A 144,179-nucleotide genomic window follows, 5' to 3' on the forward strand; every position below is an offset into this window, starting at 1 on the left:
TAACCTAAATGGGGGAAGAATTTGAAAAAGAATAGATACAAGTATATCTATGAGATGGGAATACCAGACCACCTGACCTGCCTCCTGCAAAAGCTATATGCAGGTCAGGAAGCAACAGTTAAAACTGGACATGGAACAACAGACTGCTTCAAAATTGGGAAAGGAGTATGTCAAGGCTGTATGTTGTCACCCTGCTTATTTAACTTATATGCAGAGTACATCATGCAAAATGCCAGGCTGGATGAAGCACAAGCTGGAATCAAGATTGCTGGGAGAAATATCAATAACCTCAGATATGCAGATGACATAATGGCAGAAAGCAAAGAGGAACTAAAGAGCCTCTTGTGAAGGTGAAAGAGGGGAGTGAAAAAGCTGGCTTAAAAGTCAACATTCAAAAAACTAAGATCATGGCATCTGGTCCCATCACTTCATGGCAAATAGATGGGGAAACAATGGAAACAGTAAAATGATTTATTTTCTTGGGCTCCAAAATCACTACAGACAGTGACTGCAGCCATGAAATTGAAAGACACTTGTTCCTTGGAAGAAAAGCTATGACAAACCTAGACAGTGCATTAAAAAAAAAAAAAAGCAGAGACATTATTTTGCCAACAAAGGTCAACATAGTCAAAGCTGTGATTTTTCCAGTAGTCATGTATGAATGTGAGAGTTGGACCATAAAGAAGGCTGAGTGCCAAAGAATTGATGGTTTTGAACTGTGGTGTTGGAGAAGACTCTTGAGAGTCCCTTGGACAACAAGGAGTTCAAACCAGTCAATTCAAAAGGAAATCAACCCTGAATAATCATTGGAAGGACTGATGCTGAAACTGAAACTCCAATACTTTGACCACCTGATGAGAAGAACTGACTCATTGGAAAAGACCCTGATACTGGGAAAGAAAGGAGAATGGGATGACAGAGGACAAGATGCTTGGATGGCATCACTGACTCAATGCACATGAGTTTAAGCAAACTCCAGGAGCTGGTGAAGGATAGGGAAGCCTGGCGTGCTGCAGTCCATGGGGTTGCAAAGTGTCAAAGACGACTGAATGAATGAGCAACAACAGCAATCTATATGTATAACTAAATCACTGCTGTACACCTGAAACTAACAGAACATTGTTAATCATCTATACTCCAACATAAAATTTAAAAAACATTTTTTTTAGTTTTTTATTTTTTAAATTTTAAAATCTTTAATTCTTACATGCGTTCCCAAACATGAACCCCCCTCCCACCTCCCTCCCCATAACATAAAAGGCCCCCCCAAAAGGTCATTTTAGATACCTTGATTTGAAGGAGAGGGGAGGCAGTCCTAACTATTAACACCCCACCCCTCACTTTGGAAAGGGGTTTGAGACTTTCCATCCCAGGGCTAAATAGCAAAGCTGCTGAAGAGTTTGTCTTTTAATCTACCTTGGACATCACCTCCTATGATCCCTTCCAAAAATGAACAGGCAGCTAGAGATAGTGAGAATCTGTAGCACAGATGTGTGACTGTGGCTCATGGGTTATGATTGAGGGCTTCCCAGGGAAGAAATGCATGGTTTCGTAGCTACTGGTTCCAGACAAGACTTGCAGATTACAGAGGGATAAAGATGAAGCCAGTAGAGAGCAAGGATGTGGTTGGCCAGCTTCTAGTGTGGGTCAAAGCCCCTAATACTGACCACTGGTTCCTTCCGCGAGAAGCACTCTCATGGTACCCAACAAGCCTGGAAGAAACAAAGATGGATAAGATGCAGTTCCTTAAGGTACAGAGCTTATCTACATTAGTTTCTTCATGATGCTTCTCCTGACCAGTCTGAGAGCACACAAACCATAACCTTCAATTTCCTCCTCTATAGCGTTTCTTACTTATATGACTTTAATCTTTCAAGGGAGTTTCCCTGGTGGCTCAGTGGTAAAGAATCCACCTGCCAATGCAGGAGACGTGGGTTCAGTCCCTCGGTTGGGAAGATCCCCTGGAGAAGGGCATGGCAACCCACTCCAGTATTCTTGCCTGGGAAATCCCATGGACAGAGGAGCCTGGTGGGCAGCAGTCCATGGGGTCACAAAAGAGTCAGACACGACAACTAAACAACAACAATCTTGTAAGAGAGGGAGGATGGGTAAGACCACAGTTTGGGATCCAGTGTGCTTGAGATGGGATCTTAGCCCATTTGCTCACTACTTTTATAAGCTTGGCCAAGTCTTGTCACCTCTGTGTGCCTCACTTTCATCAACAATAAAGTGGGAACAATGATAGTACATATTGTGTAGGTTGGTCACAATGATTGAGGTAATATATTTAAAGCCCTAAGCTCTTTAAAGATATTATTTCACTTAATCATTGTGACCAACCTACACAAAGTGAGCCTTCTAAAAGCATTAGCTCTTAGAGTTATAGCAGCCCAATCAGAGCTCTTATTATGGAATATAAGCTTTATAAACAGCATTTTAATAAATCAACAATGTAAAATCAACCACATTCTTCATTAAAAAAATACCAGGCAACAGCAGAGGACAGATTTTTTTCCCAAAGGGCCTCAGTCAGGATTGCAAAGACCTCATTTCCACAAACTTGAGGAAATCTGTTGAGTTCAGTTGTTTACATGCATTGGCTCAGTGGCCAATGAATATGTTTATCTCCAACGAGTCATTGACCCTGCCAACATGAAGGAAAAGGGTCAGATCACTGAAAGAAAACTGAGATGAAATTATGTTTTGGAGCAGTGCGAATAAGCATGAACAACTTTAGATCCTGTGCTTCCTATTTTCTTCAGCAAAACTTGAGAGCCTGTGGACATGTGTTTGAGAAGTTCTGTTCTAAGAACTTTGAACAGCAACTTTAAGTCCAGCACGAAAAGAGTTTTCATTTAGTCCCCCTTGAGATGGTTGCCAGAAGGGTCAGCAGAGAGCTCTTTGGAACGTGAACATCTAAGCATTGCTTTCACATTCGAGTTCACATACATTCTAAATGCATGATTGAGAAACCAAAGAACCAGCTGTCAGAAAAACTGATGGGGGGAGCGGGGAGAGTCATGAGACCCTCTCACTGCAAAATCATCAGATTGTGCTTCTCTTTTTGCTCTGCCTTGGAGAAATCAGGGGTGTCAGGAGGAAGAATCTTTGACCCAAAGAAGAAAAAAAAAGCAGGGGAATTCTTATCAAATCTCACCCTGTGAGCAGGTTGACCATGTGACTCTCCCACTGGTGCTTACGATGGGCAGAAGCAACTCACCAGCTAAGAAGAGGCAAAAGAAATAAAAAGTCTGAGGCCCTAAACTGGCTTCAGATTGTGGGTTTAGATCTTTAGATCAGGGTTTCTCACCCTCACAGTATTGACATTTAGGGCCAGATCGTTCTTGGTGGGGGGCACTCTCCTGGGCATGGTGGGTTGTTGAGCAGCACCCCTGGTGTCTCCTCACTACACACTAGTAGAACCTACCCCTCCTCTGCAGTTGTGAGGGTCACAAATGCCTCCAGTTGGTGACTGGGGTCCCCTGGAAGGCAGGATGAAGGTTCCCCCCCAGTTGAGAACCGCTGCTTTAGATCTGACCCAGATGAGAGAAATTTGAGCAGTGGTCCCTGAATGATCTGTAGGGAAAACCAGTTGTGAAAAACTTTCTAATCCATTGTGAACCAATATATTTTGAAACACAATAAAAATTAATTACTGTAAAAGAGTAAAGTAACAAAAGAACATAAAATAGAAAGCAATTTGTTATGGTTAGATTCAAATGAGATAAAATAACTCTGTACAGTTCGCAAACAGGTTTCCCAGTCCTTGTTCTCCCTTTCTGTACTCATTTCTGTGATTCGTTCATTGGTTCATTCATTCAACATGCATTTGTTCAACACCCCCGCAGTGTACCAGGCATTGGACTGGGGACTGGGGAGCCAAAGATGAGGGAGGAAGAAATGCCATCCCTGGGGGGAGGGTGTGGCATCCAGAGAACCTTCCTGGAGGAAGTGATACCCAGCAGGTCCCAAGACATGAGTGACAATTCACAGGAAGAAGCAGAGGCAGAGTGTGAATTTCAGGCAGAGGGTACTGTGTGTAAGGCAGTCAGCAGTTAGTCACAACCCTTCCAGGGAACTGAAAGTAAAATATGACTGGAGCTGAGAGTAGAAGGGGAAGAGGCAAACAGATGATGCTGTAAAAGTAAAGCAGGGGTCAGATCATGAAGTCCTGGTCAGCCCTTGCTATGCCAGCTCCAGTGCCCGGGACAAGCACTAGTATCAACTGGGGAACTTCTTGGAAATGCAGACTTTCAGGCCCTACCCCTAGATCTGCTGAATCAGAGTCTGTTCTGAGACTTAGGAAGGCTGGATTGTTTATGGAGCTTTTATCCTGAGGGATACAGGAAAAGATTACGAAGTTTTTCGTTACTTGTATCCCTCAGGATAAAGGCATGGGCCTTCCCTGGTGTCTCAGATGATAAAAGATCTGCCTGCAATGCAGGAGATGCAGGTTAGATCCCAGGGTCAGGAAGATCCCCTGGAGGAGGAAATGGCAACTCACTCCAATGTTCTTGCCTGGGAAATCCCATGGACACACGAGGCTGGAGGGCTACAGTCCATGGGGTTGCAAAGAATCGGACACAACTGAGCAACTAACACTAATCTTGTGGGATGCAGATAACCATTACAAGGATTTTAGGCACTGGAGGTTGGCTAAGCTGGTATCCCTAGGCACTGCCTTTGCCACAGGTACGACAGGTAGATGCGCATGGAGCTCCATATCGACTTTTCCAGACTCCCTTGTGGATGGAGGAAGGGCAGAGCTCCTCACTGGAGATGGTAATTTTTGAGAAAACTACTGTTTCCCTGATGCAAATTAAACATGTGGCCAGCAGCTATCTTGGCTGCTTCTTTCTGCCTTGAACGAGGCTGTGTTCCCTGAGCTGAAAGCACTCCTGTGACTAGCCCAAAACGGCATATCATTCATGTATCAGTCGGTGTTGTGTCTGTACATACATGAAATCCAAAATAGTATTTGCTTAAACAAGATAAATACATTTACCACTGGCACATAGAGAAAATTCAGCAATGTGCAGTCTAGGCTAGTATGCAGTTCCTGACCATAAAGCCCCAGGAACTCTCTTTTCACTCTGTCCTTTTCACTGCTTGACTTCTATCCTCATGATATTTGTTGAAGTTCCACCCGTCACAACTGCCCTCCAGGTCAGTGGACCAGTTCTTGATTTGCCAGGAGTCACCCTTGAAGTCTCACACCATACTCCTACATAAGGTTCAGTGATTAGGACTTGTTACATATTTGCACTTTGCTGTGAAGGACACTTGGTGATGTATGTATTTATTTGGACTGTGCTGGGTCTTCATTGCTGCTCGGGCTTTTGTCTAGTTGCAGCAAGTGGGGGCTACTCTCTAGTTGTGCTATGCAGGCCCCTCATTGTGGGGCTTTGCTCATTGCAGAGCACGAACCTCGTTGCTCTGCAGCATGTGGAATCTTCCTGTACCAGGGATCGAACCCATGCTCCCTGCATTGGCAGACAGATTTTTAACCTCTGGACCACCAGGAAAGTCCTAGATGATTTATTAGTATTTGTTTTTCTGGGTGGCCATGTACTAAACTAAAAACTAGAACTCCATGACAGAGTAAGTGGGAGGAAAAAGATGCTTGATAGCCATATCTCTGTGGAAAATTCCATCACAGGCAGGTCTGTATTCCAGGAAGATGATTCAGATAGCAGTGTGGAGGGCAGGTTCTAAAGAAAGAAGACTGAAGGGAGGCAGGCCAGTGGATGAGGCGGTGGGAGACTCAAAGGCAGGGGCATGACCGACTATTGCCCATCAGCGAAATTTGGCCTCCTGCTTGTTTTCGTTAAAGTTCCATTGCCGCAGAGTGAGGCCACACACTTAGACGTTGTCTGTGGCTGTGCGGAGAGGGAGCAGTCATTGTTTTTCTGTATCCTTCTGAGTTCTTGGCTGGGAACCTTGTCATCAAAGATACTTTAATAACATCTATACTTCCAGTATACATGGGAGAGACCCAGAAAAACTGAGAAAAACTCCCCCAAATGGCCCAAGCCACTGCTTTAAGCATCCTCTGTTTGGTTAAAGACAAAACGCAGATGTTGGAGAGGGGAGGAAACCAGTTGGAAGGTTAGCAGGGAGTGAAGCATGGTAAACAAAGGTCAGATTTCCTTTTTAAATGGGAATGTTCTTTACTTGTAAAACTACTTTACAAGAGTAGCTTCTGTGATGTTTCCAGAGAATGTCCTGTGTCTGCTGATTATTTTAGGTCTCAAAAATTACCAGCTTAAAATAATCCTCGGGCCCAGGAGGCCCATTTTGGGGTGGCAATATCCTGCTCCCCTTCAGCTGCTTTCTCTCTGCTTTCTCTCAGTGTTGAGTATTCGACAGAGGCTGTGGGAACTTACCCTAAAACATTCACCGTCTGGCCTTTTACAGACAAACCTTGCTGAGTCTTGCTCTAGAGGAGTATCATGTAGGGTCGGAGAAAGTGGACGTCCTCCAGGAGACATCAGGGAGGTAGAAAGAGGGGGTGAAAGTTGGATGTGGGGAATCAGAGGCAGACTGGAGCTCTTCCTGGAGTAGGCAGAATATTCTGGAACTCTTAAACCATACCCAGATCACTGACCTAGCTAATGCAAGTTTACAGGGGTGGCTTCTTCTGAGACTTCAGATGTATCATTATTTATGCTCCATTAACTAAAGAAACAAAATAGTAATTCAGGTTTTGAGATCTTGACTATAATGAATAAAAGATGAAAGGACACTACTGCCCGTTTGAAAAGGAAAGAGAACAGCCATGGAAACACGGAGTGTCTACAACATGTCCGAGTCTGTGCTAGAGTTGTGTTTATGCTGCTTGTTAATACCCAGTGACAGTTCTTTTTCATTGTGTTTTTGATGATTGACAGTTAACATTTTTGAATGTCATTTTTAAAGCGTCAAAAAATTATATACCTAACATAAGTCAAAATTTGTTTTTGTTTTGTCTTTATTCTTTGTATGATCTTTGCCTCATTTTGGGTTCTGCTAAAAAAGTAAAATTCATCTGAGTAAATCTGAAAGATCTTTTGGCTTTATTCAGGTATTCATGAAGGGTGGCACCCAGTCTAGCAGGAAGAAAGAAGCTCTGAGGAGCTGTACTGAGCGAAAGACTTTTCACTTAGGCAGAAGGCAGCAGGAACAGGAAGTTGTTCTGGGCAAAACAACAGGTTGGTTAGTGCAAAGGTACTTTCCTCGGGGGTGTGTGTGTGTGTGTGTGTGTGTGTGTGTGTGTGTGTTTGCTAAGTTACATCCAACCCTTTGCAACCCCATGGACTGTAGTCCTCCAGGCTCCTCTGTCCATGGGATTCAACATTGAGAGGCTCTCCAAAGCACCTATAAAAGAGACACCTCAACAGGTGCATTTACAATTTTCTACCCCCTAAGATGGTCCTTGGAAACAGAAAATACTGGAGTTTTTCTTCCAGGCAAGAATACTGGAGTGGGTTGCCATGCCCTCCTCCAGGGGATCTTCCTGACGCAGGGATTGAACTTGCCTTGCTTTCATCTCCTGCATTGGCAGGCAGGTTCTTTACCTCCAGCGCCACCTGAGATGGCAGGGGTCTATCAGGTAGTTACCTAACTAGTGCTGATCAGGTGATTTTCTTACCAACTGGTTTACGATTCTGTTTCTGGAAAAGTTGAAACTGTAATTATATCTTGGTTTGATGACGTGGGGTTTAGCATAAGCAACTCTGCTTGGGGCCTGCTCTCAGGTCATGAACAGTTAAAAACCATCCTGAGCACGTGTCAGAGGTGCCTGGATTTGCACAGGCATGTGAATTTCAAAGGTCCCCTATTTCCTCACCTGGAGAGATAAGCCCCTGACTTGATATCCTGAAAAGTGAAAGTGAAGTGAAAGTTGCTCAGTCATGTCTGACCCCATGGACTATACAGTCTGGAGTGGGTTGCCATTCCCTTCTCCAGGGGATCTTCCCAACCCAGGAATCAAACCAGGGTCTCCTGCATTGCAGGCGGATTCTTTACAAATTGAGCTATCAGGAAAGCCCTGATACCCTGAACATCCCACCAACTACTCAGAGGGCTTTTTGAGCCAAGAACCCTTTCCAGTACAACAAGCACTCTTCTCACTTGCGAAGAAGGCATCTAATTGTCAAGTTGGCAGCAAAGCCTTCAAGTCACTGCTTTTGTTCAGTGGTATTTGTAGAACCTATTTGTAGATGCAAACTTGCCCTTTTGCTCTTGCCTTTTGAGAGACAGACAGGGTTGCTCTCCCATCAAAATCAACTCTTCTTTCCCCATCTACCTTCCAGTGACATTCCTTGGCATTAATCATAATCTAAAACCCCACCCTTCTCGCCAGCCCTGGAAATACTTGGTAGCTAGCCCTAAATTCAGGAGTCCTTTTTTTAAAATTTAAATTTATTTATTTTAATTGGAGGCTAATTACTTTACAATATTGTATTGGTTTTACAATCAGTTCAGTTCAGTTCAGTCACTCAGTCATGTCTGACTCTTTGCCACCCCATGAATCGCAGCACGCCAGGCCTCCCTGTCCATCACCATCTCCCGGAGTTCACTCAGACTCACATCCATCGAGTCAGTGATGCCATCCAGTCATCTCATCCTCTGTCGTCCCCTTCTCCTCCTGCCCCCAATCCCTCCCAACAACAGAGTCTTTTCCAATGAGTCAACTCTTTGCATTAGTTGGCCAAAGTACTGGAGTTTCAGCTTTAGCATCATTCCTTCCAAAGAAATCCCAGGGCTGATCTCCTTCAGAATGGACTGGTTGGATCTCCTTGCAGTCCAAGGGACTCTCAAGAGTCTTCTCCAACACCACAGTTCAAAAGCATCAATTCTTCGGCACTCAGCCTTCTTCACAGTCCAACTCTCACATCCATACATGACCACAGGAAAAACCATAGCCTTGACTAGATGGACCTTAGTCAGCAAAGTACTGTCTCTGCTTTTGAAAATGCTGTCTAGGTTGGTCACAAATTTTCTTCCAAGGAGTAAGTGTCTTTTAATTTAATGGCTGCAATCACCATCTGCTGTGATTTTGGAGCCACAAAAAATAAAGTCTAACACTGTTTCCACTGGTTCCCCATCTTTTTCCCATGAAGTGATGGGACCAGATGCCATGATCTTTGTTTTCTGAATGTTGAGCTTTAAGCCAACTTTTTCACTCTCCACTTTCACTTTCACCAAGAGGCTTTTTAGTTCCTCTTCACTTTCTGCCATAAGGGTGGTGTCATCTGCATATCTGAGGTTATTGATATTTCTCCTGGCAATCTTGATTCCAGCTTGTGTTTCTTCCAGTCCAGCGTTTCTCATGATGTACTCTGCATAGAAGTTAAATACGCAGGGTGACAATATACAGCCTTGACATACTCCTTTTCCTATTTGGAACCAGTCTATTGTTCCATGTCCAGTTCTAACTGTTGCTTCCTGACCTGCATACAGATTTCTCAAGAGGCAGGTCAGGTGGTCTGGTATTCCCATCTCTTTCAGAATTTCCCACAGTGTCTTGTGATCCACATAGTCAAAGGCTTTGGCATAGTCAATAAAGCAGAAATAGATGTTTTTCTGGAACTATCTTGCTTTTCAATGATCCATCAGATTTTGGCAATTTGATCTCCGGTTCCTGTGTCTTTTCTAAAACCAGCTTGAGCATCAGGAAGTTCAAGGTTCATGTATTGCTGAAGCCTGCCTTGGAGCATTTTGAGCATTACTTTACTAGCATGTGAGATGAGTGCAATTGTGCGGTAGTTTGAGCATTCTTTGTCATTGCCTTTGTTTGGGATTGGAATGAAAACTGACCTTTTCCAGTCCTGTGGCCACTGCTGAGTTTTCCAAATTTGCTGGCATATTGAGTGCAGCACTTTCACAGCATCATCTTCCAGGATTTGAAACAGCTCAACTGGAATTCCATCACCTCCATGAGCTTTGTTCATAGTGATGCTTTCTAAGGCCCACTTGACTTCACATTCCAGGATGTCTGGTTCTAGATGAATGATCACACCATCGTGATTATCTGGGTCATGAAGATCCTTTTTGTACAGTTCTTCTGTGTATTCTTGCCACCTGTTCTTAATATCTTCTGCTTCTGTTAGGTCCATACCATTTCTGTCCTTTATCGAGCCCATCTTTCCATGAAATGTTCCCTTGGTATCTCTAATTTTCTTGAAGAGATCTCTAGTCTTTCCCATTCTGTTCTTTTTCTCTATTTCTTTGCATTGATCGCTGAAGAAGACTTTCTTATCTCTTCTTGCTATTCTTTGGAACTCTGCATTCAGATGCTTATATCTTTTCTTTTCTCCTTTGTTTTTTGCCTCTCTTCTTTTCGCAGCTATTTGTAAAGCCTCCCCAGACAGCCGTTTTGCTTTTTTGCATTACTTTTCCATGGGAATTGTCTTGATCCCTGTCTCCTGTACAATGTCACGAACCTCATTCTATCTATCAGGCACTCTATCTATTAGATCTAGGCCCTTAAATCTATTTCTCACTTCCACTGTATAATCATAAGGGATTTGATTTAGGTCATACCTGAATGGTCTAGTGGTTTTCCCGACTTTCTTCAATTTAAGTCTGAATTTGGTAATAAGGAGTTCATGATCTGAGCCACAGTCAGCTCCCGGTCTTGTTTTTGTTGACTATATAGAGCTTCTCCATCTTTGGCTGCATAGAATATAATCAATCTGATTTCGGTTTTGACCATCTGGTGATGTCCATGTGTAGAGTCTTCTCTTGTGTTGTTGGAAGAGGGTGTTTGCTCTGACCAGTGCATTTTCTTGGCAAAACTCTATTAGCCTTTGCCCTGCTTCATTCCACATTCCAAGGCCAAATTTGCCTGTTACTCCAGGTGTTTCTTGACTTCCTACTTTTGCATTCCAGTCCCCTATAATGAAAAGGACATCTTTTTTGGGTGTTAGTTCTAAAAGGTCTTGTAGGTCTTCATAAAACCATTCAACTTCAGCTTCTTCAGCGTTACTGGTTGGGGCATAGACTTGGATTACCGTGATATTGAATGGTTTGCCTTGGAGACGAACAGAGATCATTCTGTCGTTTTTGAGATTGCATCCAAGTACTGCATTTCGGACTCTCTTGCTGACCATGATGGCTACTCTATTTCTTCTGAGGGATTCCTGCCCACAGCAGTAGATATAATGGTCATCTGAGTTAAATTCACCCATTCCAGTCCATTTTAGTTCACTGATTCCTAGAATGTTGACGTTCACCCTTGCCATCTCTTGTTTGACCACTTCCAATTTGCCTTGATTCATGGAACATTCCAGGTTCCTATGCAATATTGCTCTTTACAGCATTGGACTTTCCTTCTATCACCAGTCACATCCACATCTGGGTATTGTTTTTGCTTTGGCTCCATCCCTTCATTCTTTCTGGAGTTATTTCTCCACTGATCTCCAATAGTGTGTTGGGCACCTACTGACCTGGGGAGTTCCTCTTTCAATATCCTATCATTTTGCCTTTTCATACTGTTCATCGGGTTCTCAAGGCATGAATCTGCCACAGGTATACACGTGTTCCCCATCCTGAAACTCCCTCCCACCTCCCTCCCCGTACCATCCCTCTGGGTCGTCCCAGTACACCAGCCCCAAGCATCCAGTATGATGCATTGAACCTGGACTGGCGATTCATTTCATATATGATATTATACATGTTTCAATGCCATTCTCCCAAATCATCCCACCCTCTCCCTCCTCACAGAGTCCAAAAGACTGTTCTAGACATCTGTGTCTCTTTTGCTCTCTCGCATACAGGGTTATCGTTACCATCTTTCTAAATTCCATATATATGTGTTAGTATACTGTATTGGTGTTTTTCTTTCTGGCTTACTTCACTCTGTATAATAAGCTCCAGTTTCATCCACCTCATTAGAACTGATTCAAATGTATTCTTTTTAATAGGAGTCCTTTTTTAATATAAAGAAAACAAAGGAGACAAAGTCATGAAGTTATGGGTTATCTAAAGGAGCTACAGAAGAAATGGAGTCATTTCACAGATCTAGCAAAGCCAAAATCCATTTCATTAGCACCCAAAGGAAACATACTTAACAGGAGCTGTTGCCAGGAGAGAGTTTCCATGGTATTTTCTGTTTCCAAGGACCATCTTAGGGGGTAGAAAGTTGTAAATGGCACCTGTTGAGGTGTCTCTTTTATAGGTGCTTTGGAGAGCCTCACCATATTGAATAATTGGTCCCCAGAATAAACTCTGTTTTGCTAATGGGTTTTGAACATTAAATGAATCCATTAATTCTCAGTGGAGCATTACGCATCAGAACTCGTTTTGCAAGGCTGAATATCAAAGTAGTTTTTGAAATGAGAATAAACCTAGAACCATTTATTACTAGTGATCCCACCAGCAGTTCTAACAACTCGACCCTGCCAAGTAGAGGTCAGGCCATACCCTGCCTTCTTTCGTTCTACTGTGCAAGATGAATGCTGACCAAGAGGTGTGTTCCCACTGGTGTGGAAGAGGGTAATCATCAGTTTCCTCAAGAGCAGTGCAGGGGTGTATTGGGGTAAGTGTTCTAAGCTATTTGACCTAAGGCAGATTTACATTTTCTTTCCTTCAGCAAATATTTCTTGAGGGCCTCCCCTGCTTCAGATGCTACATTTCCAGGATGTTTTGTTACAAATAAGGTAAACTATTTTCCACATACAATTTGCCTCTCCTGTCCTTCTGCCTCTGAAAAGCCTACACTCTAAACAGTGAACTTTGTCAGCCAGCTCTTAGCCTGACACATCTGTGCAAGTGGGAAGGAAAGAGTTAACAGCTGATCTGCAATCCCTGGGGTCCCATCAGGGAAAAATTACCTGAACAGATCATGTAGATTTGTTTGCTGGACTTCGTGATGATATTCGCTAATGGGGTATCCTTAGTGATGGAATGTTTTTGTCAGGATATACCAGATTTGTATAGGATTACTTACAGTAAATGTCCCTGGAGTTTGTGGGTTTCATGGCCAGCTGGAAAATATCATTGTTATCCTTTTAATTATCAGAATATAAAATTAATAAGTTTCATGACAAAAATAGCTCCTTTTGTATAAGTGATTACTGTTGTTCAGTCACTAAGTTGTGTCCAGCTCTTCAAAACCCCATGGAAGGCAGCACGCCAGGCTTCCCTGTCCTTCACTATCTCCCAGAGTTTGCTCAAACTCATGTCCATCGAGTCAGTGATGCCATCCAACCATCTCATCCTCTGTCATCCTATTCTCCTCCTCCCCTCAATCTTTCCCAGCATCAAGGCCTTTTCCAATGAGTCTGCTCTTCGCATCAAGGTGGCCAAAGGATTGGAGCTTCAGCTTCAGCATCCGTCCTTCCAATGCATAATCAAGGTTTATTTCCTTTAGAATTAGCTGATTTGATCTCCTTGCTGTCCAAGGGACTCTCAAGAGTCTTCTCCAACACCACAATTTGAAAGCATCAATTCTTTGGGGCTCAGCCTTCTTTATGGTCCAATTCTCACATCTTTACTGACTACAGATATCCTGTGTGTTAAATCTGGGCCAGGGCCACCCCATCCCAAGGCTGTGATTTTCTGAGAATAGAAATCATTTCTTATTCCTCTTTGTAAGACCATGCCCAGCGCAGTACCAGTACCTAGAGAACACTCATTAGATGTTTAACTTTAAATATGAAACATAACCCACTTATAAATGGCCACAAACTATTTAACTAGCAAAATCTTTAAGAAGAGTATAAAGTGAAGTGAAAGTTGCTCAGTCGTATCCGACTGTTTGTGACCCCATGGGCTATAGAGTCCATGGGATTCTCCAGGCCAGAATACTGGAGTAGGTAGCCTTTCCCTTATCCAGGGGATCTTCCCAACCCAGGGATCAAACCCAGGTCTCCCTCATTGCAGGCGGATTCTTTACCAACTGAGCCACAAGAAAAATAACATCTCACCAAAACTGTTGCAACCAAGGGAGTGATGAAAAGTCAAATAAAATGGAAAGGGCCTTAGGTAAAAGGACTTTGGAGTGAAGGTAGAAGTTGTTTTGATAGGTGCTTTTTAAACTTTAATGCGCTTGTGGACTACTTGGGGTCCTGTCTATATGTAGCTTCTTCTGTTTTCATGTCTTTTTTTTTTTTTTAACTTTTTGGCTGTGCCATACATCATATGGGATCTTAGTCCCTGACAAGGGATCGAGCCTGTTTCCTGCAGCGGAAGTGGGGAGTCTTCACCACCGAGCCACCAGGGAAGTCCCTCTATCCATCTTCTAATGCAAGAGGTCTGCAGTGGACTCTGAGATGGTCTTTCCTAACATTTCTAAAGCCTTGTTAGTCAACTCGTGGTCAGGAGCTGCAGTATCAGCCTGACCTAGGTGCCTGTTAGAAATGCAGAATCTTTGGCCCCGCCCAGCCTTTCTTAATCAGATTCTGGCTCTGTTTTTCATAGGTTCTTGATTCCTCTGAATTCACTCTTTGAAAAGGGCCAAGAACTCTTTATTGTGCGTGCGCGCTCTCTCTCTTTCTCAGGTCACCAGGTCCTTCTTGAGAAGTGATATTTTCTTGTTCTATCACTATATATAATAATATATCCTCTATAGTTCCTTTATAATTGATTGGCTTTTCCAAGCTTATAGCTGAGGGGCAACAAAGCAGACTTCTATCTCTTGTAACTTTCTGAAAACCATAAAACTTTGAACTTGCAATCCATTTGAAACCATGTTTTGTTTGGGGGCTGCCTGGCAAATAGTCTAATAGTGTTTTTAAATAAAAGCAAACTGGTTCCAAACTGTGAAGGGTGCACAAGAAGCACAAGTAGTACAGTCGAGCAGTCTAATCCAATATTGACTAATGAGTCCTGTGGACAGGAAAAGGCATGTGGACATTTCACCTATAATTGAGTCAAATAACATTAGATTCGATAACTGGAGAAGGATATATCTGAGGTAAATAAAATGCATTTGTATTTAGGTACCTCAGAATCAGTCACCTTTTTTTTTTCCCCTCCCTTGAACCTTTAACAAAAAAAATGTATATGGTTCTTTTTAAAACAATGTTATTCGTTTATTTATCTGGCTGCACCAGGTCTTAGTTATGACATGTAAATTCTTAGTTGTGACATATGGGCTTCAGCTCCTCAACCAGGGATTGAACCCTGACCCCTTGCATTGGCAGCACAGTCCCAACCTCTGGATCACCAGGGAAGTCCCTGGATTTTTTAAAAAATTAATTGTTATTATTTTTTGGCAGCACTGTGTGGCACGCGGCATCTTTCTTCCCCCAACCAGGAATGGAATCTGCCACCCCTGCAGGGGAAGCATGGAGTCTTAACCACTGGACCACCAGGGAATTCCTAAAAACTGTATAGTGATTTTTAAACCGTGAAATGGAAGGGTTAATAGGTACAGGTAGCCAAAGATCAGAGCCAGAAACATTGAAATTCATGGATGTAAGTGAAGAAGAAAATACAACTGGCATGAAGTGGAACTCTCAGCAGAATTTCAGTCTTCAGAGAAACATTGAGATGGGAAAGAGGGCTCAAAAAGGAAATGCCATTAACACAGAGGGAGAGGCAGGGTGAGGTGAAAGCATTATATGGAGTTATATCCAACTCAGCCAGTACTTAGAAAATGCAATTAACTTGAAACATACTTACATTTAGTGGCTATAATGAAATCCCCTAAGTTAAGATTCTGATAAAGCCCTTGAGGTCTGTTTGGATTTGCCCTTAATGAAGGAAAGCCAACAAAATTAGGAATGTTTCCTGGAAGTAATATCTGCCTATGGGCTATGAGCTGGGGTCCAAAGTCATGTATGGGTTGGCTGAAATCTTGCCAAGCAGAGAGCAATGATGGCTGGCTTTCATGATAAGCTTCTATCTAAGGGAGTCACAAATACATTTCACATGTTTGATCCACAGAAAGATAACAGACAAATATTGGTCCAGATAGGGATAGGAAGGAAGGGAGAGTTAGACATCTGTAGTCTGGCCATGACTAAAATATAAACTAGCTATAGGGAGGAAATCGGACGTGGAAAAGGAAATCCATGGAAAGACTTGGAGAGTGCAGGATGCTTTGAGTTAAAATACTCTTTCTGCCATATTCAGTTAATTTTACAAATTAAATTTAAAGAATGAGAGTCAAAAGAGCTGTAGCAAGCTGAACAATATAGAGCTTTATGTTTACAAGTGTCATGGCATTTTAACTTTGAAGCATCACTTTGGCCTTAACACATTTCTTACAGGCAAACAGGATCCTTCAAGTGTTAATACTCCTAACACAATGTTTTCCCAAGTGTAGGCTCAGGATCCTTAGCCCCAAAATATATTGCTTGAAAAGGGGATTCCATGGTTATAAAAACTGGGGAAATACACAATATTCTCAGAGATTTGCCATGCACATTAGTACACTAAAATTTTGAGAAAGTCTATGGGGGAAAACTACAATTTTGTTTAATACGGGGTTTCTCAAAATTGTATGACGATGGAAACGTTTTGGCCCAGAGTAAACTATAGAGTTAGTACTCTGGAGGAGCTCCTGGGGCCGGGGGCAGAAATGCAGGCCTATGGAAAGAGAAGGCAGCACTTGAGCACATGATCTCAATGAAGCCAGAGTTATCTCTGCTATGATGTGAGTAGGGTAAGAAAAGCCAGAGGAGCTCCTTGCACACTCAAATTGTGGGTGAGCCCACACCATCCTACCCCCGTGAGTCTCGGAAAGATAATGGCCCTGCTGATCTATACTTCCCATTAAGGCTGCAGACAAGCTATTCTTGGAGAAGGCAATGGCACCCCACTCCGGTACTCTTTTGCCTGGAAAATCCCATGGACAGAAGAACCTGGCAGGCTTCAGTCCATGGGGTTGCTAAGAGTCAGACACGACTGAGCGACTTCACTTTCACTTTTCACTTTCGTGCATTGGAGAAGGAAATGGCAACCCACTCCAGTGTTCTTGCCTGGAGAATCCCAGGGACGGGGGAGCCTGGTGGGCTGCTGTCTATGGGGTCGCACAGAGTTGGACACAACTGAAGCGACTTAGCAGCAGCAGCAAGTTACATGCTTTGCATAAAGCTGGCCTTGGTAAATGTTAGTTAATTGACGTACTTGGGGGAAAAGGCTAGAAAAGAGGAAAGGGAAGGCTAGCCTTGAACTTCTGGATAGTCTGTTTTTATTATTTTAAATTGATTGATGATTGCTTTACAGTATCGGCTTGATTTCTGTTACACATCAACATGAATTAACCACAAGTATACATATGTCCCCTCCTTCTTGAGTCTCCTCCCACCTCCCACCCATCTAGGTTATTACAGAGCCCCAGTTTGAGTTCCCTGAGTCATAGAGCAAATTTCCATTGGCTATCTATTTGCATATGTTAGTCTGTTTTTTAAAACCTAGGAATTAATTCCTTCATCAAGTAGGCTATACCCATGTGGCATGTATGTATTTGGTGCTAGGGATTTGATGGTGACTGTCATGTCTTCCCATGCGGAGTTTATAGTCTAACAGGGAGAAAGGCATTAATATCACACAAGCAGCAACATGGATGGAATGTCCGTCTAGTCAAGGCTGTGGCTTTTCCTGTGGTCATGTATGGATGTGAGAGTTGGACTGTGAAGAAGGCTGAGTGCCGAAGAATTGATGCTTCTGAACTGTGGTGTTGGAGAAGACTCTTGAGAGTCCCTTGGACTGCAAGGAGATCCAACCAGTCCATTCTGAAGGAGATCAACCCTGGGATTTCTTTGGAAGGACTGATGCTAAAGCTGAAACTCCAGTACTTTGGCCACCTCATGCGAAGAGTTGACTTATTGGAAAAGACTTTGAGGCTAGGAGGGATTGGGGGCAGGAGGAGAAGGGGACGACCAAGGATGAGATGGCTGGATGGCATCACTGACTCGATGGACATGACTCTGAGTGAACTCCGGGAGATGGTGATGGACAGGGAGGCCTGGTGTGCTGCAATTCATGGGGTTGCAGAGAGTCGGACACGACTGAGCTACTGAACTGAGTGAGAGGCTATCATAATAAGTGAAGTATATCAGATAGAGAAAGATAAATATCATATGTTATCACTTATGTGTGGAGTCTAAAAAAAATGATACAAATGAACTTATTTATAAAATGAAGCAGACTCACAGACATAAAAAACAAACTTATGGTTAGGAGTCTGAAATTCACATATACTCACTATTATATATAAAATAGATAATCAACAAGGATTTACTATATAGTTCAGGGAACTCTATTCAGTATTCTGTAATAACCTAAATGGGCAAAGAATCTGAAAAAGAATAGATAATGTAAATGCATGTGGGCTTCCCTGGTGGCTCAGTGGTGAAGAACCTGCTTACCAATGCAGGAGATATGGGTTCTATCCCTGGGTTGGGAAGATCTCCTAGAGGAGGAAATGGCAACCCACTCCAGTATTCTTGCCTGGAGAATCCCATGGACAGAGGAGCCTGGCGGGCTACAGTCCATGGGGTCACAAATGTGACTAGCAACTAAGCAACAATAACAACAGCATAACTGAATCACTTTGCTGTACATTTGAAACCAACACAGCATTGTAAATTAACTGTACTTCAGTTGTATTTGTGTGACAAAATGTATAAGCAGCAATGAGTGCTGTGAAGAAAATATGGTGCTATCAGAGAACATCTCATAGAGAAAATTGACCAGTCACAGTCACATCTTTGGAAAGAGAGGCTTTTTCTTTTTGAGATATCACTGATATAGAACATTGTATTAGTTTCAGTTGTAAACATAAGGATTCAGAATAGGTATATATTGCAAAATGATCACCACAACAAATCTAGTTAATGTCTATCACCACATGTAGTTAACAGAATTTCTTTTTTTGCGTTGAAAACTTTTAAGATCTACTCTCTTAGCAACTTTCAAATATCTAATACAGTATTATTGACTATAGTCACCATTCTGTACATTACGTCCCCAGGACTTGTTTATTTTATAACTAGTACTTTGTACCATTTAGGCCACCACCCTCCTCCACCACCATGCTCTGTAGCTGAGTTCTTTTTTTTCAGTGATTATTTTTTGAGCCCACAAATAAGTGAGATCATGTGGTATTTGGCTTTCTCTGATTTATTTCACTTAGCATAATGTCCTCAAGATCCATCCATGTTGTCATTAATAGCAACATTTCTTGTTTTTTATGGCTAATACTGTGTTGTGTATCTATTGTGTGTTTACCCATTCATCACTGGACACAGGTCGTTTCCGTGTCTAGGCTGTTGTAAGTAATGCTGCAGTGAACATGGCAGTGCATGTATCTTTTTGAATTAGTATTTTTGTTTTCTTTGGATATATACCTAGGAGAGGAATTACTGGATCATACGGTAGTTTTGTTTTTGGTTTTCTCAGGAACCTCCATACTGTTTTCCATAGTGGTTGCAACAATTTATATTCCCACCAACAATGCACAAGTGTTCTGTTTTCTCTGAATCCTCACGAATGCTTGTTATTTCTTGTCTTTTTGATGATAGCCATTCTGACTGACAGATGTGAGGTGAGATCTCATTGTGGTTTTGATTTTCATGAACCTGATGATTAGTAATGTTGAGCATCTTTTCATGTGCCTTATATCCTTTACCTTGCTTACCAACCATCTATATGTCATTAAAAAAATTTTTTCTTCAGATTTTTTGCCAATTTTTAAAATGGTATTGTTGTTGTTTTTGTCGCCATTTGGCTATATGAGTTCTTTATGGATTTTGGATATTAGCCCATCGTCAGATATATGATCTAAAAACATTTTTTCCCATTCTGCTGGTTGTCTTGTCTTTCTCTCTTTTTTTTTTGTGCTTTTTAGCTTGATATTGTCCCTCTTGCTTATTTTTACTTTTATTGCCTTTGAATTGGGAGTTAAATCCAAACAATCATAGCCTAGACCACTGTCAAGGAGCTTACTTACCCACATGTATTCTAGGAGTTTTATAACTTCAGGTCTTACATTCAAGTCTTTAAATCCATTTTGAGTTAGTTTTTGTGCATGATGTGTGATAGAGGTCCAGTTTCCTTGTTTTGCGTGTGCCTATCTAATTTTCCCAACACAATCTACTGAAGAGACTGTCCTTTTCCCATTGTACATTTTTAGCTTGTCATAAATGAATTGACCATATATATGCATGGGTTTCTTTCTGGGCTCTCTATTCTTTTCTTTTGATCTGTGTGTCTGTTTTTATGCTATTCACCATACTGTTTTGATTACTATAGCTTTATGGTAGAGTTTAAAATCAGGAAGCATGATGCCTCCAGCTTTGTTCTTCTTTCTCAGTATTGCTTCGGCTACTCAAGGCCTTTGTGGTTCCATACAAATTTTAAGATTGTTTGTTCAATTTCTGTGAAAAATGGCAGTGGAATTTTGGTAGGGATTATATTGAATATGTAGGTTGCTTTGGGCCATTGGGCCATTTTAACAGTATTAATTATTCTAATCCATGAGCACAGAATATCTTTCAGTTTATTTGTGTCTTCTTTTCAGTTTCTTTCACTAATGACTTATTGCTTCACTGTACGTGTCTTTCAACTCCTTGGTTGAACTTATTCCTAGGTATTTTAGTCTTTTTGATGCACTTGTGTATGAGATTATCTCCTTAATTTCTCTAGTTCATTATTAGTGTGTAGAAATGCAACAGATTTTTGTATATTGATTTTTGTATCCTGTCACTTTATTGAACTCATATAGTCTACATCTTTTGGTGAGGTCTTTAGGATTTTCTATATATAATATTATGTCATCTGCCAGTTTTATTCTTCATTTACAATTTGGATGCCTTTTGTTTTATTTATCTTTGCTTAGTTGCTCTGGCTAGGACTTTCAGTAAGTACCATGTTGAAGAAAAGTGGTGAGAGTGGGCAGAGAAGTGCCTTTTCTGAACAAGTGAGGAGCTCAGAACCACCTTGAAGAAGTGAGAATGGGAAGTTGGGATGGGTGGAAGTTCCAGGCAGAGAGATGAAACTAGACTTTTTAGAGCAAGAGAGAGGGGGAAATGAGGCTGAGAAGGTAGCAAAGGCCAGCTCATTCAGCAGCTTGTAGGCCAAGTTAGGAAATTTAATCATGGGCTGAGAGCCATGGAAGCCAGGTAAAGTTTAACCTGGGTATAATAAGATGTTCATTTTCAAGGGTCCACAGTGTCCCTGACTACAGAAATGACTGCTGAGAGTCAGAAGGAAAGCCCAGACACTGCCTGAGATTGTTGCAGAAGTCATGTGAGAGACATTGTGGATTGAAGGAGGGAGTTTACAGTGGGGAGTGGAGGGGCCTTGTAGGGTCAAGGAAGAAGGTCAGGTTTCTAGCTGGTGTAAATGTGTTACCAAACCAAACTGGGTTTTCCCCACTTACATCCAGTGAAGCCATCTATTGATACCAGGTTGTAGTGAAGGAAACTACAGGCAGGGGGTATGAGTGGTTAATGCTCAAAAGACCTATTGGCTTTCAGGGAAAGGTCTTTAAAGATAGGGCTCAGGGTGCATGATTAGCTTGTGGGCCTTCTGATTTGTTGGTGGTAAAGTAACCTGGCCTCAGCATCATCAATCTTCTGGTTCCAACCAATCTAGGGTCTGTGTACTTGTGGTTAGTTCAGTTCAGTTCAGTACAGTCACTCAGTCGTGTCCAACTCTCTGCGACCCCATGAATCACAGCACGCCAGGCCTCCCTGTACGTCACAAACTCCTGGAGTTCACTCACACTCGCGTCTGTCGAGTCTGTGATGCCATCCAGCCATCTCATCCTCGGTTGTCCCCTTCTCCTCCTGCCCCCAATCCCTCCCAGCATCAGAGTCTTTTCCAGTGAGTCAACTCTTCACATGAGGTGGCCAAAGTACTGAGTTTCAGCTTTAGCATCATTCCTTCCAAAGATTCAGTTCAGTTCATTCGCTCAATCGTGTCCGACTCTTTGCGACCCCATGAATTGCAGCACACCAGGCCTCCCTGTCTATCACCAACTCCTGCAGTTCACTCATATTCACGTCCATCGAGTCAGTGATGCCATCCAGCCATCTCATCCTGTCGTCCCCTTCTCCTCCTGCCCCCAATCCCTCCCAGCATCAGAGTCTTTTCCAATGAGTCAACTCTTCGCATGAGGTGGCCAAAGTACTGGAGTTTCAGCTTTAGCATCATTCCTTCCAAAGAAATCCCAGGGTTGATCTCCTTCAGAATGGACTGGTTGGATCTCCTTGCAGTCCAAGGGACTCTCAAGAGTCTTCTCCAACACCACAGTTCAAAAGCATCAATTCTTCGGCACTCAGCCTTCTTCACAGTCCAACTCTAACATCCATACATGACTACTGGAAAAACCATAGCCTTGACTAGACGGACCTTTGTTGGCAAAGTAATGTCTCTGCTTTTGAATATGCTATCTAGGTTGCTCATAACTTTTCTTCCAAAGAGGAAGTGTCTTTTAATTTCATGGCTGCAGTCACCATCTGCAGTGATTTTGGAGCCCCCAAAAATAAAGTCTGACACTGTTTCCACTGTTTCTCCATCTATTTCCCATGGAGTGATGTGACCGGATGCCATGATCTTCATTTTCTGAATGTTGAGCTTTAAGCCAACTTTTTCACTCTGCTCTTTCACTTTCATCAAGAGGCTTTTTAGTTCCTCTTCACTTTCTGCCATAAGGGTGGTGTCATCTGCATATCTGAGGTTATTGATATTTCTCCCAGCAATCTTGATTCCAGCTTGTGCTTCTCCCAGCCCAGTGTTTCTCATGATGTACTCTGCATATAAGTTAAATAAGCAGGGTGACAATATACAGCCTTGATGTACTCCTTTTCCTATTTGGAACCAGTCTGTTGTTCCATGTCCAGTTCTAACTGTTGCTTCCTGACCTGCGTACAGATTTCTCAAGAGGCAGGTCAGGTGGTCTGGTATTCCCATCTCTTGAAGAATTTTCCAGTTTATTGTGATCCACACAGTTAAAGGCTTTGGCATAGTCAATAAAGCAGAAATAGATGTTTTTCTGGAACTCTCTTGCTTTTTCCATGATCCGGCAGATGTTAGCAATATGACCTCTGGTTCCTCTGCCTTTTCTAAAACCAGCTTGAGCATCAGGAAGTTCACGGTTCAGTTATTGCTGAAGCCTGGCTTGGAGAATTTTGAGCATTCCTTTACTAGCGTGTGAGATGAGTGCAATTATGCGGTAGTTTGAGCATTCTTTGTCATTGCCTTTGTTTGGGATTGGAATGAAAACTGACCTTTTCCAGTCCTGTGGCCACTGCTGAGTTTTCCAAATTTGCTGGCATATTGAGGGTAGGACTTTCACAGCATCATCTTTCAGGATTTGAAATAGCTCTACCGGAATTCCATCACCTCCACTAGCTTTGTTCGTAGTGATGCTTTCTAAGGCCCACTTGACTTCACATTCCAGGATGTCTGGCTCTAGATGACTGATCACACCATTGTGATTATCTGGGTCGTGAAGATCCTTTTTGTATAGTTCTTCTGTGTATTCTTGCCACTTCTTCTTAATATCTTCTGCTTCTGTTAGGTCCAGACCATTTCTGTCCTTTATTGAACCTATCTTTGCATGAAATGTTCCCTTGCTGCTGCTGCTAAATCGCTTCAGTGGTGTTCAAGTCTGTGCGACCCCATAGAGGGCAGCTCACCAGGGTCTGCCGTCCCTGGGATCCTCCAGGCAAGAATACTGGAGTGGGTTGCCATTTCCTTCTCCAATGCATGAAAGAGAAAAGTGAAAGTGAAGTCGCTCAGTTGTGTCCGACTCTTAGGAACCCCATGGACGGCAGCCTACCAGGCTCCTCCGTCCATGGATTTTCCAGGCAAGCGTACTGGAGTGGGGTGCCTTTGCCTTCTCCAGAAATGTTTCCTTGGTATCTCTAATGTTCTTGAAGAGATCTCTAGTCTTTCCCATTCTGTTGTTTTCCTCTATTTCTTTGCATTGATCGCTGAAGAAGACTTTCTTATCTCTTCTTGCTATTCTTTGGAACTCTGCATTCAGATGCTTATATCTTTCCTTTTCTCCTTTGTTTTTCACTTCTCTTCTTTTCACAGCTATTTGTAAGGCTTCCCCAGACAGCCATTTTGCTTTTTTGCATTTCTTTTCCATGGGTATGGTCTTGATCCCTATCTCCTGTACAATGTCAGGAACCTCGTTCCATAGTTCATCAGGCACTCTATCTATCAGATCTAGGCCCTTAAATCTGTTTCTCACTTCCACTGTATAATCATAATGGATTCACAGTTAACTTCTTCCAGCTGATGGGAGTTTCAGTATTTGCAAAATAGCTCAAGGATATGACTCAGAATATTATCTATAGTCCCTGCTGCTGCTGCTGCTGCTGCTGCTAAGTCACTTCAGTCGTGGCCGACTCTGTGCGACCCCATAGACGGCAGCCCACCAGGCTCCCCCGTCCCTGGGATTCTCCAGGCAAGAACACTGGAGTGGGTTGCCATTTCCTTCTCCAATAGTCCCTGAGGGGGAACTAAAGGTCCTTGATATTGTTCAGTGACTAAGCTATTGTCATTTTGTCTTGCTTGCTTGTTTTCCTTTGTTTTTGCATTTTCTCACTCCTCTGATTGAATTTGCTTTTTGGAATTCTGGGAAGGCCTAAAAGGCTCAAGTTTTTCTATAAACAAGAGGCAGGCAGAGGGCATGGTGGGGAGAGGGTCTCTCTTGGGAAGGCCCCACAGGGTCCTGCTTGGTTATGACCCTCCATTTTCCTTGATATTCCTCAATCTTGAGGGGGAATGGGTGCAGAACAAGAAAGGGAATATGGTTTTGGATAGAGAGATTAATCATAAACTCGGTTTTAGGGGTACTTGGTTTTACATGGATGGAGAGTGGTACTATCCATTGAGATAGGACCTGGAAGACTGGGTATAGGCAAGGATCATGAGTTGTTTTTGACATTTTCTGATGGACACCTGGAACTGTTGAGTTGGGGCGATGGGGTGGGGGGTCGCCCCCTATTCCTTCATGCCACCATGCATCACCCTGCGCCCTGCTCCCAGCATGCCCAGCTCCTTGTGCTTGCTTGGGCTTCCCTGATAGCTCAGTTGGTAAAGAATCCACCTGCATTGTGGGAGACCCTGGTTTGATTCCAAGGTTGGGAAGATCCCCTGGAGAAGCGAAAGGCTACCCACTCCAGTATTTTGGCAGTTCCACTCCAGTATTGTATGGAACCACAGAGGCCTTGAGTAGCCGAAGCAATACTGAGAAAGAAGAACAAAGCTGGAGAATTCCATGAACAGTCCATGGGGTCACAGAGAGTTGGACACGACTGAGCGACTTTTACTCACGTATGTCTAAGACCTAGTGGGGGAGCTATGGTTAGACCATCAGAAGGTTAATGGTTGGCTGATGCTAACTGCTGCTGCTGCTAAGTTGCTTCAGTTGTGTCTGACTCTGTGTGACCCCATAGACGGCAGCCCACCAGGCTCCCCCATCCCTGGGATTCTCCAGGCAAGAACACTGGAGTGGGTTGCCATGATGCTAACTGCAGGTCTGCGTATAGAGGAGGTCACCTTAGGAAAGAAACGAAAGAAAGCCCACTTGTAACTTGAATGCCTTACAGACATGGTGGAGGAAGAAGAGGCAGGGAGAACAGAAAAGCAGGAGTTTGTTGTGTCAGAAACCTCGTGGTTGATACAGTCAAACCCTGCTGCATGGATTCCTTTCTGATTCAGACTGAAGCACCTGCAATGGGTGACCTGATAAGGAGGTCATTGCTCGAACTTAGCAAGTATTGTTTTGCTGGAGTGATGGTAATAGACACTAGGATGGAGTGAGCACGGAGCAAGATGCAAGTGGAGATATGGTGAGGACCCTTCCTAAAGAGGCTTGTCTAAGAGGAAGACCATATTTCATTTCTGACTTTGGCCCTAACTATGTAAGCAACCTCACTTATATCTGGCTCTCAACCCTTAGAATCAAGACGATCATACTCCACTGTGTATAGAATGGTCAGTATGTTTTCCTTTCAGTCATTTGCAATTTTCTTGTGTCTCCCAAGAGAATCTTGTTGATGGTGATTCTAGTTTTAAGACTCATTGCATGTATTTATTATACTACATGACCTCCACCACTACCACCAAATGAAGCAAACCAAATGCTTTATCTGCTGTTAAAAAGGTTTAGACTCACCAGGATATGTTACTATATCATCTCTGTTTTGGCATCTTCCTAATGAATTTTGAGGGAAAATTCTGACTAAATTCTACCCTAAGCACTGACTTTATGATTTGAATCTCTATAAGACACACCCCCACCTCTGGTGACTAAGATCTCAAGTGATTTAAGAGATCTCAGAGCAGTAAATACTGGTTTGCAACGAAGCTTTGCTTTTTACATCAGTTTCCTTTTAAGCAATTTATTAGTTCAGTTGTGTGAAAAAAAAATTAAGTTTGGGTAGACTGCATCATCTGATTGTTATTCCCCTTAATTATAACTTTCTCCCTCTCCACCTCCCTAAAAAGAAGTCGCTGGAGTTACAGAGTTGGAAAAGTACCTAAAACACATTTCTGACATTTATTTTATGACCGAGAACAGTGATTTGGTATTTGACTCAAGCACACTTGCCTGTTAGTGGGCGAAAGCGGTTCAGGAAAAATTGAACTGCAAATAGGAAGTTCTACTGAATGAATTTCTGTGACAGTATTAGGGTGAGGGTTTGCTGCAGAAAAGAGAAGAGTGTTGGCATGAGAAAGACAAATGATTCACTTCTTAGTTTGTTGTAGTCCGAGATTCTGCAAAAGGGGATCATCATAATATTAGTGGTTTTAAAGTTTCTTGCAGTCAGAAAGAAATAAGGCTACATACTTACATAGAGGGGAACATCAAGTTAGAATTTATGGGGAGTTGCAAATCCACGTAGAAGGAGTTTGGAGTGGCTTCCAGAAACTACTGAGATTTTTTGACACTCACATGTACATACACAGCTCTAGGAGTACCTGCAAATTTGCAGAGGACTTTCTGGCATAATAGAATTCAAGGCACTGGACTTTGATCCAAAGTAAATTAGACAGTAACTATGCTGGTAGTCACAAGGCAAGTCTCCATAAGGAAAGGAGTTTTTTTCCTTCCTTTGTTTTAACCTTTTCTTGTAGCTACCTTAATAGAGTATATATAGGTCTAAGAAAACTAACTGAAACTAACTGAAATGGATTATTCTGAAAGAAAAGGGAAAGTTTAAAAAAAAAAGTTTTTAACTGGAGCTTTTTTTTGACAAAAGCACACAATTACTGGAAGTCCTCTTTGCCCCAGCACATGAACTCATTGTGAGAATGTTTCTTGGTTTTTTTTTTTTTTTAAATGACTGAATCAACATTTGACATAGTGGTGGCATTCTTTCCCTTAACAGATTATTTACAAAAGTTTGAATTCTTGTGTGCACTGAAGTAATGAGAGTAGAGGAAACCAGCTGGGATAGAGACATACTGTCCTCCACACCTATCATCTGGTGCCTAACACAGAAGTTCTAGTCTGTTTCCTTTCATGTGCAGGACGTCTGTGAATTCAGAGCACTCAGACTAGGTAAGATTGGGTCAGCTTTCTGATCCTCTGTATCCTGATCTGTAAAATGAGGGGACCATATTGGTTGAGCTTGCTGATTTCACCCGACACACACCCTGTATAACCCTTTCTCCTTGAGAGGGGGCTGGGGCTCGTGAATGTGATGGAATAACACTTATCCCGAGCTTACACAGAGGAAGGGATTTTGCATATGTGATGTTTCTTTCTTTTTTAAAAAATATGAATTTGGCTGCACCAGGTCTTAGTTGTGGCCCTCAGAATCTTCACCCTTCACTGCAGTATGTGGGATCTAGTTCCCTGACCAGGAATCGAACCCAGGACCCCTGCACTGGGAGCACAGAGTCTTAGCCACTGGACCACCAGAGAAGTCCCCAGATGTGATGTTTCTAATCAGTTACCTTTGAGTTCATCAGAAGGGAGATTGTCCTGGGCAGGTCTGATCTAATCAGGTGAGCCCTTGGAAGTGGACCTTTATCCAGCTGAGCCTCCACGGAGGACCCAGGTGACTTGACAGTTTGATTTGTCTTGTGAGACGTTATCCAGAGAACCTAGCCGTGGTGTACCAGACTCAGCCATGTGAACTAGGAAATAATTTGGGCTGCTTAAGATGCTGAGTTTATCGTAATTTGTTACATGGCCATAGCTCAGATGGTAAAGAATCCGCCTGCAATGTAGGAGACCCAGGTTCGATTCCTGGGTTGGGAAGATCCTCTGGAGAAGGGGATGGCTACCCACTCCAGTACTCTTGCCTGGAGAATCCCAAGGACAGAGGAGCCTGGTGGGCTACTACAGTCCATGGGGTTGCAGAGTTGGACACGACTGAGTGACTAACACTTTCACTTTACTTTTAATAGAAAACTTACATGATTTGATTTCATTAAATACAACTCCTTGAGGTGACTAGACTATGGCTGAGACAACTAGTAGCTGCCCCCCGCTAGATGCCCTTCAATAGACTGATGGATAAACCTCTCTGACAGTTGATGAGGCACAACACAGCCCTCTATCAAAGTAAACAGGACATTAACCTGTACCTTTCAAACCTTTTTCAATGAGGTCTGTCTGTAGCTTAGAATACCAAGAAACTTTTCCAGCCAAGGGTCTTGAGTGGTTATTTGTACTTTGTCAACTTTGCTTCTCAAGTATGCTATCTTCTCTCCTCTTCCTCTCTTGCTGTTTAGGGAATGTGAAGTTATCAGACCTGTCCTTCAGTATGGTAACCTGATGCTCAGTCGAGGCAGTTTTGAGTGGTTGTAACAAGCAGTGGACTTGGGAGACTAGTTCAACTCTTGGCTCTGAAACCAACTAGCCTGTGACCTTGGGAAAAAGGATTTCTCAGGCTTTTGGTTTTCACATTTATAAAACACATGATCTTATGTCTTCTCACACTGTTCAAATAAAGGAACGTGAACAACTGGTAGTTGCAAGCATCCCTCAAATTCTCAAGTCTACAAAGACTTGAAAGGGTACATGATCTCATTTCTGTAGGTCAGGGAGATGTTCCTTTATATTCTTGCCAGCTGAACCAGTTGTCTCAAATATTGTAACATGTGCCAGAGATTAGTCTTAGTGTGGCAGGGGACCTGAGAGGGGTAGGGAAGAGGATCTTCGGACATCACAGGGAAGTAGTTATAGTCAGTGTTAAAGATGGAATTGTCATGAAGATATAAAGGATCCTATGCAATATTTTATAGAATTGTTACAAATATAGGGGGAAACTGTTCTGGGTGGAATATTGTGGTTTAGGGTGTGGGTGCGGTGTTGTGAGGGGTCTGGGTGCCATGGCGGAAGGAAACGTCAAAACAAGCCTTCCTCTGACTGGTGGGGGATACTCCTTCACAGGGTTCAAGGCAGCCGATCTTCACTGGCTTTCTCCATGTGTCCCTTCACCTAGAAAGCAGAATTCAGTGATGGACCAAGAAAGGGCTAGAACAAAACAGGGAAAAGCCTGGGGCACTGACGTGTGGCTTTGAGTGAGATGGAATGTTCAGGAAGACCAACCCCAGTGTGAAAAGCTCTAGGGGCTGGGAAGGAAGGTGGTGGAGGCACCATCAGCAGAGCCAGGCGAGCCTCTCCAGGGTGGCTTTAAATGCAAGATCTCCTCCCTTTCACACTCCTCTTGGGAAATAGTCCTCTGATGATTACAGGCACTTGAGGATGAGGAAACTGAGGCAGAAAGGTGAATGAACATTCCTGAGTCACGCAGGAATCAAATGTCAGTGAGGGGACTGGAACCCAGAACCCCTCACTCCCTACTACCCCCGCCCCAGTCGAGACAGATGGGAGGATTTCCGTTCTGTGCTCATGGTCCAAGGAGAAAAAGGGGAGCCCTGTGCTTCTTGAGGACCCATGTGGTGCTGACATCAAGAAACCTCAAGTTGCTAGTAAAAATCTAGAGAGCTGGGTTGCTGTAAAGTAACTGATCTTTTTCCAGCTCTTCTGATCCCTAGAAAACTGTCTTTTGAGAAAGGTCACACCCTCACTGTCCCAGGTAGGTACGGGGCTCCCTTATAGGTTACTGGTCTTAGTGGCTTTATTTTTAATTTCTCAGATGGTTCTCTCTCTCTCTTTTGCAGTTTAGAAGATGGACCTGTCCTTTTGGTTCTGTTTTATGGAGCTGCACTTGGGAGTTGTGTTTTCCAATGGCGAGGAGCCCACACACTCCCCAGGGCCTTTGCGGTCCCCACCCAGGGCTGCCCCCACCCCCAGCTGCTCTGATGCCCTCTCGCAGGGACTTCCTGCCATGTGCCCGGCAGCCAGGCAGGCAGGTGTGTGGGTACTAGGATGGGGGATGTGGGGCAATTGTCACTTGGGTGGCCGCTCTAGTGGTATGTTCCACGATGGAGGCCCAGCTCTGACAGTGAGGCCAATGCTGAGTCAGGAAAATGGAGAGCAGCCCCGAGCAGCAGACCCTGACCCTGGGCGACAAGAAACAAGATACAATGAGGTTGGGTTCTCCTGAAACCACAACTGTCTTTGGAATTCTGCAGTGCCCTCCTTATAAAAAGGTAAGCAGGTCCAGGAGAAATTAATGTGATTTTTGAAAGGTCAGTGTGAGCCTGAGCATTGATTTTTTAAGATGCTTTATGAATTAGAGACCAGAGGTTTTTCCTGATGATATTTATTGCATAAATGTAATTATTTTTCTAAAACATATTAAAATAGAAAGCATGTTCTTTTGATCAATTTATACAAAGAAAATACCAATATAGTAATAAAAATACTGAAAATATATGAAAAGCACCAGAACATTAGAGAAATTACACTGGCAACAATTCTAGGAATATATTTTTTTTTTGCAATTGTACAATAAAGTGCTATTAAATCCAGTCAAAATTAGTGGCAAGATATAAAAACAGTTATGGTATATTATGAAATTTGAGACTAGGTTTACCAGCAATTGTATTTTTAGGCTACTTGCCTATAATGATACTTCATTAATGTTTTCATGGAAACTGTGAATTTCCATTCCCAAGTGAAAACACTCTAAATCTAAATGTTGGTCCTTGGTAATCTGGTCATAAACAGGTAATGACATATTAAAAAATAATTATAGAGTACTCAAAATAATCATACAAACGTGATTAAATAAAATCAAAGGAAGACAGAATAAAATCAAATATAAATATATGTAACCAATCAAGACAAGTACAAAAGTTTAGATACCTTTGATTTTATGGTTAATTTTCAGTACATTTTGCTTAGTCACATTTAATAGACACACAAATGTTAACAAGATATGTTATTAAATTCAACTGGCCAGACATCAGGGAAAAACATTTTAGTGAGTTTATGTAATTTTCACATGAAACATAATACATTTCCAATTTTGACTATTTCCACATTATTTGCAAAAGAACAAAACACATAGACAATTTGGGATTAGACTATAGTAAAGCCAGCGATCTACCATATAAGGGGAAACCGCTGTGCACACAGGGAGAAACTATGAACAGTACTTAGGGTGGACTGCAGTCACTTTCACGTCTGGAGGTGACAAACTGAAACAGAAAAACCCAAATTAAGACAAAGTATCAGACCAGTATCCATTTAAGGTTTTATTTCCTAGGCCAATTTTCAAGGAAGTCTCTCTTTTCATTCTTCATAATGCCATTTTGGATTCATCAAGTTCTCAAGATGAAAGCCGCCAACACTGCAACCTCAGAATAAAACATTCTCCAAACATGGCTCAATCACAACTCAAAATTTATTTTACAGACCATGTTTTGTCTTTCATATAAAGTAGATTTACATGTGAAGCAACAGGGACCCAAACTGGTTATATTGATGAGAAAACAAACTACTTTTATTAGGCTCTGCTCCTGCGAGGTGTTTCATGTTAGGAATTGAGGAACTGTCCTCAGTATTGCTGTTGACAAAGGTGGAAGATCAAGTCAGTTAACCTTGGTCTGAAGGTTGGACAGTCGATCACCAAGTAATATTTTTCACTTCTAAAATGGAGAACTGACAACCTAAGTTTCACTCCCCCCCGCTCTTAAATACTCCAGTCTTTTGTCAAGTTCCCCTCTCATGCCTGATTTTAACAAGAAACTGAAATGTAAATGAATTATACTGCTAGGCATCTTTTTCAAAAATTAACTTTTCAAAAAATATGTTTATCTAACTCCTTTCATTTAGAAAAGAAGGTGAAGATGGTCCAATGGAGGATCAGGCCTTTCTAATCGGTGAAGCAAAAAGGTATGTGTTCAGCCAGAGAGCAACATGAAACTGCATAAAAAGGACTGGAGAGGTTCTCCTTCCAGATGTTACTGACAGATTTCAGAGAAAATCCAACCAGACTTAGTTCCCCAGGCCTACCTCAATGAGAATGTGATTGTTCAATACAAAGTCTGAGATTAATAAAAGGCAGGCAGGCCTTTAAGGAAGATGGATAGGAAACAAAGGCTAAAGGTGGTTTGGCATTAAGTAGTTGTACATTCCAAAAGAACATCAACTAGCACGTGTTAGTAGTTCTCAAAATGACAAAGTCCTGGTTACAGAAATGACTCTGTATAAGTACGTCTTTTTTTTTTCAATATACATTGTTCTATATACACAGTATAGAAAAACTAAGTTGGCTCAGCTATAATAACTGTTTAAAAAAAAAAAAGCAGATGACGTGTTTTGGCTGCAACAAAGCAAGCTACTTTTCTGTTCAGCTAACATATACATACATACATATATATATAAATATATATATATATATGATAAAACAAGCTTTAAAAGTATTCAGGAGGGGAAAATAAATTATCTGTAAACTATTAAGTCACACAACAGCTATGCCTTTACTTACTTGACTACTACCCATAGACTCTCATAATCAATCTCTTCAGTGTTTGCTTATTCGACTAGTTTATTTCAAGAATGTTTCAATTCTGCCCCTAAATGCCGTACATCTCCTTGGTGGAAGCACAGATGTGCGACACTTGCTCCCACTAAGGCCCACTTCTTTAACCGTGCAACAGATAGAAAAAAGAAACCATAAAGGTAAGCAAGAGCACAGTTAGGGCAAGTAGCAGCTGCTGGAACCGGATACATTGTTGGACTTGGTCTTCAAGCTTCCTAGTGCTCGCTACCAAACGACTGAGCTGAAGAGGGAAAAGAGGATGAAAGGTTTGCATCAGTACATTAATCATGTGCGTGACAAACGAGTATTAGAAACCCCACAAACAAGTACGGGAGAGTCCGTGCACTCTGAGAGGCTGGGTGGAAAGGCGATGAGGAATTAGCCTTGGCTGGTGAGATGTGCCTCTCTTTATTCTTGTTTTGAAAAGGTCTAATTTTCAAGTTGAGAAAGGAGCAAAGCTGTGATTTCCTGGAGGTACTGAAACCAACTCTTCAGAAAGAGGCCCTCCACCTTTTTCAAATGTAAATGCACTACATGGTACCTTTTCTGGGAGATCATGTTTTTCAATGAGCTTTCAGAAAGAAATAGCTCTCTGAAAGTAACTCACCGCTTACCATTTCTGATCTGGTTTCCCTTCACGAAGAGGAGAGCATTTCTGTCATGTCTATGCCAAAAGGTTTCCTTATGTCAGTGGGGAAAAATGGATTTCTAATATTGATTAACATTAAGGACTGTTTTAGTTGGGAAGAAAGAACACTTACCTGATGGCAGAGGTCTTCGCTGGTTTTAACTGACATGTTAAAGGCATGATCTTTCCATGTAAGACTAGATGGTTTATAGCTCTCAACAATATGGCATCGTAACCTATGAAAATCCAAGGGAAACGTAACTTCTTAAAGCTGTTAATGAACTATTAAAAAAGTAAAATATAAGGTGAAAAAAGTAAACACAGAAGTGTGTCACAGAGGGGAAAGCATTCACTTCTCTGCCCAGAGATACCTAAGGGAGCCACTCAGTGTGTATTTATCTTCGAAGGGCAGCAGAATTTGTCATCCCCTCAAAGTATGCCTCTGTGGCACATGGTTTATCTTGAGCTGGTTATTCTCTAAGAAAAAGCAGACACAGGAAAAGTTCTGGAAACTAAATCAGTTCAGCTCAGTCGTGTTTGGCTCTTTGTGACCCCAGGGACTGCAGCAATGTAGTCCATGACCCCATGGACTGAAGAGCAGTTACCTTTTTGTGAGAGACATTTACAGTTTACACAAGAAGTCACCTTCTCTACAGCAGAAAGAGGAGGATGACTCTAAACCTCTGGAAACTCTTATCAGTGGAGAAGGTGGGGACCTAAGTATGTGGGACAACCTTACCTGTGTATACCATGCTTGTCCTGCTCACCTCCCAGTCCCTCACCCCAACATCATCTTTTATCTTTAGTTGGAGATATTTAAGGTGATGTCATGGGCCACTTCAGGGAGTTTCACTGTTTTCCTGGGTATCCCTCCAGTATACAGGAGTTATACATGCTATTTAACTTCTATTTTTCTCCTGTTTTCTTCTATTCATCTGTCTATGATTATGCAGGCTGGGGGATGTCTCAGTCAAGAACCCAAAAAAGTAAAGGGTGAAGTCTTTTTCCTCTCCTACAGGTTGGCAATCTCCCATGGGACCTGCCGGGACACCATCCTCGCTTGGGACCCTGCAAATGAGATCCTGGAAATACGGAAGAAGCCAGAGAGGGTAAGGATTCTTACTACAGTCCTCTCTCCCGAATTTCACTCTGGGGGCAGCTGAGAGACAAAGGTAAACATTTCACCTTGCCCCTTCTTTTCCAAATAGAGATTAGCAGGAGAAGATAAGTGTCAGCTAGTTCCTTAGGTGTCATGACTCTGGTAGAGACTTTTATTTTCAGGACTTCTGTTTTCTACTGGTCCTTTTTCCTCCCAGAGATGGTTGTTGTTTTATCTCTATCTTTTGTGGTGTTTGGCATAAGGAGAACCACAGGACAGGTGAGACTTTGCTTTTGTATCATTCTGTCCTGAGAGCTTGGCTTTACGACCAATGAGAGTATTCTCTCTGGTCGCTGCCAGCTAGATGATGCTCGTATCTACATGCATCTCATGACCAACTGCATAGGCTGGGGATCCAAGACACAAAGTGATAAGCGGCCTTTTCTGATCCTTCCAGCTGTTGTGGGAGTTTGGCATAAAGGGCCCTTGTCCTTGCAACCTTGCCTCCTTTAGTGCGGGAGAAGTCCTGTTCCTACAGCGCCCACCCGGTGTCACAGATGAGGAGGTTTGTAACTGAGAGCATTACCACATTCTTGTGGGAAACTGGAGACACTTCTCATGACACTGTCCTTAGCACATGTGACAGTGAAGGTCTTGGCTTCCTGAGGCTTCCACAGGCCTTCCTCCCTGTGAGGGCTGCATCTTTAAAAGCACCCCGTTTTGGGATGCCTCTTGCATCCATGGTTAAGCCATCAAAAGGCTTATTGGTGTGGGTTGCTATTGAAAGTAACATAAGATGTTACTTGTCAATGGCCAAATGATGGATCTTTCGAATTGGAGAAACTTTTAGTGTTTAACATGTTTCAGAGCTCTCATCCTAAACAATTAACTTCTTTGCTATTTAGGGAAAGACTAACTTGAAAGGAGGACATGAAGGAATTATGGCAGTCAGCTTAGGGACATCCTTAGCAAGATGAAATGACAAAGTTCTTTTTACCTCCACTTTTAGAACATATCTATGAAATTTAGAGAAGAGTTAAAAAGATCAGTTCCCCGCTCCCAGGGACCTTGATTGGCTGTGCAGGGGTGTTCTTAACATCCACAATTATACTGTAGTTATCACATACACCAGATGGCCCCCTGGGGAAAACAGGTACACTCACACAGGAAATATGACCACAATTCCTCCCAAATTATCAGGAAATGGATAAACCAATATTCAGAGGTTGATAGAAGCAATAGTAAAGGCTTCCCCTACCCCCTCCCTGAAGGTGAATTGGTCCAAGGCTGAATTGTGCACTCAGAAAAAGGAGAGCATTCAAAGGCCTTGTTGAATGCTTTATCTGAATTTTGTAAAGCATGCTGCATTAAGCACTGAAACTCCAGAACACAGAAATCATTTGATTTCCATCTTAATTGGAAATCTTCTCCCTGACATAAAGCAAATTGAAGAAAATGTAGTTGGATGGGCAGGTCAGTCCCTTGATATCATTCAGGCTGCAACCCAATTTTTTGAGGCATTAAAAGCAACTGTCTTTGTCCTGCAAATCTTTACAAAGCCAGAAATTCAGCTCTAGAAGCAATTCAGTCTTCACTTATCCTAACCAGTTCGAAAACCTGCCCTATTTATTAATATCTCGAAATACCTGTAGGCACTGTTAAAGACCAGGACACTGGAAATAGAACTGTTCTGTACTTGGAAAAACTTATATGGTAATTACTCTAAACCTCTGATATTAGGCAAAGTACCCCCAAAACTCCAGGCAAAAAAGACACTTTCTCAGTGCCTTTGTGATGTAAATTTTCTGTCCCCACCTTCTTTAGGACATGATAGCCAGCTTTTAGAAATGCAAATTCTTGGAAAATGATTCTCATCAGAAGGCAAAAAAGGAGCTATTTTGAAACTGGACAAATGAAAAAAAATACATATACATACATACATACATACATACATATATATATATATATATATACACACACACACACATATATATATATATATATATCAGTTAAAAAATATATCTTAGCACCCTGAGAAGGTAAACTTACTCCAGCTGCCCGAAACACAATTTGGATTCACCTGTTCTTTTATAAGCCAGTGAGTTTTGTGTTACTGTACCAAAAATCAGGGCTAAAAATTTAGAACCAAAGCTTTAAGATCTCTGTTTTGCATCTGTTTACATGTGTTTATATATATGTTAACAAATGTGTGGTATTTTTCTATCTCTGCATGGTACTGTAAAAACTAATTCATAAAAGTTCTATTTAATTGGCATAAAGAAAAAAAGTAGTTTTCAAATTAAATATTCCTAGAACTCTCAAATATAGAAACTAACCCCAATTGTTTTTTTCCAAGTTCACGTGATCTGGGATAATTTTTGGTAAATAAAAAGCTGGGTTAAGTTTGTTGGTTTAATTCAACGTCATCAAGATGAATACAACAAGAGATGCAACTTTTATTCTACCTGGACTTACTACTCAAATAAGCTCATGTTAGCTCTGTTACAAAATCTGTCAGCAAGAAAAACAGCTTGGGATGATGGCTGACACTGTGCCTCGATGTTTTTATGAGTAGACTGAACAATTCTATCTAAATCACTTGACCTAACAAGTCACAGGGATAAAACTTTGTAGGTGAGCTTCTCAGCACTGAGGATGTTTTATATTTCTTAAAAATAGTTTTCTAAATATCTTTGATTGCTTGAGAGTTTAGAGTTTTGCTAAGTTAAATGATAGGGAATTAATTGAATATCTAGGTCATTTCCAAATAAGATAAAATACTGAAACATTACTAAACATAGGTTTATCTACTTTGGGCTTCTTAGTACAGAATGAAAGATATTTGGATACATAAGACATAGTCATATCTTGTGCCATGTTAAACTATTCTAGGAGGAAACATCTGTTTCTAGAAATGATGAACTATATTCATAAATTTGCCAGTTTAAAGAATGCTGGTGTAACAGACTGCAAGTGCTTGTTTGTTTTCACTAGAAATCAGTTTCTAAGAGTTATGAAAATTATAATACTAGAAATAAGTATAATAACTCCGTATGCAAGAGTTGGGATATTTTTGACTAAGAGAAGTGAAAGTAATTATATCCTAAAGTAAAGCTAGTTATTTCAGAATAGAAAGTAGGAGAATAAAGGACAAACTAAAGGCATATAGAAAGCTGGGAAGAGAGAGGAAGAGAAAATGTTACCTTGTATAGTCAAGAGCACTAAAATTGAATAAATTTAAGGGTTTTAAAAATAAGCTTAATAGTGTAAGTACATAAAACAAATTTTCTTTCATTTATTGGTTAAAGGACAGTTTTATTAGACTACTGGTCTGCCCCCACTAGGAGACTGTGAAAGGTTTTTCTTTACCCCTTCTAAGTAATCTGCCTAGAAATCAAAGATTTGATTGTATTAAAATGATTTCCTGTGTTTCTAGTTATCTTTATCATCAGGTCTTTGATTACTTTAGCAAACAGTCTTTTAAAGATTAAGAGCTAAGTTTTGGTCACAACTATGTGACCATCTGTATTTGCCTTTGAAATTTAACTGTCACTTTGGTTAATTGGATATGTAAGTATTGTTCCATAATAATTTATGATTCTATTTAGTCAAGTGTCCAAACCTTTTGATATTTTTGACAAGCTTCCCCACATCAAATTCTAAATGAAATCTTTTTGACTTCTAACTTTGGGACTTTCCACAGGGCCTCTGTGGAAAGATGTTTTTTCTCTCATTATAAAAATATATTAAACCACTTAGGCTTATTTGATAGATTAAATTATGTGAGTGAAAGTGTTAGTCGCTTAGTCCTATCCGACTGTGATCCCATGGATTGTAGCCCGCCAGGCCCCTCTCTCCATGGGATTTCCCAGGCAAGAGTGGGTTACCCTTTCCTTCTCCAGGGGCTTTTCCTGACCCAGGAATCAAACCCACGTCTTCCGCATTGCAGACAGATTCTTTACTGTTCGAGCCACCAGGGACGCCCCCAATTACGTGAGACACATTGTCAAATAAGAATACTAAACCTTCTTGATTGTATTTGTAGAGATACATGTTTCATCTTCAAAGAGACTCACAAAAAGGACTCTGACAAATACTGTAGGGTTCAGGTTTCTGATAACTTCAAAATTATAAAACTAAACTGGGTAGGAATTTCCAGAACTAATGGAAAAACTGGACTCAAGCAGAACAAAAATTAATAACATGGAATTGAATGAAGCTGATGAAAATGATTATAGTTTTTATGACTTTTGGTTAGAAATACAATGTTCTGTTTCTCCAGATTTAAGGAAAACTTTTTCTCTTATGGTATCTGTGATTTACTGCAATTTGGTAAATTATACCTTTGTAAGCAGAATTGAGACAATGTTTTTCCATACCTGATCCCTCCAAAATCTGGAAACACTTAGTGATATTCTCATTTTCATGGTGATACAGTTATTTACATAAGTTCAATGAGAATCTGTTCCCCTTGTAACAGGACACAATTGGAAACATGGTTATATTATCAAGGTTTATGACTCAAATGTCATATTGAAAATGAAATGCATAAAGACAGGTATGAGCAGATGGCTGTAAGGAACTAGAGACACTTGGGGAAAAAACTCACCTGGTATCTTGTTTTCAGACAGCCTTACTAGGGGAGTAAGGAAAGTCACTTCCTGGCAAGCTCAGGAACCTCAGGATACTTTGGGGACCTCAAGAAGAGAGGAACTTGCCTCAATTGGCACAATAACCTTACTTACCCATGTTTACCGTGCTTTCCCTGACAGCATCTCAGAACTGGCTTTCTTTGGTCTTCAGCTGGAGGTGGTGATGGCCTGCACCATTTGGGTGAGTAACTTAGTTTTCCTAGGTTTCTCCCGCATTTACAGGAGGTGTCCATGTTATGAAACTTCTGTTTCTCTGTTTCTCTCCTGTGCATCTGTCTTTTATACAATGGGTCTTAGCCAAGAACTTAGAAGGGTAGAGGAGAAATTATTTTTCCTTTCCTACATCTTCTAGCTTTATTGCACAATCAAAGAACACAATTATACACAGTCCTCAATAACCTATGAGAAGTTTTCTTTTATATAAGGTATTCAATAGTATTCAATAGAATTCACCCAATCTAAGGATCTGAAGGAAACCACCCTTTCTACATGGGAAGCAGTGCTCTCACCTGGCCTTCAGTGCTAAACCATCAAGTCTCCCTATTTCTGTAAGTGATGGATTCTCTTTTGACAGTTATAGAACAGCAAGCCATTAGGAACTGATTTACAAAATAAGACAACAAAACAACTCATATGTAACAAGACTAGGAAAAAAACCTGGTAATTTTAAGGTATGGTTTCATAAGCACTTCAAAAGTAGGCCCTCTTGTAATACAACTTGAAATTTAAATATCTAAATACTCCATTTAAAAACACATCACAACCTAAACACACATCACAACCAGCACGAGCCTTATCTAGGATCTGTGTTCCCTTCTCCCTCTTGACTTAAGGCTGACCTCTACCTGGGTTCTAGGTTTTGTTCCTTCTTTCTCAGGAATTTCATGGTCAGTGATTTACCTTGTAAGGTCAGCTTCTCCTTCTGAAATTGTTCTTACCGTGGTTTTAAACAGTGCTCAAACAGCTCCCACTAAAAACCCCAAACACAACACGTTCTTCCTTCTAAAGATGACCCTGGTCCTGCCTAAATAAGCCAAACCTTCAGGAGACTCTCTACTTATGTTTCTTGGGCAGTTGACTCCTGCCAACTAAACTGATGCTTGTGAGGTCATCAGTGACCTTTATGATGTCATCAGCAGTGGCCACCACTCACATGTCATCTTTGACAGACACTGGTAGCAGTTTGCTCCTTCATGAAACATACTCTAACCTGGGTTTTGAGGGTGCAGCTCACTTACTGGTTTCCCTCCTGACTCCCTGTATTGTCCTCCTTTGTTTGGCCACTAAATATTCCTCTAGGCTAGGTCTAAGTGTAACTTTTACCCTCTTTCACTGGGGAAAAGTCAGACCTAGCCTAGTGGAAATACAGCTTGTCTTTCTAGACCCTTTCTTATTTTTCTTGCTCTCTTACCTATGAATGACCTGAAAATGATAATCTCGTCCAAGGCATTTCACATCAGGTCAATGTTCTCCCTGTGGTTTTACAATGGTGACCAAGCTCCTCCTCTGGGCCCTGCTTCCTCTCCAACATTCTTTCTTAGTATGGGTCCTCTCACATTCTGTTTCAGTCATTATGTGTTACATAACCTCTTTTTTTTTGTAGATTAAAATCAACCACAGCCATTAATAGACTTCCTAGCTTCTCATCTATAGAGAAAAATAATTACCTATACCTAACTTTCCCAGGTGGCGCTAGTGGTTAAGAACCCACCTGGCAGTGTAGGAGACATTAAGAGACATGGGTTTGATCCTGGGTCAGGAAGACCCTATGGAGAAGGAAATGGCAACCCACTCCAGTACTCTTGCCTGGAGAATCCCATGGACAGAGGCGGCTGGCAGGCTACAGTCTATAGTGGTCACAAAGAGTTGGACACGACAGAAGTGACCAAGCATGCACGCAGAGTTGTCCTACTAACTAAATGAATAAATATGAGTAACACACTTACGCCAGTACTAGCATATAGGAGGTTCTATTTAAGTGTTGATATTCTGTCTGCCCACAGTCTATTTTCTACACAGCCTCCCAGAGGAATCCTTTACGTAAGTCACTTACCTCGTGGCTCTGCTCAGCACCAGGTAATGGTTCCTCCTCTTAGAGTCAGCAGTTCTCACTATGGGAATGATTTGGCCCCTGCCACCCACCTTACTTGATTTAGGCTCCAATGAGTTTGCTGTTCCTCACACAGGCCAGGAACACAGCTTTTTCATTTGTGGTTCTCTCTACCTGGAAAGCTCTTGTCCCAGTTACCTACATGGCTTTCTCTCATTTCCTTCATGTCCTACTCAAACACCATCAGAGTAGCCATCTTAACTGTCCTCAACTGAGCTTCCTCAATACATTCTGGGCTGCACCATCCTTCAGCGGGGGCGGGGGGGGTGCACCCTGTGCAGAGGGGCACACTGACTAGCGTCCCTGGTGTCTACCTGCTAGAGGCCCACAGCATCCCACTGTTCAGTTATGACCAACAACTGTCCCTTGGGGGGCAAAACTGGGCACACTGGGAAAAAAAAAAGACCCATAACCAACCTTCTCTTACCTATACATCTTTTTAAGATGTAAATGACTTGCACGCATGCACAGATGTACATGTGTAAATGCCTATACAGTCAGGGTTTTCTCCTCTTAAATAGGTAACTGTCATACATATTTTTCTGTGAGTAGGTTCTTTTCTTTTCCTAATACTAAATCAGATGTCTTTTTCCTATATCAGAACAAACAGACATAGTACACTCTTTTGAATGGCCGCAGAGTACTCCTTAGTGCGGCTATTCTCGAATGCATTTTGCTGTTACTTTCCTGATGATCATTTAGGCTCTTTTTCATTTTCCACTAGTACAAACAATGCTGCAGCCAACATTCTGGTACATAAAGTGAGCATTCCTACAAAGGTTTACTGCTGGAAGAGAAACACCTGTGCTTGTAATTTTGACACATCCAGAATCTTGCACTGGCCAGCAAGTCTCTGTTATTAGCAATCCTAGAGCCACTCCAGGCCCCATTCACCTGGGCACCCTAGAGCCTTTCAGCAGTTGGGGCCCACAGTGTAAGCCTAGTGTCTGCCAAGTGCAAGAAGGAAGGAATGTCTGCCTAGCCCAGGTAGGCACATCCCTCTTTGGGATTTTTCCCATTGCAGTTTGAGAGCTTATGAATCAAAAAGAGTACCTGTGCTCCATCACTTTGTTTCTAGGAACTTCCTTCCAGAACTGAGTTAATTCTGCTGGACCCGTGCCAGATGTCTGTTCCATTTCTGCAGCCATTACCAGAAAACGGTCTTGGGCAGAGACTGTTAAACCTGCATTCCAAAAGGGCAAGTTAATACATAAACAGGAACCTTTACAAAGGGTTGGGCATGTGGCTTAGGCATTGTTCTAGAAAACACCACTAAGGAAAAAGAATAATATGGAACTATTGTAAAACAGGCAGCTCTCCTATAAAGATGAGGACTTTTGTGGTTTGAAATTCAATTTCAGCTGGCATTAGTTTCAACAAATTTAGTTGTTCAATTTTTTTAATGAGACTCATTCAACCATCTCGTTTTACAGTTGGCCGGAGTATGGTGAGGTGACTTGCTGACAGTCCAGTTTCGAGATTCCAGTTGAGCTCTGCTGACTCATCACCCAAACCTAGGTCCCCCATAAATAGCCTGTTGCAGCCACTCAGATGACAACTCACCGCCATGGGGAGACACAACTATATCAACTGATGCACCAGGGTCACAACTGCTATTGCTGGGCTTGACTCTGTACTTTTCTGGAGCAGTTGTTCTCACCTGTTTATAAAGACAGTAGTCATAATAACTTTCATGCTCTTTGGGGGGAAATGGTTGAAAAATGACTTTTAAAAACCAGTTAATAAAGTCTATAAAACCACCTTGGTGGTTAAAATGTATCTTTTCCCATCAACAGGTAAAAAGCACCTCAATTTATTGGGAAGAAACATTCATCAGTCCAACTGTCACTGAGCCTTCCTCTTAAATTAAAAAGATGAGCCCAACTGTTAATTATTAAATTCAGGTGGTTAACAGGATAAATATTTCATATTCAAAAACACAACATACATTAGAATACATGTTACAACAGTGTTTAGAAATTGAAAAACATTAGATAATCAAAGAACATCCAGAAAGTTGATGATTTAAGGAAGTAAAACCTACCATATGGGCAATAGTGGGCTCAGTCCTGTTATACTTACTGCTCAGCATCAGGTTAGTATCCAGTAAAAACTATACTCCAGAATATACCACACTTGGGGGGAAATGCACTTTTGATTTTATAGCTTTATTTTTCACTCTTACTTATTATTCATATAATGAAAAAAGGATTTTTTTTTAAAATAACAAACATTAAACCCTGGGACTAATTTGAACAGTATCCTATTACTGCATATTATAGACAGATACAGACCTCAAGGGAACATTTTAGATAAGCTCAGAGCTAAAAGGCAGTTTAACAAGCCTAAAAATATCATAAATAAAAACATGCAAGCTCAAAATTATCAATCTTTCAATTTCCACACATAACTTATAAATTATCTTTCAGATATTTACCTTAAATGCCACTATGTTTTTTGTTACATTTGTCAACACTATCAAAGCTTTCTTCTCTCCTGAGTCTGTACTTCCAAAATAGAGTTCTTCTGCTGGGCTACATGGTAATAAAAGCATAAGGCATTGGTATTGCTCAGAAGAAATGACAAATCTAATCATCAGCTTGAAGGAAAATATCTGGTTATGCCCATTTGTATGAAGAGATTTCATCAAAGAAGATTACAAAACAATTACCTAATACATTTTGTATTTTAATCTTACTGACTGAATGAATGCATGCTATTTGAAAAGTCCTATGGTTTCCCCCAAGATCTAAAAGAAAAACAGGCAGGAACAGAAGGGAGAATTAGGAGGATTCTGAATTAGTCCTGTAACCAGCACCATCTTAAGGTTTATTTACTGAAACTCTTTGGCAGGTGACAGATAAGAACCAGAGAAGAAATTGCCACTTCAACTTTACCTAATTACAAACATTAGAATGGGGCACACCAACTTTAAAAAGTCAGAGATATATTTAAGTAACAGAATAATTCCTGACTATAGTTCTTTTCTAAGTAACATGGAAGGAGAATAACATAAGATTTGCCGTGGGAACTACAGGAAAATTGGTCAAAAAATCAGTAAGCTTCAAAATGCAATTTTTACTGTTATTAGCCACTGTAATGCCCATGATCTAAGATAAAAATAAAAAGACTCAAGCAAAGTTTGTGTAATTTAATTACATGAGCTAAATTTAAATTGCATCAGGTGCCTCTCCAAACAGTACAAAGGACTATGATTTTTAAATAAAAAGGTGAATTTGCCAGATAGCCCTTGACTTTGAGCTCCATCTTTAAACAGACTCATTTTATATCAGGAATTGTGTAGAGAACACACATTGTTAAATAAGAGCTCTCCCTGGAAAGCTGTGCCTAGCTTTGGACAAGAGATAAATTGGCATGACTGCTGGCTTCCTTTAAAAACCCATGTGAAATATACCACAGAAAAGATAGGAAGTTTCTGTCTTCAACTGTTCTCAGTACCCAGCAAAAAAACCATGAAAAGGTCTGGGGAGACAGAGGCTGGTTAGGTCCCCAGGTCTGTGGAGGAAAAGCACTGTGATTTTCTGGTGGGCACTGCAGAGTTGGCTTTCTCCCTAGCTGGCTCTTTCAGCCATATCTCAATAGCAGTAGCCCAGGAACTAAGGTTGTGACAGGCCTCCAGAGGAAAAAAAACTAGCTTGCAAACTAGTACAGGGGGAAATGAGGAAAAAAATTCTGAAGCAGGGAAAAGGACAAAACAAAACCATGGAAAGGAGAACAGGCATGTGTGTTTCCCCCTGTACCCGCCACACACACACTCATGCAGATGGTGAAGATAAATCCAAATATAACAGTAATCAAAATATGTGTCAACAAATCAATCTTGTCAATTAGAGAATTTCAAATTTGATCTTTAAAATGTCTGGCTCTACTGTTCATGAGTCTTTAACAGTTATATAGAAAGGTTTCAAGTAAAGGGATATAAAATGATACAGTAGGCCGTTACTAAAGACAGTTGATAAAGCACTGTTAAATAAGGCTATATATATTTACCAACCCAAAGCATCATTAGTGAGAAAGGTCTCTACATAATGATAAAGAAATGATACTAAATTTTTTGGATTGAACACCCTGGAGAGAAAAATACAGATGTGCTGAAATTTGGCTTTGGTAAAAATCCTATTTTTCTGGTTCGGCTTTAGTTTTGGAAGGTTAAATCAATAAAGGGCTACTTCAGTGTCATTTTTGGCAACCTCAAACTTATGCAAGTCAAACACTATCAATAAAATGAGAAAAATGTATGTCATTCAGATTTGTTGTTAATATGGGAGTATTCATTATTACCTAATGTGGGATAAAGGCCTTTTAAACAAACTCAACAGAATAAATAATAAAAAGGTAGCTACAAATATCCACTATGTTTGAAAACCAAGGTAAGTCTTCAGATACCCCTTAATTTTACATTTCCACAGTTTCAAAAACAGTCCAGAAATTTTCTTAACTTTGCAGTTCTCTCAAAACAATCAAGATATGTTACAAAAGCATAGCTAATAAAATCCTCAGCCATTACCTGATGTGTAATAAGGGCCCTTTAAACACACTCAGTGGTTTCTTGAAAGTTCTCATTTTGGAATCAACTTTTTCATTCTCATCTGCTTTGGAAGTAGGTTCCATTATGTTACCCTAAAGACAAATTTTATATATATATAAAATATATATATATATATATGAAGAAAGATTAAAAAAATTGAGTTTCACACAGGCAGTGACAGGCAGTTCATTAGGTCACAAAGTAAGCATTATAGTGACTCGATCCAAATTATAATCTTTAAGCTAGGTTTACTATATGTTAAATATATAATTTAGATATAATAATCAGATCATTAACCTATATTTGAGTGCCTACTATATAAAGAAGCCCCTTTAGAAAATGTAACATGGTCTTTCTCTTAAGAGTCTTTTTATTTTTAGTTTTTTTGGCCACACTGCACAGCTTGTGGGATCTTAATTCCCCAACCAGGGATTAAACCTGGGCCCTGGGCAGTGAGAGCACTGCATCCCAACCACTGGACCACCATAAGGGAATTCCCCTCCCTTATGTATTTTAAAATCTTTTCTACATAGAATATATTTATATCTCTATCAAGTTCCTGATATAAAAACATAACAACTCAGTGCTCTTTAAAAGTGACAAAGAGGGGGTAGATCAAGGGTACATTTTAAGTTACTTTTATTTTAGATAAAACATTTTTGGGATAAAAGGATTCTTTCAAGGTGTTTTTATACAAAGCATGGAATCAGCCTTTTATATAATGTAGTGGTACTAACAGTCAGCTAGTGTCATCCTTGCTCTTTTTACATTTCAAGATATAGAAGGGCAGCAAGTTTAGTGAATTATCTAAATTCACATAGCCAGCTGGTGGGACGAGATCACATCTTTTGTCTCTCAAATTTTTTTTGTTAAAATTACCTTTTTAGGAAGAGTTGTTTGTTCTTCATTAGAAATTGTTTCCAAGGTATCTTTGCCATCACTTTCTATATCTTCTTTACTTGAAGCTTCATCCTCACTGGCAATAGGCCCATTTTCACACAATGGTGTTTGGAAATCATCATCTACAAGTGGTGGGTAGCTATACTTGAAAGGATCCTGAGAAAAAAGAATTTTGTATCAGCTTGCTGAGAGGTGGGTAGAGAAATAATTCTCTTAGTAAAGTTAAAATCCATTCTTCTGGCCAAGGAAACATAGTTAATTAGATAGTGAAATTTAAAACAAAGCAAGCATTTCAAAACAGCATGGGAAAATGCAATAAGTGGTGTGGGACAACTGGCCAGCCATCTGTAAAAGAACCAAGTTGGATCTTCAGCTCATTCTTTATACCAAAAAGAATTTCAGATAGGTAAGAGCTTTAAATGTTTGTATTTTTTTAAAACCATGTAAGTTTCAGGAATGGGGGATTAAAAACAACAAAATGAAGAAACACAAAACCTAAGTAAGGAAAGACCTTTTTAAGTATAACATGAAACCTAGAAGGCATAAAAATATTTATAAAAAATGAAACATTTCTGATTGAGGGCTGAGACAAGATGGCAGAGTAGAAGGATGTGAGCTCATCTCTTCTCATGAAAACACCAAAATCACAACTAATTGCTGAATAACCATTGAGAATAACACACTAGAACTGACCAAAAAAGATACTCTATATCCAAAGACAAACAAGAAGTCATAAGGAGACAGTAGGATGAGCACAAGCATGGTAAAAATCAAATCCCATACATGCCAGGTGGGTGACCCACAAATGAAAATACCAGTATCACAGAGGTTCTCCCACAGGAGTGAAAGTTCGGAGGCCTACACCAGGCTCCCTAGCCTGGGGGTTTGGCATTGGGAGTAGGAGCCCCCAGAGCATCTGGCTATGAAGGCCAATGGGATTTGACTCTAAGAATTCCACAATACTGGGGCAAACAGAAACTCCACTCTCAGTAGTGACACACAGAATCTTGTGACCACCAGGACCCAGGGGAAAAGCAGTGACCTCGTAGGAGCCTGGGTTAGACCCACCTGCTAATACTGGAGGATCTCCTGCTGAGACGGGGTGGTTATGGCTCACTGTGGGGACAAAGACACCGGTGGTGGTAGTTCTGGAGAGTATTCATGGGTGTGAGCCCTCCTGCAGGCCGCCATTTCCTCACTAAAACCTGGTCCCTCCCAATAGCCTATAGGTTCCAATGCTGGGATGCCTCAAACCAAACAATGGGGTGGCAACACAGTCCTGCCCATTAGCAGTCTGCATGAAGTCTTCCTGAGCCCACAGGTGCCCACTAAACACACCCCTTCACATGATCTTGCTCACTAGAGGTCTTACAGGAAAGAAGTGACTCCATGTCTGATCTTTTTTTTTTACTTTTAACCGTTGCCTGATTCTTGCAACTGGATTACAACTAGTTACATGAATCATTGTTTTGTTTCTTGTCTCCAAAATGTTTGTGCTTTGTGTCTTCCCGCTTGCATTATGTCTTTGTAAATGTTGCTCGCTGCATTATTTATATCCTGCCTCATTTATAAGATGAGTTGTCTATCATAGTACCAAGTGTGCAAACAGGCCTCCAAAGAAACTTCTCTGGCTAAACATCTTAAGGAAATACATTACATTGATAACATAAAATAATTGTAATAGTGTGATTCTAGGTATGGGAAGAGACAATAAGTGAAAATGTCTCCTGGATCATAATTAGATCTAGAGAATCATTAATTATTGATGGGGGTCTACCAACTCGATAGATGTTGAGTTTGAGCAAGCTCTGGGAGTTGGTGATGGACAGGGAAGCCTGGTGTGCTACAGTCCAAGGGGTCACAAAGAGTTGGATATGACTGAGCAACTGAACTGAATCCAAAAATTAGCACCTGGAGTGGCATATTAAGTATTTTTGCCTGATCTGGGAGGTGCCACCCAGTGTCATGGGACAAAATTTCATCATAAACTGTCTCCCAAATATTGGTTAAATTCCTGACCAAGAGGGGAGGATCTGAGAAATGGAATATTTCCTGCCATATCAGCCATCAGCAATTGCAGCCCCCTGCCCAACATGAGCTGGTGGGCCCTAGGACACTCAGGAAGGAGAAGAATATCTCCTATCCAGCAGCCATCAGACTTCAGCCACTTGCTATGGTGAGTCCTGAGGAAACTCGGGATATGAGAATACAGGATTACAGGCCCCAGATACCTGAGGTACATGTCAAGGAAATGATTTCAATGAGCCCTGACTCTTGTATCTTCACATACACAGAAAAGTTGCTAAATTCTTTACCTGAGCGGCTGCCTCTCAGGCCTTAAGTCCTCAAAATTCCCACTGAAAAGAACATAACTCTTAACTTTTAGGTTGTGAATATTGTTTAACTGTACAGGTGTAAAGTAGACACTTCCCATATAAGAACGAAAGCAGCAACATTTGGAACACTGGCACTGATGGCAGACATTCCCAGAGACATCTATCGGACAAGACGCAACAGGAAGCAATTAGAATGGTCATGGCCCCCTTTTCTACAAGACTGTGGAATGGACACTGACAGTGCACAACTGTTACTGGGAAGAACTGACTCCACGCTGGCTCTGTTTCTTCTCCTTTAACCTTTGCTTCCCATGGCTTTTGTTCACGAAAAGGATACTGTCCATACATAGTGGGCTGCCTTGGGGAACCCTGCCCCACTGCCTGAATGTTAAACCAAAATGCCTTTGTTCCAGGCCCTGTCCACCTGTGGATGGCTACAGGAAGGAATTAATGCATCCTCTCCACGAGGCTGGCTATTCCAGGAGATATTTGCAAGATTAATGGAACTTTTACTCGACTTCCCCGCCTTCTCCCATCTCTGTTCTATAAAAAGAACCTGGCATCCAGACCCTGACATGATGGCTTTTTGGAGACAGTAGTCTGTCATCTCAATCTGCCAGCTTTCCAAAGAAACTCGTATTCCTTGCCTCAACACCTCATTTCTTGGTTAATTGGCCTGTCATAGCAACCAGAGCAAACTTGGATTCGGTAAAAGAGACACAAGACTCAGCTCTGCCCACAAATTGGCAGGAACCAGTCCGTCCTAACAGGAAGCCTGTACGAGCCTGTTAAATAATTTTTCTTTTTTAACCATGCTGTATGGCTTGTGGAATCTGTTTCCTAACCAGGAACTGAACACGTGTACTCAACAGTAAAAGTGTGGACTCCTAACGACTGGACCACCAGGGAATTCCCTGCACAAGCCTCTTAGAATGGCCTCATCCACAAGGGAACAGAGAGCAGAAGCAAAAACGAACTACAACCCTGCAGCTTGCAGAATGGAAACTGCAATCACAGGAAATCAGACAAAATGAGACCAGCAGAGGAATAAGTCCCAGATGAAGGAACAAGATAAAATCTCAGAACAACAACTATGTTTAGTGGAGACAGGCAATCTACCTGAAAAAGAATGCAGAGTACGGACAGTAAAGATGATCCAAGATCTTGGAAAAAGAATGGAGGCAGAGACTGAGAAGAAAGAAAAAATGTTTAATAAACACCTAAAATATCTAAAGAAGAAATAAAGCAAACTACAATAAGTGAAATGAAAAACACACTCAGTTCAGTATAGTTCAGTCGTGTCCGACTCTTTGCGACCCCATGAATCACAGCACGCCAGGCCTCCCTGTCCATCACCAACTTCTGGAGTTCACTCAGACTCAAGTCCATCGAGTCGGTGATGCCATCCAGCCATCTCATCCTCTGTCATCCCCTTCTCCTCCTGCCCCCAATCCCTCCCAGCATCAGAGTCTTTTCCAACTCTTCACATGAGGTGGCCAAAGTACTGGAGTTTCAGCTTCAGCATCATTCCTTCCAAAGAAATCCCAGGGCTGATATCCTTCAGAATGGACTGGTTGGATCTCCTTGCAGTCCAAGGGACTCTCAAGAGTCTTCTCCAACACCACAGTTCAAAAGCATCAATTCTGCAGTGCTCAGCTTTCTTCACAGTCCAACTCTCACATCCATACATGACACTGGAAAAATCATAGCCTTGACTAGACGGACCTTTGTTGGCAAAGTAATGTCTCTGCTTTTCAACATGCTATCTAGGTTGGTCATAACTTTCCTTCCAAGGAGTAAGTGTCTTTTAATTTCATGGCTGCAATTACCATCTGCAGTGATTTTGGAGCCCCAAAAAATAAAGTCTGACACTGTTTCCCCATCTATTTCCCATGAAGTAATGGGACCAGATGCCATGATCTTTGTTTTCTGAATGTTGAGCTTTAAGCCAACTTTTTTACTCTCCTCTTTCACTTTCATCAAGAGGCTTTTTAGTTCTTCTTCACTTTCTGCCACAAGGGTGGTGTCATCTGCATATCTGAGGTTATTGATATTTCTCCCGGCAATCTTGATTCCAGCTTGTGCTTCTTCCAGCCCAGTGTTTCTCATGATGTACTCTGCATATAAGTTAAATAAGCAGGGTGACAATATACAGCCTTGACGTACTCCTTTTCCTATTTGGAACCAGTCTGTTGTTCCATGTCCAGTTCTAATTGTTGCTTCCTGACCTGCATACAGGTTTCTCAAGAGGCAGGTCAGGTGGTCTGGTATTCCCATCTCTTTCAGAATTTTCCACAGTTTATTGTGATCCACACAGTCAAAGGCTTTGGCATAATCAGTAAAGCAGAAATAGATGTTTTTCTGGAACTCTCTTGCTTTTTCCATGATCCAGCGGATGTTGGCAATTTGATCTCTGGTTCCTCTGCCTTTTCTAAAACCAGCTTGAACATCTGGAAGTTCACGGTTCACGTATTGCTGAAGCGTAGCTTGGAGAATTTTGAGCATGACTTTACTAGCGTGTGAGATGAGTGCAATTGTGCGGTAGTTTGAGCATTCTTTGTCATTGCCTTTCTTTGGGATTGGAATGAACACTGACCTTTTCCAGTCCTGTGGCCACTGCTGAGTTTTCCAAATTTGCTGGCATATTGAGGGCAGCACTTTCACAGCATCATCTTTCAGGATTTCAAATAGCTCCACTGGAATTCCATCACCTCCACTAGCTTTGTTCATAGTGATGCTTTCTAAGGCCCACTTGACTTCACATTCCAGGATGTCTGGCTCTAGGTGAGTGATCATACCATCGGGATTATCTTGGTCGTGAAGATCTTTTTTGTACAGTTCTTCTGTGTATTCTTGCCACTTCTTAATATCTTCTGCTTCTGTTAGGTCCAGACCATTTCTGTCCTTTATCGAGCCCATCTTTGCATGAAATGTTCCCTTGGTATCTCTAATTTTCTTGAAGAGATCTCTAGTCTTTCCCATTCTGTTGTTTTCCTCTATTTCTTTGCACTGATTGCTGAAGAAGGCTTTCTTATCTCTTCTTGCTATTCTTTGGAACTGTGAATTCAGATGCTTATAGCAGAATAAATGAGAGAACAGATGAGTGAGTGGGAAGACAGAATGTTGGAAATCACTGCCACAGAATAGAATAAAGAAAAATGAAATGAGAACAATCTAAGACACCTCTGAGATTGCATTTAAAGCACCTCTAGTCACATTAAAGGGATGTCAGAAGGAGAAGAGATAAAGGACCTAGGAAAATGTTTGAAGAGATAATAGCTGAAAACTTCCATAACATGGCAAAGGAAATAGTTACCCAGGTCCAGAAGTGCAGAGTCCCCGGCAGGATAAACACAAGGAGGAACGTGCCAAGACACATGTTAATCAAACTGACAAAAATTAAAGAGAAAATATTAAAAGCAAAAAATAATGTACAAGGGAATTCCTGAAAGATTATCAGCTGATTTTACAGCAGAAACTCTGCAGACCAGAAGGGAATGGCACGATATATTTACAGTGAAGAACCCATAACCAAGATATCCTTCCCAGCAAGGCTCTAACTCATAGCTAGTGGCGGAATCAAAAGCTGTCATGCAAAAGTTAAGAGAATACAACACCACCAGACAAACTATGCAACAAATGCTAAACAAATTTTTCTTGGTGGAAGGGAAAAAAAAGGGGGCCACAACTAGAAACAAAACATAATGAATGGAAAAGCTCACTAGTAAAGAATGCATATAGTAAAAGTAAGACATCATCCACACAGAAATAGGATATGAAAACCAGCAATCATGAGAAGAGGTGTGTACAAACTCAAGATATTGGAAATGCATTTGAAATTAAAAGGCCAGCATCTGAAAACAATCTCATTTATAGACTACTATATCAAACTTAACTGCAAACTGAAAATCAACAATAAATACACACACACGAAAGGAAAAATGAAATTAAACACAACACTAAAGTTAGGCATCAAATCATGAGAGAAAAAAGAGGAAGCAGGGAAAAAGACCTACAAAATCAAATTTAAAAATTAATAAACTGGCAATAACAAGGGAGTTTTCTGGCAGTAGAGTGGGTAGGATTTGGTGCTTTTACTGCCACAGCCTGGATTCTATCCCTGGTCGGGGAACTAAGATCTGTAAGCCATGCAGCAAGGCCAAAAAAGAAAAGACAGTAAAACAAAAACATATCAATAATTACCTTAAATGTAAACTGATTTAATGCTCTATCCAAAAGACAGAGTGGTTGAATGGATGCAAACTCATACATAAGCTGTCTACAAAAGACCCACTTCAAATCTAGAGACACAGACTGAAAGTCAGGGGACTGAAAAAGGTATTCCATGTAAATAGAAATCAAAAGAAAGCTGCAATGTCAATACTCGTATCAAACAGATTTTAAAATACAGACAGACTGTTTTAAGAGAGAAAGAAGGACACTATACAGTGATCAAGGGATCAATCCAAGAAGATAAAACAACTGTAAATATACTAGCACCCAATATAGGAGCAGCTCAGTATATAAAGCTGGTACTAAAGGTGAGAGCCATAAAATGAAAAATCTACAGTAACAAACTAATAGTGTGGGACATTAACACCCCACTTTCATCAATGGAAATATCCAGACCAAAAGTCAATCAGGAAAAACAGACCTTACAAGACACATTAAAATAGATCAACTTAATATTTATAGAGCATTCCATCTGAAAGCAGCCAAATACACTTTCTTCTCAAATGTACATGGAACATTTTCTAGGACTGATCACAAGTAAGGCCACAAAGTAAGGCTTGGTACATTTACGAAAACTGAAATCACATCAACTATCTTTTCTGTCCATAATGCTATGAGATAGAAATGAACTAAAAGGAAAAAAAGTAAGAAACACAAACTTGTAAAAGCTAAACAATATGCTAAGAAACACCCAGTGAGTCACTGAAGAAATCAAAGAGTAAATTAAAAAATACCTAGTGACAAATGACAATGAAAACATAAAGATCCAAAACCTATGGGAAACAGCAAAAGCAATTCTAAAAAGGAAGTGTACAGCAATACAATCTTACCTTGGGAAACAAGAAAAATCTCCAATAAAAAACCTAAACTGAGTTCTGACAAAACATGGTCCACTGGAGAAGGAATGGCAAACCACCTCAGTATTCTTGCCTTCAGAACCCCATGAACAATATGAAAAGCAAAAAGATATGACACAGAAAGATGGACTCCCCAGGTTGGTAGGTGCCCAATATGCGACTGGAGAAGAGTGGAGAAATAACTCCAGAAATAATGAAGAGATGTCGTGAAAGCGAAAACAATGCCCAATTGTGGGTGTGACTGGTGATGGAAGTAAAGTCCAATGCTATAAAGAACAATACTGCATAGGAACCTGGAATGTTATGTCCATGAATCACAGTAAATTGGAAGTGGTCAGACAAGAGATGGCAAGAGTGAACATCAACATTTTAGGAATCAGTGAACTAAAATGGATTGGAATGGGTGAATTTAATTCAGATGACCATTATATCCACTACTGTGGCCAAGAATCCCTTAGAAATTGGTGTAGCCCTCATTGTCAACAAAAGACTCTGAAATGCAGTACTTGGGTGCAATCTCAAAACTGACAGAATGATCTTGGTTCATTTCCAAGGCAAACCATTCAACATCACAGTAATCCAAGTCTAAGCCCAAACCACTAATGTGGAAGAAGCTGAAGAGTTCTATGATGACCTATAATACCTTCTAGAACTAACACCAAAAAAGATGTCCTTTTCATCACAGGGGATTGAAATGGAAAAGTAGGAAGTCAAGAGATACCTGGAGTAACAGGCAAGTTTGGCCTTGGAGTGCAAAATGAAGCAGGGCAAAGGTCAAAAGAGTTTTGCTGAGAGAATGCACTAGTCATAGCAAACACCCTCTTCCAACAACACAAGAGACGACTCTACACATGGACATCACCAGATGATCAATACAAAAATCAGATTAATTAGATTCTTTGCAGCCAAAGATGGAGAAGCTCTATACAGTCAGCAAAAACAGGACTGGGAGCTGACTGTGGCTCAGATCATGAACTCCTTACGGAAAAATTCAGGCTTAAATTGAAGAAACCAGGGAAAACCACTAGGCCATTCAGGTATGGCCTAAATCAAATCCCTTATGATTATACAGTGGAAATGACAGATTCAAGGGATTAGATCTGATAGAGTCCTTGAAGAACTATGGATGGAGATTCATAACATTATGGTACAGGAGTTGGTGACCAAAACCATCCCCAAGAAAAAGAAATGCAACAAGGCAAAATGGTTGTCGAAGGAGGCCTTACAAATAGCTGAAAATAGAAGAGAAGCAAAAGGCAGAGCAGGAAAGGAAAGATATACCCAAATGAATGCGGAGTTCCAAAGAAAAGCAAAGAGCGATAAGAAAGCCTTCTTATGAGAACAATGCAAAGAAATAGAGGAAAACAACTGAATGTGAAAGACTAGAGATTTCTTCAAGAAAATTAGAGATACCAAGGGAACATTCCATACAAAGACGGGCACAATAGAGTACAGAAATGGCAAGGACCTAACAGAAGCAGGGGAGATTTAGAAGAGGTGACACAGAAAAACTGTACAAAAAAGGTCTTAATGACTCAGATAACCATGACAGTGTGGTCAACAACATAGAGCCAGACATCTTGGAGTGTGAAATCAAGTGAGTGTGGGCCTTAAGAAGCATTACTATGAACAAAGCTGGTGGAGGTGATGAAATTCCATCTGAACTTTCAAATCCTAAAAGATGACATTGTTAAAGTGTTTCACTCAATATGCCAGCAAATATGGAAAACTCAGCAGTGGCCACAGGACTGGAAAAGGTTCATTTTTATTCCAGTCCCAAAGAAGGGCAATGCCAAATGATGTTCAGACTGCTGCACAACTGTGCTCATCTCACATGCTAGAAAAGGCAAGAGAATTCCAGAAAAACATCTACTTCTGCTTCACTGACTATGCCCAGGCCTTTGACTGTGCAAGTCACAACAAACTGTGGAAAATTCCTTAAAAGATGGGAGTCTGAACCACCTTACCTGTCTCCTGAGAAACCTGTATGCAGGTCAAGAAGCACCAGTTAGAATTGGACATGGAACAATGGACTGGTTCCAAAGTAGGAAAGCAGTACGTCAAGGCTGTATATTGTCACCCTGCTTAATATATGAGGATTACATCATGTGAAATGCCAGGCAGGATGAATCACAAGCTGGAATCAAGACTTCCAGGGAAAATATCAACAGCCTCAGATATGTAGGTGATACCACCCTAATGGCAGAAACTATAAAGTAACTAAAGAGCCTCTTGATGAAGGTGAAAGAGGAAAGTGAAAAAGCTGGCTTAAAACTCAACATTCAAAAGACTAAGGTCATGGCATCTGGTCCCATCATCTCATGGGAAATTGATGGGGAAAAAATGGAAACAGTGACAGACATTATTTTTGTGGGCTCCAAAATCACTGCAGATGGTGACTCCTGCCATGAAATTAAAAGGCACATGATCTTTTGAAGAAAAACTATGACAAACCTAGAGAGTGTATTAAAAAGCAGAGACATCACTTTGCCAACAAAGGTATGTATAGTCAAAGCTATGGTTTTTCCAGTAGTCATGTACAGATGTGAGAGTTGTACCATAAAGAAGGCTGAGCACCAAAGAATTGATGCTTTCGAACTGTGGTGTTGGAAAAGACTCCTGAGAGTCCCTTGGACAGCAAGGAGATCAAACTAGTCAATCCTAAAGGAAATCAACCCTGAATATTCACTGGAAGGACTGATGCTGAAGCTCCAAAACTCTGGCAACCTGACGTGAAGAGCTGACTCACTGGAAAAGACCTTGGTGCTGGGAAAGATTGAGGGCAGGAAGATGAAGATGAGATGGTTTGATGAGATCACTGAGTCAATGGACATGAGTTTGAGCAAACTCTGGGGGATACTGAAGGAAATGGAAGCCTGGTGTGTTGCAGTCCATGAGGCTGCAAAGAGTTGGACACGACTTAAGAACTGAACACCACCACCTAAAGCAAATAGAGAAAGAAGAAGAAGCAAACCCCAAAGTGAATAGAAGGAAACAAATCATAAATATCAGAGCAGAAATAAATGAAATAGAGATGAAGAAAACAACAGAAATGATCAATGAAACTAAAAGCTGGTTCCTTTAGATAATAAACAAAACTGATCAATCTTTTAGCAAGACTCATCAGTAAAAAGGAGAAGGCAATGGCACCCCACTCCAGTACTGTTGTCTGGAAAATTCCATGGGAGGAGGAGCCTGGTAGGCTGCAGTCCATGGGGTCGCGAAGAGTTGGACACAACTGAGCGGCTTCACTTTCACTTTTCACTTTCATGCATTGGAGAAGGAAATGGCAACCCACTCCAGTGTTCTTGCCTGGAGAATCCCAGGGACAGCAGAGCCTGGTGGGCTGCCGTCTATGGGGTTGCACAGAGTCAGACACGACTGAAGCGACTTAGCAGCAGCAGCGGCAGTAAAAAAAAAAAAAAATAATAATAATAATAAAGTGAGGACTTCCCTGATGGTCAAGTCTTTAAGAATTTGCCTGATAATGCAGGGGATACAGCTTTGATCCCTGGGCCAGGAAGATACAACAAGCTGCAGGGCAACTGAGCCCATGTACTGCAACTACTGATGCCTGAATGCTCTAGAGCCCATACTCCACACATAAGAGAAGCCACCACAATAAGAAGCAGGCACACCACAACTACAGAGTAGTCCATGCTCAAAGTAACTAGAGAAAGCCTTAACAGTAACAAATACCTACTGCTGCCAAAAATAAAGAAGAAAAAAAGGTGGAGGGTTCCAGTCAATAAAATTACAAATAAAAAAGAGAAATTAAAATAAATACCACAGAAATATAAAGGATCACAGGAGACTATTATAAACTATATGCCAATAAAATGACCAATGTAGAAGAAACAAATTCTTAGAAAGTTATACTCTCCCAAAAATGAACCAGTAAGAAACAGAAAATATGAACCAACCAATCACAAGTACTAAAATTGAAACTATGTTAGAAAAATTCATAACAAACAAAACTCTAGGATCCAATGGCTCCACAGGTGAATCCTTCTGAAAATCTTCAAAAAATCCACTGAGGAAAAGACACTCCTAAACTCATTCTATGAGGACAACATCATCCTGATACCAAAACCAGACACATATCACACACACCCCAAAAAGTCACAGGCCAGTATAACTGAAACACTGATGCAAAAATGCTCAACAAAATACTAGCAGACCATATTCAACAATACATTAGAAGGATCATACACCAAGATCAAGTAGCATTTATCCTTAAAGACACAAGGATATTTCAATATTTGCAAATCAGTGTGATATACCACACCGACAAACTAAGAATAAAAATCATATGATCTCAAAACATGCAAAGAAGGTCTTGACAAAATACCCATGAAGAACAGTATGTAGATTCCTTGAAAAACTAGGAATAAAATGACCATATGATCCAGCACTCTTACGGCAGAAAGTGAAGAGGAATAAAGAGCCTCTTGTTGAAGGTAAAAGAGGAAAGTGAAAAAGCTGACTTAAAACTCAACATTCAAAAAATTAAGATCATGGCATCCAATCCAATCACTTCATGGCAAATAGATGGGGAAACAATGGAAACAGTGACAGACTTTATTTTCTTGGGCTCCAAAATCACTGCAGATGGTTACTGCAGCCATGAAATTAGGACACTTGATCCTTGGAAGAAAAGCTATGACAAACCTAGATAGCGGAAGAAAGGCTATGACAAACCTAGACAGCATATTAAAAAGCAGGGACATTACTTTGCTGACAAAGGTCTGTCTACTCAAAGCTATGGTTTTTCCCTGATGATTATACAGTGGAAGTGAGAAATAGATTTAAGGGACTTGATCTGATAGAGTACCTGATGAACTATGGACAGAGGTTTGTGACACTGTACAAGAGGCAGGGAGCAAGACCATCCCCAAGAAAAAGAAATGCAAAAAACCAAAATGGCTGTCTGAGGAGGCCTTACAAATAGCTGTGAAAAGAAGCAAAAAGCAAAGGAGAAAAGGAAAGATATAAGCATCTGAATGCAGAGTTCCAAAGAATAGCAAGAAGAGATAAGAAAGACTTCCTCAGTGATCAATGTAAAGAACTAGAGGAAAACAACAGAATGAGAAAGACTAGAAATCTCTTCAAGAAATTAGAGATACCAAGGGAACATTTCATGCAAAGATGGGCTCGATAAAGGACAGAAACTGTATGGACCTAACAGAAGCAGAAGATATTAAGAAGAGGTGGCAAGAATACACAGAAGAACTGTACAAAAAAGATCTTCACAACACAGATAACCATGATGGTGTGATCACTCACCTAGAGCCAGACATCCTGGAATGTGAAGTCAAGTGGGCCTTAGAAAGCATTGCTACAAACAAAGCTAGTGGAGGTGATGGAATTCCAGTAGAGCTATTTCAAATCCTAAAAGATGATGCTGTGAAAATGCTGAACTCAATATGCCAGCAAATTTGGAAAACTTAGCAGTGGCCACAGGACTGGAAAAGGTCAGTTTTCATTCCAATCCCAAAGAAAGGCAATGCCAAAGAATGCTCACACCACTGCACAACTGCACTCATCTCCACACTAGTAAAGTGATGCTCAAAATTCTGCAAGCTACGCTTCAGCAATACATGAACCATGAACTTCCAGATGTTCAAGCTGATTTTAGAAAAGGCAGAGGAACCAGAGATCAAATTGCTAACATCCGCTGGATCACTGAAAAAGCAAGAGAGTTCCAGAAAAACAACTATTTTTGCTTTAGTGACTATGCCAAAGCCTTTGACTGTCTGGATCACAATGAACTGTGGAAAATTCTGAAAGAGATGGGAATACCAGACCACCTGACCTGCCTCTTGAGAAACCTGTATGCAGGTCAGGAAGCAACAGTTAGAACTGGACATGGAACAACAGACTGGTTCAAAATAGGAAAAAGAGTACGTCAAGGCTATATATTGTCACCCTACTTATCTAACTTATATGCAGAGTACATCATGAGAAACACTGGGCTGGAGGAAGCATAAGCTGGAATCAAGATTGCCAGGAGAAATATCAATAATCTCAGATATGCAGATGACACCACCCTTATGGCAGAAAGTGAAGAGGAACTAAAGAGCCTCTTGATGAAAGTGAAAGTGGAGAGTGAAAAAGGTGGCCTAAAGCTCAACATTCAGAAAACTAAGATCATGGCATCTGGTCCCATCACTTCATGACAAATAGATGGGGAAGCAGTGGAAACAGTTATTTTTCTGGGCTCTAAAATCACTGCAGATGGTGATTGCAGCCATGAAATCAAAAGACCCTTACTCTTTGGAAGGAAAGTTATGACCAACCTAGACAGCATATTAAAAAGCAGAGACATTACTTTGCCAACAAAGGTCCCTCTAGTCAAGGCTATGGTATTTCCAGTGGTCATGTATGGATGTGAGAGTTGGACTGTGAAGAAAGCTGAGTGCTGAAGAATTGATGCTTTTGAACTGTGGTGTTGGAGAAGACTCTTGAGAGTCCCATGGACTGCAAGGAGATCCAACCAGTCCCTCCTAAAGGAGATCAGTCCTGGGTGTTCATTGGAAGGACTGGTGCTGAAGCTGAAACTCCAATACTTTGGCCACCTCATGCGAAGAGTTGACTCATTGGAAAAGACCCTGATGCTGGGAGGGATTGGGGGCAGGAGGTGAAGGGGACAACAGAGGATAAGAGATGGCTGGATGGCATCACTGACTCAATGGACATGAGTTTGAGCAATCTCTGGAGATGGTGAAGGACAGGGATGTCTGGTGTGCTGCAGTCCACGGGGTTGAAAGAGTCACAAACAACTGAGAGACTGAACAACAACAATGATCTAGCAATCCTACTACTGGGTGTATACCCTGAGAAAACCATTTTCAAAAAGACACATGTACCCCAATGTTCACTGCAACATTATTTACAATAGCCAAGACATGGAAGCAACCTAGACATCTGTTGACAGATGAATGGATAAATAAGTTGTGGTATATGCACACAACAGAAAATTATTCAGCCATAAAAAGAAACCAATTTTAGTCAGGTGACTTGAGGTGGATGAATCTAGATCCTGATACAGAGTGAAGTAATTCAGAAAGAGAAAAACAAATATTGTATATTAACCCTTATATGTGAAATGTCGAAAAATGGTACTAATGAATCTATTTGCAGGGCAGGAATAGAGACAGATGTAGAGAACAGACTTGTGGATACAGTGGAGGAGGGAGAGGGTGTGAGAATTGAGAGAGCAGCACTGAAACATACACATTCCCACATGTAACAAGCTAGCAAGTGAGAAGTTGCTGTATAACACAGGGAGTTCAACCTGGTGCTCTATGACAAGCTAGAGGGATAGGGTGGGTGGGGGTGGGAGGGAGGTTCAAGAGGGAGTGATATATGTATGTTTATGACTGATTTGGGTTGTTGTATGGGATAAACCGACATAACACTGTAAAGCAATTATCTTCCATTTATAAATAAAATTTTAAAAAGTCACCCATTTATGATTAAAAAAAAAAACCTCTCCAAGAAGTAGACATAAAAGGGAACATTTCTCAAAGTAATAAAAGTCACCTATGACAAACCTACAGTTAACATGATACTCTATGATGAAAAACTGAAAGCACTTCCTCTAAGATCAGGAACAAGGCAAGAATATTCACTATCACTTTTATTCAACATAGTTTCAGAAGTCCTAGACCCAGAAATTAGAGAAGAAAAAGGAATATAAATTGGAAAAGTAAAACTGTCACTGTTTGGAGATGACAGGATACTATACATAGAAAACCCTAAAGATGCTTCCAGAAAACTACTAGAGGTCATTAATGAATTCAGTAAAGTTGCTGTATACAAAACTAATACATAGAAATTTCTTGCATTTCTATACACTAACAACGGAAGATCAGAAATTAAGGAAACAATCCTATCATCATCACATCAAAAAGAAGAAAAATGCCTAGTAATAAACCTACATAAGGAGGCAAAAGGTGTATACTCTGAAAACTTTAAGATGCTGATGAAAGAATTCAAATATGAAACCAACAGAAGGAAAAATATAGCATATTCTTTGATTGGAAGAAACAATCCTGTCAAAATGACTATAGTACCCAAGGTAATCTACAGATTCAATGCAATCCCTATCAAATTACCAATGTCATTTTTTTGCAACTTAGAACAAAAATTCAAAAATCTGTGTGGAGACAGAAAAGACACCAATAGCCAAATCAATCATGAGACTATACTACAAAGCTACCAGTTATCAAAAGAGCATCATACTGGCACAAAGAGAGAAATACAGATCAATGGAACAGAAGTACAGAAATAAACCCACACATGTATAGTCAATTAATCTACAACAAAGGATGTAAGACTAAAAGTTGGGGGAAAAAAAATCTCTTCAACAAATGGTGCTGGGAAAACCGGACAGTTACATGTAAAAGAATGAAATTAGAACATTCTTTAAAACTATACACAAAAATAAACTCGAAATGGATTAAAGAGCATTTAATGGTACTATTTAATGAGTACTAATCAACTCCTACCACTTCCCTGGTGGCTCAGATGGTAAAGCGTCTGCCTACAATGTGGGAGACCCAGGTTTGATTAAACTCCTAGAGGAAAACATAGCAGAACATTCTTTGACATAAATTGCAGCAATATATTTTACAAGCTGACTCCTATAGTCATGGAAATAAAAACAAAAATAAACAAATTGGACCAAATAAAACTGAAAACCTTTAGTACAGCAAAGAAAACCATAAACAAAACGAAAAGACAACCCACAGAATGGAAGAAAACATTTATAAATGATGTGACTGACAAGGGATTAATCTCTGTAAAGAGCTCAGGCAGCTCAATATAACTCAAACAACCCAATCAAAACACGGGCAGAAGACGTATATAAATTCTCCAAAGAAACATGGAAAGCCAAGAGGCACATGAAAAAATGCTCAACACTGTTAATTATTAGAGAAATGCAAATAAAAACTACAAGATATTCCTCTAAGATCAGGAAGAAGATAAGGGTTTCCATTCCCACCATTATTATTCAATATAGTTTCTGAAGTCCTAGCCATGGCAATTAGAGGAAAAGAAAATGAAAGGAATCGAGATTGTAAAAAGATGTAAAACTCTGACTGTTTGCAGATGACATGATACTATACATAGAAAACCCTAACAATGCCACCAGAAAATTTCTAGAGCTAATCAGTGAATTTAGTAATGTAGCAGGATACAAAATTAATACACAGAAATTCCTTGCATTCCTATACACTAACAATTAAAAAACAGAAAAAGAAATTAAGGAAACAATCTCATTCACCACTGCAACAAAAAGAATAAAATACCTAGGTATAAACTTACCTAAAGAGACAAAAGATCTATATGCAGAAAACTAAAACACTGATGAAAGAAATCAAAGGTGACACAAATGGGGAGATACACCATGTTCTTGGAAGAATCTATATTGTGAAAATGACTATACTACTGAAAACAATCCACTATCAAATTACCAATGCAAATTACCAAATTATCAAGATTCAATGCAATCCTGATCAAATTACCAATGGCATTTTTTACAGAACTAGAAGAAAAAATTTTACAGTTCATATGGAAACACAAAAGACCCCTAATAGCCAAAGCAATCTTTGAGAAAGAAAAACAGAGCTGGAAGAATTACCCTTTCTGACTTCAGACTATTCTACGAAGCTACAGTCATTAAGACAGTGTGGTACTGGCACAAAAACAGAAATAGAGACAAATGGAATAAGCAGAAATCCCAGAAATAAAGTGCCCATAGGTGCATGGGTTTATCTTTGACAAAGGAGGCAAGAATATACAATGGAGAAAAAGCAGCCTCTTCAATAAATGGTGATGGGAAAACTGGACAGCCACATGTAAAAGAATGGAATTAGAACACCTCCTAACACTGTACAAAAAACAAACTCAAAATGGATTAAAGACTTAAATGTAAGGCCAGAAGCTATAAGACTCTTTAAGAGGAAAACATAGGCAGAACACTCTGACAAATCACAGCAAGATCCTCTTTGACCCACCTTCTAGAGTAATGGATAGGAAAACAAAATAAACAAATGGAACATAATTAAACCGAAAAGCTTTTACACAGCAAAGGAAACTATTAAAAAAATGAAAAAAACTCTCAGAATGGGAGAAAATAATTGCAAATGAGGCAACTAACAAAGGATTAATCTACAAGATATAAAAGCTGCTCATGCAGCTCATTATAAAAAGTGACCCAATCAAAAAAAGGGCAGAAAGACCTAAATAGACATTTCTTCAAAGAAGGCAGACTCATGATCAGTAAACACATTAAAAGATGTTCAAGATGATCAAATATTAAAGAAATGCAAATCAAAACTATAGTGAGGTATTACCTCATGCTGGTCAGAATGGCTATCATCAAAAAGCCTACAACAACAACAAAAAATTCTACAACAAATGTTGGAGAGGGTGTGGAGAAAAAGGAATCCTCTTACACTGTTGGTGGGAATGTAAACTGATGAAGCCACTATGGAGACCAATATGGAGATTTCTTTAAAATAAACAAACTAGGAATAAAAGTACTATATGACCCAGCAATCCCACTACTGAGCATATACCCTGAGAAAACTACAATTCAAAAAGACACACATATCCCAATGTTCACTGCAGCACTATTTACAAAAGCTAGGACATGGAGGCGACCTAGATGTCCATCAACAGATGAATGGGCAAAGAAGTTGCAGTACATATATACAAAGGAATATTACTCAGCCATAATAAGGAACAAAGGTGAATCAGTTGAACTGAAGTGGATGCACCTAAAGCCTGTATACAGAGTGAAGTCAGTCAGACAGTGAAAAACAAATACCATATATTAACACATATATATGGAATCTAGAAAAATGCGACTATTGAACCTATCTGCAGGGAAGGAATGGAGATGCAGATGAAGAGAATGCACTTGTGGACACACTGGGGGAAGGAGAGGATGGAATGAATTGAGAAAATAGCACTAACATATATACGCTACCATGTGTAACACAGAGAGCTAGTGGGAAACTGCTATATAACATAGGGAGCCCAGCCTGGTGCTCTGTGACAACCTAGAGGGGTGGGATGAGGGGGTGGGAGGGAGGTTCAAGAGGGAGGGGATATGTGTATATGTGTGTGTGTGCATGCGTAGTTATGACTGATTTGCACTGTTGTATGGCAGAAATCAGCACAAGTCTGTAAAGAAATTATCCTCCAATTAAATAATAAATTAACAAAAAACCTATGAACTATCACCTCACACCAATCAAAATGGCCATCATCGAAAGGTCTGCAAACAATAAATGCTAGAGCAGGTTTGAAGAAAAGGGAATCCTCATGAATTGTTGGTGGGAATGTAAATTGGGATAGCCACTATGGAGAACAGTACGGAGGTTCCTTAAAAAACAAAAAACAGAGCTCCCATATGATTCAGCAATCCCACTCCTGTGCACATATTAGGAGAAAACCATGTTCAAAAGGTTACATGCACCCCAATAGTCACCAAAGCACTGTTTACAATAGCCAAGACCTGGAAGCAACCTAAATGTCCACTGACAGAGAAATAAAGAAAGATGTGGTACAACTATTCAACAGAATATTCAGTCAGTTCAGTTGTTCAGTCATGTCCAACTCTTTGCGACCTCATGGACTGCAGCACGCCAGGCTTCCCTGTCCATCGCCAACTCCCAGAGTTTGCTCAAACTCGTGTCCATTGAGTCGGTGATGCCACCCAACCATCTTATCTTCTGTCGTCCCCTTCTCCTCCTGCCTTCAATCTTTCCCAGCATCAGGGTCTTTTCCAATGAGTCAGCTCTTTGCATCAGGTGGCCAAAGTATTAGAGCTTCAGCTTCAGCATCAGTCCTTCCAATGAATATTCAGGGTTGATTTCCTTTAGGATAGACTGGTTGGATTTCCTTGCAGTCCAAGGGACTCTCAAGAGTCTTCTCCAACACCACAATTCAAAAGCATCAATCTCTGATGCTCAACTTTTTTTATAGTCCAACTCTCACATCCATACATGACTACTGGAAAAACCATAGCTTTGACTAGACGGACCTTTGTTGGCAAAGCAATGTCTCTGCTTTTTAATATGCTGTCTAGGTCAGTTAGGTTCTGATAATAATGCCACAGGAGGGTAGGCTCTGGTTAACTGGTTTCCCCTGATGGCAGAAGAACTGAGTCCTCTGGTGTATTTCAAAATGGCTCTTCTTCCAGCTCCTCCTGCAGGAAGTTCTAGATTTTTCCCTAGTATTTACTGAAGAAATCTGGTGGAGCTCCTGGAGGTAAATGTCACAGTGTTGTGGGGACCCTTCGGTGACTGGATCCCTTGGAGCTGTTAATTCTGAGAATTTTCCAGTGAGCCTCTAGCAATCAATTGCCATTTAGGTTTTTAACTCCTGCAGTGGTTTCTGCTTTGTGAGTCTCCACTCTGGAAAACCTAGACTCCCTACATAGACTTGACTGTTTCTCTAAGTAGTCTGTCTTGTGTCTACCCCTCTCTTATGAATTTAAGAAGAGCTATTGCTGTCATCACTCCCTTCAGCTTTTTACTTTTAGGACAAGGTAGCAACTTCTAAGCATCTAATGTGCAAAACCCAAAACTGGAACTCTCTGTCCACTTTCTAAAAGGAAAGGATTCTGGATTTCTGTGTCACCTTTCATGCTCTTTGTCATACTGAAATTTGGATAGCAGGCTATTTCTCCAGATAATCAATGAGAGGCAGAGTAGAAATTTTACTCCTCAACACCTAGGCTCAGAGGAGCAGAGAAAGGAAAATTGTGAGACAGTAAGTTGAGAGTTGAGTCCAGTCACTCAGTATTACTCAGCCATTAAAAATAAGGAAATTATGCCATTTGCAGAAGTATGGATGGACCTGGGATGATCATACTAAGTGAAGTCAGTCAGAGAAAGATAAATATCATATGATATCATTTATATACAGAATCTAAAAAAATGATACAATTGAATTTATTTACAAAACAGAAATAAGCTCATAGACTTAGAAATCAAACTTATGGTAACAAAAGGGAAAAGATGGGAGGGGAGGAATAAATTGGAAATTTGGTACTGACATATACATACTACTGTATTTAAAATAAATAAAGGGGAGGGGACATATGTACACCTAAGCTGATTCATGTTGATGTTTGACAGAAAACAATACAATTCTGTAAACCAATTATTCTTTAATTAAATAATAAATTTAACAAAATACAACAAGTAATGAACAAAGATCTACTGTACAGCACAGGGAACTCTACTCAATATTCTGTAATAACCTAAATAGGAAAATAACTTGAAGAATAGATATATGTATATGTATAATCGAATCACTTTGTTGTATACCTGAACTGTGGCTCAGTGGAAGAGAATCTGCCTCTAATGCAGGAGATCCAGGTTTGATCCCTGGGTTGGGAAGATCCCCTGGAGAAGGGAATGGCAACCCACTCCAGTATTCTTGCCTGGAGAATCCCATGGACAGAGGAGCCTGGTGGGCTACAGTCCTTGGGGTTGCAAAACAGTCAGATATGACTTAGCTACTAAACAACAAGAACTACTCTCTAATTTGCAGGGGGTGGAGTGGCAGTAGTTTAGGGCTTCCCTGGTAGCTCAGCTGGTTAAGAATCTGCCTGCAATGCAGGAGACCCCAGTTTGATTCCTGAGTCGGGAAGATCCACTGGAGAAGGGATAGGCTACCCACTCTAGTATTCTTTGGCTTCCCTTGTGGCTCAGCTGGTAAAGAATCTGCCTACAGTGTGGAAGACCTGGGTTCAATACCTGGCTTCAATCCCTGGGTTGGGAAGATTTCCTGGAGAAGGGAAAGGCTACCCACTCCAGTATTCTGGCCTGGAGAATTCCATGGACTGTATAGCCCATGGGGTCACAAAGAGTCAGACACGACTGAGCAAGTTTCATTTTCACTCTCAATAAGCATTGTAAATCAACTATACGCCAATAGAAAATAAACAATAAAGGGAAACATTTCTGAATGGCAACACAAATAAAACCCAACCAATAAATCAACCAACCACACACACACAAAAAAACTTAAAAAACAAAGCATTTTTAAAAAGTCCATAACTGGGAAAATATGTATTACATATAATAGCAACAAAACCCACTTTTTCTTAATATAGAAAAATCAACAAGAGTAACCACTCAACAAAATAAGGAATAAAGGAATGATGGAGAGTTCACAGAAAAAAATAGATTGCCTTTTAAACCATTAAAAAATGCTCAACATCACTTACAATAAAAAAGTACAAATTCAAACCATAGTTAACTATTTTTTACCTGAGATTGACAAAGCTTAAAATAAGGAAAATAGGTGGTGTTGGCAAGGATGTGATTCAAGCATTCTCATACATTAAACAGGCACAATCTCTTTACAGGGAAATTGGTAACAGGTATCACAAATCAGCTATTGAAGTTTAAATTAAATGTAACAACTGACCTAATGATTTCAATTCAAGGAGTTTATCTTCTACAGATACTGCTGCTTCCATGTATTAAGAATTCATTATGAGAATATTCACTGAATCAGTGTTAGTAATGGTAAAAGGTTAGAAAATTAATGGTATTTAAAACAGAACATAATAATAATACATCATTAGATCCACACAATGGAATATTCTGCAATGGTTTAAAGAATCTATTAAATCTCTAGCAATCAATATGGTATGACCTAAAAATAAATGATATTAAAAAAACAATAGAATAATATACTAAATAGCATATAATGACTACAGTAAAAAACAATAACAATGGACTTAGTATTTCTAGAAGAAGAAAAAACTCTGAAACAGTGACTACTTGGGGGAATTGCAGCGGCAGTGATTTAGGAAAGTAGACATACTTTTAATTTTCATTGTGCTGTTGTAATTTTCAGTCTTTGGTATTGTTTGTTTTATTTAAGGAAGTGTGTCTGTATTTAGGGGAAAATGTACTTTAATGAACAGTAGTCCTATTACTATTATAACTACAATTCTGAGGAAATAAATCTCTAGCAACTGAGAAGGGAAATAAAATACCTTTTTCTATCCATAAAAATAAAATTAATAGCATGCAGTAAAAACTACTTTTAAGAAACAACAACTATATTGGCAAATTATTTAACAGAACAAACCAATCAAATAGTTTATTTTAACCAAGGTTAGTATCTGAAATGACATATACTTTTTGAAATGAACCATACTTTGTTTTTCTAGGTTTAAAAGTGAAATATAAGGCCTCAGAAGAGGAAAGCAGGAAACATGAAGTTTAAATAGTGCTTCAGGGGGAGGAAGTCAAGATGGCAGAGTAGGAGGACATGGAGCTCACCTCTTCCCACAAATATATCAAGAATACACCTACAAATGGAACAATTCTCAGAGTACATGCTGAACACTAGAAGAGGACTTTGGGCAGCTAAAAGGACAACAAAGATCTCTGCATAACCAGGCAGAATGAAAGAAAGAAAGAAAATACAGGAAGCTGAATGGGATCTTGCACCCCAAGGAGGGAGGTGCAAGAGAGGAGAGGTTCCTGTACCTCAGGAAGCCCCCTCATTGGCAGGGCTATCAGCTGGGACAGAAGAGGAGTTAGAGAACACAGCAACCAGTCTGTGGCAGGCAGGACAGAGTGAGACCTCCACACGTGGTCCACAACCCTGTGCACCCCAGCCTGAGATGTGTCTGCAGATGCAAATGGGCTGGATGCTGGAACGTTGGGTCTGGAGAGAGCAGACCTGGGGAAAGCCTGCTGCCCGTGGTGACGAGATAGCCTGAGGGGATGGGAGGGTGGAGCTCTACAACCAGGAATATTTGTGGAAGAAGCCTGGGACGCCATAGAAGCAAAGTGCCATTGTTCAGAGGCATGTAAAGGGTGAGGCTGTCACTGCAGGCTCTTTCAACATGTGTTGACCTTTGACTTGGTGGGCTCCAGGAGGGGCTACCTCCTCGGTGGTCCACACACCCTGACCACTGCCCCAGTAGTCTACTGCCTGGGCAGGCTCCACAGGGCTGGGGGAAGATAGATCCTTCACTCTTGGAGAGTACACACAAGGTCTCAAAAACTGGGCCCCAGGGCAAAGCAATGACTCCGAGTCTAGACCTACTTATGGGTCTTGGATAGTCTCCTGGCGAGGTGCAGGTTGGCTGTGGCTCTCTATGGAGGCAAGAATACTGGTGGCAGAGGCCTCAGGGAATATTGATGGGTATGAGTTTTCCCAGAGGGAGGTCCCCGTTTTGGCACCAAGACCTGGCCCCATCCAACAGTCTGCAGGTTCCAGAGCTGAAATACTTCCGGCCAAACAATCAACAAGATAGGAACACAGCGCCACCCAGCATCAGACAGGCTGTCTCAAGTCATACTGAGCTCAAGTGAAGTTAAGTGAACGTCACTCAGTCGTGTCTGACTCTTTGCGACTCCGTGGACTATAGAGTCCATGGAATTCTCCAGGCCAGAATACTGGAGTGGGTAGCCTTTCCCTTCTCCAGGGTATCCTCCCAACTCAGGGATCTAACCCAGGTCTCCCACATTGCAGGCAGATTTTTTACCAGCTGAGCCACAAGGGAAGCCAAAGAATACTAGAGTGGGTAGCCCATCCCTTCTCCAGTGGATCTTCCCGACTCAGGAATCGAACTGGGGTCTCCTGCATAGCAGGCAGATTCTTAACCAGCTGAGCTACCAGGGAAGCCCTTACTGAGCTCAAAGACACCTCAAAACACACCCCTTGACATGGCCCTGCCCACTGAGGGCAGGCACCAGAAACAAGAAGAACTAGGATCCTGTAGCCTGCACAAAGAAGGCTACAAGCACAGAAGATCAGACAAAATAAGATGACACAGAAATATGTTTCAGACGAAGGAACAAGATAAAAACCCACAAGAACAACTAAATGAAGGGGAAATAGGCAATCAAGCTGAAAAAGAATTCAGAGTAATGATAGTAAAGATGATCCAAAATCTTGGGAAAAGAATGGAGGCACAGACTGAGAAGATATAAGAAATGTTTAACAAAGAGATAAAAGATTTAGAGAATGAAGAATTAGAGATAAATAATTCTATAATTGGGACTTCCCTAATGGCACAGTGGATAGGAATCCACCTGCCAATGGAGACAATATGAGTTCAATCCCTGGTTGAGGAAGATTCCACATGCCAGGGAGCAGCTAAGCCCATGTGCCACAACTACTGAAGCTGGTGCACTTTAGAGCCTGCTAGCAACAAGTACTGAGCCTATGTGCCACAACTACTGAAGCCTGTGTGCCTAGAGCCTGTGCTCCACAACAAGAGAAGCCACCACAATGAGAAGCCCATGTACTGCAATGAAGAGTAGCCCCCGCTTGCTGCAACTAGAGAAATCCCACACAAAGCAACAAAGATTCAGTGCAGCCAAAAATAAATCATAATTAAAAAAAACTCTATCCCACCCTCTCCCTCTCCCTCAGAGTCCAAAAGTCCGCTCTACACATCTGTGTCTCTTTTGCTGTCTTGCATACAGGTATTGTAAAATTAAATAAAGTAAAAATTAAAATTAAAAAAAAATTAAAATTAAAAAAAAAAATAAAAATCAAAACACACAATACAAATCAAAAATATACCAGAAGGAATTAATAGCAGAATAACTAAGGCAGAGAATGAATAAATGAACTGGAAGACAGAGTGGTGGAAATCATGGCTGCAGAACAAAACAAATAGAATGAAAAATGATAAGAAATGAGAAAGAAAGAGGGAAAGGGCCTGAGAAACTATTTGAAGAGATTACAGCTGAAATTTCCCTTGGAAAAGGAAATATTCACCCAAGAGCAGGAAGTGTAGAGAGTCTCTGGCAGGATAAATCCAAAAGGAACACCCTGAGATACATATTAATCAAACTGACAAAAATTAAAATACAGAGAAAAAATATTGAAAGCAACAAGGGAAAAGCAACAAATAACATACAAGGGAATTCCCATAAAGTTATCAGCTGATTTTTCAGTGGAAACTGCAGGCCAGAAGAGAGTAGCATGATATATTCAAACTGACAAAAGGGAGAAAATCTCCAACCAAAAACATTCTAACCAGCAAGGCTCTTGTTCAGACTCCACAAAGAAACAAAAAGCATTACAGACAAGCAAAAGCTAAGCGAACTCAGCATCACCAGACCAGCTTTGCAACAAATGCTAAAGGTACTTCTTTAGGTGTTAAAAAAAAAAAAAAGGCCAAACTTAGAAATATGTAAATCCACATGGGAAAGCTTACCAGTAAACATACAGTAAAAGTAGGAAATCATCCACACACAAATATGGTATCAAAACCGGCAACTGTGAGGAGAGTACAAATGCAGAAAATGGGCAATGCATTTGAAATTAAGTGAATAGCAACTTAAAACAATGTTGTATATATATACATATAGATAGATAGATAAATTGCTATATCAAAACCTTATGGAAGACGTCCCTGGTGGTGCAGTAGATAAAAATCTGCCTGCCAATGCAGGAAACAGAGGTTCAATCCCCGGCCCAGGAAGATTCCACATGCCTCTGGCAATTAATGCCCATGTGCCACAACCACTCTGTGCTCTAGAGCCCATGAGCTGTAACTATTGAGCCCACATGCCTCAACTACTGAAGCCTGTGCACTCTAGAGCCCATGCTCTGCAGTAAGAGAAGCCATGGCAATGAGAAGCCTGCACACTGAAACTACAGAGTAGCCCACACTCTCTCCAACTAGAGAAAGCCTGTGCACAGCAATGAAGACCCAGAGAAATGAAAATATTAAAAAAACGTTATGGGAAATGTGAACCAAAAAACTACAACAGATACACAATAGATACACACACAAAATAAAAAGCAATATGAACACTAAATCACGAGAAGAGAACAAAAAAGGAGGGAAAAAGACTTACAAAAACAACTTCAAAAGAATTTTAAAAAATGGCAATAAGAATATACATATCAATAATTACCTTAAATGTAAATAGGTTAAATGCTCCAATTAAAAGACACAAACTGCCTGAATAGGATAAAAAAATGACTCATATATATGCTGTCTATAAGAAACTCATTTCAGACCTACGAACACATACAGACTGAAAGTGAGGGGATGGAAAAAGATATTCTATGCAAATAGAAATGAAAAGAAAGCTGGAGTGGCAATACTCATATCAGACAAAACAGACTTTAAAATAAAGACTGTTATAAAAGACAAAGACATTACATAATGATCAAGAGATCAATCCAAGAAGAAGATATAACAATATAAATATATATGCACTCAACACAGAGACCTGCAATATACAAGGAAAATGCTAAGGGAAATCAACAGTAACACAATAGTGGGAGACTTTACCTTTCACTGTTCATCTGAGACAATCACAATATTGTTAGTTCGCTATACCCCAGTAAAAAATAAAAAGTTTAACAAAAAATAGAGAATAAACAAATAAACAAAAAATTATGGGGGACTTTACATCCCACTTCCACCAATGGACAAATCATCTAGACAGAAATTCAGTAAGGAACATAGGCCTTAAATGACTCATTAGACCAGATAAACCCAACTGATACTTACAGCACACTCCATCTAAAAGCAGCAGAATACACTTTCTTCTCATGAGCACATGGAACATTCTCTAGAATACATTATATCTTGGGCCACAAATCAAGCCTTGGTAAATTTAAGAAAACTGAAATCATAAGAAGCATCTTTTCTGACCACAACATTGTAAGATTAGAATTAAATTACATGTAAGAACTGTAAGCAAAAAAACACACACAATCATGTGAAGGCTAAACAATATGTCACTAAACCAATGGATCACTGAAGAAATCGAAGACAGAATAAAAAAAAAATACCTAGAGGCTAATGACAATGAAAACATGACAATCTAAAACCTATGCGAACCAACAAATGCAATTCTACGAGGGAAGTTAACAGCAATATGATCTTACCACAGAAAACAAGAAAAATTTCAAATAAACCACCTAAAGTTACACCTGAAGCAACTAGGGAAGAGGAACAAATAAAATCCAAAGTTAGCATAAGGAGAAAAATCATAAAGATCAGAGTGGAAATAAATGAAATGGAGACAAACATCTTGCAGCCATTAAGATAGCTCCTATCAAAGCAATAGAAAACAACAAGTGAAGACAAGAATGTGGAGAAATTGGAAGGACTTCTATGCACTGTTGGGAAGAAATGTAAGATGGCACAGCCATTGGAAAACAGGATGGCAGCTCCTCAGGAAATTAAAAATAGAATTACTGTATGATGGAGCAATTCTACTTCTGGGTATCTATACAAAAGAATCAGAAGCAGGGTCCCAAATAGATGTTTGATAGCTAAAACATGGAAACAACCCAACAGTTCATCAATAGATGAACAGATAAGTAAAAGACAGTATAGACATAAAATGTAAAAGAAAGGAAATTCTGCAATATAATGCAAGGAGAATGAAACTTGAGAAATGTGAACAGGAAAGGAAAATCTCACCAGAATGTTGTCGGGTGACCAGCAGGGGGAGCACTCACACATGTACCGCTGGATCGCAATACAGATCCCAGCAAGAAGAGATGTTACCTTGCATTTTGAAGTGACACTACTTTACTACCACCACTAGCAACAGGAAGCCAGACAACAGCTCAACCAATGAGAGACTGTCACAACTCAATGAAAAGCCACTGCACTTTGAACTCCCAGTTTCCTCCAATGGACTTTTTGTTTATAACAGCCCCTCGCAACTGCCTCTTCTCCTTTATAAAAGTTTCCTCTTAAAAAAAAAAAAAAAAGAAACTAAAAGCTGGGTCTTTGAAAAGATACACAAAATTGATAAACTTTTAGCCAGACTCATCATGAAAAAAAGGGAGGGCTCAAATCAATAAAATTACAAATGAAAAATAAATTATTATAAGCACCACAGAAATACAAAGGATCATGACAGACTACTACTACACTACTACAAGTGCCAATAAAACAGACAATCTAGAAGAAATGGACAAATTCTTAGACTGAACTAGAACAAACTAGAAAATGTGAACAGACCAATAACAAGTGATATTGAAACTGTGATTTTAAAAACTCTCAACAAAGTCCAGGATCACATGACTTCAAAGGTGAATTATATCTCACATTTAGAGAAGAGTTATCACCTATTTTTCTGAAACTCCTGCAGAGGAAGGAAAACTCTCAAACACCTTGTAAAAGATTTTCATCACTCTGATATCAAAATCAGAAAAAGCACAAAAAAAGAAAATTATGGGCCAATATCACAGATAAACAGATGCAAAAATCCTCAACAAAATACTAGCAAACCAAACCCAACAATACATCATGATCAAGTGGGATTTATCCCAGGGATGCAAGGATTCTTCAATGCAAGCCAATTAATTAGTGTGATATACCATATTAACAAACAGAAGAATAAAAACCAAATAATTAACTTTGTAGATGCAGAAAAAGCTTTTGACAACATCATGCATATTGATATTACTTTAAATGTAAATAGATTAAATGCACCAACCAAAAGACTCAGACTGGCTGGGTGGATGAAAACATGTGCATGTATGTACTTCTAGTTACCACATCACTCTGCTTGGAACCCCTCCCCCCAGTTGTATGTAACTATTTTATATTGTTAAGTTAATCATGTTCCCATTATGGCTTGCAATTTTAATTAACTTTTATTTTTTGTCTGGCTATTGACTGTGAAAACTGATAAACATATTTTACTTTTGTGATTACTCACTTAATACCACTGTATCATGATTGGCCAACAGAAAAACAATAGACCTCTATATCACCAAAACTAGGATCTAACAGAAAAAAACTTGTAATCACTTTTTAAAATCCAGATGGATATCAGAATTATCTTGAGACTTTCTGAAAAATACAAATGCTCAGGTATTTCTTTTTCTCACCAGAGCTCCAGATATGTTTCTAATGAGCAGTCATGTTTAAAAACAACTCGACTATATGATGATCTTTTAGTTTTATCTAGTTTATTTCACTTTTTCTATTTTATATTCAGGGCTCCCATTTCATTTAGTTTATGTTCTCTAATTTTTTCCATCTTTTTTTTTTGGATACTCTTTCTCAAGCCTTTATCAAGTATAGTAGAAAAACTTTTGTATACACATATGTAAATGTGTAATATATATATATATATTTTAGAAAACTTATGAACCTAAAAAATTATGACATTTTGGCTAATCAATGAATATAGTAAAGTTACAGGATATAAAATCAACACACAGAAATCCCTTGCACTCCTATACACTAATAATGAGAAAATAGAAATTAAGGAAACAACTCCATTCACCATTACAACGAAAAGAATAAAATACTTAGGAATATACCTACCTAAAGCAACAAAAGACCTATATATAGAAAACTATAAAACACCAGTGAAAGAAATCAAAGAGGACCCTAATAGATGGACAAGTATACTGTGTTCATGGATCAGAAGAATCAATATAGGGAAAATGAGTATAATACCAAAAGCAATCTATAGATTCAATGCAATCCCTATCAAGCTACCAACAGTATTTTTCAGAGAACTAGAACAAATAATTTCACAATTTGTATGGCCATACAAAAAACCCTCAAAGAGCCAAAGCAATCTTGAGAAAGAAGAATGGAACTGGAGGAATCAACCTGCCTGATTTCAGGCTCTACTACAAAGCCAAAGTCATCAGGATAGTATATGGTACTGGCACAAAGACAGAAATATAGATCAATGGAACAAAATAGAAAGCTCACAGATAAATCCATGCACCTATGGACACCTTATCTTTGACACAGGAGGCAAGAATATACAATGGAAAAAAGACAAATCTCTTTAACAAGTGGTGCCGGGAAAACTGGTCAACTGCTTGTAAAAGAATGAAACTAGAACACTTTATAACACCATACACAAAAACAAACTCAAAATGGATTAAAGATCTAAATGTAAGAGCAGAAACTATGAAACTCCTAGAGGAGAACATAGGCAAAACACTCTCCGACATAAATCACAGCAGGATCCTCTATGACCCACCTCCCAGAACACTGGAAATAAAAGCAAAAATAAATAAATGGGACCTAATTAAAATTAGAAGCTTCTGCACAACGAAGGAAACTATAAGCAAGGTGAAAAGACAGCCTTCAGAATGGGAGAAAATAATAGCAAATGAAGCAATAGACAAATAACTAATTTCAAAAATATACAAGCAACTTATGCAGCTCAATTCCAGAAAAATAAATGACCTAATCAAAAAATGGGCCAAGGAACTAAACAGACATTTCTCCAAAGAAGACATACAAATGGCTAACAAACACATGAAAAGATGCTCAGCATCACTCATTATCAGAGAAATGCAAATCAAAGCCACAATGAGGTACCATTTCACGCCAGTCAGAATGGCTGTGATCCAAAAGTCTGCAAGCAATAAATGCTGGAGAGGGTGTGGAGAAAAGGGAACCCTCTTACACTGTTGGTGGGAATGCAAACTAGTACAGTCACTATGGAGAACAGTGTGGACATTCCTTAAAAAACTGGAAATAGAACTGCCATATGACCCAGCAATCCCACTGCTGGGCATGCACACCGAGGAAACCAGAATTCAAAGAGACAGGTGTACCCCAATGTTCATCGCAGCACTGTTTATAATAGCCAGGACATGGAAGCAACCTAGATGTCCATCAGCAGATGAATGGATAAGAAAGCTGTGGTACATATACACAATGGAGTATTACTCAGCCATTAAAAAGAATACATTTGAATCAGTTCTAATGAGGTGGATGAATCTGGAGCCTATTATACAGAGTGGAGTAAGCCAGAAAGAAAAACACCAACACAGTATACTAACTCATATATATGGAATTTAGAAAGATGGCAATGATAACCCTGTATGCAAGACAGCAAAAGAGACACAGATGTATAGAACAGTCTTCTGGACTCTGTGGGAGAGGGCAAGGGTGAGATGATTTGGGAGAATGGCATTGAAACATGTATATTATCATATATGAAACGAATCGCCAGTCCAGGTTCGATGCATGATACAGGTTCCTTGGGGCTGGCGCACTGGGATGACCCAGAGAGATGGGATGGGGAGGGAGGTGGGAGGGGGGTTCAGGAGGGGGAGCTCATGTACACCTGTGGCGGATTAATGTCAATGTATGGCAAAACCAATACAATATTGTAAAGTAATTAGCCTCCAATTAAAATAAATAAATTTATATGAAAAATTATGACATTTTGATTCTTCCTGTTTGACTTAGTATGACTAGAATACTAGATTTCTAATTAAAAAATAAATATGCAATAAGTGACAAAGTTTTACTGTGTAGCATATGGAACTATAGTCAATATCTTGTAATAACCTATGATGCAAAATAATTTCAAAATAATATATGTGTATTTGTATAACTGAATCACCTTGCTGTGCACCTGAAACACTGTAAGTCAACTATACTTCAATAAAATATATATATTAAAAATATGGCAAAGTTCAACAATGCAAAACTGCAATTACTTTTGCACCAACCTAATAAAAACAACCTACTATATAGAACAGGGAACTCAATACTCTGCAATAGCCGATATGGGAAAACAATCTGAAACAGGATGGATATATGTACAACTGATTCATTCATTTTGATGAACACCTGAAACTGACAACAAATGTTAAAAAAAATACAGAAATAATTCAATATTTAGGGGAAGAAAAAGAAACATCTTTGAAATCATCTTTAATGACCATTGTTCAGTAATAAGACACTTTTCATTTGGTTTTTCAGATGTCTAGGAATCAAGATACTCATAACCAGTTTAAGGTTCAGTTTGGCTGAAGAAATAGTTGAGCATGTCTCTATATGAAAAAATTTCTATTTTTGTTACCCTCATCCCACCCAATTTCCTTTGCAGTGAGTTGAAGTGTTGTGGAGTTCTCTGTAGGACTATGTCCAGTTATGATAGTCTGGAAACAGTCTCAGACATAAGGATATATACATTTTATATCTTTTAAAATAAATTTGAGTCTCAGTTCATAAGTATTAATGGCAACCCACTCCCGTATTCTTGCCTGGAGAATCCCAGGGACAGAAGAGCCTAGTGGGCTGCCGTCTATGGGGTTGCAGAGAGTCGGACACGACTGAAGCAACTTAGAAACAGCAGCAGCAGGGACCTCATACTATTCTTCCTTTCTTTTCTTAGAATCATCCTTAGCTGGTTGCCAAAAGCTGCTGAGAACTTTCTGTATAATATACCACTCTCGTGGAGAGTCAATTTTGGTTCAGATATTTTATCCAGTCTTTCATAGGTTCCAAATGTACTGTACAAACAAAAGGTTGATAACTTCCCCCCGAAATTACCAATTCAAGGTTTTTTTCCAATGAAAGAAAACACAGAAAAGGATATACAAAAACTTTTCATTTTGCTACTCCTTTGATTCTAGTTGAACGTAATTTTGCCAGTACAAAGTAGATTGCCAAAGTCAAATAACTGAAGTATTACCAATCAAATTTACCTAAAGCATACAAAATCCATAGGTTTCAGTTTATTTTTTTTTAAAGTCATTATCCAATTATGTTTCATTGCTATGGAGTACTAAAAATTTAACACATTTCTACTTACTTCTGGTCTCTTATTTGTAAGTAGTAAGATCATTTCCAAAAAATATTATAGTATATATTAACTTTTAAATTAAAAACTGTTCAACAGTAAATAACTGAAATCAAACTAAAGAGACATCAAAAGGCAATTAAGTGATTTATAGTCATTCATTAAACAATTTATGGGTTATCTCTAGACAGTGTAATGCAGCCACTATGCAGCCACAAACAAGAACAAGACAGCTTATCACATGATGATTTTGAATGATTTCTAAGAGATTTTGTGAAGCAAAAAGCAGCACACACAATAGTGTATAAATACACTACTTGGTTAAAACCATGATGGGAGGGAAAAAGAATTTTATATATATATATATATATGAATACTATAGTTGTTTATATATTACATATTTAGTATAGTTTTTTATATAGGTAACACAGATCCCTGGGGAAAAAAAAAAAGAATTAAACTAGAGAGAACAGGATGGTAGCCACAGCAGTACAAAGACTTTTTACTGAATACTTGTTTCTGAATACTTTTACTGAGTATCTTTCAGTTTAAAATCATATAAAAACTTGACCTATTCAAAAATAACAACTCAAGATGTTTAATAAAAAATGTCTATAACTCTGGTTTCTATTTTAGAGTATCTATAATTTTTCTTAGGCTATTTAGATATTGCTTTTCTGTTTCTGTTGAGGAAAGAATACAGCCTCATGTGTCATGTCCCAGTCTTATTTTAAAAACAGGTTTTAGGTACTGTACTTACAGTTCCACCCATGTGAGGAGGCAGGTATTCTACACTGACATAGTCTTGGATGTCATTTTTACTCGTAAACTTCAACAAACTCACTGCTTCTGGACCAAGCCAGGTTTTCACAATTTTGAAAGCAGCTGAAGAAAAAGACAATCACTGTATTAAATTCCTTTCATTCTCTTTCTCGATTTACTTACCGTATGTGCTAATGTAGGTCCTCTGAGATTAGTTTGGGCTAAAATCTGTTAATATGTATTTTTCCATGGCATGATAATTATATTCACATTCTCTAACCCCTTATGGCAGAAAGTGAAGAAGAACTAAAGTTTCACTTTCCTGATGAAAGTGAAAGAGGAGTGAAAAAGTTGGCTTAAAATTCAACATTCAGAAAACTAAGATCATGACATCTGTTCCCATCACTTCATGGCAGATGGATGGGGAAACAATGGAAACAATGAGAGACTATTTTTTTGAGGTTTAAAATCACTGCAGATGGTGATGGCAGTCATGAAATTAAAAGATGCTTGCTCCTTGGAAGAAAAACGATGACCAACTTAGACAGCATATTAAAAAGCAGAGACATTACTTGCTGACAAAGGTCTCTAGTCAAAGCTCTGGTTTTTCCAGCGGCCATGTATGGATCTGAGAGTTGGACTATAAATAAAGCTGAATGCCAAAGAATTGATGCTTTTGAACTATGGTGTTGGAGAAGGCTCTTGACAGTCCCTTGGACTGCAAGGAGATCCAACCAGTCCATCGTAAAGGAAATCAGTCCTGAATATTCTTTGGAAGGACTGATGCCGAAGCTGAAACCCCAATACTTTGGCCATTCCAATACTTTTGCGAAGAACTGACTCATTGGAAAAGACCCTGATGCTGGAAAAGATTGAAGGTGGGAGGAGAAGGGGACGACAGAGGATGAGATGGTCGGATGGAATCACTTACTCGATGGACATGAATTTGAGCAAGCTCCAGGAGTTGGTGATGGACAGGCAAGCCTGGTGTGCTGCAGTCCATGGGGCCACAAAGTCGGACACAACTGAGCAACTGAACTGAATTGAATCCCTGTAGGCATTTATACTTTAACTGTGCCTTATGGGTTTCAAATGTTCCAGGAAGATTCTGGAGAATTAAATTACTTTGATGTTCATTAACAAACTTATGGTTTTGGCCTCTGAACAAATCCATCAATGATCCCGACTTCTAAGATTTCCAGACAATGAATCAAAATGCATTGTGATTCACTACCTGTACAACAGTACGGGAAGAGTCATTTGCCTTATGCTTCTCTGATAAATCCCCAATCTGAAAAATCTTCTAAAATGGGAAGTCAGGAAGAGAAAGAAAAATCCCTTCTCTTATGTGTGTGAGCCAGACTCAGACTTTTCCACCCTAACCTTAAACTTCTGTGCCTTTCTCCTAAGCCCTGCAGCTTAAGAGTTACGATATTATAGAATCTTCAAGAATAAAATTATCAAATACAGCTATTTTGTAACTACAATTTTGTTCTATCATGCGATTTTGATAAACTTTTTAACCTTCTTTCCATCATGAGTTCCTAAGCACATTTTAATGGAATTAAAAGAGAAATCCTGAATTAAATTTGCAAAAGCATCAATGAAAAAGTCAGGAAATAAAACAGCATGATAATGAACATTAAACAGTAGTTCAGAAAACTGCATTTTTATTTTGGCTAATTATGTTTAAAAATTTCTACATAACATTTACATTTTCATTAATTTCAATTCAAAAAATCTGAGTTGGCATGTCTGAAGCTATGGTACTTGAAAGTAACTGAAGTGCTATAAAGCTGACTTTTCATAACAGCTTTTATTGAAATAAAACTTACATACCATAAAATTCACTAACATATACTCATCAATGATTTTTCTTTAGTATATTCAGAGTTGTGGAACTCATCACCACTATCTAATTTTGGAACATTTTCATCACCCAAAAAGAAATCTCCACCCATGGGCAATCTCTCATCTTCCTTTCTCCCTGACAACCATTAATCTAGCTTCTGTCTTTATGGATTTGCCTGTTTTTGTAACTATGTTTTTATAAATATGAGTTTTTATTTCCTACTAGCTTTGTTCACTCAGCATGTTTTTAAGGATCATCTGTAATGGAGCATGTATCATATTTAATTCCATTTTATGGCTGAATAATTTTTCATTTTATGGTTATATAACATCTGTTTATTTACTGTTTATTAGCATTTGTTATTATCAATAACCTCAGATACACAGATGATACCACCCTTATGGCAGAAAGTGAAGAGGAACTAAAGAGCCTCTTGATGAAAGTGAAAGAGGAGAGTGAAAAAGTTGGCTTAAAACTCAATATTAAAAAAATGTAGATCATGGCATCTGGTCCTATCACTCCATGGCAAATAGCTGGGAAAACAATGGAAACAGTGACAGACTTTATTTTCTTGGGCTCCAAAATCACTGCAGATGGTGACTGCAGCCATGAAAGTAAAAGCTGCTTGGTCCTTGGAAGAAAAGGTGTAACCAACCTAGACAGCATATTAAAAAGCAGAGACATTACTTGCTGACAAAGGTTTCTAGTCAAAGCTGTGGTTTTTCCAGTAGTCAAGTATGGATGTGAAAATTGGACTATAAAGCAAGCTGAATGCTGAAGAATTGATACTTTTGAACTGTGGTGTTGGAGAAGACTTTTGAGAGTCCCTTGGACTGCAAGGAGATCCAACCAGTCCATCCTGAAGGAAATCAGTCCTGAATATTCATTGGAAGGACTGATGCTGAACCTGAAATTCAAATACTTTGGCCACCTGATGCAAAGAACAGACTCATTGGAAAAGACCCTGATGCTTGGAAAAGACTGAAGGTGGGAGGAGAAGGGGATGATAGAGGATGAGACAGTTGGATGGCATCACTGACTTGATGGACATGAGTTTGAGCAAGCTCCAGGAGCTGGTGATGGACAGGGAAGCCTGGTGTGCTGCAGTCCATGGGGTTGCAAAGAGTCAGATATGACTGAGCCACTGAACTGAACATTTGTTTATCCATTCATCAACTGATGAACTTTGGATTATTTCCACTTTTCACTATTATGAATAATGCTACTATGAACCTTTGTGTAGAACTCCTTGTGTAGACACACATTTTCAGTTCTCTGGGGCATACACCTAGGAGTGAAATTGCTAGGTCACATGATAACTCTGTATTTAATTTTTTGAGGAATGGCAACTGTTAAATGGCTGTGCTATTTAACATTCTCACCCACAGTGTATGAGGGTTCAAAATTCTCCACATCATTATGGACACTTGTTACTTTATTCTGTCTTTTTGATTACAGCCATCCTAGTAGGTGTGAAGTAGTATCTCATTTGGTCTTAATTTGCATTTCTCTAATGATGTTGAGCAGCTTTTATGGGTTTATCACCCATTTACATATTTTCTTTGGCAAAATAATCTATTAAAATCTTTTGTCCTTTTCACCTGGGCCACTTGTCATTTTATTGTTGCATTATAAAAGTTATTTATATATTCTACTCACAAGTCCCTTTTCTGATGTCTGATTTGTAAATATTTTCTTCCATTCTGAGAATTGTCTTTTTACCTTCTTGATGGTGTCCTTTAAGGTACAAAAGTTTTCAATATTAATGAAGTACAATATATCTATTCCTTTGTTGCTTGTGCTTTTTGGGGGTCATACCTAAGAAACCACCGTCTACTCCAAGGTCACACTGATTTACCCCTATGGTTTTTCTAACAAGTTTATAGTTTCAACTCTGATCCATTTAGAGTTCATTTTGTTAGATGATGGAAGGTAGAGGTCCAACTTCATTCTTTTGAATGCTGATATTAGTTGTCCCAGTATCATTTGTTTAGAAGGCTAATCTTTCTCCACTTAACTGTCTTGGCACTATGGTCAAGAAATCAATCATAAATGTGAGGATTTATTTCTGGACTCTCAATTCTATTTTACTGGTCTTTATTTCTATTATCATATTCACACCACAATGTCTTAATGCTTTTATAGTGAATTTTAAAATCAAGAGATGGACTTTCCCGGTGGTGCAGTGGATAAGAATCCACCAATGAAGGGGACACAGGTTCGATTTCTAGCCTGGGAGGATTCCATATGCCACGGAGCAACTGGGCCTATGTACCACAGCTAATGAGCCAGTGCTCTAAAATTTAAAAGCTGAAACTACTAAGCCTGTGTGCCATGATTACTAAAGGTGGCTTATCTAGAGCCAGTGTTCCACAACAAGAGGGGTCACCACAATCAGAGGCTCACGCACTGCAACTGAAGGGTATCCCGCATTCTCTGCAACTAGAGAAAAGCCCAGATAGCAGAAGACCCAGCACAGCCAAAAATTTAAAAAATAAAAATTAAAAAAAATCATCTAAACATAGTTAAAAATAGTTTAACTATTTTAAAAATAGTTTAAAATTGTTTAAAAATTAATAAAATCAAGAGGTGTGAGTTCCTCAATTTCACTGTTCTTCAGTTCAGTTCAGTCGCTCAGTTGTGTCCGACTCTTTGCGACCCCATGAATCGCAGCACGCCAGGCCTCCCTGTCCATCACCAACTCCTGGAGTTCACTCAGACTCACGTCCATCGAGTCAGTGATGCCATCCAGCCATCTCATCCTCTGTCGTCCCCTTCTTCTCCTGCCCCCAATCCCTCCCAGCATCAGAGTCTTTTCCAATGAGTCAACTCTTCGCATGAGGTGGCCAAAGTATTGGAGTTTCAGCTTTAGCATCATTCCTTCCAAAGAAATCCCAGGGCTGATCTTCAGAATGGACTGGCTGGATCTCCTTGCAGTCCAAGGGACTCTCAGGAGTCTTCTCCAACACCACAGTTCAAAAGCATCAATTCTTCGGCACTCAGCTTTCTCCACAGTCCAACTCTCACATCCATACATAACCACTGGAAAAACCATAGCCTTGACTAGACGGACCTTTGTTGGCAAAGTAATGTCTCTGCTTTTCAACATGCTATCTAGGTTGGTCATAACTTTTCTTCCAAGGAGTAAGCGTCTTTTAATTTCATGGCTGCAGTCACCATCTGCAGTCATTTTGGAGCCCCCCAAAATTAAGTGTGACACTGTTCCCACTGTTTCCCCATCTATTTGCCATGAAGTGATGGGACCAGATGCCATGATCTTCATTTTCTGAATGTTGAGCTTTACGCCAACTTTGAATGGCAAACCACTTCAGTATTCTTGCCTTGAGAACAGTAAATCACTGTTCTTACTCAAGACTATTTTTATTACTCTGGGTCTCTTGCATCTCCATATGAATTTAAGGACAAACTTGTCCGAATCTGTTTAAGAAAAAAAAAATGGGGGCAGCAGTTGGGATTTTGACAGAAACTGCACTGAATCTGTAAATCAACTTTGAAGCACTGCCATCTTAGTAATCAATAGGTCTTCTAATCCATGAATAAGACATGAATATTTACCTAGATCTTGAATTCCTTTCAGTGGTGTTTTACAGTTTTCAGTGTATGAGTTTTCAACTTTTTGTTATTTTTATTTCTAAGTATTTTATTCTTTGTGATGCTATTACAACTGGAATGATTATATAATATCATTTTGGGTTATTCATTGCTAACGCATAGAAACACAATTGGTTTCATGTATTGACTTTGCATCAGGTCACCTTGCTGAACCTGTTTACTGGTTCTAACAGGCTTCTGTGTATGTATGGTTTGTATTTCTTAAAATTTTCCATATAGATATCAGCTGCAAATATGAATAGTATGACTTCTTTTCCAATCTGGATGGTTTTTCTTTTTCTTGCCTAAGTGCCCTGAAAATCTAAGTGGTAAGAGCTGACAACTTTATCTGGCTCCTGATCTAAGGGGGAAAGTATTGATTCTTTCACTAAGCATGATGCTAACTGGGGGGTTTCAAAGATGAAGTTTTGCACAGATGTCCTTTATCAGGGTGAGGAAATTCTCTTCTGTGAAGAATTAACTTTACCCAAAGAAAGGTCTGGCCTTTATCCTCAGCTTTCAGAAGTAATCTTCATGTCTGTTGGAGTGTGTTTGTTTGCCTATATGCCTTGAGTCACAGTGGAACAACATGAATTAGTTTGGGGGCTTTGGGTCACACAGTATCTGTAGACCTCTGGAGAGACTGGAGAGTGAGATGAACCATGTGATAAACTGGTCAGGCCTAAGTAATGGAGCTCCAATAAAAACTTTGAACGTCAGTGTTTGGGTGAGCTTTCCTGGTTGGCAACACTCTACGAGCATTGTCATGTACTGATGGTGGGAAAGTAATGCACTTCACATTTGGTACTTTCCTGGATTCTGCCATATGTTTTTCTTCCTTGGCTGATTTTAATCTGAATCCTTTCTTAGTAATAAATTATAGCTGAGTATAACACCTTTCAGTGAGTTCTGTGAGTGACCAGAGTAAACCTAAGGGTGGTTTTGGAAACCCCTTTACATTACAGTTGGTATCAGAAGTAGGAGTAGTCTTGTGTCAACTACTGTGATCCCCACTAACTTTTCAGACATTCCAACTCTTTCTGCCTTCTATTCCTAGTTTCTTGGGTACTATGATCAGGAGAGTGTAGTGAATTTTCTCAAGTGTTTCTTGTGTCTATTAAAATTATCATGTGTTTTTTTTCCCTTTATTAATATGTTGAATACCTGGTTTATTTTCATATGTTGAACCAACTTTGCATTCCTGAAACAAATCCCACTTGATCATAGCATACAATACCATTCACATGCTCGCTAGATTCAGTTTGTTAATACTTTCTTGAGGGTTGGCTCATTTATATTCATTAGGAATATTAGACTCTAGTTTTCTTTTCCTGTGATGTGTGAAATTAGGGATATACTTGCCTCATAAAATGAGTTGGGACATGTTTTATATTTTCTGGAAGAATTTCAGAAGAGTTGGTATTGATTCTTCTATACAGGTCTAGTAGAATTTACTAGTGAAGCAAATACCTTGTTCTAACAACCTAAGAGACAACTCTACACAAGGACATCACCGAATGGTCAATACTGAAATCAGACTGATTTATATTCTTTGCAGCCAAAGAGAAGAAGCTCTATATAGTCAACAGAAACAAGACCTGGAACTGCCTGTGGCTCAGATTATGAGCTCCTTATTGCAAATTTCAGAATTAAATTTGAGGAAAGTTGGAGAAGGCGATGGCACCCCACTCCAGTACTCTTGCCTGGAAAATCCCATGGACGGAGGAGCCTGGTAGGCTGCAGTCCATGGGGTAGTGAAGAGTCGGACACAACTGAGCGACTTCACTTTCACTTTTCACTTTCATGCATTGGAGAAGGAAATGGCAACCCACTCCAGTGTTCTTGCCTGGAGAATCCCAGGGATGGGGGAGCCTGGTGGGCTGCCGTTTACGGGGTTGCACAGAGTTGGACATGACTGAAGTGACTTAGCAGCAGCAGCAGCACAGAAAATCAGTAGGCCATTCAGGTATGACCTAAGTCAAATTCCTTATGATTATATACAGTGGAGGTGATGAACAGATTTAAGGGATTGGATCTGGTAGCGAGTGCCTGAAGAACTATGGATGGAGGTTCATAACACTGTACAGAAGACAGTGACCAAAACCATCCCAAAGAAAAAGAAATGCAAGAAGGCCAAGTGATCATATGAGGAGGCTTTACAAATAGCTGAGGAGAATAAAAACAAAGCTGATAAAAAAAATATTTAAAAAAAAAAGAGATGAGGAAGGCAAGGGAGAAAGGGAAAGATATACCCAACTGAATGCAGAATTCCAGAGAATAGCAAGGAGATAAGAGGGCCTTCTAAAATAGACAGTGCAAAGAAACAGAAGAAAACAATTAACTGGGAAAGACTAGAGATTTCTTCAAGAAAACTGGGGATATTAAGGGAACATTTCATGCAAGGATGGACATGATAAAAGACAAAAACAGTAAGGACCTGACAGAAGCAGAAGAGATTAAGAAGATGCGGCAAGAATACACAGATGAAGTGTACAAAAAAGGTGTTAAAGACCAAGATAACCATGATGGTGTGGTCATTCACCTAGACTCAGACATTTCCACAGTGTGAAGTCAAGTAGGTCTCAGGAAGCACTACTAAGAATAAAGCTGTGGCCACAGGACTGGAAAAGGTCAGTTTTCATTCCAATCCTAAAGAAAGGCAATACCAAAGAATGTTCAAACTACCATACAACTGTGCTCATTTCATATGCTAGTAAGGTTATGCTCAAAACCCTTCCAGCTAGGATTCAGCAGTACGTAAACCTAGAACTTCCAGATGCACAAGCTGGGTTTACAAATGGCAAGGGAACCAGAGATCAAATTGCCAACATCCACTGATCACAGAAAAAGCAAGAGAATCCCAGGAAAACATCTACTTCTGCTTCACTGACTATGCTAAAGCCTTTGTGTGGATCAAATCAAATTGTGGTAAATTCTTAAAGAGATGAGAATACCAGATCACGTCACCTCCCTCCTGAGAAACCTGTAAGTGGGTTAAGAAGTGGTAGTTAGAACCAGACATGAAAACAACAGACTGCTTCAAATTGGGAAAGGAGTATAACAAGAATGTATATTGTCACCCTACTTATTTAATTTATATGCAGAGTGCATCATGCGAAATGCTGGGCTGGATGAATCACAAGTTGGAATCAAGATTACTGGGAGAAACAGCAACAACCTCAGATATACAGATGATACCACCCTTATGGCAGAAAGCAAAGAGGAACTAAAAAGCCTCTTGATGAGGGTGAAAGAACAAAGTGAAAAAGCTGGCTTAAAACTCAACATCCAAATGGTTATATTTGACTAATTCAAAATTATATACTCTGCCAAATAAAAGACTTGTTTTCTAAGTACACAAACAAAAACTCAATATTTAAAAAGCTAAGACCATAGAATCTGTCCCATCACTTCATGGCAAACAGAAAGAGATAAAGTGGAAGCAGCGACAGATTTTATTTTCTTGGGCTCCAAAATCACTGTGGATGGTGACTGCAGCCATGAAATTAAGACACTGCTCCTTGGAAAGAAAGCTATAACAAACCTATTCAGCATATTGAAAAGGAGAGACATTACTTTGCCAACACAGGTCCGTCTAGTCAAGGCTATGGTTTTTCTAGTAGTCATGTATGGATGTGAATGCTGGACTATAAAGAAGGCTGAGCGCTGAAGAATTGATGCTTTTGAATTGTGACACAGGAGAAGACTCCTGAGAGTCCCTTGGACTGCAAGGAGATCCAACCAGTCCATTCTGAAGGAAATCAACCCTGAATATTCACTGGAAGGACTGATGCTGAAAGTGAAGCTCCAATGTTTTGGCCATCTGATGGGAAAAGTCAACTCACTGGAAAAGGCCTTGATGGTGGGAAAGATTGAGGGCAGGAGAAAGGGGTGACAGAGGATGAGATGGTTGGATGGCATCATCAACTCAATGGACTTGAGTTTGAGCAAACTCTGGGAGATAGTCAAAGGACAGGGAAGGCTGGCATGCTGCAGTCTATGGGGTCACAAAGAGTTGGACACGACTTAGTGGCTGAAGAACAACAACTAGGGAAGCCATTTTGGGTCTCGGCTATTTTTTATGATCTTTTAAATTAATAATTCAAGTTCTTTTGTTATACTTATTCAGAATCTTGAATCCATTTTCATAGTTTGTGTCTTTCTAGGAATTTGTCCATTTCATCAAGGTTACCTAATTTCTTGGTATGCAATTATTCACAATATTCCCTTACAAGCCTTTAAGTTTCTCTAAGGTCTACAGTGATGTCTCTTCTTTTATTCCTGACTTTAATAATTTGAGTGGTTTTTTTTTTTTCATTCATCAGTTTAACTAAAGTTTTGTTAATTTTGTTGAACTTTTCAAAGAACCACGTTTTTATTTCATTGCTTTTCTGTACTGCTTTCTATGTAACAACTGACTTTGGCAAACACAGATGAAAATGCACATTCTAAAAATAACATTAAATTTACAACCACACTGAAGCTGGTAAAGAATGTTTTTCAATGGTTTAAACTTTGTTTTGTCAAAGAACATATCATGACTGTCAGAAGGATCACGTGACAATAGAGATTTGGGTAAGTATTAGATTCATCCCATTTTCTTGCTCAACTTTTGAAGCCCAGGAGAAAACCTAGCCAAGGCCTGCATTCTGTGATATATCTCATCTAAAGGTGACAAACTGAGGCTTCTGGCTAGTTTTACCTGAATGGTTCAATATTTAAAAACTGTTTTTAGGCATGACTAAAGGGTGTCCCCAGAGCCCGGGAACAGAATGTTAGCCCAGTTTGCCTAAGAGCAGCCTTTGACTATTCCAGCTCCAGCCTGTTAAAAGTATACACCAAGCATAATACAAACATTTTTTAAAAAACAAGTATAGAAATATTGCTAAATTGGGAAGAAAAAAAAGGAATCAGATATTTTCTGTTAGGGAAGTATAAGTAATATACTCACCGTTCATTATCCAAGGCATATCGAAGATCACCATTTTTGCTGAAAGATGGGAAAAAAAAATCATTGATTGTAGCTCAGTCCCTCAATAGTAGTACCACTTATACCTGACCAAGAAAAAAACTAGTGATATAAATGGAACTAGAAGTTGAGATATGTGACTCAGTTTTAATCCCATGCAGTGTGAGTAGTGCTAGAAGTAAACTAACTTGTCACAATGGTGAGGGGTTCACCTAGGAGGACGGCTTATGTGTAATGAAAAATGCACTATCACTGCCCGCTGGCAAATAGCCTGTTCCTTTATTCATTATAGCTTTTATTTTTTGCAGAAAAGTACAAAAAATAGTTAAGTGGGTAAGTGGAGACTATGGATGTGGCATGTGGTATTAGTGCTAAAGTCCACTGAGCTTTAAAATGATTTCAATGTCTAATTTATGGTTTCAATTACAATTTTATAGAGATTATATCATTAAACCCACCCTTGACAGTTGTCCTCATTTTTAGTAAGTCATGTTTTAAGAAACAAAACTTGTTTCAACTTTTCTTAATATTATCAGCCCTAGGAAGCCAATAATTCCAAAGTACACAGAAATATTAGTTGTATACTTAGATGAAGATATTAAACAGCTCTATTAACAATTGTGACAAAGAATCAGAACTCACAAAGGGGACTTTTGATATAAAATTCATTCTATTTCAGATGAATCAAAAAACAATTTCATTCTTCTCTGAACAGGGAACCTCCTAGAATAATTAATGTAGGACAAGTAAAGTACATGTAGGGAAGAAGGTACATGGAAAAGAGGTACCCTGGTGCTTAATACCTCAGTCTTCATCTGAGATCTGCCTCAAAAGATCTGGATTCAATAGTTTAAGAAATAAGAGTTACATTTCATGACAAATTTTAAAGCATAAGTAATCTAAGATTCTGTAAAATTCAATGTCTGCAAAGCATTATGAAGCTAGAATATATACATTATATAGTTATTTGGAATGACAGTGTTCAATTCATCTTCATATAGACCCATGAATTTATTAACAGTTTCCTCAAAAGAATCTTAGATGTATTTTATAAAGCAGTAATAATATCTGTGCTCTTCAAAATGGCTCTTCACAAACTGCTTTGGATATTTCAATAAACAAGTAGAGATTTTTCTTTCATTTCGTACATAAAAGAAAGAAAACCTAATAATATGGGGTAGTATTTCCCTACTGATCAATGACTGGCACCATTCAGCAAGTCTTAATGAATCAGGGTACATGCCAGATCCAGGAAGAAATCAGAAGGAACAGCAGATCCTACAGGTTCCCCAAACCAAACATTCCTTTTACCTAAAAATGTTCATGAATACTCTCTCTGAAGACACGAGAGCACAGGGCTATGAGTGGCACTGATCCTTGATAACCATCATGCTTTCTGTATGCTCTTTACTCCACATTAACACTAACGTGAAAGCATGTCGGCAAAAATTACTACAATATTGTAAAGTTATCAGCCTCCAATTAAAATAAATAATTTAAAAAACCCATGGAAAAAAAGGCTTGATCTTAAAAAAAAAAATACAATGACTTAGGGATTTCATGCTTTAGTATCACCTGAGTTACAAGTCCCCAAAGACCCCAACTGTGGAATTTGCCAGGGGTGTGTCCAACCAGACCTCAGTTTCCATTTTCTGATATCCCTGTTGCATCTCTCCTGTCTCTTTACTTTCATCCCACACGGGTTAAAAGTTTTTGGCTATCTATGTGGGATGGCATCTTGATTCTCCAGGGGGAAACCATCATATAAATTTAATCAATCAAACATGAATACATAACATGTAGGAGTGCTTCATTTAGGTAACTAACAGAAGACTCACAATTAAAAAACAAAATCTAAATGCCAACTAGTCAAATGTTTTCTTAGTAACAATTTAAAAATATCAAATTGATAGAAACAGAGCATTTTATGTTTGAGTTGCTTATCACACCTTATCAACACTGCTCATCTGTGTCTTGCATGTAAAAAGCTCCAAATAATACTTAAAATTAATTTCTCAGTTGAAAATATTAAAATGGTACAATCTTAGAAATATATATATGTTTTTATGTCTCTCTATGTTTGTGTATGTGTGTGTTACAGGATGATAAAAACACAGATTACAACTTATACTCTTAAAACTATAAAGAACAGTGATTGTTTATGAACAATTTCTCCTGTACCTACTAGGATATGCACTTAAACTTCTACTAACACATTTAAAGCTCTTCACCAAAATGTAACATCTCAGGTTTTAAAGGCTATAATAATACAAAGCTCACAATTGTCATTGTCTATGGTTTCACTATATTTTTATAAACAAGAAATTTACTTACAGAGGTATTTGGGGTAATAAACCTTAAAGCAGTTGATGATAAAGCGTACAAAGTCCATGTCCTAAAATAAAGAATATACATTTAAATCTTTAAATGGCCACATTAGAAAATTTTAAATTGCGTATTTCTAAGGGTGCTCAATTAAATAAAAATGAGGTAATTATTAAATTCTTTAAAAATAGCTCATAAAATAAGTATCTATATTCCCAGAATTTGGTTTTAAGTCATTAAGATACTCAAAATAATCAATCTTAAAACTGAATTAAATATATGGCTGAGTCCCTTTGCTGTTCACTTGAAACTATCACAACATTGTTTGTTAATTGGCTATGCCCCAACACAAAATAAAAAGTTAAAAAAATTGAGTTAAATTAAATGCTTACACATTATTCATGTTACCTCAAACTGGTTAGATACTTCAGGCTGCTAAGGTAATGTGGCTTTATAAAATGGACCTAAAAAGGAACTCTCATAGAAAAATTCTAAACATCTGTTGAACAATTAAATAATTATTAGAACAAATACACAGGCTACAGCCTGACTACTGGGAATGGCAACATATATGTATATAAATTCTGACATCTCTTTTTTAAACCTAATTTCTATACCTCATAATAGTCAATAACATATATTTTATTAATCTTTCACACAACAGTTAATCTGATCATACCAGTTTGCTGGATCTACTTCAACCTTTGTTCCTCTTGTGTAGGAATCAAGAATTTTTTTAGTTTATATTTAACTACTGTTCATTGACTTCAATTTCTGGGAGATATAGCTGACTGTTAGTTCTACTGCACTGAACACAGCAACATGAAATTAGGTTATCAGGGATACTATCTACATGGATCATTTCATTTCGTATGTTTCCACTGGCCATGGGATGACTTACTCATCAACTATCTTGTAAGGACTGTAGGATGAAAAATACAACCAGGTAAACTTAAAAGCATCAATTACTAAAAGGTGAGCTGTCCTAGAGATCTGAGTCTATAAAGTTATTCCTAGCATGCGAGTTATAGCATCTTTTAACTCCCATAAACTGAAAATAAGCATCCTTAAGTATTTTAAGTATTTATTATGGAATAAACCCTAGCATATAATAATACTTTTATAACTAGTCATTATATCTACTGTACACAGGGTTTAATCATCTGTAGTAAAGTAAGAATCAAAGGGAATACCTCAAAATTTATATATTTAATTACCTAGTACATGATCTGTGGCCCCCAGACTTTGCCTAAAAAGTCCTTGTCCAATATTCTTGTTGGAAATACCTTTTATTTCCAAGGTATTAAATAAAATAAATAAAATGTATTAAATAAAATAAATACCTTTTATTTAACTGAATCACCTGGCTTATAAAATTCCAAATTACTGCTAATTCAAGTCGATTTAATAGGATGCCACTGGTATACATATATTGGTAGGTACTACATAAAAAAGTTTCATGACACCCATTGCTCCGTGTTCTGTGAGGATATTTTCAAGGATGCTATTCATTATCCTGTAAAACGTCTTCCCTTTGAAGACCCATGAAAGACTTTTCTTCTAGTTCAAGTATCAGGAATGGATGCACTTCTCTTAAGACACAGGTTTTAAAGTATGTCCACTAAGTAATTTTAAATGTTTCCATTTCTTTCAGGCAAGCTTAAAGCCAAACTGGTGGCCTAACTCTAATAAATAATTGTAAAAAATTTTTGACTTACCATTCTGTATACAGCTTTAGAGGCCAACTTAAATCTTTTGTGAATTGTGAGGATTATATATAATTATATATATATAAACATTATTATGTATAAACATAAAAATATATAAACATTATATAAACATAATTCAGTAAGATTCTAGTACTTGAAAACATTAATGATTTAAGTACTAAGTAATGCAAATAAATCTTATTTATAAATTAAAGATAATGAAATAAAATATAAGTAGCTTGAAAAATTATCAGACAGCTCAACTCTCTGCCCCTGTATTTGTTAATAAAAAAACATTAACTTTTTTTTATGATTCTGGGTTAATTTAAATACTAATTATTAGAATAGTATCATACATAAAGGATAACAGAATTATAATTTATTTCATGGAATATTTATTTATCTAGGCATTTTGGTTTAGATTTGAGATATAAAATGATTTACTCTGTAATCTAGAACTCACTGACATGGAAACTAGATTGAAAAATGAACCAAGGGCAAATGACTCAGAGATACAGAAAGATGAAAAAAAATGTGGGCCTACTGCCTAAAAAAACTCTATCTAGCTTTTTTTTTTTTAAATGTCTAAAGTTTCCCTTTTTGGGGTGAGGGTATCACTACAATATAATTTTGTCGCCTCTATCATCTAAAAATAAAAAGCTATTTTCCAGTATTACTAAGAATTCTTTATAAACACCATTGTACATAGCTACACATATGCCATCAATTAGATATACCATAATTCACCACTTCACTGTGTTGACATTTACAATTTTTCTAATTTTTCACCATTTTAAATGACACTCTGAAAAAAAATTCTGATGCACAAAGGTTTACTTTTTGTACCAAGGTTTATTTCTTTAGAATAGGTTTCCACAAGTTAATTACCAGGCAAAGAGTATGAATACGAACACTTGAAAGATATTAACATACTTTGCCAACTGGATTTTCAAAAAGATTTCAACACTGATGCAGGCGGGTCCCCAAACGCCCCTTCACTGCCACAGCATTAGCTCAGGTTTGAGTGTTAGAGACAACAGCTCTAATAAACAGACAACAAATCCCCATCACTGCTAAAGGGTTTGCAGTCAGCACTAAGGGCTCCAATGGAAGACTGGTAAGTTTTCTTTATTTTTTTAAGATTGGCAAGAATCATCTGAAGAAAACCAGGTTTGAAAACTAACCAAATCAAACAGAAAGCGCATTTAAACGAGCAAACAAGAAACCCCAACAAAATCACAAAGTGCTGGATATGCAAAAACGCAAGCAAACATCCTGTCACTGCCAAACAGGCAATGGTATGCTGGAGAGCTACACTGCTGTGCTCCACGTTTTCGGAGTGCACTCCTCTGTGCCAGGCACAGGGGAGGTGCTATAGAGGACACTGGCTTTGACAGAAAAGTTCACTGTTACCACACCTACTCATTACCCTGCCAGCCTTGACACCCAATATCCTGCCTATCAGGTAAGGAACATTTCTAGAAAACATACAGTTTCAATGCCAAATATGTTTAGTTTTTTGCAAATCCTATTCCATGTTTGACTTCAATCACAATTCCGGGCAGGGGGAATAAATTCCAAACATGACCTGACCTGATTAGCTTAATTTTATAGGTTTCTTTGGTTGAGTGGCTGGTGATAGGAAGGACAGGAGAGGAGGATGACGTCGTGATAAAACAATGATTCAGAATTAATGAAAAATTCTTACTATGCTATTTAGTCCAGTCTCTGACAGGTCAAACATCACTGTAACAGGCTTCCCATTTTCTCTCTTAGCATACCGTTCCAACCAGAATGCAATAAGCTTCTTTTTGTCCAATATGGTCTTATGGTCTTTTATATGGTACTTCACCCTGATCCAGACTTTAAGCAGAACATAAGATAAAAAGAAGAAAAAATATTTATAGCATTTTAATATTATTTTATGCATATATTATTCATTTCCCTTGACATTTTTAAATTTATATTTCATTTTGTTTCTCAGATTAAAACCATCTCTTCCTTCTTTTAAATGAGAAACAGTGTATACTTGTGAATCTTAAAGAGTCACAGAAAGGTATTCCCCCCCTTAGAAAATACACTTTCCCCCTTAGTAAGCAAGGGAAGAAAGAAAATACAGGTGAACAAGGAATATTTGCTAATAACCTACAAGTACTTTACCCTGTGCTTAACAATAAAGAAAGCACTAGAAAAACATTTTATCCAGAAGAAAAGCCCAGACAGAAGCACAATGGTGGCAAAAACAGGTGTCGTGCATGGGGGCAGAGCATGGCGAGTGTTGAGAGTGGCGGTAGCTAGGACAAAAATGTGACGAGCAGTGGGAGGAGTAGCTGAACAGAGAGACAGAGCTGGGCTCGAAGGACTCTGCGTTAAATGCTAAGGTGCTTTGATTTTCCTATTTCAAACATCTCTGGGCAGCAGCACAGAGGGGAGACTGCAAGAGGCAGAGAGGGAGGCCCAGCAGGCTGCTTCCTGGGAAGGGCCTGGGGTAGGGATGGGTTGGGACTGAAGTGAGGAAGTGCTGCGGAAATCAGGAGGGGCTCAAGTGAAGCTCTGTCCAGGGAAGAGTCAATGGCTGGTGGACCTGAGCTGGGCAGTACAGGGAAGGTGGTGGGATGTGTGCAGTGCACTGAGTTGTGTTGAAGGCGGCCAACCATCGATCCGGTGCGTGGCTGGGGGACAGCCTGGGGTCACCGCTGTCCCCAGGGGCTGAAGGAGCCCAGGTACTTGACATCACCCAAGGAGGCTGCATCAGCTGGAAAGGAAAAGAGGCCAGAAGAGGAACAGAGCCTGGGAAATACATGTGAGACACCATGTGGAAGAAGAAAAATGGGAAAGAAAGCTTGAGCAGGAGGAGTCGGCACTGGGAGGAAAACGCTCTGAGGGCGGTGACACAGGAGCTGATCACAGGCCGCCGCCTGGGCGTGCGAGGTGGGCACGGAGCGTGCAGCACACTACTTTGGCAGGCTGACTGCTCAGGATGGGGGCTCTGACGCGGCCACTGAGCCCCAGCCTTGGTGCCAACCGAGCTGCATTTTAGACAAAGGGGAAAGAGGACTGACAAGGGAGACCTTGGGACAGCAGGCTGATGATCGCCTCACTCTCACACCGATTTAGGAAGAAGTAAGGGGAGAAGACTGTGGGTAACTTGAGAAGCCATCCTCAGTGACTGTCAGAAACATTCTCCATCAAGATACTGGGTTGAATTTTAATATCAGTAAATTAGAAAGAAGAAAATGACTCTGAGTTACATCATTTTGGCTGTGTGATGGGATGTGGCATTTGGGCCTTTACAGCCTGCTTTATTATATGGAACATTCAACTACTAAGTACCTGATGCTTGGTCCACCTGGCCCCAACCACTCCCACTGGAGGAAACCTGACATGTGGTTCATACGCAGAAAGTTCTGCCTATTATCAATTCAGTTGAGATGGATGACATCTCAAAATCCCGAAAAGCTAGTACATATATTAAATATACTCACACAACTTGTTGCCTTCTTTGTCATAACCATGGAGATAAATGCCACCAATTTCCAATAGCCACCTGGGAATGGAGGCTTCGGTCAGGTCTAAAAGGTGACAAACTTTAATGAGTAATTCTAACTCAGAGGTCTTTTAAAGAGAATACTTAGAACATACAGATTACTATTATATAGTAGTTCTGGTACAGAAAACGATAAGGTTATTTTTTTTTTAAAGATACAGCTTTTACAAACATTTGGAAAGTACCTCTGATGATAAAAAAAAAAAGTGTTTCTTACTAAGTAGGAAAAAACTACATAAAGACAGAGATGACAAAAATGGAAAAAATCCATTTCCTTTTACATGTCAGCCATTATAATGTAGACACATTTTCATGTTCTGATTTTATTTCTCATAATGACTTGCAAACAAATATCATTATTGGACAATTTTGGAAGAACATGGCAGTAAATATCTACATCATAGTTTCAGAGGTGATGTAAGAAATTACTATGGTTTCTCTAGTAAAATGTTTTAGTCTATTTTTCTACAAAGTCTGATAACCAGCAGAGGCTAACACATTTATAATCTCGGCACAGGTGGGAAATACTTCAAGAAAAATGCTAGATCCTTTAGCAGGAGGCCTGCTCTCTAACAAGGTCAAGAACCAACACAGCAAGGCAGCAAATGCCAAGGCTTTTGTGTCATTCGTGAGTACTTCCCTAAGAACTCTCAAAAATGTCTTTATCTTTCCTCACCCCTCTTTCATCATATCTCTGCTATTGGCCACTAGAAACTAGCAATTCTATATAAGAGAAAACTATTGTTGAGTTTAAGGTTTATCCTGTACTTAAAACGATTTAGGAATATCAGGTTTACATTTCTTGCTTGGTTAATAAATGCTCACTGCTCAAATTACCTACAGTTTTTATATTTCCAATCAAATGATTTTTTAAATACCCTCCTTCTGAGAGATTCCTTCTCCAAATATGATGACTAGAAAGAGTTATCTGCTCTGGATTTATTTGTTGACTATTTTGTATTAAATCTCCAGACTCAGTCACTCCAGAGTTTATAATCCTTACAGTCAGGAAACCCTTCTTTAAACCTCATTGAAACCAGTAGTTTCAATGACTTCCTACAGGAGTTGGTGATGGACAGGGAGGCCTGGAGTGCTGCAGTACATGGGGTCACAAAGAGTCGGACACAACGGAGTGAACTGAAACCAGTAGTTATGCCAGTTTCTTCCTGTTAAATTTTTTAGGAGGAGATAATGGGTAACCTTTCCTGAAAAGAGGTCTTCATTTACTTGAAGACTACTACATAATCCCCTCTAAGATTTAAAACTTTTTTTTTTTCAGGGAAGGGGGTGCAATTTCAATCTAGAACTAGACCTTGAAAATCAAAATGTTAAGAGGAGGCGGCTACAGGCATCCTTGGGGATAAGCTTGCATTTTGGGGATTCCTATTCATCTAGTAATTCCACATGGAGCACCTATTAACACAAGCAACCCTGGGAATAGAGGCAGACACCAGGCAACAACTGAGAAAAACAGGCAAATAGTATCTCTTTTTCTCCAGGCTTGGTGGTAAAGATGCTGAGCTGCTAGTTTAATTAAGGTTCTAAACCAAAAAACTACAGAATAGGAGACTGTGCTGTTAGTGAATAACGTGAGTGTGATTTGGCTCCTTGGCAATCTGATTTCCTTGTGAATAATGCTACTTTTAAGACTTATTTATAAGATGCTTCTCTCAAAGTGTTACTGGGTCTTTATAAAACCTCGTACCCTGATATTTATGATGACTGCCAAGAATATTTCCAAATATGCTATTCAATACATGTAAAATAGTAACATTTATGCAGGGGAGGGATACAGTACACAGTCAAGGTTAAATTGAACAGCTTACCATTGACAGCCATTTCTTTCCTCCACTGAAAACTCTCATCAAGCATCTTCAGCGTTTCATCTACGACATTATGCCTCCAAGCCAAGTAACTTTCAATCCAGTTATCATCTTGCTGTAGTCTTTCAACATCACGTGAATCATACTTATCTGACTTATCTAGGGGAAAAACAGTAATAAATATCCATGTCAGATAAATTCTGCAGTGAATGATAACCAATACTAATACCAAAGGAGAAGAAAGACCCGAAGGATAAAGCTAAGCTATTTGAAGATAGACACAGGGATGCAGTTCAGATGAAAATGCAATTTAAAGGATTGATGGAATTTCTAAGTGTGACTAAAAGTTATCTAATAATTGCAGCTTTATTTCAAGACAAGCCACCACGGGTGTAAAAAATAAGAACATAGTAAAATATTTTGCAGAACCCTCTCTAAAGCCATAAATGAAGATCTGGGAAGAGCAATTATGTTATTGGAACTTGAAGTCCTCACCCTAGTCAACGAAAAATGAACTTTTGTGTAAAGAAATAACTAAGTCGTACCTAAAAAGACATGTGTTTGGCAAATGTCTTTTTTGAAAAGGAACTAAATCCAAAATGGAAATGATGTATGCAGCAGTCACCATTCCCCATAGTTCACTGGAATGTGTGTGCGTGCTTGTGTTAGCTGCCCAGTCATATCTGACTCTTTGCGACCCTCTGGACTGTAGCCTGCCAGGCTACATTCATGGACAGAGGTCCATGGGGTTCTCCAGGCAAGAGTACTGGAGTGGGTTGCCATTTCCTTCTCCAGGGATCTTCCCAACCCAGGGACTAAACCCAGGTCTCTCACATTGCAGGTGGATTCTTTACCACCTGAGCTACCAGGGAAGCCCTAGTTGGAGTAATTGTTGCCAATGATGTCTCATTATCCACCTACACACAAGCTGTGTTCTCATCAACCTCTACATACCTCTATACCCTCCTTCCACGGTCCCCCCTCTATTTTCCTGTAATTGAAGTTTCCTCATCTCCTTACAACCACCTCTGCACATCCAAATTCTACCATTCTGTAAGACTCGTTTCAAATGCTTCCTCTTCCATAAAATTACCCCTAGGCCCGGAAGTAATTCCTTCCCTGTGAATAGCTAGTGGACCTGAACTATGCCTTTCTTAAGGCACTTAGTGCATTTCCCCTTGAATCAGAGTTACTGGCATTTATGCTGTATCTTCCTGTACAGAGATCTTAACAGCACAGTCTATACATCCTAAGAAGCCCCCAGAGCAGATTACAGCAGAGCCAATGAAAAGACTTTTAGGAAATATTTGTGGACTGAATCTTTTCCTTTCCTATTTTTATTTTCTCAGGCAATGGTACCCTCCCAGGTGCCCAAGGAAGATATTTCAGAAAACTGCCTTCATCTACATTTTTTTTTGCCCCTAGTTAGTTGCCAAATTATATAGATTCTATCTCCTCTCCATTTGTTCTGACTTATTTCAGGCCCTCATGGATAATAGATGAAAGGGCAGGGAAATATAAAGCACATTCATAGAATTACCTTCTTTGAGACCCAATTTCCATATCTTTAAATTACATTAGATACTCACAGGGTTGTGTGAGGATTGGATAAAAATGTATATATATAAAAGTACCTGAAAGTTTAAAGCACTATAAAATATAACATGAGGCCGTAAGTCATGTATTATAGAGTGTTAGCTTGGATATGGCTTTCAATATCTGGTCTCTACTTTTCTAATGCATACTCTGTTGTAGATAAACCTTAGAAAATGGTATTTTAGCTCTGCTATTCAAACATTCATCAATATTCAAAGCAAAAAGGCCCCTGGGAACACCTGCCCCTCCAGAAGGACCATCCATCCAGTTTAGCTACTGGTCAACTTTCTCCAATGGACTGATATGGTGTTTTGCTTGAAATTACTGTCTGCCTTCAAGAAAATTTCTCCCCAAAGCCCAAGTCTGAATAACCACAGTTTACTTAACAGTTGTTCTTTCAAATAAAAAGGGTGGTCCATGAAAAATATGACTAATTTAGTTGGTAACTCAAGTGCACAAAAGTATTTTATGAGTACTTCTCAATTTTGTTACCCAGAACACTTAAAGAACATGCACTCAAGGGTCAAGATTTAATAAAACTTATTGCTTCATCAGAGGCTTTCTAAAATAACATTGACTTAAAAAAAATTTTAACTGAGCATGCTGACAATGAAGACTATATTGGCCATTCACCTTGATTCAGGCTGAGGAGGCAACAGCTTTGCCTACCAATGCTTCCATGTAATCAGAGCAAATGAAAAACGCAAGAGGCTTCTTAGCATCACTGTGAAAACAGCTCTGACCTCATGGGTTCCTGAAGAGCCCTTGGCATCTCCAAGGATCCAGAGACTAAACTCTGAGAACCACTTCCCCAGGAAAACATGTGGTAAGTGGTGAAAACTCAGAAAATTCTTAGCCATAAGCAGAAGAATCAAACATACTTGCTGTTATTATCATTATTCCTACCCCTGTTGGTATTATCACTACAGTGTCCCTTATCAAGAAATTCAAAGCTTACTGCTCCTGGAGAGCTTTTAGGAATGAAGATTTTTGCAATCAGAAATCTCCATTTAGATTAAAATGGTTGCTATTAATAAAACAGGTACTTAAACATATGAGATGCCTGTTGTTAGACATTATCCCTAGATAGAAAGAAGTGGAAATAAGAGAGCTAGAAAAGAGAGCGTGAGAGAGGACTATGGAGGAGGTTATGTAGGTGGAGGGAGAGAGGCAAGAGACAAGCTGGGGCAGAAGAGGACCGAGAAGGGGGCTAAGGCAAGGAGAGGGAGAGAAGGAAGGAGACAGAGAAACAGAAAACTGAGCATTCGAGCTAAGGAAAACTTGACCTGGACCACAAGACCAAGTGCAATACTGTTTACGACATCACAGTTTGCTGCAACACAGCCCCCAGACAACTGAGCTGAGGGGAGGCAAAATACACAGCCCCACACATGCTTCTCTGGTATACTGATTATTTTGAGCTATTTTTAATAAACAGCAAATACAGGAAAAGCTCTAAAAGGTGAGCAGAAGTCATCCTTTTATATGAAAAAGTTATCCTTTTATAAGAAGTCATCCTTTTATAAGGGAAGCCTCCATTTGTAAGGATGCTGCCCTCTCTGTAACAGGAAGAGAAGAATGATGCAAAATCTCCTGAAACTCTTATCAACACAAAAGGTAAGGACTTAAATCTGCACAACCATACCCTTATTTACTGAGCTCTTCCTGGTCATCTCTAATAACTGACTCCCCACCCCGACATTTTCTTCAGATGTTACAGGGAAAAGCTAAAGATGTACCCAGAAGGTATCTCAAGATATCAAAACCTTCCCCACTCCCTACCTAAGACATCACTTTACCTCTCAGTGACTAAAGCACAGAGATAAAGAAGAGATGAATCTCCTACAGAGATATATGTGTACACTGTCTAATAGCTTGTCCTTATTACTTTCATCTTGCTGAGGACCAGTGAAAGCTGCATCAGAAATCAACGCGAATCTCAAGTAGCAGACTTTGAAGCCTCATCCTTGCACTTGTTCAAAACAGCTCAAAGCTCATTTCTGGCCACTCCTCTGTTAAGAAACCTTAATGAACTATTGCCACACTTACTATGGTTTACTGTCTCTTTCTACTATTTCTCCTTATATGAATTTTGCTCTATAAATTGGTCTTATATTTATACAGTATATCACCAAGCCAACTGGACACTCCTAATTTTGCTGAGAAAGAACCAGATAAGTGGCTATGGTGATTAACCTCTGAGTCAGACAGGACTAACTGTTCCAGAGAAAAGATGACTCCTCTCAACTCTCCTTCTTCCCCCGTATGCACGTGCACATGTCCTTTGAGCTCTCTCACATACACACTTTTAAATGTTGCAAGATAAAGAGAATACAGTGCTTACTCATAAAACAGTAAATTCCATTATTAACTTTTCTCTCTCTTGCACTTGTTGGCTGGTGAAATTACAAACCAGCCAGAAACTATGTTTTAAGGTTAACAAATGTGAAAAAAAATTCATAGCCAGATTCAGGATTTGGGACAGTGATGGAATCAGAAGACCCCTGCTATTAACTATGTTCGGGAAGACTGAGCAAGTCACTCCAGGCCTGACTTTTCTTCTCTGTAAAATGGAGATAAGGTCTGCCTTTTCAGTCTTATGAAGATCAAGAACACTCTGAAAACTTTTAACACAATACCAATGAATTTTTATTAACATAAGGTAGAATGCTACTCATGAACAGAAACCTAAATTCTAATTGACCTATTAGTCAGTTGAGAAAATCTTGAAATTACATTATAGTTATTATAAATGTGCCTAGAATTCATATAAAAGGTTAAAAAAATGCAACAGTATTTTGATAATGAAAAACAGAGAACAGTTATCAACTGGGTGTCAAAGCAGCAAAGATGCAACTCAAACATTTTAGTAGTGTGAAATCTCATGAGTGTGTGTTTGATCACTAAGTCACGCCCAACTCTTTGTGACCCCTATGGACTGTAGCCCACCAGGCTCCAATGTCCATGGGATTCTCCAGTTAAGAATACTGGAGTGGGTTGCCATTTCCTTCTCCAGCGGATTCCTGACCCATCAAACCCAAGCCTTCTGAATTAGCAGGCAGATTCTTTACCACTGAGCCACCAGGGAAGCCCTTAAAACCTCTTAGCATCTGTTATTTCTCCAAGACTCTGAGCACTGATCTATTTAAAGTCCTGGTGGGGCCCTGGAAGAGCATTTGTACTAGATGGACGATTTCTATTGGCTGGAGCTTGTATATGTCAACAATGTGTAATTAGGCTGAAATAACAAATATTCCCTTAAGGGCATCCTCTGCTGATTGGCCACAACCTACCCTGAATCTCTTCTTTCCCATGAAGCTTTCCGGTGAGAGACTGCCAAGCAGGTGACTGTCTACAGTGGGATTAAGCCACTGACCTCCAGCAGCAATTCTCAAACTTTAGCACCTATCAGAGTCACCAGGAAGGTGTGTTAAAACAGGGATGACTGGGGCCCTACCTCTAAATTCATGGGGCCCAGTAATTTGTGGGTGAGATCTCAGAATCTGCACTTGCAGCAAGTCCCTACAGAATGCTGCTGCTTCAGAGACCACACTTTGAAAACTCCGGGGCTACTACAGGGGTTGGCATAATTGTTTGGTAAAGGGCCAGAGGATAAACATCTAAGGATCTTAGCCTCTGAGGGCCACATATGGCCTCTGTTGCTGATTATTTTTCTTTTTTTTAGCAACACTTTACAAATAGAAAAACCATTCTGAGCTCAAGGGCTATTAAAAACACAAACGGGGACTTCCCTGGTGGTCCAGTAGATAAGAATCCACTTGGCAATGCAGAGCACATGGGTTCGATCTCTTGTCTGGGAAAATTCCACATGCTGCAGAGCCAACTAAGCCAAAGAGCCACAACCACTGAAGTCTGCACACCCTAGAGCCCACATGCTGGAACTACCAAGCCTAAGCGCTGCAACTACTGAAGTCCGTGCTCTGCAACAAGAGAAGCCACCGCAATGAGAAGCCTGCGCACCACAACCAAGAGTAGCTTCTGCTTGCTGCAACTAGAGAAAGCCTGGACACAGGAAAGAAGAGCCAGCACAAGCAAAAATAAATAAGACACAACATTCGACAGAACTTTGCTGACTGCTCGTCTGTTGTAGAGAGGGGAGGGGCTTTCTGCTTCAGCTCCTATCCTTCAAGAACTGAGTTCATATGCTCAATATGTACAAGACATTATATCTTGGTGACTTACCTCTCTATCTGTTGGAGTCTTTCAATGTTCTTTAATAACAATTCACTAGAAAGTTTAGAGATTTGTGTGTTGCTCTCATGAGCCAAGACTTGAAAACCTTACACCTCTTATTTTCCTTGCCACATTGATAACTAGGTTGTTTTATATCCTGTAGAATTATATAAATAATATTGGAGATCATTGTCTTTTGCCTGACTTTCTGGGAATCATTTTGAAGTTTCATGATTAACCATGACTTTTGCTGTAGGATTTTTAGAAGAGTTAAGAGAACAAGTTACCTTGTTTGGTAAAAGTTTTGTTTGCTTTTCATAAAGGTGAATTATAGCCAATGTGGTTTCTGTCTTTATTGAAATACACATTTTCCCTCATTTAATCTTGTTGCTGCAAATATGTTTGTATTTGCTTCAACAAATATAGAAAAAAAGAAAGAGAAAACAGATATGGCTAGCTAAAAAGACAAGGAGAAAAGGGAGTGAAGAGGCACAAGAGATGAAAGCCACTTCTCAATACTTGCCTTTCTAAATAGTTTTGGTGGTTAAACTGTGCCCATTAAAATTTCCCTGAGAAGCATTTTGTGAACGTAGTAGTTCTTCCCCTGCATTTTCTTTTTTTTTAAAATTTTCTATTTTTTAATTTAAATTTATTTATTTTAATTGGAGGCTAATTACTTTACAATATCATATTGGTTTTGCCATACATCAACATGAATCCCCCTGCATTTTCTAATCATGAATTATCTTTACATTCCTGGGGCTAACAAAAGTGCTTGCTTGGGCCTTATGTGTCTGTGTGTGCCTTTGTGGTGGTAGGGCAGGGAGAGTGTAGAGGACTATGCCTACCAATTCAATTTTCTTTAACAGTCATTGATATATTTAGGCCTTTTACTTTTTATTGAGACAATTTTAGATGATTTTTCTTTTCTCTGGAAAGTTTTCCATGTAATCTAAGTTTTCTAACTTACTGTGACAAAGCCTGTCATTATATTCTCTTTTATGATTTTTAAAATCTCTGCCACATCTATAATTCTATCTGCTTTTCGTTCCTAGTGGATGTTTTTGCCGTCTCCTTTTCCTCCTATTCGGTCATCCTAGGTTGGTCTATTTTACTAATCCTTTCAAAAAGTTAGCTTAGGTTTATTACATCTACTATCTTCTTTCCTATACCATAATCATCTGCTCTTATTCCCTTCTACTTTCTCTATATATACTCATGTTCATTTTTTAGTTTCTTGAATTCAATCTTTAGTTGATTTTTATTTGGGCCTTGATTCCTAAGAAATGAATGTAAAGACCACAGACATTCTCTTGGTCAGCTTTAAGTATTTTGTAATTTCCACTGTGATATCCTCTTTACTCTCTGGGTTATTTAGCAGAAGAATTACATGCATTGCTAAGAAGTTGCTAATCCATGGTTATTTACAAGTGTTATTTTAACTTCCTAACATTCAATTTACTTTTAAGTACCTTTTGATTATGACTTCTTATACAGTTGCTTCCTGGGGTGAGACCATGGTCTGTATCATCTAGTTGCTTTGGAATTTCTGAGACTTCCTTTATGACTTAATATGTGGGGACTGTTTACAAAAGTTCTCAAAGCACAACTACATATTCTACATACAAAGTTACTGAATCATATTACATGGTCTGTAGATATGCAATAAGGACAAAAACTGATAAACTCTTAACATCTTTTCCTCTTACTGTGATCATGACAACTTTAAAAAGTTGACCTGGAAAATGTCACAGCACAGTTTAAGGAAATCGAAGTGTCTGTCTACCTACCTATCTTCTAAAGGCTTCCTCTCTTGGGGATAAAACATAATTCAGTAGTTATGAGGATTAATTTATGATCACTCATCATATGTTAGCTCAAAGGAGAGCTAGGAATTGCAGATGCAAAGATGAACAAAGCCTGGGTCGATCCCTTGGATGGTTCATAATCAAGAGTTTATGTAAAATATCCAGGAGTGTAATTACACTTTATAAGTGTAATTCCACCCTTCCTTTCCAGAGAGGGCAGCTGATAAGAAAAACTCCAGTTTTCTGTACTTTTACCCACAGAGGTTCCTTCTATTCACTACTTATCTTCCTGTCCCTAAAATTCTCCTCTAAGAGATCATCTATGATACTAAAGTTTCCTGGTTCTTCTACTTCTCTAACCACTTCCTCTTCCTCAGCCTAGTAAGGTGAAGGCATTCCTCAAGGTTAACTGTGTAATTTAAAAGGCAGTAAAAATAAAGACACTTTCAAAATCAAATTTACCACCAAGATCCCACCAAAGGAAAATCTAAAGATTATACTCAAGATGAAACAATAATGATACCAGATAAAAGATCTGAAACTTAAGAAGAAATGATAAAGATATTGGCAAATACAAGGTATAAAAGCAAACACTAATAAAAAACAACAACAACAAATTGGAAGAGCAGTAATTTATGAGGAACCAAGTTAGAACTACACAATGACCATTTCTTTCAGGGAAGAGAAAAGAGGAAACACTCCTAACTGATTTTATGAAGTCTGAATAATTCTGACATCAAAGTCATACAAGAAAGGAAATTTACAGACCAATTTTTGAACACAGATGCAAAATTCTCAAAGAAAATATCAGCTACTGAAAATATCAACTGACCACAGCAAAATTAATATTTTTAAAACCAATTAATACAATAAACTATATTCACAGATTAAAAGAGAAAAACCAAGTGAACAGTTCAGATACAATGTATTCAACAGATGAAGAAAATGCATTTAGTAAAATTCACTCCTTAATTGTGATGGGAACAAAACAAAACAATGAACAAAAACCAAAACTAGCAAAGGAGGAACAGAAGGAAACCTATTCATTCTGATAAAAAACATCTACAGAGATCTTGTTTGAGCTATCTAAGATCAGGAATAAGACAAGCGGGCTTTTATCACTGATTCAACAGTGTTCTTAAAGGTTCCAGCCAGTATAAAGCAAAAGTACTTAAAAGTTGTAAAAATCGTTAATGACAATTAGTTATTATTTCAAGGCGATACTATAATCTACAAAGAAATTGCCAACTTATCTAGAGATAAATTAACTGAAATGAATAAGGTTCGAGTCCAATATTAATGTAAAAAGTCAAACATACTTTCTATAAACTAGCAACAATCATCTAGAAAATACATTCTGAAGAGATACTGTTTAAAGCATCACAAAAATAAAACATAAAGTATCTGGAAATAAACTGAATAAAAGTGGGTTAACCTTTATGGAGAAAATTATAAATCTTTTCATAAGGAAGAGTTTGGCTGATAGATATATCAAGTTCTCCGAAGATTTAACCATTGTTATGTCAAGTTTCCCAAAATTGATCTCCTGATTTAACACAATTCCACTCAAAATCCTCAAAGAGGTTCTTTTGTTTTTGTGGGGGGGACTGCAAAACCATAATAAACGGATTCTAAAATTTAAACGTAAGAACAAAGGGCCAAGAGAATCTGAAGAAGTTATTTTCATAAGCAGAAACCAAATGGTCCATAAAAATATGAAGAGATGCTCAATCTCATTTGTACTCAAAGAAATGCAAATTAAAACCACAGTAAGATATCCTAACAATGGCATCAGATGGGAAAAAAAAAAAAAACACTAACAATGTCAGTTTTTAAGGTGTGGAAAAACAAGGACATTCAAAAACTGCTGGTTAAAATAAAAGCAGGTGAAATCACTTTGGAAACTAGATTATCTAGTAAAGTGGACTGAGTATTCTACCAGCCACCCAGTTCACAGTTGGCTACAGAAGTTTTCAAACTTCTTGGTCTCTGGACCCCTTTTACACTGAGGGCTCTACATTCCATCCAAGGCAACAGAACAGGACTTCCCTGGTGGTCCAGTGGTTAACAATCCTCCTGCCAATGCAGGAGACATGGCTTCAGTCCCTGCTCTGGAAGACTGCACATGCAGTGGGGCAGCAAAGCCTGTGCACCGCAACTACTGAAGCCCATGTGCCCTAGCGCCTGTGTTCTGCAGTAAGAGCCCCATGCATGGCAACAAGAGCAGCTCCCACTCACCACAGCTAGAGAAAGCCTGCACGCAGTGGCAAAGGCCCAGCACAGTCAAAAGTAAGCAATAATTTTTTTTTTAAAGCAGCAGAAGGGGAGTGTGGGGAGAATGGATACATGTATACGAATACCCAAGACCCTTTGCTGTTCACCTGAAACTATCACATTGTTTGTTAATCGGCTATACCCCAATACAAAACACACACACACACACACACACACACACACACACACACACACACAACACAGCAGAATACACATTCTTTCCAAATGCATATGTAATGTTCTCCAGGATGACCACATGCTGGGCCACGAGTCTTGGTAAATTTAAGAAAACTGAAATCATATCAAGCATCTCTTCCAATCACAATGCTACAAGGTTAGAAATAAACTATAAGAAGAAAAAACTATTAAAAAAATACAAACAGGTGGATGCTAAACAATATGGTACTAAACCACCAATGGATCACTGAAGAAATCAGAGAGGAAACCAAAAAAACAGCTAGATATAAATGAAAATGAAAGCACAATGATCAAAAACCTATGGAACGCAGCAAAAGCAGTTGTAGGAGGGAAGTTCAGAGCAATTCAATTTTACCTCAAGAAACAAGAAAAATCTCAAACAGCCTAAACTTACACCTAAAACAAATACAGAAAGAACAAACAAAATCCAAAGTGAGTGGAAGGAAATCATAAAGATCAGAGCAGAAATAAGTGAAAAATGAAGAAAACAATAGAAAAGATCAATGAAAACTAAAGACTGGTTCTTTGAAAAGAAACGCAATTGCTAAACCTTTAGCTAGGCTCATTAAGGAAAAAATGGAGAGGACTCAAATCAATAAAATTAGAAATGAAGTTACAACTGACTCTACAAAAATACAAAGGATCCTAAGAGACTACCAGAAGCAACCATATGTCAATAAAATGGACAACCTGGAAGAAATGGACAATTTCTTAGAGAGGTACAGTCTCCTCCCAAGACTGAACCAGGAAGAAATAGAAAATATGCACAGATCAATCACCAGCACTGAAAATGTGATTTTAAAAAACTCCCAACAAAAGTCCAGGACCTGATGGCTTCACAGGCAAATTCTATCAAACATTTAGATAAAAGCTAACACCTATCTTTGTAAAACTCTTCCAAAAAATTGCAGTGGATGGAAAGCTCCCAAATTCATTCTATGAGGCCACAATCACCCTGATACCAAAATCACATAAAGATACCACAAAAAAGAAAATTACAGGCCAATGTCATTGATGAACACAGATGCAAACATCCTCAATAAAATATTAGCAATCCGAATTCAACAATAGATTAAAAGAATCTTACAACAGGATCAAGTGTGATTTATCCCAGGGATGTAAGGATTTTTCAGTATCTGCAAATCAATCAGTGTGATACACTACATCAACAAATTGAAGAATAAAAATCATATAACCATCTCAATAGACTCTAAAAGTTTTTGACAATATTCAGCAGCCATTTAAGATTAAAAACTCTCCAAAAGTGGGCATAAAGGGAATCTACCTCAACATAATAAAGGCCATATATGACACACCTACAGCTAACATCATACTCAATGGTGAAAAACTGAAAGCTTTCCCTCTAGGATTAGGAACAAGACAAGGATGTCCACTCTCAGTTTTATTCAAAATAATTTTGAAAGTCCTAGCTACATACAGCAATCAGAGAAGAAAAAGAAATAAAGGGAATCTAAACTGGAAAAGAAGTTAAACTGTCACTGTTCACACATGACATGATACTACACATAGATGATCCTAAAGATGCTACCAGAAAACTACTAGAACTCAGTGAATGTGGTAAAGTTGCAGGTTACAAATACACAGAAATCTGTTGCATTTCTATACACTAACAACAAAATATGAAAAAGCAATTCAAGACACAATCCCATCTACCATCATCAAAAAGAATAAAATACTTAGGAATAAACCTACCTAAGGAGAGAGGAGATCTGTACTCTGACTCAGATGGATGGAAAGAAATATATCATGTTCATGGACTGGAAGAATCAGTATCATGCAACTGACTATACTACCAAAGGCAATCTACAGATTGCAATCCCCATCAAGTTACCAATGGCATTTTTCACAGAACTAGAACCAAAATTTGTATGGAGACACAGAAGACACCAAACAGCCAAAGCAATCTTGAGAAAGAAAAATGGAGTTGGAGGAATCAGGCTCCCTGACTTCAGACTATACTACAAAGCTACAGTCATCAAAACACTATGGTACTGACACAAAAACAGAAATACAGATCAATGGAACAGGACATGAAGCCTAGAAATAAACCCATGCACCTATGGCCAATTAACCTATGACAAAGGAGGCAAGACTTCACAATGTTGGAAAGACAATCTCTTCAACAAATGGTGCTGGGAAAATCAGATAGCCACATGTAAAAAAATGAAATCAGATCATTCTTAAACATAATACACAAAAATAAGCTCAAAATGTATTAAAGACCTAAATGTGAGAGCAGACACTATAAAACTCCTAGAGGAAAACATAGGCAGAACACACTCTGTCATAAATCCCAGCAATACTTTTTTTCAATCTGTCTCCCAGAATAATGAAAATAAAAATAAACAAATGGGACCTACTTAAAAGCTTCTGCACAGTGAAGGAAACAATTAATAAAACAAAAAGATAACCCAGTTCAGTCATTTCAGTCACTAAGTCATGTCCGACTCTTTGCGACCCCATGGACTGCAGCATGCCAGGCCTCCCTGTCCATCACCAACTCCTAGAGTTCACTCAGATTCACGTCCATCGAGTCAGTGATGCCATCCAGCCATCTCATCCTGTCGTCCCCTTCTCCTCCCATCTTCAATCTTTTCCAGCATCAGGGTCTTTTCCAATGAGTCTGTTCTTCGAATTGGGTAGCCAAAGTGTTGGGGCTTCAGCATCAGTCCTTCCAATGAACACCCAGGACTGATCTCCTTTAGGATGGACAGGTTGGATCTCCCTGCAGTCCAAGGGACTCTCAAGAGTCTTCTCCAATACCACAGTTCAAAAGCATCAATTCTTCTAACCCAGAGATTAAGAGAAAATATTTGCAAATGATGTGACTGACAAGGGATTAGTCTCCAAAATTTACAAACAGCTCATGACGCTTAATATACTCAAAACAATCCAATCAAAAAGACCTAAAGAGACATTTCTCCAAAGAAGATATACAGATGGCCAAGGGGCACATGAAAAGATGTTCAACATCACTAATTTTTAGAGAAATGGGAATAAAAACTACAAGGAGATATCACACCACTCAAGATGGCTATCATCAAAAAATCCAAACAACAAATTTGAGAGAGGATATGGAGAGAAGGGAACCTTCCTACATTGTTGGTAGGAATGTTAAGTTTCTACAAGTGTTATGGAGAACAGTATGGAAGTTCCTTAAAAAACTAAAAATGGAGCTACCATATCACCCTGCAATCCCATTCTGGGCATATTCAGAGAAAAACATGATCTCAAAGGCTACATGCACCACACTGTTCAGTGCAGCATTGTTTACAATAGCCAAGACATGGAAGGAACCGAAATGTCCACTGACCAAGGAACACATAAAGAAGATGCAATACGTATACACAACGGAATATTACCCAGCCATAAAAGAGAGTGAAATAATGCCATTTGTAGCAACACGAATAGACCCAGAGATAGTCACACTGAGTTACCTCAGACAAGAATACCCCATGACATCCCTTATATGTGGAATTTAAAAAGAAATGATACAAATGAACTTACTGACAAAATACAAACAGACTCACACACTTAGAGAATGAACTTATGGTTGCCAGGGGGAAAGATGAGGTTAAGGGATGGTTAGGAGTTTGGGAATGACAAGTACAAACTGCTATATTTAAAATGGACAACCAATAAGATCCTACTGTATAGCACAGGGAACTCTGCTCAGCGTTATGCAGCAGCTTGGATGAAAGGGGAGTTTGGGGGAAAATGGATACATGTATATATATGTATGGCCGAGTCCCCTTGCTGTACATCTGAAACTATTATAATACTGTAAATCAACTATAATTCAATGTAAAATAATGATTTTAAAAAATAACTGAGGCCTCTAAAGACTTTTTTAAAAATTAATTTAATTGGAGGTTAATTACTTCACAATATTGTATTGGTTTTGCCATACATCAACATGAATCCGCCACAGGTATACACGTGTTCCCCATTCTGAACCCCCCTCCCTCCCCATACCAACCCTCTGGGTCATCTCAGTGCACCAGCCCCAAGCATTTTTGTTTCTATGGGTTATATTTACTGGTAGTTACTACATTAGGTATCATAACTGAGAAAAAATTTAAATATAACCACACACAAGTACTTTATTCTATCACCTGTCAGAGTAATATCATCACATGCCATGTAACCTCTGGGAAACCCCACTGTGTGCTTGTGAGAGAATGCCAGTGAAAAAGGAAAATGATGTCTTAGTGTCATTACGGAAATAGTTTGGACTCTGAAGCTCTTTGAAATCATCTCAAGAAACTATAGTTCCTAGACCAATTTTGAGAACCACTGCTCTAGACAAAGTCTAGGCATCAGATATGTTTAAGAATGTTTATAGCAGCATTGTACATAGTAGTAAAATGTAGAAAGAACCCCAAATTCATCAATTGGTATTTTCATTCTGTGAACTGTTGATACACCATGACTGTAAAAAGGAATCAACTACAGTAAGAATGACTCTTGAGCAACAGATGCAAATCATGGAGAAATATATGCAGCTTTGATTTCCAGTTCAAAAAAGAGGCAAACAAGCAGTGGTGAGGAATACATCACAGGTGGCAAAGCTAATGAAAAGCAAGAGATTGAGCAACAGCAAATGCAGGACAGGCAACTACCATGTGAATGGCAGGGTTGGGGATACACAGAAAGTTCTGAGTAGCGAGTATATGGGTGTTTATTTTTTGTTTTACACATTTTGTATGTAAAATATATTTCAAAATTAAGAAATAAGAGACCAACACAAAACAAAAGCACTAGAAAAGTTACTGAATAGGAGACAATTATTTAACGTAACAGCAATGGAAGAAACCACAAAGGAATGGGTAATTTTGAATACATTCATTCAAAAAATGAAAAAAAGTCAGAGAGACAAACAAGAAAAGGCCAAACCAATTTTAAAAGCCACACACTAATGAAAAAAAGAATTTTAAACTACAAATGGATATAAATAGATGTTTATTATCACTAGTAATCAAATGCAAATTAAAACCAAGAAAAAAGCATTAAGAGATGATCCTAATCTGGGTAAGGCTGTAGTGACCCTAACACTTTCCTGTGTACTGGTGGGAATTAAGCTTGGTGCAATTTATATGGAGGAGAATTAACCACACATGTCAAGTATCCTAAACTATTCACTCTTCAAACCAATAATTCTACTTCTAGACATGACTATTCAGGAAACAATCTGAACTACTGCACAAAATATTATATTAACAAACAAAAAAAGGGAAAGAATCTAAATATCCAAAAGAGGCTTTTTCAGATAAAAGAAAATTCTCTTTTATTTACAGAACTGAATATTAAGTAATGTTAAATGTTGGTTACTTCCTAATATGGGGAAATAAAATCATGGCAATAAAAAATAGAACACAGAAAACTACATACAGAATGATCTTTTAAGTGTTTTAATGTATAGAAAAAAGTTCGTTCACTGTTAGAAGGGCTATATCTCTGTATGATAAGTTTATGGGAGATCCCCTGGACTGTTTTTGGTATAACACAAATTTATTTAAATAAATTCACATACTTGTAGAATCAGAACAAGCCTAAAATAATAAAACCCACAAGCCTCAGTTGCGTACAAATGTATTGCTTCAGTGGCCATGGATCTCCACACTATACGCCCACTGTTTTTAGTCACGTGTGCTCCTTAAGGATCATCAAAGTGGACTTCCTCTGGCTTCTCAAACATGCCCTATACCTTCTCACTTAAGCATCTCAGCCTGGACTATGTGATCCACCTGAATCACATTCGGTATCTGGCTGGCTGAGTTCTAGCATCTCCCAAAGTTCTTGAGAAATACCGCTTTTTCTGAGAAGGTTTTTCCAACTGCGCTAACCCAGTCACCCAAATTAGATGTTATTTTTCCTGGTCTTGGTCTCCTACAGAAATGATTTTAGCATTCCTATTCTTCTGGACAGCATTTGCCTTTAATATTTCTGTCTCAACACCTTTACTAGATTGTAGTAGTTCAGGAAGGGGCTCTATCTCTAATATTGGCACACTACTTCCCAGAATTAAACAGGAACGGAATAAATTTTTGTCACAATAGTCATCTCTTGCCCTGGCCACAAGAAAGAGGAAGAGATAATGGGAAAAGTTTCTCATCTGAGACTCAGCATGAAATTTCTCAGAGAAACAATGAGGGATAAAAAGGACAATTAGCAGTGCTACCACAATTACGACCTTCGAATTTGTTCTTTTTGCAGCTACATATCTATCCATAATTGGTAATAATTTCTGTGGAAACAAAAACATGCTTGGAATTTCCAAGAACCCACCCCCAAAAGAGCTGTTGGAGTTCAGCCACTGTGTAAACTGATAAACTGCAGAAAATATTTTCCTTTAGGAAAAACATGTTTGCTTAAGTCTGCCTAAAGCTACTTCTGAAACAAAATATTGTTAATGGTGAGAGAAAGGGGAGAATCAAAGAGGAAGGAGGAAAGTGGTTATTCTCAATATCTAGCTAACTTCTAAAAAGTAAACTTGAAAGGGAGAACACAAATCATAAAACCCTTTGTGCCAGTCTCCCACTCTACCTTTACCCAATGCTATTTCACAAAACAACTGAAACTTTAAGGGGAGAAAGCCTCAAGAATTTTTCTTTTCCTTACCAATGCAAGTCTTTAAATTAATTAAATCAGTATTTGCCATGGCTGTGCAGATAACTCATTCACACATATTTGGTTTTCACACAAAACCCTCCTTATACTTAATGCCACACAGTGCTTTACTTTGAAATAACACTGGTCTTTATGAGACATTCTGTGAGGACTGCTCTCTGCCAGATTTTTGTGGGGGAGAGGAGACAGGACAGCCCTTCATACAGACTTGGACTCATCTTCATATGTATATTTATATTTAAGCATTGCTATATTCAGTCAATGACTATGTATTGAGAACTATGCTAAGTATACAGAGGTGAGTCAGACCCTGCCCTCATGGCCCACAGGTTGCCCCAGACCCACATTTTACTGAAGGAAATGAACAATAATAAGTCAACAAATGAACGAGGGCGGTTACAGGTGATGATAACCATAAAGGAGACAAGACAGGGAGGCCATTTAATAACCAGAGTTATAGGTTATGATAAGAACTGTAATGGAGACAAGACAGGCAGGCCATTTAATAAACAGCAAAGGTCTCTCAGATACATTTAAACCAAGATGGAAAAGCAGAACCTAGCTATGCTTGGTGGTCTTCCAGGCAGAGAAATGGAAAGGTCCTGAGATGGAAACAGACTCAAGTCAGTTTGAAGGGCATAAAAGAAGCTGGTCACACTATTCTGTGGGTCACATTTGTAGGTTATGATGTTAATTTTGTGCATCAGTGTACCACGGAGTCATAGGTTTTCAACATAAGTATTCTTTAATGAACTGTTGCTTCAGTGATATGTACGAGTGTGTACTAGACTGCAATACGTTTCTTATTGTGGGCAGTGGTGAAATCTGCACTGAGCAAGAAAAGTAGTAACATGAGGATGGTGTTGCAGGCCACCAAAAATAACTGAGATTTTTTTTTTTTCTTCTAAACACAGTAGAATGGTACTAGAGGGTTTCAAGCTGGGGAGGGCCATGATCTAATTAGGTATGTTGGTGTTGCCAAAAGATTACTACAGTGAATTCAGAAGACCTGAGCACCAGTCCCATCTTAGCTACCAAGGAGTTTAAGCAAATCATTTACTCTCTCCAGAGTTCACTTTCTTCATTGTAAAAGCGAGGAGGTTGGACGGAGATGACCTTTAAGATCTTATCTATTACTAAATTCTCCTGGCTATATCCTGCTTCCTCCCTTGGGCCTAAGTAAACAACTATTGGTGAGTACTAGCACATTAGGTCAAGTTCTGGGTTACTTCACAATATTATAAACTATACAGCTAAGACGGAGAAGGCAACGACACCCCACTCCAGTACTCTTGCTTGGAAAATCCCATGGATGGAGGAGCCTGGTGGGCTGCAGTCCATGGGATCGCGAAGTCGGACACGACTGAGCAACTTCACTTTCACTTTTCACTCTCATGCATTGGAGAAGGAAATGGCAACCCACTCCAGTGTTCTTGCCTGGAGAATCCCAGGGACAGAAGAGCCTGGTGGGCTGCCATCTATGGGGTTGCACAGAGTTGGACACGACTGAAGCGACTTAGCAGCAGCAGCAGCAGCAGCATACAGCTAAGAATTATGTTTCCACAGAAATCAATTTTAGAATTATCTCTTTACTGGAACCAGCTATCTCATTGGGCTAAAAGTGAATTAAATGCTTTTGCAACTCTCTAGTACAAGATTTGGGGTGTGAAGAAAATTGACAGGGAGGGATGAGAAGATTTACTGACCAGATTATTCAGAACAGATTTCTTTATTTGTTCTAGGTCATTAACTGACATACAAGCTAGTGCCATCTAAAGTTGCAAGGACCCCTCAGCACTGAAGTCAAGATGTAGAAGCTGAACTTCTTTCATGTAACCAAAAAGACTCCTGAGAAAACTACTTACTGAGAGCCTGCTATATGCTAACCCCATGCTACACAGTTTGCTATGCATATTTTCATTTAATCCTCCTAGTCAAACTTCACAAATATGGAATCAGGGGCTCAGAAAAGACAAGCAAGCTATTAAGAGGAAGGGTCAGGATTGGTCTTTAGTCTGTACTTACGATAAATTATCCTGCAGGATTTTGAAAATTACTGTACAGGTATTAAATCATCAGTTAAATATTGGACAACTCCAGTTATCTGTGACATGTGGACAGAGAGGTCCACCCAATAAATCAATTTGGGATGCACGGGTACTTTGCTAGGTACAGTGTGAGATGAAAAGAACCTGCTCCAGCACAGGGGGGCCTACTTCGCGGGCACCTGCTGGGTGGTATAAAGTGGAATTAGGCAGACTAACCTAGGGATTCAGATACCCAATCAAGCACACGTGAATAATATTTTGGCAATTTCCAGGTTCATTTTCTCGATTGTTGTTCCTGATACTGATAGGTCAGCAGAGGAACGGCGTCATCTGAGCTGAGGGCCTAACAAGTGTCCTGAAAGTTCCATAAACTCGAAATACTTGAAACACGAATTTCTAACTCACATTAACCCTTTAGGAAGCAAGAGACACGTCACTTGGCCAACTGGAGCATTATCCTTGCCATATTAAGGAGAGAAAACTTAGAAAACGCGTAAGGCACGGTCCTCGTGAGGATCGAAATGGTCCCTGTCGGCTTCCACAGAGACCCAAGCAAACATCTCAGCAAAGTTGGGGCCGCTCATGGCACACCTGCCTCAACACCAAGATCGCGCGGTACCCACCTGTCACATACTCAGCTTCAAACCTCCGTCGAACCTCAGAGATGAGCTTGGCTTTATTCTGGGCTTGATACTAGAAGAGAGACACGAAGGGACGCTTAGACGTTACAGGCACCATCCTACTTCCCCTCTGCCCAGCCCACCTGCACCTGGGCGTGTGGCCCCCTAGCCTCAGAGGCGGCTTCGGGGTCCGGGATAGAGGGGCCCGGCAGTGATCCGGTCAGCTCCTCACCTCGGCGATAGTAGCGGTGGTCGACATGATCAGAGTTGGCGTCGCTCCTTTCCACAGCTGCGGTCCGAATATCTCAGCACTGGGAAAGCGGGCCAGGAGGTAAAGAGGGAAGGGCGGGAGGTGGAGGCGGTCGCGTGACAACGGAAGAAAGGCGGAAGCGTCGACACACCGCCCAATCTGGTGCGTCCGCTCGGGTATGGAGGCGGGACCAGGCCCTCAACCTGGCATTCCATTCGTTTCGCGTTCAGACCCCGCCCCCGACGTCCCCTGAACTGCGGACCCTCCCCCGCCAGCCCGCGAATCTCGGGCTCTTCCCTGGCAAAGGTCCGCCCGTGCGAGCTTCGGTTGCCATTCACTTTTACAACATTCCCCGGAGGCCCCGCCTCCTCAGGCTCCCATGGCAACCGAGTTCTGGCCGGATGGGCAGGCTCCGCCTCCTCTGCGCTGGACGCAGCCTCCGGCCTGGACCTCCCAAGATGCAGCGCGCAGGCGGGAGGTTTGGAGCGGCAGGACACTGTACGTATTTTTGGCGTTGCTGCTGCGGGGTTGTTGCTGTTGTGCTGAGCAAGGGTCTCACGCGTAGAGGTAGGGCTGGCGGCTTGTTCCCTGACCCGACTTTCGCCGAGAGGTAGCGGGGCTGGGCTTGGCTCCTAGTCCCGTTATTGCGGAAGACCGGCTAGGAAGTGGGCATCCCCAGGCCTGTGCACCTCTTTCTCTGGAATGACAACTAGATTATTCCTAGTGCTTTCTCTATTTGGGAATTACTTCACTTGCAACTTTCTTCACTTCTGCAACATCTCTCTCACTTGGAGTATGAGATACTTAACAAAGGATTTAATTTTGAAATCTTTGAAAGAGTTATGTAAAGTTTAAAGATATAAAGCGTCTTCAGTGTGTTCGAATCCTTGCGACCCCATGGACTGCAGCACGCCAGGCCTCCCTGTCCATCGCCAATTCCCAGAGTTTACTCAAACTCATGTCCATTGAGTCAGTGATGCCATCCAATCATCTCATCCTCTGTTGTCCCCTTCTCCCGCCTTCAATCTTTCCTAGCATCAAAGTCTTTCCAGTGAGTCAGTTCTTCGCATCAGGAGGCCAAAGTATTGGAGTTTCAGCTTCAGCATCAGTCCTTCCAGTGAATATTCAGGACTGATTTCCTTTAGGATTGACGAGTTGGATCTCCTTGTAATCCAAGGGACTCTTCTCCAACACCACAGCTCAAAAGTATCAATTCTTCGGCCCTCAGCTTTCTTTATAGTCCATCTCTCACATCCATGTATGACTACTGGAAAAACCATAGCTTTGACTGGACCTTTGTTGGCAAAGTAATGTCTTTGCTTTTTAATATGCTGTCTAGGTTGGTCATAGCTTTTCTTCCAAGGAGCAATTGTCTTTTAATTTCATGGCTGCAGTCACCATCTGCAGTGATTTTGAAGCCCAAGAAAATAAAGTCTCTCACTGTTTCCATTGTTTCCCCATCTATTTGCCATGAAGTGATGGGACCAGATGCCGTGATCTTAGTTTTCTGAATGTTGTTTTAAACCAACTTTTTCACTCTCCTCTTTCACTTTCATCAAGAGGCTCTTTAGTTCTTCACTTTTTGCCATAAGGGTGGTGTCATCTGTGTATCTGAGGTTATTGATATTTCTCCCGGCAGTCTTGATTCCAGCTTGTGCTTCATCCAGCCTGGTATTGTGTGTGATGTGTAAATTAAGATAGTTCTCACCTGGGGCAGTTTTGCCCCCCGGGGGACTTTTTGACCATGTCTGGAGACATTTTAGCTTGTTGCAAGAGAAAACTGCAAAGAAATTATAAGAACAGTCCCCATACTCCCACCAGCCATAGTCAAATAGGATGGACACTTGAGCATCTTTTTCCCCAAACTTATTTTATATATTTACTTTATGATGGGGGGAAATGAACATTGTGTTCATTTTATTTGTAATATTATATTTGAGTATATCCTTGAAACAGTATCTCAAGTATGGCTAAAATCTCTGTCTGGCTCCACTCCCCTACTCTGATATCTTTCTTCTCCAGAATAGAGAGTCACAAGAATTTGTCATGAATCCTTACACCTTTGCTTTTTAATTTTGGACCAGGCTGCCTATGTTTGAGGGAGAAGGCAATGGCAACCCACTCCAGTGCTCTTGCCTGGAAAATCCCATGGACGGAGGAGCTTAGTAGGCTGCAGTCCATGGGGTCGCTGAGTCAGACAGGACTGAGTGACTTCACTTTCACTTTTCACTTGCATGCATTGGAGAAGGAAATGGCAACCCACTCCAGTGTTCTTGCCTGGAGAATCCCAGGGACGGCAGAGCCTGGTGGACTGCCGTCTATGGCGTCGCACAGAGTCGGACATGACTGATGCAACTTAGCAGCAGCAGCCTATGTTTGAATCCTGTCTCTGTCACTTCCAATCTGCAGGCCTTTGTGAAGATCCTTGAATTCCATGTCTCAGTTTCCCCATCTGAGGATAATAGTACCTATAGTGTAAGGATGTTCTGAGGAATAAGTGCATTAGTCTAAAGTCCTTAGAACAGTGCCTGGCACAGAAAAAGCAGCCAGGGAATGTAGCCATTGTAGGTAAGCAAAGTATATTATGCTGTTTTATCTGTTTTGATTTTGATACATAATATACTGGAGTATACATATTTCTGCAACTTAATTTTTTTTCATTTGATTTTTGAAATCAAGCCACAATGTTGCTGTTCAGTCTAAGTCGTGTCTGACTCTTTGCAACCCCTTGGACTGCAGCACACCAGGCTTCCCTGTCCTGAGTTTGCTATCTCCCTGAGTTTGCTCAAATTTATGCCTATTGAGTAGATGGTGTTATCTAACCATCTCATCCTCTGCCTCCCCCTTCAACTTTTGCCTTCAGTCTTTCCCAGATCAGGATCTTTTCCAATGAGTCATCTCTTTGCATCAGGTGGCCAAAGTATTGTAGCTTTAGCATCAGTCTTTCCAATGAATGTTCAGGATTGATTTCCTTTAGGATTGATTGGTTTGATCTCCTTGCAGTCCAAGGGACTCTCAAGAGTCTGCTCCAAAACCACAATTCAAAAGCATCGATTTTTTGGCACTGAGCCTTCTTTATGGTCCAACTCTCATATCCATGCACGACTACTGAAAAAACCATAGCTTTGACAAGATGGACCTTTGCCGGCAAAGTAACGTCCCTGCCTCTTAATATGCTGTCTAGGTTTGTCATAGATTTTCTTCCAAGGAGCAAGCGTGTTTTAATTTCATGGCAGCAGTCACCATCCACAGTGATTTTGGAGCTCGAGAAAATAAAATCCATCACTGCTTTCATTTTTTTCCTCATCTATTTGCCGTGAAGTGATGGGACCAGATGCCATGATCTTAGTTTTTTGAATATTGAGTTTTAAGCCAGCTTTTTTGCTCTCCTCTTTCACCTTCATCAAGAGGCTCAATGATACACATTTAATTCATTCCTCTTAGCTATAATATGATATTCCATCCATATCTATTCATTCCCCTATTGGTGGTTATTGAAGTTTTTGCTTTAAAAAAAAAAAATAGCACAGTGAACATTCCAGAAAAAAGTCTTCATAATTATGTAGGATTATTTCTCTTGGTTAATATCTAGAAATGAAATTTCTAAGTGTATGTATTTCTGTTCACTGCCAGGTTGTCTTCCAAAGTCTCCCTTTAATTAAGTACTTGTAATTATTTCCTAATTTATGACTTCACCTCCAGTGTCACTTCACTCCCCCATCTTCAACACTGTCACCAGGATCTTTATTACTCAGAAATACAATCCTGTGGTTTCTATTTTTGAAATCTTTCAGTGGTTTAACATTCCTTAGAGAAAGTTAGAAGTCCTTAGTATGGCATCAAGAACCTTTAATCTTTCCTGATTCTCTCAGTGGATCACATTCATTCAAATTTCAGATACACTAAGTGTTGCTGGGAAAGAGAAAGGGGACATTTGACTTGGGCAGGCCTCAACAAATGACTTCTAGTTATATAATAGGTAGAAGAAGTTTTAACAGTGAGCCTATTCTGTAGCCAAGTTAATTTACTAGGTGAACAATGTCCTGTATGTTGGAAAAATGATTATCTCTGTGATTTATGCTCATAAGATTATGTTTAATATTATGAGGTGAAGTTTACAGTTGAGTGTTATAATTCTACCTTTTTCCCAAAGGTAGAATTCCAAAGACACGTTGCACTGGTCACAGTCTATCGATTGGTTTCTTAGAGAATTTTATAGCTTTCATATGTATATAATATAGTGCTCTTTTAGGATCTTCTTTCAGACCTGGTTCTGAAATTTATAATGCCAAATGTATTTTTTAGCATTTAATAGAAACATTGTTTATTTGTTGGGAGACTGGAAGAGAAGGATGGATAAGGGTGATAATTTGTTGCCTATATTTAGGTTAGCATGTATCATTTTTCTAATATACTCACACATCTGTTTTCATTTTATGTGTAAAATATACAATCAACTTTGATGTGTGGTGATACAGAACAGGAAAAGCTCAAATTAATTGCCTAGTATTTTATAAATAATCTGCATCCAAATCTTCCTTCCTGCTGCTTTCTTTCCCCTAGCCTCCTCCAGAGCTGTGACTGGAGGTAAAACTTAACTGGTTTGAGTTACCTGTTTTTTTCTGCAACCACTGTTGTAAGAGTACTAAGTAAAAAGTCAAATGACTAATACGCTAGAATACTAAGCCTGGTATCCTGATTTGATTAATCAAGACTTATTTATATTGGTTTAAGAGCCTCTACATTGAACCTTAGTTTCACTTGTTTCCAGATTATTTCTATCTTAAAACTGAATATTACCACTTATTCCATAGCTTTAAAGTTTTGTCTTGTGAACATATGCTCAGAACTTTTACCTTTAATGTAGATATTGCATTAGTATAAAATAAAACAGATATTCACAGATATGTGAATTCAGTAAGCATTGAGATTATTTTAGAAAGTTTGAAGGAAAAAAGTTATCTTTATAAATTAGTAGTTTAGCTTCTGATTTTTAGCTCTGAAGATGATCCATGTAAAATAACTTATCTTGAAAAAGTGCATGTTTTTGCAGTAGTACTTAAAAATAAAAAATAGCCTTTCATCTAACAGCTGTGTTTTTAAATCTATTTGAATCTAAGTCCATGAGAATAAGTTTTCTTTTTGCCTAGAGCTCATGCTCAAAGCTTGTAGCAGTGGTTTGCAACTTTTTATCTCTATTATCACTCAGCGTCTATCTTTCCAGGCCATAGTTCAGGGACACAAATCATAGATTTGGGGGCTGGTTGGGGTGGGTGGGGGAGTACAGCAGTAGGTGCATGCAAAACTTTTGAATTAGGGGCCAGTTACCAGATAAGTTTGTGTTTTAGAACAATAACTGAGGTAGCATAAATGAATGGACATATTGGAGGAGAGAGAGACTAGAGTAAGGAAGGCTGATAAAGGGCGTTTGCTGCTTGCTGCTGCTGCTAAGTCGCTTCAGTCGTGTTCGACTCTGTGCGATGCCATAGACGGCAGCCCACCAGGCTCCCCCGTCCCTGGGATTCTGCAGGCAAGAACACTGGAGTGGGTTGCCATTTCCTTCTCCAATGCATGCAAGTGAAAAGTGAAAGTGAAGTCTCTCAGTCATGTCCGACTCTTCGCGATCCCCTGGAGTGCAGCCTACCAGGTTCCTCCATCCATGGGATTTTCCAGGCAAGAGTACTAGAGTGGGGTGCCATTGCCTTCTCCGGATAAAGGGTGTTTACTGCAGCCTAAATGAGGGATGAAAGCCTCACAGACACAACTGGGACAGAAAATTGTAAAAAGAAGTTTCTAAGTTAAGAAACTTAGTTATAGCATTAAAAGAATACAATGTCAGGTGCCTGATTTTCCTAACTCTTCACTTTATGAAGGGGCAACAATACATACTCTAAAGTTTATTGAAGGGGATGATTCTACTGACCTTTTAGCACTGAGATCCTCCTTACTCCTTCCACACTTGTGGGTAAACCAGAGCATTGTGTTGATGACCCATTAGTTGTGACATTTAATATTAAAATTACAAAATCCTTTTCTCAATGCAAGTTATTTTTGTTTATTTTCAGTATTAGAAAGTCAAGACCTTTTGAAGTGAGTAGGTAGTAAAAGATGATGAGTTCTTAGATCTTTACCTCCGAATATATAATGTTAAAAAAATATCATTTAGTGCCAAAAAAACAAACTCTGTTAGAAGTATCCTAAGAGGTCTGAGATGTCTGTGGGAAATTTGAAATAAAGAAGTTATTAGTCATACATTTTCATGTAATGTAACCAATTTCAAGTAAAACATAGTTTCACAAGTAAAAGCTACACCTTTGATTTCACTACCTATCTGCTTTACTGATAAAGCTTAAACTGCTCTGGGATACCTGTTTTCCCAGATCTTTGCATGAGTTGCCTAACAAGCCAGGAAGTCATTTGGCTTTTGCTAGTTTGTATTATCCAGTATCTCCAGTTGCTTCAGTAATTCTTCTAGAAATTCTCAAAAACAATATAATAAATTTGATTTGAAAAGAAATGTAGCTGTTGGCAGGAAGCCACAGTTCTTTGCTCTGTGTGCATCTCCACAGGGCTGCCCAAGTGTCTTAATGATATGGCAGGTGATTTTCCCCAGTGCAAATGATCCAAGGAAGAGGTCACTGAGGAAGCCACCATGCTCTGTGACCCAGTTTGCTTCTATATTCTGTGCCTGGAAATGAGTCATGATGACCAGGCCTCACTCAAGGAGAGGAGATTTAAGTGCCACTTCTTAATAACAGGAGTTTCAAAGAAATTTGTGAGGGTCTATTAAAACCACAAGTGATGTATTCGGAAGTTCGACAATAAGGTGCAGCATCTCCAATTTAAATGATCTGATATGCTTTTAAGTAGAGTTGCCTGTAAATCAAGTCATTTTAATAAAATGCAGGCTACATTAAGTTAAATGAAATGATTATGGTTCAGTGATACTTTTTTCTAATTGGATTGTTGGTAGATTTTTATAATCAAAGAACAAAACTTAAGCCTTTGGAGTTTGCTTCTCATTCAAAAGAGGAAAACTATATTACTTACTTGTACATGACCTCGTTTTCATTTATTTCTAAAGTACTTGATTTTCCTGGTGTAAATAATCCACAAATAAGAGAAAAGAGAGAGTATGAGTTAGAGTTATTTAAAGTGACAAGAGACCTTTCAGCATTCACAAACCATTAAGTATACAGTTGCTCTGATGTTTCTAAGATTAGGTACTGTATGAGCCAGAGCTAGCCATGATGGTGAGAATGATGGTAGTTAACCTTTTCTAGCACTTTCTATGGGCCAGGTTCTATTTCAAGTGAGTTCTATTCATTAATTCTGGTACCTTGTAGGTTTGGCGCTGTTACCGCACCCTCTTACATAGATGTGGATGTGAGCTGGCTTAAAGGGACTAAATAACTTGCTCTAAATCGCACATCTAAGGAAAGGCAGGCCCACCATTCAGAGGGTGCTCTGATGGTTCTTAGCATATGCTAAGCATTTGGTAACTATTACAGGAGTGACTCCTGGGGCCAAGCTATGGTGGAGGTAGTGAGGATAATGGCCACCTCCTTCCACAGGTCCCATGCATGCACTGCTGCACTCCGTGCCCCCAGCCCTGCAGCAGGCCACCACCGACCCACGCCTCACTGGAGACTCCTGGACACTCACGGGCAAGTCTGGGTCAGTCTCTTGTGGGGTCACTGCTGCTTTGTCCTGGGTCCTGGTGCACACAAGGTTGTGTGTGTGCCCTCCAAGAGTCTATTTCCCAGTCCTGTGCAAGTTCTGGCAGCTCTATGGTGGGGTTAATGGCGACCTCCTCCAAGAGGGCTTATGCCACACCCAGGCCTCCTGCACCCAGAGCCCCTGCCCATGCGGTAGTCCACTGCTGATCTGTACCTCTGCAGGATTCGCTCAAACACAGTTCTGGCTGTCTCTGTGGGGTCTCTGGGTCCTGGTGCGCACAAAGTTTGTTTGAGCCCTCTGAGCGTTTCTGGTGGGTATGGGGTTTGAGTCTAAACATGATTTTGCCCCTCCTACCATCTTTCTGGGGCTTCTCCTTTGTTCTTGGGCCTGGGGTATCTCCTTACAGTTTCTCAAGCACTGCACAGCTGCTGCTTCATCTGGTCCCATCACTTCATGGCAAATAGATGGCCAAACAGTGGAAACAGTGGCAGACTTTATTTTGGGGGGCTCCAAAATCACTGCAGATGATGAATGCAGCCATGAAATTAAAAGACGCTTGCTCCTTGGAAGAAAAGCTATGACCAACCTAGACAGCATATTAAATAGCAGAGACATTACTTTGCCAACAAAAGTCCGCTAGTCAAAGATATGGTTTTTCCAGTAGTCATGTATGGATGTGAGAGTTGGGCTATAAAGAAAGCTGAGTGCTGAAGAATTGATGCTTTTGAACTGTGGTGTTGGAGAAGACTCTTGAGAGTCCCTTGGACTGCAAGGAGATCCAACCAGTCCATTCTGAAGGAAATCAGTCCTGAATATTCATTGGAAGGACTGATGCTGAAGCTGAAACTCTAATACTTTGGCCACCTGATGTGAAGAGCTGACTCATTTGAAAAGACCCTGATGCTGGGAAAGATTGAGGGCAGGAGGAGAAGGGGACGACAGAGGATGAGGTGCTTGGATAGCATCACTGACTCAATGGACCTGAGTTCGGGTGGACTCCGGGAGTTGGTGATGGACAGGGAGACCTGGCGTGCTGCGGTCCATGGGGTCGCAAAGAGTTGGACACAACTGAGCGACTCAACTGAACTGACTGGAGTGACTCAGCATACATAGCCAGTGAGTGAAGAGACTTCACCATCTTTTTCTTATGTGTTTTCTCACATGAGTTCAATGGAGGGGGTGTTCCTTTGTTCTTTATTCTGCCTTACTAATTATCTCAAGTTGCCTTTCTTATACCCAGTCTTCAGAGCAAGGGAATACGTGCCAGGACAATGTAGTGGTTAGAAGTATAGGGTCAGAAGCCAGAGGGCCCCTCTTCTAAATCTAGTGCCATTGCTGATTAACTTTGTAACCTTGGGAAATTTTCTGACCTTCATTAAAATACAGTTTTCTCATTTAAGAGGCAGGGCACCTAAAGCCAGTGCTCTGGGACAACCCAGAGGAGTAGGGTGGGGAGGGAAGTGGGAGGGGGGTTCAGGATTGGGGGGACACATGTATCAGTTCAGTTCAGTTACTCAGTTGTGTCCGACTCTTTGTGACCCCATGAATCGCAGCACACCAGGCCTCCCTGCCTATCACCAACTATTGGAGTTCACTCAGACTCATGTCCATCGAGTCAGTGATGCCATGCAGCCATCTCATCCTCTGTTGTCCCCTTCTCCTCCTGCCCCCAATCCCTCCCAGCATCAGAGTCTTTTCCAATGAGTCAGCTCTTCGCATGAGGGGGCCAAAGTACTGGAGTTTCAGCTTTAGCATCAGTAGATGATGGTAAACTTAATAATAGGAATAAATGTTGGACTGTGCTAATACCCAATAAAAGATGATGTGGAGTTTCAGCTTTAGCATCATTCCTTCCAAAGAAATCCCAGGGCTGATCTCTGTGGCCAATTCATGTTGATGTATGGCAGGAATCATCACAATATTAAAATTATCATCCAATTAAAATGAATAAATTAAAAGATGGGGTATTAAGAATACTTACTTTAAAAGAATATTTGTGAGTATTAAATTATGCATGTATTGTACCTGGCATACAATAAGCATGAACAATTTCTGGCTATTTTTTAATTCTTGTGTTCATTACAATATCTAATCCTCTGTTTTTTTCTACTTTGAATAAGAATAGTGACTTCCTTAGGATGTAAAACTGCATTGCTTTTGCAAAATAAGATTTAAATTTTATTTCTGTTACTCCTATGAAGATTTTTTTTTTAAGTCATGTTACAGCATTTCCTGGTCTCCACCACTCCCCCCGCCCCCATCCCCCACCTCTCTGGGCTTTCATTTTGGCTATCAAGTCTGTAGAAGCTCCTTTCTCAGGGAGGCAGAAACCCAAGTGCCTGGGCTATGGGAGCAATCTTGACTGACTGAGATGTCATTATAGAGGGGCTAAGACGTAGAAGGAGAAACCAGGTTAGGACTGTATGTTTGAGAGACAGAGGTAGAACCCTTAAGAAATTCTCTGAGCCGGAAAGTTTGCAGTTCTTTGTAATGGAGCACTTGTACCTTTTAATAGATGCTGTTAACAAATTCACTGATCTTCTGTGATGTGCTTATTTGCCTTCTTTGCAAACTGTGTTTTTTAAGGGCTCTACAGAAATGACATTTGGGATACAGATTTTTTTAAACTTTTTATTTTGTATTGGAGTATGCAAGAATGAATATGAATTGCAGGACACACTGGGCTTCCCCAGTGGCTCAGCGGGTAAAGCATTCCCCTGTAATGCAAGAGACACGGGTTTGATCTCTGGGCCAGGAAGGTCCCCTGGAGGAGGGCATGGCAACCCACTCCAGTATTCCTGCTTGGAGAATCCCATGGACAGAGGAGCCTGGCGGGCTACAGTTCATATGGTTGCAAAGAGTCAGACACGACTGAAGCGACTGAGCTGAGCACATAGTCAATTAACAATGCTGTGTGATTTCAGCTGGACAACTGAGGGACTCAGCCCCGCATACACATGTATCCAGTTCGTTCTTTCTGGGGCTGTTAATAGTCGTTCTCCGCTCTTCTCGAGTAGCATATTGGACACCTTCCAACCTGGGAGACTCATCTTTCAGTATCATATCTTTTTGCCTTTTATACAGTTCATGGTGTTCTCATGATAACTATACTAGGGTGGTTTGCTATTCCCTCCTCCAGTGGATCATGTTTGCCAGAACTCTCAAAACTCTCCGCTCTGACCTGTCGGTCTTGGGTGGCCCTGCACGACATGGCTCATAGCTTCACTGAATTATGTAAGCCCCGTTGCCACAACAAGGCAGTGATCTGTGAAGGGGATACATGTATCCATTCCCCCCTAAGCCCCCCTCCCATCCAGGCTGCCACATAACACTCAACAGAGTTCCCTGTGCTATACAGTCGTTTCTGCTAGTTATCCATTTTAAATACAGCAGTGTCTACATATCTATCCCAAATCCCCTAGCTATCCCTTCTCCCCATCCTTTCCCTGCCCTGCAGCCATAGGTTCATTTTCTTAAGTCTGTGAGTTTGTTTCTATTTCATAAATAAGTTCATTTGTATAATTTCTTTTTAGATTCCACATATAAGGGATGTCATATGATATTTCTTCTTTTCTGTCCGACTTCACTTAGTGTGACAGTCTCTGGGTCCATCCATGTTGCTGCAAATCATGTTATTGAGATTCAGGTTTTGATAAGTGTGACATTGGTAAGATAGCATAAAAAGCTGAAAAATGTTGATAATGTTTATAGTTACCTGTGTAATAGTTCTCTAACAAAAACATGTGTTTTCTTTTCAGCTCTGCCTACTCAGTGGCAGTTTCCCTCATTTCATTTTTAGGTTTAAAAGCATCAACTGGAATTGACTTACTTTCGAAAACCGGACCAACGCAAATTGGACTTGATACTGTAGATTCACTAGCAAACAAGCAATGTCATCTAATGAACAAGAAAGGCTCTGCTGTTATAATGGAGAAGTCCTTATTTTTCGTTTGTCTGAAGGAAATTTTGTAGATGAAGGGCCTAAAAAAACTCCTGTGTTACATGTCAGAAGAATGGTATTTGGCAGAGGACCAGGGGGATTTGTTCAGAAATCCACTGGATTCTTTAGCATAAAAGAAGAATACTCTCATTTAAAAATTATGTGTTGCAACTGTGTTTCAGATTTCAGAACTGGAATCAATCTGCCTTATGTTATGATACAGTGCATTAAAGAAAAGAACATTTTCAAATATTTTCTACTGTTTCTTCATGGTACCAATAAATTTGAAAAGTGTTTGAGTTTTAGACTAGGCTATGAGATGAAGGACAGTATAAGGGTCCTTAATGGCCCTTTAGTTTTATGGAGACATGGTCAGACATTCTTTTATGTCTCTTCTCAAACTGGCAAAGTTGTCACTGTGTCTATGAACTTTTCCTCTGTTGAGTGGGCAGGGGAGATTGAAAATCTAGGTATGGTTTTGTTAGGACCAAAGAGATGTTATTTATCTGCAGAAGGATGCACTCCAAAGCCTTCAAAATCAGATTATGCAACTTGGAATACCCACTTCTGTGCATACTCTCTTGAAAGGGCAGAAATAATAAGTGATACATATATTATCCCTCCTGCTTATACCAGCATGATAACATTTGTACATGTCTGTTCAACTGAGATTGTCAATGGCCAGTTAAGAATGTCTCTGATTGCCCTTACTCAAAGAAATCAGCTGATTTCATTCCTAAATGGGACTCCTACAAGTGTGTGCCAGCTTCCATTTGGAGATCCTTGTGCAGTTCAACTTGTGGATTCAGGTGGAGAAGACCTCCTTTTCATCATATCCTTTAAGTCCAATGATGCTTGTGCTGTTTGGGAAAAGAGCTTTCAGGTATGGTACTTATAATCATTCAGTTGCCATCATCTTAGACCTACTAAGCATCCCTACGCTTCATAGGATTCATCCTAGAGTCTTATTATCCAAATTGATTTTTAGTTCTGCACTGAAGGAAATAATGTATGTTACAGCATTCCTTTTTGTTAAAATGATTATCTGAATGTTTTGCTTTGCCATTTTGAATCATAAAACCCTTGAGTTTTTGGAAATACATGAATACATAACTACAATTATTATCTATCTATTTGTCTTTTACCATAACTGTTTCTAATTTTCATTAATGTGATAATAATTGGATTTGTGTTTTTACTTAGAATAAGACCATAAGCCTTTCTGGAAAACTCAAATCAGTTGTTGAACTCTGAAGAAGTTGGTAGTTGTCATTTTAAACTTGAAATCTAGAGGAGTTCCTTGAAACCTGTCATTATCTCTTTAGAGACAAATGATGGTTCTCCAGAGAAAAGCAACGTGTTAATTTTTCTAGAAATTGTTGCTTAGAGAATTGCATTACATTACATTTTGAAACTCAAGAGTTGTCCCCTGAAAAAGCATTCACATTTTATCTATATATAGTCATGTCTTTTAATGTAAGGTTTGAAATTGCTTTAAAATACTCACTGGTATTGAACGTTCAATAACAAGTAGAAAGGTGTAGAAAATGAAAAGGAAATTGGAGGATTGGAATTATGTGTCTCCAATAATATCTCTCTGACCCTGATGTTTTGTTAACATTGCATCCTCCCGGCATAAGATGTTTATCAGCACATTCAGTTATGTGTGCTGAAGTGTTAATAATCTGAGATCTTCCAAAGCAGTTTTTAGTACATTATACAGCTTTTTAAGTTCTTGTGCTACTTTGGAAAACAAAAAGCAGCAGATACTGCCTTCCTTGGTGTGCCCTGTCCATTTTATTAGAAGCTCAGTTAAAATTTCTCTCATTGTATTATTGCCTTGATATGAAATATTGATAAATGCTTCAGAAAGCTTGAAAGGCTTTTTTTTTTTAAATTTGAATGTGTATACGTGTGTTTGTGTGTGTGTGGAAATAGGTTGAAATTATGTTTTATGAGACTTTTCCTTGTAGACTAGATTACCTTGATGCTAGTAGGAATTATGTTCAACCTCTGCAACACATAGAGGACTTAAATTCTCAAAAGGAAAATAATTTGAAAACTGTCCTGTTTTTATCTTGAGAGCAATCTTTAAAAGCTCATCACACTTTTCTTTCAAGGTTTTGTGGGAAGGTAGCATTTTCTGTTTGAAGAAGTGGTGTGGGGAAAAGCATCTGTTAATAGTAAAGCCTATACTCCTTATTGGGGTTAGAGTAGTGGGAAGAACACTGTTAACCTTGGGTTTCAATCCCAGATGAACACCATACTCGTGTTACCTTAAGGGATGTATTTACTTTTTGTGAACTCGTTTTCTTTCTGTATAAATTTGTGATCATCTTGCCTCAGAGAGAGAATTCAATTAAATGATGTTGTAAAGTGACCTGGACAGCACCTGGTGCTCAAGACAAGCCCAGAAAGTGGCAGCTACTATCTTGTTGGATGAAGGCTAGGGCTATCATCAGCAATGGTGCTTACCTAAGGTTCCCTCTTCACCTGGCTAAGGAGTAGTAACTTCCTGTCTCATTCATTCAGTGGAATAGTCCTCTCTTACTTGAAATGGGTCCCCTGCTCGGACACCATAGAACTCTGCCACCGACACATTACCCAAGGCAGAAGACTGTATCACTGTTTGTACATGGGCCTGTAGCTGTGGGCTCTCTGCTTTGAAATCGTATCCTAGGGTTCTTTTTCTACACTAGACCACCAGGTTATTTACCTCCGTCTCTACTGACAATCGCTATGCTACCTTTTCAGGGATTCCGTACTTCTAAGCTGTTCTCAAGTGCCCAGTACTGAATGCTCAGGAGCTACATCCTGATACCTACAAGTTAAGCGCTTCTAGATTGTCTCTGATACCTTGCCACTCTGGGAGTTTCACAGCTCCTGTCCCTGTCATGGTGTTTATTTATACACACCTACTTAAAAAGCAAACAATGTAGCTTATGGTAAAATACTTGATTACTTTAGCAACAAGAATAAAGGTTAAGAATCTACAGATAAAAGGTGGAATAATCATGTCAGAAAACCTGAGTTAAGGGAAGTAATTGCATTTGAGCAATTACGCTTTGTTTAGCAGTTAAGAGAAATAAAGTAAATACAGGAGGTTTTGTAATTGAATGGAACATACTATTAAGGGGAAAAATATTTTTCTCATTGCCTAGCGAAAGGAATTTCCTGTTTGTGGTATCAAGAGGTTTTAAATAGTAAAATGAATACATTATTGAGTAATGAAATGGTGCCTTTGATGGTTTTGCCCCCAAATGGGAGAAAACATCAGATGTAGTCTTCCTTTGGGTTGGCTGTGGATTTCATCCATCCATCCTTTTACTACTTTATTACAAACAGGAATTAAGGCAACTTACAAAGATAGGTGAACTACAAATAAGCATAAATTAGAATAAATAATGAAAATCAAGGTTACTGTGTTCTGAGATCAATGCTTCATGAAGGCCCTAGTCCTTAATCCAGTGGTAGGGCTTGAAAGAGAGAGCTGAGTGTGGATAAAAACATGATTAGCTTTTCTCCTAGGCTTTTTCTTTTGAGTAGAAATTATCTCTGCAAGTTGGGGCAAGTATCCTTGTAGCAGGCATTTCAAAATTGAGATCATTGTCAAGTATGTGTGCAACAGATAGTGGTGTGTTGTCAGGTAGAAAGAGGCCAGTATGTTTAGAGGCGTGATGTCCAATATGGTCAGTAGTCACTGGCTCCAGGTGGTGATTCAGCATTTGCAGTGTGGCTGGTCAGGTTTAGGATGTGCTGTCCATGTCAAATACATAGCAGATTTCAAGGGCTTAGTAGAAAGTGGGAGTAAAATATTAATAATTTTTCTTGATTCTGTTGAATTGAAGTGATAATATTTTAGCTGACTAAAATGCCTTTTAAAAGTAAAATCACCTTTTTACTGCTACTAGAGAATTTTCTTTTATTGGCTACTGGAAAATTGAAAGTCATGTATGTGCCTTGCGTTTGTAGCTCATCTATATTTGTTTTGGACAGCCCTCTTCTAGAGCTAGAGATTGCAGGTGTGTGTACATGCATGCGTGCATAGCTCTGTGGTGTTTGTGTGCTGAACACATTCTTATTACTAGTGTCTCTTGGCATGGTTCATTATAATGCATGCTACTCGTGGTGGAGTGGTGGAAGAAAGGGAGGCTATGGGTTTACAAATAAGCTTTCTCCCTGCATGAGTGAAAACTCACTGTTTTGAGTGAAACATCACTGCTTTGGAATTAGCCTTATAGGGGAAAGATCGATATTTGATTATGTAGCTTGAAGAGTCTTATGTATTCTTCCTTGAATGCAAGCTTCCCTCTACCTGGAAGATGATGTATCCATTCTTCTGGGGTTCTGCATGGGGTTTTCAGCTTTTCTGCCTGAGGGAGAAGAAATTTCTGATCCCTCTGTTAGTTTTCCAGGGGATCAATCTGGAAGCCTTCAGCTTTTGGATCTTTAAGAAGTTGTCTTCTATTTTAAACTTGGAATTTCACATTCTGGTATAAATTTAACAAATCATTCCAATAGGCTGTGATGATTCTAGGTGCCCCACTGTTAGGATCTCTTCCCTTCTGTGCCCCACATAATCACTCTGTTCTCTCCTACCAGAATTCAGCATATATTAATTAATTATAATTTCATATGGACTCTTACTCTGCTTTGAGAGCTCTTAAAAGTGTTTGCTAGTACCTTCTAGTTACCTAACGTAACTGAATTCCTTGTGTAATTGGTTTGATCATAAATACATATCCACTAAGGCTTATGGAGTGAGGGTTATCCTTAAATTAACCAGTTAGAGAACGAATCTTCACTAAAGTTAGTCATGAGAAGTGTTAACATTTATAAATTATAATAAAAATTTTATACAGGAATCAGACAAATTGGGCGTTGATAAAATATTAAATATAAGTATAAGTATAAATATAAGTATCTTGCTATCTACAAATTTATGACTCCTTATGTCTTCTGATCTCCCAATATCTTTATTTTAGTTTGGTTCTTAGTGTTTGCACTACCATTTTCATGACTGACTTGTAAGATCGAAGATGACAAAGTGGATCTACGTGCACAAAAGGATTTAGCTCACTTTCTATGTATTCATGTGTCCTTTCTTTGTTCCTTCTTTACCACTCTCTTTCAGGTCGCTGCCAAGTGGCAGAAGATTAGTTCAGTACTGATAGATGACTTCTTTGGAACTGGAACGGAACAAGTACTGCTACTTTTTAAGGACTCCTTGAATTCAGATTGCTGGAGTTCCTTTGAAATAATAGGCCATGACACCTTAAACTGTTTGGTAGGTTCTGTTTACTTTTTATACATTACTTTAAGAACGTTTTAGAAAATGTGAGTACTTTAAAGCTTTTGACTTACCTTTAAATATTTGTTTCATACTTTTGACCCACCTTTTAAATATTTTGATTGCATACTTAAAAATACATACATTGAATCTTTTAAATAGTATATTGACTCTCCTTTCAACAAATGTCATGCAGTTGTATACCAAATGTTATACAAACAGTATACCATTACTGTTTTTGGTGTAAATTTGAAATACAGTATATCTGGTATTTGCTCATGACAATACTGTAAATTAATTTCATCATTGCTTCTGAAGAGCACATTTTATGCCAATAAAGCATGGTGATATTAGATTTATTAAGGAATAAAATCAAGTGAAAGTGCTTTATTAAAAGAAGTAACAGTTCACAATGTGTTAAGATCTTGAACGTAAGAGAAATAATACCCCCAAAGTTTCAGACCTATCTTAAATATCTCAGGCTCAGTTTTTTTATTAGTAAAATGACAATAATTCTAATTCTCTCTAGTTAGGACATTTTATAAAAACCTAGTAAGCTGATACTTTTTGAGGCAGTATACAAATGTTCCATGGGTGGTGATAGTGGTATTCATTTTTTTCCTAGTTAGGAGAAAATGGTGTATATTGTGGCACACTGCTTTTTTGGATAAACTTTAATTGTATTTTGTTAATCTTAGGAATTTTCAGTTTATTTCAAAATTTCAGTTTTAATGTGCGGTTTTGTTTACTAGAGTGAAACGTTGGATTGCAATGAAGATGACCTATTTGACGACAAACATGAGAATTGTTATTTGGTGGTCCTACCTCTGGAAAGAAGATTGAAAGTTAGTGTCTGTTTCGTTTTGCCTTTTTTGGATTTGTGCTGTTCTAAATGAAGGAAAGAACATTGAACGAAAGGTCCTTAAAGTATAAGCAATGCAGTGATTGGGGGAAAAAGAAATGGTACAGGTTATCTCCTGCTTTTCAGAAGTTTGCTTTATGCTACTTTGCTTACTGCCATTTTGGTTTACGCCACTTGGCTTTTAAGAAAGACCTCCATTAGCAAAAACTGTTTTTGCTAGCCAAAAGAAATCTGAAGAGGAGTTTTGCTTTTATGAAAAAAGGGGAAAGCGAAAAATAGTGTTCAGCATTTGCTTTGCAACAGGCCATTGCAGCACACATCCCAAGCAGCAAGAGTAGTCCTGCCAAGCTCCTTTTCTGGACCTTATCTCAGCCTCTCAGCAACCAGCCGCCACGGCTTTCACCTGGGTCTGTGAGCACCTGGGCTCTATCTCGATTTATTTGGTGCTGCTGCTGCTGCTGCTAAGTCACTTCAGTCATGTCTGGCTCTGTGCGACCCCATAGACGGCAGCCCACCAGGCTCCCCCGTCCCTGGGATTCTCCAGGCAAGAACACTGGAGTGGGGTGCTATTTCCTTCTCCAATGCATGAAAGTGAAAAGTGAAAGTGAAGTCGCTCAGTCGTGTCTGACTCTTAGCGACCCCATGGACTGCAGCCCACCAGGCTCCTCCATCCATAGGATTTTCCAGGCAAGAGTACTGGAGTGGGGTGCCAATGCCTTCTCCATTATTTGGTGCATCCCTTACCAAGATATGTCCTAAGGTAATTGCTTCTTTGCTTTACACGATTTCCTCATGGCGTACAAAAGGTTTCATAGGCATGCTCTGCTTTTGGTTAGTGGGGGAAACTTGTATTTCAAAGGATCTATTTCCTTTTTCGGTCCCTCTGTAAAAGCTATTAAGACATTACTTATAAATATATCGTCTAAAATGATAGTTTTTTGTAATAAGATTGTGTAAATTTGATAAGACTTATAAAACATAAATATCTGTCTTTTGAAAATCACGTATTTTGTAATTTTAGGGTCGGTATACCATTACTCCTTTAAAAGAGCAGTAAATATGATGAATGATGACATGTTCCAAACATGAATAGTTTACCTTCAAGTTTTCCATACAAAGCTCTCTAAAAAAGATTTTGATATTTTCCCAAGTGTACAAAGGTACTGCATATTCCCTGTAAAATACTCAAACTTTAATGCCAAGAAATATTAAAAAGAGACTAACAATTATCTTTAATTCTACTACTGTGATATAACCAGTGTTAAAACTCTGACTTGCATATTCTTATTGATGTTTTTGATGAATATATACAAGTTTACATGGAAATGTGATTATAAGATGCCTGTTCTCACATAACCTGCCTTTTTTCATTCATAAAAATTTTCAAATATACAGAAATTTCATAGAATAATACAGTGATCATCTCTAGTCCGCATGTAGATTCCCCTATTGTTACTTTATAAAAATCATATTTGCCTTATCTGTTTCTGCTTGTGTGTGTGTACATGTATTTGAAAGTTGCAAATATTCAGTATTTCACTCTTATGTGTTTTAGCAGGAATCTCCTAAAATAAGGACATTCTCCTGTGTGACCCCAATACCGTTGTTCACTTAGAAAGTTAATATAATCTCTTAGTTTTATTTACTATTCAGTCCATATTCAGAGGGCTTCAACTGCCACAAAAATGTTTCATATGGCTGCTTTTTTCAGGATCCAGTCAGTGTTTGCACTTGATTATTATATGTCTCATTGGTCTTTTTCTCTAGAATAAGCCCTCCGCACCTTTTGAAAAAATGACACTGCTGAGGCCAAGCCAGTTGTCCCTCCTTTTGGATTTGTCTGACTGTTTCCTTGTGTTGTCCTTTATGTTTTTCTGTATCCCTGGCAAAGTTTTTTGGTGAAGGGCCAGATAATAAATATTTATACTTTGCAGGCCCTTAAAAAGTTTTTTTTTTGCAAGTATTTTAATATTAAAGTGAATTCACTAAATACTTAGTGAACACATATTAGATGTAAATGTGAATGATAGATAAATAAAGCATCATAGTGGACAAAGAACCGTAAAGGAAAAGGTGGATTACCTTAAAAACTTTTGTGCTCCAAACAAAGTAAAATAAAAAAACCAAATTTTATAAAAGGAAATTATAAAATTTGACAGAGGATTAATTTACTTAATATAAAATGCATTCTAAAACAGTATTGTTGAGCATATAAAGTGGCCCAGTCTCTTTAAAGGAAGTTTGTTATAGCTATTAAAATGTGAATTGCATGTCTTTTTATTGTTGCAATTTCACTTCTAGAAATCTGTTCTAAGGTTGTACTTACACATGTAAAACTGATTTTACAGGAATATTTAAGTAGTATTTATAAACACAATTCAGTCAAAATCTAAATAGCCATCATTAGGAGTATGGTAAATAAATTATGATTTAACTGAATCATGGAATACTATGTAGCTGTCAAAAAGGATAAGGTACCTTTTTATACAATCTTTAAGTGATGCCAAATAACTTAATTTATGAAAGCATGGCTTTTAGAAATTCCACTTCTGACAATATGTCACTTAAAATTTTGAATCAACTCTGATAATAAAAAACAACTTAAAATGGTAGTTGAAATATATATTTTTTAAGCTTCAAAAGCTAAAAATATTAATATAAGAATAGATTAGCAGACCAAACTCTAAAGGCTGAGACCCAGAGAGACAAGTAGAACACGATTGCCCTGGGAGCATTCTGTATTTAAACTAAAGCAGTAGTACCCCAGTCACCCAGCAAAACCAACATAAAGTCCTCTGCAGGAACATACATTTATCCTTGGCATCTTCTGAATCTCACAAATAATTTTTTAAAGAAAATGAGCCACCCACGTGAGTGGACGAGTGAGCACATGAAGAAACAAGGCATCCTAATTAATTATTCACAGAAAATAACCAAATACCATTTCTGTAAACAAGTATCCGCATGTTACCACTGGCTCTTATTGTGGCTAAAAACATTTCTAAGCTCTGGAAGACCTTTTAGAGATGAAGAGATCTACCCTCTTCACCATTTTGCATACAGGGAAGCTGATGGAGAGCCAGAAATGTGAGGTGGTTTGTGGAGCTGGAACTGGAGGTCAGCCCACTGTCTTTTCCCCTCTATAGTTTATTTTCCAGCCACTCATTGAAGGGGATAAGGCAAGACCTTGGAGACACTTGTACATGTGTCCAAGAAGGTTCACAGTGTTGGTGGTAATGCTCCACAACTGGGCCCAGATGTCCACCAGCGGGAGGGGGAGAGGGCAGCTGGGGTAGTGAGCTGATGGGATGCTACAGGCACGAGCTACAGCTACTAGTGAGAAATGGATGAGTTGAAAAGTGAGCGCATACAGAATGACTCCACCTACAAAAGTTCAGAAGCAAAAGACACACACGAATTAAACATATTCTTAGGAGTTGATATGATGATGGTAAAATGATGAAGAAGTTATCTTGAAAGGGGAGAGTAGTGTTACCTCCAGTGGAGAGAGGTTCTCGATTGGGGAAGGCCCATGGGTTGCTCTGAAAGTGCTGCTTTTTTGACCTGAGTGTGGTTCCAGTGGTTTCTACTTCATCCTTAGTCTGTGAATTTTTTTTTTTTATCTTGTGCACTTTTCTGCATGTATGAGAGTGGTCACAATAAGAACAGGAAAGCAAGATTCAGTGTCACACAGTACAGTGTGCTCCTGTATTTGGTTTGGGGTGGGTTTTATTTGTTTTAGGGGAGAAGAATGAAAACACACCTTAACATACACATGGGAAAGTTCTGGAAAGCTAAACAATCTTTTGTCTTTACCAGTGGGATTGAGGGTCTAGGAAGGGAAAGTGAGATCTCTTTGTATGTTGTTTCAGTACATTGTCATGGGCTTATTTCATACTTTTATAACAAAACTAACACCATAGAACATTTCAGTAGTCTAATGAGTCACGATTTATTCTTAGAGAATTGGGATCATGTTGACAAGAGTCAGGAAGTGAGAACACGGAAAATTTCTGAGGGGGTCCTCATTGTCAACCTGCCCATGTGTCCCTCTTCCACCCCCTACCCCTCCAGCATTTTCAAACTTGGTTTTCCACCTTGGACAGGTACATCTCATGTCCCCTCAGTCATGAATTACTCAACCAGTGAGTGATGGAGTGTGAGTGATGTGGAACCCTCAGAACTAGGTCAACATAGGAAGTTTTAAAATATTAGCTAGACACTTGATATATTTTGTGCAATGGGGTAAGATAGGGTTCAGTCTGCATTCTCCAACTTCTATTCATTGATAAAAGGAAAAAAAATCTGTCTTAAAATGTAATTTAAAAGAAAGGCAAATATAGGATGTATCTTGTTTTTTTTTTTAATCCAGAAAAACATATATTAAAAGCCAGATTAATACTTGAACAGTCTCAGATCACCATCTGCAATGAAACAGCTTCTGAAAGTTCAATGGCGCAACTCTTTAAATTTTCAGAAGTAAAAAATATTTCATGAATGTTTTATCCTTACTGTTGATATCTATTTATCTGGTATAATAACAGGAACAGGTTGCTCTTTGCCCATTGAGAGCCATTTTATCTCCCTGGTAGTTAAGAGTTAACCCCAGCATCGAGTTTATTTGCACAAAAATAAACATGTGACAGTTTGGGATCTGTTATATATTACCTTTAAAATTTTGCTGTAAAGGTCATATAAACAGATTATTTCAAGCAATATTAAATCAAAAGTAAGCATTTCTATTCATAATGAGACATCTTATTCTTGCAGAAATTATTTCAACAAGAAAAAGTTTTCTTGTTGGGGTAGTCCTTATTTTTTATGCATATTGATTAAATTTATTCATATTCATATCAATACTTCTCAGTTGTGAAACATGTGAATACGCTGACATTGTCTCAGTTTGATATGTAAGCTATTGCATTTATTTGCTGTATTATTTTCCTTTGTAATTAGGGATTTCATTTTTTAATAAAATAGTTTTGCTCTGAGTATTCATTGCTAGCTATAGGAAAATGAATTAATAAGCAAATTTGGAGAAGATACCTACTTAATTATTAGTATATTTGGTTTTATTTGAAATTATATCTCTGACAATGGTTTTTCTTTATGCTTTATAGGTTGGTTTCATTTCTATTTGGAAATTACAGCAGCATCTCTTGCTTAAGGAAAAAATTATATCAAAATCTTACAAGGCTTTAATGAACTTGTTTCGAAGAAGAGATGATAGTACATTAAGTGCAGAGGAGGTAAAGTTAAAATGTGACCATTTTATCGTTTTATGAATTGAAGATCTAAAAGCTATTTAGGAGTTATTTAAATTGGAGTATTGGAATGTATTAGAAAGTGCTGTTCAATGAATCAAGAAGCACGATGGCAGAGATTATGTAATGGTGGGCTTTTATGACATTGAAAACTGGTTAAAAAACCAATATTTTAACCAGTTTGCAAATTATTCTATATGATATTAAAATCTCAGTTGTCAGCCACCTTGAGGAACAAGTTTGTTTTTTTTTTAAAGATATAACTATTAAACTGTTTATTTGTATAGTTTGAATAGAAATTACTCTTAAGTGAATTACAGTTAGTCCTTGAACAACATGGGTCAGGAGCTCCAGCCCTATGTGCAGTTGAAAATTTGCAAGTCGTATTACTGTGGACCCTCTGTATCCTTGGTTCCCCATCTGCAGATTCAACCACCCAGGGAGTATGTAGTGCTGTAGTATTTACTATTGAAAAAAAATTCACATATAAGTGAAAGTGAAAAGTATAGTCACTCAGTCACGTCCGACTCTTTGCGACCCCATGGACTTTAGCCCACCAGATTCTTCTGTCCATGGGATTCTCCAGACAAGAATCCTGGAGTGGGTTGCCATTCCCTCCTCCAAGGGATCTTCCCGATCCAGGGATTGAACCTGGGTCTTCCGCTTTGCAGGCAGATTCTTTACCATCTGAGCCACCAGGGAAGTCCTCACATGTAAGTAAGTGGACCTGCACAGTTCAAACCCTTTTTGTTCAAGGAACAACTGTATATGTTTTCTGACTTATTCAACAGAATATATTAATTATTATTTCATTTTGTGTTAATGGTGACATAATTTCATCTTTAATATAATGATTGTTCTTTTAGTCTGTTGTGTGATTCATTTCTAAGAGTATTTATTCCTCTAGTTAATGTCCCTAAATTGCTATGCCTTTTCAGTCCTCCTATTTGCTTTTTATAATTTTATTTTCATTTTCCTTGTGGTTGACCATCATAAGAACCTCTTCAGGTACCTTGCAGTTACTTATGCCAGTGTGGTAGTGTAGAATATTAGCAAAAACTGCTTTGACTTCATAAAAAATAGTGTTTATACATATTTGTTTCATACAGAGAAAAATAGTATAGTTGAATTACAGATAAATCAAGACAAGCTGGACATAA

The 144,179-nt window shown here is 39.3% G+C and overlaps 2 protein-coding genes across 3 annotated transcripts in view; one reads left to right on the forward strand and one right to left on the reverse strand.

Moving 5' to 3' along the window:
- Positions 1-30,571: 30,571 nt before the first annotated feature.
- MOSPD2 (motile sperm domain containing 2) lies at positions 30,572-120,105 on the reverse strand. Of its 2 annotated transcripts, none has more exons than XM_005701087.3 (15): positions 119,966-120,105; positions 119,737-119,806; positions 100,348-100,503; positions 98,460-98,546; positions 96,683-96,837; positions 93,275-93,335; positions 90,923-90,961; positions 80,506-80,630; positions 46,731-46,907; positions 45,831-45,943; positions 43,740-43,836; positions 42,866-42,962; positions 42,356-42,485; positions 33,575-33,677; positions 30,572-31,467 (listed from the first exon to the last, which is right to left on the reverse strand). In XM_005701087.3, the coding sequence occupies exons 1-15, from the start codon at positions 119,990-119,992 to the stop codon at positions 31,426-31,428; spliced, it is 1,479 nt and encodes a 492-aa protein (XP_005701144.2). In that variant the 5' UTR covers positions 119,993-120,105; the 3' UTR covers positions 30,572-31,425. The 2 variants fall into 2 exon arrangements, with proteins under 2 accessions (XP_005701144.2, XP_005701143.2); XM_005701086.3 differs by having other exon boundaries at positions 30,572-33,054; positions 119,966-120,104.
- Positions 120,106-131,292: 11,187 nt separating this feature from the next.
- FANCB (Fanconi anemia complementation group B) overlaps positions 131,293-144,179 on the forward strand; it is a 13,825-nt gene continuing 938 nt past the window's right edge. Inside the window, exons 1-5 of the mRNA XM_018043713.1 lie at positions 131,293-131,309; positions 131,535-132,486; positions 136,738-136,890; positions 137,646-137,738; positions 142,876-143,004. Coding sequence (XP_017899202.1) covers positions 131,293-131,309; positions 131,535-132,486; positions 136,738-136,890; positions 137,646-137,738; positions 142,876-143,004 — 1,344 coding nt within the window. The remainder of the gene's footprint in view (positions 131,310-131,534; positions 132,487-136,737; positions 136,891-137,645; positions 137,739-142,875; positions 143,005-144,179) is intronic.

Source organism: Capra hircus (assembly GCF_001704415.2).
Source record: "Capra hircus breed San Clemente chromosome X unlocalized genomic scaffold, ASM170441v1, whole genome shotgun sequence".
NCBI lineage: Eukaryota > Metazoa > Chordata > Mammalia > Artiodactyla > Bovidae > Capra > Capra hircus.

Coding starts and splice junctions, on each gene's coding strand:
- MOSPD2 (XM_005701086.3), bottom strand. CDS start 119,992: ATGTCGACCACCGCTACTATCGCCGAG. Junction 96,838..98,459: donor CAAAGAAGGCAACAAGTTGT/GTGAGTATATTT, acceptor TTCTGCTTAAAG/TCTGGATCAGGGTGAAGTAC. Junction 90,962..93,274: donor TTATTACCCCAAATACCTCT/GTAAGTAAATTT, acceptor CCCATCTTTCAG/CAAAAATGGTGATCTTCGAT.